Below are 119,225 nucleotides of genomic sequence, written 5' to 3'. Positions count from 1 at the left end.
TTTGAAAAGTAATGTGTAAAATGTTTAAGATTTAAATGAATATTAATATTAATGACATAATTGAACTGGTATGGATTGTTCTAATTATATATTTATATATTTTTTCTCTTTTTAAAATATAGTGTGTAGCTTTAGAATGTACTAAGCAGAATCCGAATGGAAGTTATGTATTATATTAAGTGTTATAAATTTAGGGGAACGATATAAAGGTGTCATACTCCAATCAGTGATTACAGGAGAAATTTTGTTTAATGAGAAAAGATAATAGACAGCTGAAACAGGACAGACAAAGAATATAAGTATAATGATCTGAATTGAGATGAAATAAATAAAATAAAATTAAGAAAGTTAAAAGAGGGGAGAAGCTATATAGAAAATGTAGAATGGTAATAAGATATGGAATGATATATAAAAATGAGCATGAACTTGAATTTGTGTCTGTACGAAGAGATGTAACCCGGGATCAAGCTGCTTTCAAAAAAGATGTTTTATGTTTTGTTTGTTTGTTTTTAAAAATCAATAAAATGTTATTAAAAAATAATTTTTGAATGAACCATTTGTGGGACTGGTGTGGAACCATTTTTATAGGAGCTTTAGAATTGGAGTTAAATGAGTAATGGCTAAATTCTTGGTTGATTTAGCTTTGATAGTCAAACTTTGATCTGTGAAGCCAGTCACTGCAGCATGTAAGTTCTGGTTTATTATTTAGTGTTATGTAATCTTAGCAGTTTGGGGCTTTGCCAACAGATTCATGATTCATTAAATGGTAATTAATTGAAAGGATTGGCATATTTGGGAATCAACTGTAAGCTTTTCCTTCAGGTGCTTATTATTCACTTTAATAATGAATTGGGGTAGGTTAGGCTGCTTGCTTTGGGAGGACAGTGGAGCAATGTAGAAAGATAACCATTTTTTTCCAAGTAGTTTTTTTTTCAAGCAGGAATTTGAAAATACCTTGGGGTTTTTCCATCCCAAATTATTTATCTGCTAAATGGGAAAGATATTGTATTATCGGTGCTGAAAACATAGCTGCCTCTGCAGCGCTCTACGGTGACAACCCGGCAGGTGCATTATTCATTTATCCAAGGCATCTATTGTCATTCTCCCAGGTTCTTTAAGGGGCGGGAGGTTGGGGGGGAGGTAAAAGCGACTATTTATTCAGATCCGCAGCGTTTTGAAAAGACGTCTCAGATACCGGGTCAAAAAAAAACAAACCAAGAAAAACCGGTCAATTCAACTCCACGATTGCATTTTTGACCCTCCAGCGTGAGATAGTGCCGCTTGTCCAGGTAGAAGATAGAGGGCACCGGTGTCCCAGACTCGGGGTTGTGGGCAGCCTTTTCTTAGGCGCTCGATTGGTGCTCTTTCCGAAACGTAGAGAAATGCCCTTCTGGCAAGCCCTTGGAATTCTGCGCTATGGTCCATTAAAAATTATGCTATTAGATTTAGATTCTCTTCTCCCATTTCCGTGTCCCCACTCCCTTATCTAAAGCAAGTTAAAGTTATAGCAAGTCTCAACCGCCTCAGTGGTCCCTTAATCCCTCTGACTCATTCAACTGCAGCCTTGCAGGTATCGAAGTCGCACTTTATCCGAATTGAAAAAAAAAAAAAAAAAAACCTACGACGCCTGAGAATAGCATCCTAAGATTGCTTCCTGGGCATGTGCTGTGACGCTGCCATAAAATCCTCGATTCCTTCGCCAATTTCTGGCGTCAGGTCATCTTCCGCTTTGCGGTAGGAAAAGCCAAAAGCGGAAGTCCGGATTGTCCTCCTTCCCGATCTCACCTCCTTCCTTCACTTCCGCTGGCCATTTTATTTATTTATTTCTTCGTTTGATGTGCATCCGGGTCCCGCCGGCGTGCTTAGCGGCAGTTGCGGAGAGCGGGTAGGCGAGGCGCCGGGTGCAGCGAGCGCGTGGCTGGAGGGTGAGTAAATAGAACTGGCCGTCCAGGCGCGCGCACGCCCGAACGAGCGGCTTCGAGTTTGTGTCTTTGCCGAGCTAGAGGGAAGGTGACTTGCTTGTTGCATTTCGAAACCCTGGCAAGTGTTGGTAGTCGTGGAGTGTATTTTAGAGTGTCAGGCAGTAGCCAGTTTTACTGGATGATTGGGGACGGTGGGGATTATGCTGTGAAAAGCGAGTGCTGAATCAACCATTGGCTTTTCTCACCCAGGTGATGACAAAAAAGTGGGAAAGTAGCATTTATTCCTGTGTTGACGCAAAAGCATTTTCCAGCCAGCTTTGGACCTTTCCGGGAGAGGGGAGGGGGTCGGAACTTTCTGTTAACTGCTCTTTTGTTCGGCTTGCTATTAAATATGCAAACCTAGTGCTTTGCTATCTTTGTTCACTTGATGCGCAGTTCATACATCTCCCATCTTATGGGTTTAGTGTAATCCGGGCCCTAAGCAACTAGCCCGCATGATGTGAGGAATCACATGATCAGTCTGCACTCCTGTTTTAAGTGAATCGCTGAGAAGAAGAAAAGAGCATTCGTTAAAAGACAAAAGATGTGTGTGCCCTGACAGCTGAAAATTAAAATTACTGTTGTAAGGTAGATGTAAATTAGGGTTTCAAACCGACATTTCTCACATTATAAATTTAGTATTTATACAACTTATACAAGAGTTTCCTCTCCAAGAATGGCACCCTTATTTTTAAATTAGACTTGCTTTGGAATAAGCACACTTTAAATGGTTTTACTGGATTTAAATTTCTGACTGTGAGCAAAACTGCTTTTTATTTTTCATTTCTCCATAAAGCAGGACTGCTTGCCTGTTATAAATGGACATAAAATTATTCCATTTTACATGACGTTTTACATTTAACATGCCTCAACTATTATCAATTAAAGGAGAAATTTTGTATTACAGACCTTATAGTCACAGAATGCTGCTTCTGTTGGTTGGACATGGGCACCTTGTTAATCTCATGCAGAGGGTTTATCACATGACTTTAACAAAGCAAAATAGCATTGGGGACTGAATGAAATGGAGACTTTGATATGAAGAGAGATATGTTTTGTCTTGTTATATATAGCCTGTTCAGAAAAGTTAAGACCAATTGTTTGGGTTGGGATGATACTTTAAATCAAGCCTAAAGGAAAATTAAATTAATCTAAAGTAAAATAGTTGAGTTGCGCAAATATATTACTAAAAAGGTATTTAACATAAATTTTATAAAATATAAGAAAATAAGCCTTGAAAGCATCCAAAGGACTATTTAATTTTCAGGAGCATGAACAAATTACCTCTCTTCAAATTGTTAGAGCATGCACATCTTTTGCAAGGTTTTTTGAAGGTGGCTTCTTCAAAACTACTGTGGGCCACCTCTTCATCCATGGTTGGTTTTAGAACATCCTTTTCTCCCAGATGAGATCTTCTCCACCCTCTTATAGAGCCTGAAGACTTGGCTTGGCCAGTTAGTCTGGGGACCCAGTGGGGGAGTACTACACTAGATTTGATAACAAACCTCACTCATTTCTTGCTTCTCCACCCATCCATTTTTTATTTTCATATACTATATTCATATTATTTTCATTTTCATTGTTTATTGTTTTATTGCTTTGCTACTGTTATATTTACACTTCTTTTCATTTCTTTATCTTATTGCTATATGCTGCCTAGAAGAGCCCCATGGAAAAATAAGTGACAAATAATACATAAATAAATATCTGCCACTTTACTGTTTGTCTCTATGGGTTGGAATTACTGTTTGGAGCTCTTTCAGTATATTTTAGCTCGAATAATCTGGAATTATTTGATTTTTGTCATCTTGCTTACCTCTAATTTTATATGTTTCTATAAACCAAACAACAACTGTAACAATATTTTTTGATCATTCTTTATTGTTTTATATTGTGAACACTGTCCATTTAATCATATTTTCTGCTTTCTGATAGTAATGTTTGTCGTTCCCTTTGATTTTCATCCAATTGTACAGAAAGATACATTTTGCTCTATTCTCTGGAAGACTGATGTTCCATAGAATGGGCCTCAGAAAAGACTTCTTGGATGCAGCTAAATGACTCCTATTTAAGAAGCTCTTTTTAAATATATATTTTTCATCTTTTTATTTTGTTTTCATATTCTTTGTTTCTATGCAGTAATGTAAAATAAATTAATTTCTAATCTTAAGATAATTTTCATTTTTGATGGATAAAAGGTTTTCAATGGACAAAGCAAAATAATTTTGTAAAATTTTGAATCGGATTTTGTAGATATATTTCTTTTGAAGCGTATGTGAGTGATTATTTTCCTAGAATGATGTCTTATACTGTTAAAAAGATACTATGACATCTGAATGTGAGCAAAGGCTATATAATTATCTAAAATCTGCAAAGAACAACTTATTTGGATCAAGGTTATGCCAGTCTGTGACTGTTTCACAATTCCAATTTCTTTTAAAAGACAGTAAAAAATCAGTAATTAAATTCAGAGAGCAAACAAAACAATGTTAAAAAATAGAGTAATTAATTAAAGGTGTAGTTTTTATTTCACCTATATTTTACCTTAATATATAAGGATAATACAAATTACGTTAAAATATAATACAGTATAACTAAAAAACAACCTGGAACTAAAAAATAAATAAAACTATATGTAAAAAACAGTAAATTAAGTTACATATTTAGTAGCAGTTTTCTGAAATTTTTTATGGCTGTGTTGGTGGACCCTTTCGTTAACAAGGTGCATTTTTCATTCATTTCTGCAATCTGTAAATAAATTAAAAAAGGAATTATTATATTGGGCATGTCTTTTTGGCAGCTTACTGGGTAAATATATCTTAAACCAGACCACTTTGAACTGTGGAATTGTTGCACATTTTATATGCCTGGATTAAATATGTTTGATTTTTAAATAATGTTTTTCATTAAATTTATTGGTATTATATGTATTTGTGGTGATCCCAGTAAAAATGAAAGCATTATTCACTGCATGTTATTTACTTGCTTTGTTTTACTAAATAGCTTATCATATACTATCCCTTAACGACTTTTTGCTTGTTCTCAGTTGTACAGGTCGGAAAATCCAAAGCGTGGGTAGTCTCTGCTTCCTTGCTTGAAGACAGTCAATCAAAGCTTAGTCCTGCCTCCTTCCACTGTGCATGCCCAGTTTTTGACTCAGTCTTAATGCAAAGAGGACATGAGAAGAGAATGCTCAAGGAAAAGAATATTAATTATACTTTGGATTCTTTGATTTCGAAAAGAAAGGGAAGTAAAATCAATGAACTAAGTAAAGCGCAAAGGGGGCGGAAGCTCACGAAGGACAGAGTCCGGGATTTCGGGCAAGCCAGCAGAGCGCTAAACAGCTCAGAAAAAAAGCCTCAGTGGCCATAGATCAAGCAGGAAGTCCCGCAATCAGCCAGCCGAGAGGGAGGACCAGAATAGCAAGCAGTTGGCCATCCCGAAGCCACTGGGCGAAGGGGAAACAACACTGCCAATCTGCTGACAGGCTGTTTAGGAGAAACCGCGACAGCCCCGAAGAAGTGCAAGAGCTGAGAAGAAGGCAGAGAGGAATGGAAATTTCCGCGCTCCAACAGGCAGAACAATGGGAACAAAGCATGAGGAAAAGAGTGTGACAACTAGAGGGCGCCAATGAGCAGTTTTTTCAAGCAGTTCTTTGTATGGAAGAAAATGTGTGTGTAACAGAGAGGCAGGGAAGCCCCAGGAATGCGATGAAGACCACGAGCCTTCCCCCAAGAGAAAAGCAGAGGCCAGCTTTACCCCTACAGCAGCAGGGCTCAGAAAACAGTCCCTTAGAGGGGAAATGAGGGCCATTATGTTGGAAATGCTGTCAGAGATTAGGGTTGGACAATGTAATAGACCTAACCTGGTACATAATTAGAAAAGGCAGGAGGCACAACATCCCTCACTGGCAGGAGAAGCAAGGGAGGAGTTGGGCTTCTGGAGATCCAGTTCAAGTAGGTCATACACCCAAAGTGAGGCTTCAGTTTCAGGAGAGGATGATCGGAAAGAGTCAGCCTTTTTAGATGAAGAGGTAAATGAAGCAAACCCTGTCTTTTCCATCAGCATGCTGCTAGGGAAGGCCAAGGTAGCAAAAGGCCTGGGAAATGTTACAGCGACAGAGGAGTCTGATCTAGAACTATCAGATCCAAGACAAGTTCTTTGCAAGAACCAAGGTAGAAGGAATGGTACCTTCACCTGAATTATTCAGGGAAGTAATGGAAGGACAGTTGGACCGACCAGTTATTTTCCCCACACGTGGAACTGATGGATTTAATTCCAGTTCCCACAATAGACAGTCCAGTGGCAGGTTCCACGTCTGTACCATTTTGGCCAATGAGATGGAAGATGGTCTTAAAGGGGAAGACAAGAAGGCGGAACAGACCCTCCGAAAGGTTCACTAGGCAGCTGCATGGTCAGTAAAGGCAACCTCTACAGCCTCATTCTTTAGCAGGGGAGTCTGATATAGTTTGCGCAAATGCAGGAAAAGGCACTACTTGATTATCTTCAATTGCAACAAGACTTAAATAATAGCTGCAGTGGAGCTGATAACTGACGCCACTCTCAGTGGGATCAAGTATGCCACAGAGGCTATAGCAGCTTCCGTGGTGGTAAGGCGTCTGGTTTGGCTCCGCCACTGGCAGGCGGATTTGAAGTATAAATGGAAACTAGCTTCTGCCTCAGTAAAAAGGGACAAACTATTTGGGGAAGCCATCAAACCACTACTGATTGAGATTAAGGACAAGAGAAAGATTTTGCCTAGGAGGTTTGGTCAAGGAGATAGGCGGTCATCACGGTACATGTGGTGGCAGTCCTTTCCAGCCACTGGGAGCGCACCCATCGGCAGAATACTGGTCCTATGCGCCGACCAATGGGAGACAATAACATCGGACAAGTGGGTCCCGGGCACAATAAAAAGGGGCATAGTTCTGGAATTCCTCTCCACGCCTCCAAACTTATTTGGAAGGTGCCCAATGCCAAGAGACAGAGCCAAAAAGGTCATTATGGAGACAGTCATTATGCCTGGACATTCAGGCAGTACAAGTAGTACCAAAGAATGAATAGGGACAAGGGTTCTACTCAATCCTGTTTGTTGTGCAAAAGGTGTGTGTGTGTGTGTGTGTATGGGGATCAATTCTAGATCTCAAGTTACTGAACGAACATAGTTTACAAAAGATTCAAATTGCAATCCCTACAGTCAATCCTAGGGAGCATCCGAGAGGGAGATGTCCTAACATCAGTAGACCTCATGGACGCATACTTACACATCCCAATTACCAAGAGGTTCCGCTCTTGTGTTACACAGGAAGACACTACTAATACAGAACTCTACCATTTGGCCTGTCATCAGCACCCAGGATGTTCACCGAGTACTAGCGGCAGTAGCAGCGCATCTCTGAACAAGTCCCAAACGCGTCCAATGCTACCTGCATGACATATTAATACAGTCAGCCTCAACTCTAAGGGCGAAGGAAGACTTAGAAACCACAGAACAGACACTGCAGGAACACAGGTTCTCTGTGAACTTCAAAAAGAGTAATCTAGAACCGACAAGGCGACTGCAACACTTCGGGGCAGTCATAAACACACACTACTGCGAGGTTTATCTGTCACAGGAACAACAAGACAGCATAAGGACAATGATCCGGTGGTGGCCCTGGACTTGTAGCTACTATGGAAAATGATATTGTGCATCCCAATAGTACCTTGGGCCAGGCTGCAAGCAAGAACTTTGCAGTGGTTTCTTTTGCCTTACCAGAGAGCAGGCAAAGGCAATAAGAGGACTAAGACACGAGTCCCACCCAAGTGAAGCATTCCCTCCAGTTGTGGAGGTCAGAGGCCATAACCAAGGGATATTGGTTCAAGGAACCCAACCGACTAACCATTACAACAGTTGCCAGCCTAGTAGGTTGGGGGGCCCACTGCCAGACCCAGATTACACAGGGTCAGTGGTCCAAGACAGATCTCAAAAACAACACCAACTGGCTAGAACTCAGGGTGATGCACCTGGTTCTAAGGACTTTCAAGAGAAGTAGTAGGTCAGCAAGTGTTGATCCTGATGGGCAATGTGACCACCAAGGTACATATCAACAGGCAGGTAGGGACTCACTCCCTGACACTCATGCAGAGTGATTAGGCAGAGGCAGAGTGATTAGGCCACTGGGCAGAGAGACATATCTTATCAATTAGAGCAGAACATAGCTTGGGGTCAGAGAACATTCAGGCAGACTGGCTCAGCAGAACAACAGTTTAGCACTTAGAGTGGTGTCTGCACCCGGACCTGTTCAGGGAACTGTCATACAGGTTCGGGAATGCGGTCCTGGACCTGTTTGCACCCCCAGCAAATGCACAACTACTGATTTTTTTCTCAAGATTCCCAAAACTGGGGACGGAGAGGGCCAATGCTCTCCGAGGGGTGCGGCCCAGGGGTCTACTTTACGCATTTTCCCCACTCCCGTTAATACCGAGTGTAATCAAGAGAGTGATAGAGGAAAGGGTGGGCGTCTTGTAGCACCGCACTGGTCCAGGTGGTTGTGGTATGCGGATCTGGTAGATCTGTCAGTAGCCAACCATGGAGAATCCCTCCAGACAGAGTAGAGTTGAACCAGGGGGCAGTACAACACCCAGAGTCACAATGGCTTCATTTGACTGACTGATGCTTGAGAGGGCCACACTAAGTCAATTAGAATGTTCAGCTAACATAATGCAAACACTCCAGGCCTCCAGGAGGCCATCGACTAATAGGATTTATGATGCTACCTGGAAAGCATTTGGAAGCTAGTGCTCCAAGAAACATCAACTCAACCACAGTGTTAGTGACACAGGTGCTGAACTTCCTCCAGGAGGGTCTGGAAAAGGGCCTGCCTCCCAACACCTTACGTAGGCAGGTAGCAGCGATAACATCAGTATTGGATTATGGGATCTCATCAGAGGAGCTACCAACCTAAGACCACCAGTGATACACAGCCCACTTGAGACCTGACTAAAGTGCTGAGGGTACTCATGAGAGAGCCATTTGAATCACTGAGGTCAGTTGGGTTGCTCTCATTCACCCTTCAGGTGGCCTTCCTAGTGGCCATTATATCAGGGATATTGGAATTAGCAGCCTTATCCGTGAGGGAGGATCTTTGTATATTCCATTCAAACAGGGTAGTATTAAGGTTGGATCCGACCTTTATTCCGAAGATCAATTCTACATTCCATAGAGCTCAGGAAATAGTATTACCAGACTTACGTCTGGAACTGGTCCATAGTTTAGAAAAAAAGTGGCATTCCTTAGATGTAAGGAGAGCAGTACGCATTTATATTAAGAGAACAAGGACCATTAGAAAGATGGAAGCATTGTTTATATCAATCAGACCTGGTTCTTTAGGCCAAAAGGTTTCACCATCAACCATAGGCAGGTGGATCAGAGCATGTATTTAAAAAGCTTACGAAAGCCAGTCATTACAGCTGCCGGGTAGAATAACAGCATGCTCGACCAGGAGTGCAGCCCGAACGGCGGCTTGGAATACACAAGAGATCTGTAGGGCAGCAACGTGGGCATCACCATCTCCATTCATCAGGAACTATAAGTTGGATACCTTTGCATTAGTGGAAGCAGCCTTTGGAAGGAGAGTACTACAAAGAGTTCACACGGAGGTGGGAGCTCAAGGCCCACCCTTAGGACAACTAGCTTGGGTATGTCCCACGCTTTGGATTCTCCTCCTGTACATCCAGAAGATGTGTTTTAGGTAAGAACCAATACTCTTTTCATGATATAATCTCTAGGTTCCTTAGAATATAATGCATATAATTCCACAATCATTCTTCTGTAACATATCAGAATTATCTAGTCCATCTGTTATCTTTTTAAAGAATGCAGGTTTCTCTTTGGCAAGATACTAGGGCAGGTAACTCATTAAGAACAAAGCATCCAACACCAAGTCTGTGGGGAAATAATCTATCAGCCAACATGAAATGAATAACATATTACTAAAATCCATAAATAAAATCTTAATTTCTTCTGTTCAATCATGTCCAATTCTTGGAGATTGCCTGGACAAGATTCTGCAGTTTTGGCAAGATTATTTAGAAATGGTTTGCCCTTGCTTCCTTTCTAGGCTTCAGATAAAGTGGCCCATGGTCACTCAACTTTATACCCAAGACAGAACTAGAACTCACGAGTTTTCCAGTTTCTAGCCTGTTTCATTAACTTCTATACTAAGCTGTCTGTCTAAAATAAACTCTATAATGTTAATATTGTATGTAAAGGGAGTATAATAGTATAAGATAGGTTTGATCATGATTTAGAGACTGATGTACTGAAAATATCAATTGCAGTACAGGTCCCCACTTTATAATTTGTAATTGCATATTTTCATTATTAGTTTTATTATGAGATCTGTCTGTTTTGTTAATTCATCCTTTCAATTATTGCTGCTAATATTTGCTGATGTCAAAATTCTAAAATATATAATAGCTCTTCCTTTTCATAGATATATTTGCAGTTGTACTATTATTTTGGTGCTGAGGTAGAAGCTTCTGTTTGTAGACACAAAGCTGATTTTCAGTTGTTAAACAACTCACATTATTAGTTATCAGAACATATAGGTCTGATTTCTTTGCAATATTTCAATATGAAGAACATTTTCTAAGATAAGAATATTTCGTTTGAAAGATACTTTTACATTTTACTTCTTTTAGAACTATTCTGGTTTCTGCTGTTTCTTATTTTTACTAGGCTTAGTTTTTCCAGCGCAGTTTTTTTTTAAATTAATTCATGCAAGATATCTACTCATATTTTCTCTTTGCTGTATAATGGTAGAAACTCTCACCAAGTTCCTACTTCTGATACTTAAATAAACCTTTAAAATTATTTTAATTTTTCTAGCAATATACTCCTCAGTTATTTTCCTGTGTTATTATCAACTTTAATTTGTTTTTCCAGTTTGTACTCCTTGCTTGACTTATTTGAGCAACAGTTCCATAATTTGAGAAAAGCTTTCTTATCTTTTATGGCTTCCTTAATCTACTTATTAAACTGGCGTCTTCTTAGACTTCTTGGGACTTTTCCCAATCTCTGGTACACACTTTTGCTGAGCTTTTGTTCTTGAGATTTTAAATAGCTTCGATGAATATTGAAGAATTTTGATCTTTCTGCTTTTCTAGTTATATAGTTATATTTTGTTATTTTTGAAAGATTTGTTCTGAAGTCTGATGTCACTGTTCTCTGTATTTTGCTATCTTTGCTTGTGTCATGCTTCTTTATGTGTCTGCAAATTTTCAGCATTGAAAGAATCAACTGTACATAAATGTGAGGAATCCTTCTATTGTAAGGATAGATAGTCTGGTATTCTATGTGTATGTTAAACTATAGCCTTCTTGAAGTTGGAACCATTATATGCGCTGGCAGTGCCTTATGGAATTTTAGTTCAAGGATCTGCAAAGCATTAGTCTGTTTATATTACATCCCCACTCTTGAGAATCTTTCCCAGTTTAATTTCTTATCAAGAATTCTGACTTAGACAAGATTTAAAAACAGCGTATGATAACATTATATTTCTTTGGAAGCCATAATGCATACTGAATATTTCTTTGTCTCTATCGCATCAGATTTTATGTATGCAGAATTTATTGCTATAGCAGTAACAGTATCTAATTTTCAAATACCCTCTTTTCTAACAGGGTTAAAGTTATAAAAATGTGGCATTTGAAAAAAAAAAAAAAGACTTTTTTCCCCAGAAACTTCCACACATGACAACCTGAGTGATGCTGTCTCACAATGCTTAGAGGCTGTGGGAATCTGGATGAGAGACTGCAGACTGACTAAATGCTGGCAAAATTTCGACTAAGTGGCTTTGGGTGTATGGAGCCTCAGGATCCGAATGTTTGTCATCCTTAGTTCTGGATGGGATTGCCCTATCCTTTTCAGTCCCAGTTCACAACTTAGGGGTTCTCCTGGACTCATGTCTCCTGCTTGAAGAGCAAATTGCAGGCATAAGCAGGAGAGCTTTTGCACAGCTGCTAGTTTGTGTACCGGATCTTGACACCCTGCACTCAGTTATTCACACTCCGGTCATCTCTCGCCTGACTTACTGCAATGCTCTCTACATGGGGCTACACTTGAAGTCCATTCAGAAACTTCAACTGGTGCAAAGTGCAGTGAGAGAAGTCTTTGGGGCCCCTGGGATGACCCATATTCACATTTTTACTTAATGAACTTTGCTGGCTGCCAGTCTGCTTCTCAAAGCAGTTCAAGGTGTTGGCTATGACCTATAAAGCCCTTAATGGCAGAAGTCCAGGCTACCTGATGAACTGCATCATCCTGCTAGGACAAGCCTGCTGCACTCATGCCAGCAGAGAAAACCTATTTCAGATACCATTGGTCAAAGATAACCCTATTTTGTGGTTCCCACCAGCATTGGTTGTCATCACCATCATCATATTTTCCTACCCTTTTATGTAACAAGGAAAAAGCATATTTTTATAAGATGATAAATCGCTATATGGTCTGGTTTTAACTGTTCAAGTGTAGTGATTACAAAAATGTTAATCTGGTACTTAACTGTATCTTGTTACTTTTTTATAGTGAGGGTGATTATAATTTATTAGATTTATTGTACATTTCTCCTTAAGATTTTCTATCTTATCAATGATAATTTTATCTATTAATACTTAATTTAATAATATTTAATTTAATAATTAATAAATAGTTATGTAATTTAACAGTAATATGTCCTGTTAAATTATTCAAATCTTAAATATATTTTTCAAATATTGAAAATAGAGCAAAGGCTTATCTGCATAGTAGCTAGTGATGTGTTTTCTATGTAGATCTAAAAGTATATAAGTGTTCAGCCACTATTAAAATATATTCAAATGGGGCTTATATTACTGTGCAGTGATTTGAATTTGGAAGGGAAACAAGAGAGATTTGTTGGCAGTTTTTTAAAGAACTCAACTTGGCAGATCACATAATGGATTTAAGGAGATGCCAACAGAAGTGATGTTTTTGCCTCTGTGTTCTCTCAATATCTTTTTGTCTTCTTTCTTCTTCAGATCTGGATAATAAATTACAGATCTTAACATTTAGATGTAAAGTATTTTAGTATACATGACTTAATAATTTAAAATAGTTAAAAAAGTAGAATAAAAGTTTTATTGAGCCAAACTCCTATATGCTTTATGCTTTATGCAATTTATTATATTTGAAAAATTCTATATCTTTTTCCTCAGTCTGGTTCCTTAAATTGCAAAGAAAGTAACGCAGTGCCTCACAAACTTTTTGGTACTTATAAGAGGAAGTTTAATTTACTTTCAATTAGTTTAATTCTTATTTACTATCTTTTAACTCACGAAGCATTCTTCTAGGTAAAACCTAAATTTCAATAACATTCTTTCCAGTGCAACCTTCACTTCTGCCTCTGAGGGCGATCAATGCCTTCCAGAGCTCATGTAGGTGTTTAATGGGTAATTAAGAATCCTTTATTTTCATGGAATGGCATTTGCCAGCACAATAACACCATTGTTTTGCGCTGTGCATATGAATTTGAACAGAAGGGAACAACATAAAATGTTATGTTTGTGCTTTTTTCTATTCTATACGATTGGACATAAAGCGAATCCACATTTATTTTGTCTGGCTTGCTCTAGTTTGAATAATTTTCAAAATACATAATAAAATACATAATAAAAATGTTAAAGTTTAACAGTGTGAGAAAGGGAAGAAGCCAATAATGCCCCCAATACCTTTTTATTTATTTATTTTGTTACACTACTGTTAGTTTAGGGTTACCTTTTGAAGATGATTAAAACTATATTTAATATTAATTGCCTCCATAATCGACCTCTTTTTTAACTATATAGTTCTGAGTGATTGATACACCTCTGAGTTTCTATGAAAATGAGTTATAAATTGTAAACTCCTCTGAAAGTTGGTATGAAAAAATAGCATACAAGTGGAGCACTTAAAAGTATGAGTTGAGATGTTAATTGAAAATTCTATGAACATAGATTTTTCTAGGGCACTTATATGGATCCTTTTCTACAAATAATAATGGACGGGTCCTAATGCATTTAAAAGGAGAATATCTCCTTCATAATCTGATTTATGCTGACATCATGTCAGACCCATTGAGCTTTCTTGACAGCTGGAAAGTTGAACTTGGTGGCCAATGCTGTCTTCTGTGATTTTTTTCCAATTTCCTGCACCTGAATTAATAATAATATGGATAATAGGAAGTGACTTACAACTACCAATTGAACCCAAAATTTTGCTAAGCAAGATAATTGCGAAGTTAGATTTTCCTCATTTTATGACAGTTCTTGCTATAGTGGTTAAGTGAATCTCTGCAGTTAAGTTAGGAACAAGGTTATTAAGTGAATTTGGCTTTCCCATTGACTTTGCTTCTCAGAAGGTCACAAAAGGTGATCATGATCGTGGGACACTGCAATTGTCATAACTATATGCCGGTTGCCAATTGTCCAAATTTTGATCATGTGATCATGGGGATGCTACAGTGGTCATAAATCACTATTTTCATTGCTTTTGTAACTTTGATCACTAAACAAATGGTTGTGCATTAAGGACTACCTGTATAATTCTATAAACGATTATATTTTCTGTTTATGCAATTCATTTCTAAATAGTTCATAGAAACCTGAACTGTGATCTAGATTATGTCTCTCTAATATCAAGATTTCATTAAACTATTCTTCTATATTCCTGAAAAATTATCTGAGGTAATTCAACAAAGGATATAAATTACCTAGTATCATCTACTGGGATAATCAATTGTTATTTAGAATGACTACTTTAGATTTTCAGACAGAATGATATTCTATGGGGATAAATTGTTGACTAAAATGTTACTAATGTTTCCCCCAAAATAGCAGTTGCCATGGACTTTTGGCCAAGAGTGTAGGGTGTCAGTTTTGAGATCCTGTGTAAGAAGGATGCATGTTGCTAAGAGTTCCATGTGATAGTATTTATAGACCTGGTCTCACATGTCTTTCCATGAATAAACAGCTGTGAAGAGCTTCAGATAGCTTTCAGTAACAACAGATAAATCATGCAACAATACAAGAATGCTGCAGTGTTCATACTGTTAATTGTATGAATATAATTCAGATTTTTGCTATATTTTTAATTCTGGCCAACACTATACAAGCACATTTGCATGTAACCCAAAACCAAGATTTTGGAGAAACCTGGTTTACTATAAATGAGAAGACTCTGAACACAGCCTGTTTGTGTTGACTTGGTTATTCTTGCTTCTATGGTTGACTAAGAGAAAAAAAAATTCTCTATATGAACCCGGACTCCTGCATTGTTGTATTTTTGCTATTGATATACAAATTTTGTCTTGTTTGAGAATGGCAAGCACAAAACTTTGGTTTGGATAATACAATCAAGTTTCAGTACTGGCTAATTTAATTTATCATGCTAATAAGATTAAACAGATCCAGATGGGCAATCAACATGCCCGTTGCTTCTGGTAATCCAAGATAAACTTCTAATTTATTTCATGAAAATTTGGCCATTATGTTGAACACCATAATCAACTCTAATAATTCAAGACTTCATTTGGGGCATGAAATGTAGTTAACATAGTATGAAAATCATGCACATTTATTTATTTGTCAAACATGTACAAGATAGCAGGTAAAGTATGAAGATAAACATGAACAAAAAAAGTAACTACAGATAAATGGAGACAATAAAGACATACAGGCATGCTGGTGCGCTTATGCATGTCCCCTTTACAGACCTCTTAGGAATGAGATGAGGTCCACAGTAGACAGTTTGAGGTTGACGTTGAGGGGTTTGAGGCTGTAACAACTTCTGATTACCAGTAGCCATTCCGAGTATAATTTATATGACAGTACAGTGGAGTCTCAGGTCGTGATCATAACCCATTTCCAGACTCGGTCGCCATCCGATTTGGTCATGTCCAGAATTATGACCAACTGTGCAGTAAAAAAAAATGGCATCGAATGGGAAATCATTCCCACACCGATTTTGTTCACCACCCGATTTTTGAATTGTGACCCAATTCAAAGATTGGGTGGATTTTCTCCATTGAGTCAATGGGAGTCGATGCCAGACATGAAAATTCATTTGTCGTAATAATTGAGACATAAGCCCGTATACTATTATAGTAGTGGATAAGCCTGTTTCCTATATATTTTGCAGTGTCTGGAAGAAATTAATGATATTTTTGTTAATTTAAATTGTAGGTTTGTGCAGGAATTTAGTTAATGAATAGTTAGCTCATTGAATTCTCCTTGTTCTCCAGCATGCCTTTGGGATAATCCACACATATGGGTTGAATCTGCTTTTCTGCCCAGAGACTGAATCTTCAATCTTTGCCATGCCTCTTCCTGTCAGGGCAGGAAGCCCCCAAGTCCCAGTCATGACTCAGTCTTGGCCCCATAGAGACGTGGCAAAGGTTGGCTCTAACAATTTCAGCAGAAAGCAGCAGTTTAAAGTGTGGATTCTCCCAAAGGTTTGCAAAAAGCTCCTAAAGCATTCAAAACATTGTAAACAGGCAGCATTTGGAAATCCTGCCTGCTCCATTTTTCACAGCCCCCTGAACTACCAATTGGTCTAACAGCCCAGGCAGTCAAGGGGAAGCCCCTCCCTAACGACCCCTCAATCCTGGGGGAAGAGCACTGAATATGCGATCGCCCCCAGCATGTTGTTTCTATCCCAGGCTTAACAGGGTAGCTCCGGAGCAGCCTCTTTCGCTTTTGCGACCTCTACCTGATTTTCAGGGCCGGCGGTGGCCATTTTGGCCATGTGACGAGTTGTGCAGGCTATCCAGGAGACTGATAGGGCTGCCAATGTCACAGCCTAGGGAAGACTTCCAGGCCTTGAATTCCCTTTGGAGCAGCAGGAGTGGAGGATCGAGAGAACTCTCCTTCCAACAATTGGGGCAAAAGCAGCATCGCTGACCAAGGCAGCATGGAGTTCACAAGTGCTAAAAGATCCAAGCAGAGTCCCAGGAAGGCCAGATCTGCAAGCAAAGAGGCTGCTAACAAGATCAAAGCAAAGGCGCTTTACTCCAGAAAGACCACAAGCAATTGGAAAAGCAGTTCTCCAGAGCTCAGAAGCAAGCTGATAGGAGAAGTATTCCCCCTTCCCCCAGCCAAGGCCTGTTAGTCCCTCTCCTCAGCAGCCATTAGCACAGGGCTTGCCTGCAATTTCCAGGGCTTGGTCACCAGAGGGGGATGGGGATAGGGAAAAGGAATTTATCCCTCCTGCTGAGGAAATCCAAACAGAGATTTCCTTTTGATTGCATGCTTCCTCATCCTGCAGAATTGCAGGCTAGAGACAGGACTGGATTACCTGATGCCACCTTTACTCCACTGCAGCAGGGATGCACTTAGCAGAAAGAGTGGCTCCAGAATTATCAGAGGATCTTAAGGCCCTTATTACTCAGGCCATTTCTCATGGGGTTGCCTCCTCCCTGACGGGAAGGAGCCATTCTTCTTCCCCCAGATCGAATCCTCAGCCATTACAGTCAGTGCAATATCAGGCCTCCATGGGTTCCTCCAGGCACCAGAGAGAGGCCTCTCCAGCCCACTCCATCAGAAGCAGGGCATCTGGGATGGAGGAGGAAGTTCAATGAGAACAGGGGTTCTCAGAAGATTAGGACCTCCCACCTGATCCACCCCACTTCACAGGTCTATTTAGCCCAGGGCTGTTTAAATCCCTCCTCCACAAGGCTAGGACCACTGCCCAAATTGATCCTCCGCCCATTATACTACTTTAGCAGACACTCAGTGGCCTAACAGCAGAGTTTTTTCTGAACCTACAATTCTCCAACAGGAGATTCCTTGTCTCAAATTATTTTTGGATGTAGTCTAGAGGCAATTATTACTCTGGGGGGTAATAATATTTTTTTTTCAATATGGCTCCTCTTCTGTCTGAGACATTTCAACTTCCGCCTCTGGCATCCTTGGTTTCTCCCTCTGCAATATCAGGTGACATAGCAGAGGCCTTAAGACAGAGGACAAAAAGGTGGAACAAAATTTCTGCAAGACACACCAGGCCAACGCCTGGGCGGTTAAAGCAGCTGCGGCCGCCTCCTTCACTAGGACATCCCTCCTCTGGCTCTGCCAATTACAAGTTAGGATTCCCCTTGAGGAAATCAGAATGCATCAAGATGTCAATAAACTAGTGGTGGCCACCGAATTTGCAGCTGACTCCTGCCTGCATGCAGCCTGATTCTCCTCCAGGGCCCTGGCCTCCAACATCACTTCTTGTCGTCCGTTGTGGCTACAACAGTGGCAAGCAGATGCTAGAACCAAATGGAAAGTGGCCTCTGCTCCCTATATGGGTTCTTCCCTATTTGGAGAGGCCTTAAATCCCTTTGTAGTCAAGAATAAGGACAAGAGAAAGGTGTTCTCACTTACCAGGAGGGCTGACAGGAGGGCTTCTCCTTACACCCGTAGACAGCCATTTCATTCCTCAGACTCAGGCCAGGAATTTCCTCAATTCCAAAAATCTTACCAGCCCAGATCTGATAGACCCACAGATAGATCAGGATTTAGAGACAGAAATAAACAACAGTTTCAATCTAAACAGCCCTTTTGTGACACAGGAGGTCATCCCTACTGTTGATCCAAATGACTGCCAGACCTTCCTCCCATCGGCAGCCGACTGGCCCTATTTGCAGACCGATGGGAGACCATCACTTTTGATTCCTGGGTCCTGAAAACAGTGCGATTCGGTCTCACCCTGGATTTTCTGTCCACTCCTCTGAGGATCTTTACCCGTTGCCCAACCTCCAAAAACCATGTAAAGAAAAGTCTCATGGACATGGCGGTCCAGCATTTGCTGGCCATCCAGGCCATCGAGCTGCTACCGAAAGACCAGAGGGGGCAAGGGTTTTACTCCATTCTATTTGTATTTCCCAAGTCCTCGGAGGGGTAGAGAGCAATTCTGATCTCAAAAAGCTCAGTGCTTATTTAGAATACAAGAGATTCAAAATGCAGCCTTTACAGACAATCTTGGAAGGCATCGGGGGGATGATCTCATAACTTCCATCGATTTTAACGGAGTCTTACCTCCACATTTCCATCTATCCTTCCCAACGGAGGTTTAACAGATTTAACAGACAATCAGAGTTGGAAGGGACCTTATAGGTATCTAGTCTAACCCCCCACCCAAGCAGGAGACCCTACACCATTTCTGACAAATGGCAGTCCAATCTCTTCTTGGAAGTTTCAAATGATGGCGCTTCTCAGGTTCTATTATGCAGGGGGCCATTATCAATACAAGGCCCTCCCATTCGGACTGTCATCAGACCCCAGGACCTTCACAAAAGTGCTGGCAGCACTGGTTGCACACCTCAGAACAATCCCGGTGCGAATCCAGTGCAATCTGGATGACATCTTTATCCAGTCCAGTTCCAGCCAACAAGCCAAAACAGACCTGACTTACACAATCCAGGTTGTACAGGACCACGGATTTCAATCAATTTCCAAAAAAGCCAGCTAGCACCCTCTACCCGCCTCCTTCATCTGGGTGCAGTGATAGACATAAATCTATGCGAGGGTATATTTTTCCCAGGAATGTCAGGACACATCAGGTCCTTGATCACCTAGATCACAGCGGAGTGAGCGGCTCCCCTGGTGGTGCTTTCCCAGCTTCTGGGAAAGTTAATCTCGTGCATAGCTATAATTCCATGGGCCAAATTGCATGCCAGGCCTCTCCAATGGTTCCTCCTGCCATTTCAGAGAGCAGCTCCAAGGTCAGGGTCCAACTCCTCAGTTTCCTCAGGTGGTGGGTATCCCCAGCGATCACCAAGGGGTCCCTATTCAAAGAACCCAATTGTATCACAGTCACTTCAGATGCAAGTCTATTGGAATGGGGGCCCCATCTACAGTCCCAGCTCGTGCAGGGTCAATGATCCACAGTGAACCTTTCAACATAACATAAACTAGTTAGAACTGAGAGCCATTCACTTAGTTCTCAAACACTTCCAAAGCACAGTGACTGGCCAACACGTGCTGATCCTAATGGACAGTGTGGCAGCCAAAGCACACGTCAATTGCCAGGGAGGGACCACTCCAGATCCTTCATGTCCGAAACACAGCAACTGGGAATCTGAGCAGAGGCTCACCTACTGTCACTCAAGGCAGAGCACATATCGGGGATAGCAAATGTCCAGGCAGATTACCTAAGCAGGACCAGGGTGGACAACTCCAAGTGGCATCTCCATCCAGATCTGTTCCAGGACATATCTCAGAGATTCGGTAGGCCAGTCCTCGACTTCTTTGCCACTCCAATGAACACCCAACTTCCCTGATTCTACTCCAGATTCCTGCCGCCGGGCACAGAAGGGGTAAATGCCCTTCGCAGCCACTGGCCCAAGGGTCTCCTTTATGCCTTTCCTCCTCTGGCCCTCATACCGGGAGTGATAAGGAAAGTGCTTCTAGAACAGGCAGAAATCATCCTCGTTGCTCCCCACTGGCCCAGACAGTCGTGGCATGCGGATCTAGTGAGCTTGTCAGTGTCCTGCCCTTGGAGGATCCCTCAGGACAGGATGCCTCTCAGCCAGGGGATCTTGGAACACCCGGAACCTCAGTGGCTCCACTTGACTGCCTGGCCCTTGAGAGGCAGATCCTGAGGAGGGATAACTTTTCAAGAAAGGTCATCAAAACAGTACAAGCCTTCAGAAGGCCTTCCACGAACAGAATATACAATGCTACCTGAAAAGCATTCCATCAATGGTGCGCCAAAAAGGGCACGGACCCAACTGTGGCCTCATTGCCTCAGATCCTGGACTTTCGACAAACAGGACTCGACAAAGGGTTCTCTCCTAGTATGCTATACAGGCAGGTAGCAGCCACTGTGTTGCACTACGGGAAGAGGAATTCTTTAGCTCATCATCCAGTCATCTGCTCCTTCCTCCAAGAAGCTGTCAATCTTAGACCGCCAACAGTCCACAGATACCCTTCTTGGAACCTGTCTACAATGTTACAAGCCCTCACTCAGGAAGCATTTGAATCTCTTCAATCTGTAAGCCTACGCTTTCTAACACTCAAAGTCGCCTTCTTAGTGGCCATTACATCGGCCAGGCGCATATCAGAATTGGCAGCTCTTTCCACAAGGGAAGACCTCTGCACCTCCATGACAACAGGGTTATCCTGCACCTCGACCTCTCCTTCATCCCAAAAGTAAACTCTCATTTCCACAGGGCTCAGGAAGTTGTTCTTCCCGACTTTTGCCCTACCCCTTCACATGACAGAGGGCACAGATGGCACAAATTGGATGTTCGGAGCGCTCTTCGTAGGTATATCAAACATACATCAATGTTTCATAAAACTGAAGCCCTGTTCGTCTCATTTCAGCTGTCTTCAATGGGCACTAAAGTCTCTTCTTCAACTATAGGCCACTGGATCAGGGCTTGTATAGCCAAGATCAACGAGACCCAGGCCCTTCCAACACCTAGACGGGTAACAGCTCACTAGACCAGAAGTGCAGCTACCACAGCTGCCTGGGCGATGCAAGCCTCCCTTGAGGACAAATGCAGGGCGGCTACATGGTCCTCCCCGTCTCTATTCGTTAAGCACTACAGACTGGACACATACACCTCAGTAGAGGTGGCCTTCGGCAGAAGAATGCTACAGGAATGCATACAGATGGGAGTACACAGGACCAGACTCCTTCCCACGCATAGGGACTGCTAGCTTTGGTATGTCCCATATGTGTGGATTATCCAAAGGCATGCTGGAGAATAGCGTTGGCTTACCTGAACGCAGTTTCTCAGCATGCCTTAGAATAATCCACTCCCACCCTGGCAACCGTCTGGTCCAGTGTCCAGGTGGGAGGCAGAGCCAACACTACAAGAAGATCATCAAATGACTGTGCCTTTGTCATGACAGGAGCTAGGGGGCTACCTGCCCCGACAGGAAGAGGCTTGGCAAAGATTGATGACTCAGTCTCTGGGCAGAAAGGCAGATTCAACCCATATGTGTGGATTATCCCAAGGCATGCTGAGAAACTGTGTTCAGGTAAGCCGACAACTATTTTGTTCCTACAACTATGAAAAGTCAGACTGTGAGTATTTAATCTGTGGCTGAGAGCAGATTTCAATCTGGATTTCCCTAGATTTTAGTTTAACGACTACACCACACTATCCAACCAAAAATGGAACATGTGGAGGTGTTCAAATCTAGAAAATTATACTTCTGATTCTTCTCCCTCACCATACATGATATTCTTCCGATTAAAATCGGAATTCCGATTTTTCATCGCGCCCCCCTCCCCCGCTTCTTCTCCTCCTTCCTCTCCCCTCGGAGGTCCCCTGAGTCAGGAGCAGGGAAGCAGCTGCCCAGCTCCGGAGCTGATCCACACCACTGGCTGGAAAGGAAGGGTGTTGGTGTGTGTGTGTGCGATTTCTTGGCGTGCGGCGCTGGGTCTCTTTTGGCCGGCCTCGAAAGAGCGCCTTGGCGGCGGGCGGTGGAGATGCGGGAGCGAATGCGAGAAGAAAGCGAACTCTCGTTGCAAAGTGGGTTTGAAACTTGCACTCCAGAGGCTTGGAATTAGTCCGGGTTTGGGGAGGGGGAGAACGGAGAAAGCGAGGCTGGGCTGCTCCAGGAGGAGAAGGTGGAAGGTGTACTGGGGTCTGAGCCGCTCGCAGCGGAAACCACCCTTAGCCCGGCGCAGGGAGAACGAGCGAGGTTAGTGCCTGCCAGCCCGTCCTTCCCGCCTCCGCGGCTTGGTTTTCCCTACGGCGGGTCCTCCTTTCGTGCGGAGGGCTGTGGGGAAGGCGCTTGCCCGAGAGGATCTCTCCTCTCTCTCCCTGCAAGGTCAACGTCTGCGCTGCGGAGGAGGGCAGGAGGTTCCTTCTGCTTGCTGAGAGGTGAGGAAGCCGCGGGCTCGCCCGGCGAGAATTGGGAACGAGGGGCAGGAGGAGGCACGCGCACCCGCAGCTCACTTTCCCAGCTTTGCCCAGCCTCGCGGCGGTGCGGCGGCGGGCGGGCGGGACGAGCGGCGGGCGGGGCGGGTGGGACGAGTGGTGGGCGGGCGGGCGGGCGAGCAGCGGGCGGGATGAGCGGCGGGCGGGTGGGCGGGACGAGCGCGGGCGGGCCGCGATTTCTTGGCGCGCGTGGGGGTCTCTTTTGGCCGGCCCCGATTTTTTTTCAGAGGGGAATATCATGCCTGCCTCACAGTGTTAGTAGTTCAGTGGCTTGGAAACAGGCTTTTTTGTTGCCGTTCTTATTCTAGAACAGAGCTCCCCAACCCCTGGAGCTACTGGGCCTTGAGTCTATCAGAACTGGGCTGCGGAAGTGGCAGGCAAGCATGTGCACACGCACATCCTCATTTTTTTGAGCAGCGGGCAAGCGTATCTGTGCCCGCTCCATTTGCATGAGTGGCAGGTGCATGTGTCCGCTGCTTGTGCAAGTGGAGCTGCACATGCAAACTTGCCATCAATCATGCAGAACCATCACCCCCTGGGCTGCAATGCTGGAAAGATTGGGGAACTCTGTTCTAGAATACTCTACCTTCTGAAATCCAGACATTTTGTCAGACTTTTAAGGGTTTGGGAACAATGCCTTGTTCCTTTGCTTATCTTTGTTCTTCCAAATGGATTTTGCCAATTATATCTATTATACTGCATTTGGGGGAGCCACCCAAATGATCACCCTGTTATCTTGTTCTATATTTCTTTGTTATACAGGTAATCCTCGACTTATAACCTTTCAAATAGTTCAGTATCTATTCAAAGCTACAACAGTGCAGGATGAGATTTAACCATCTGTGAAAAGTTGCAGCCCTGGCAGTGCCTCTGCAGTCATATGATCACAATTCCATTGCTGGGTGATCCACTTGTCCTTACAACTGACTACCAGGATGCTCAACAACTCCCACCTGCCTATGTTTCTCCTTATGCAGCCTACTGGATCACTTGGGTCAACTTCCTCCATGGCTAGGTCCACAAAGGCCTTGGGCCCTCTTCCTGCCCTAATGGATCTCACATATTTCAACCTCCTGCTTTGCTCCACTTATGTCTTCCAAAAATCATATATAGTGGCTTGATTTGTTCCCTCATTTTCAAGCAAGTCACAGAATCCTAAGATGGAAAAGGACCATGGTTGTTCTATAGTTTACTTTTTTTTTTTTAGTATCTTTGAATTAGTCTTGACTCCTAGCAACTGTTTAGACAAGTCCCTGTAATTTTTTTGGCAATGTTTTTCAGAAGTAGTTTTCCCTTATAGCCATGATACCGAACCTGTGGCATGCGTGTCACAGGTGGCACGCAGAGCCCTTTGTGCGGGCACACGAGCCCCAGGTAAACTTACCTCACTGCTCATGCACGCACTCCCAGCTGATTTTCAGGCCATTTTCAGCTTGCCAGAGGCTTGAGGGATGCCTCTTCAGGCTTTGCAGACTGAAAAATAGGCCAGTTTGCCACTTCCTGTATTTCCAGAAATACTGAAAATGATAAAATGGGCACATTTTTTAGCCGGCAGAGGCAACCCTCGAGCCTTTGGCAGGCCGAAAAAGGCCTCAATCCGGCTGAAAATCAACTGGGAGGTGCAATGCAGGTAGGGCGGTTGGAGGGGAATTGCATGTGCATGCGCAGGGGGCATGGGGGGCTGTGCGTATTACCTTCTGGGTGCGAGCAGGCTGAAAATCAGCTGGGAGGTGCAGTGTAGGTAAGGGGGCGGCGGGAAGGGAACCGTGAGCATGTGCAGGGGGCGTGAGGGGACTGCACGTATTGCCTTCTGGGTGCTGGCACACGAGCGCACGTGCATGCAATTTTTGGCACAGGAGCCCAAAAAGGTTAGCTACCACTGCCTTATGGAATCCTAAGCCTGGAAAGGAACTTGGAGGTCTTCGTATTTAACTCCCTACTATTTTCAGCAATAGTCTGATCACTTTTGTCTGCAACTCCATGTTGCACTGCCTTTCACTCCCCTTTCTCCTTTAGCTGGTAATACCACCATATAAACTAATACATTTATTCTAGCATTGGTAGTTAGGGATTGACAGATTCTCTAGTCTAGACAACATCCTTTGTTCATTACATATATTTTAATGATGAACATTAAATGATGATCATTTTGGAAAGTTCAAACTTGAACCTCTTCCTATAAAAGGTAAATTACCTTTGTATGTTTAATTTTATGTAGTATTATGAATAAATTTCAACAAGAATAAATATTTCAACAAGGTTGTCTTATACATTGTACTAAATCCTACATTACCAAATGAATATTTGCTAATTTTTTTCCTGTGATTTTCTTCATATTTATGACTATTTTGTAATCTCCAAAATTTTGCCTGTAATATTGTGCCAAGCTGATACTTTGAAGGGTGGTCCCATGTCAAGAACTCAAATTTTGTAAGACATAAATGGGTTTGGGATAATTCATAAAGAGATAGACCTTGCTTAACAAATGTCCTATTTAGAAACAGTTCAAAATTACGATGCTCTAGAAAGGTAACTTTGTGACCAGTCCTTGCATTTATAACCATTGCAGCATCCCCACAGTCATGTGGTTATTATTCGGGTGCTTCACAACTGCCTGGCATTTGCAGCTGTCAAATATCCTGTGGTCATTTGATTGTCAATTGTGCATTTTATAGCTGACTTCTAATAAGCAGAACCAATGCTTTTGAAAACTTAAGCTTTATTCTGGAATTCTGATTTCTCTGGTTTGCAAATTGTATTCAACTGCTTAAAATGCATATTTTAGCAAATGCTTTGCCTCAAATTTCTGATTTATCTTATTCATGCACATAAATACATAAGCCACTCATGCATCATCACAAAATCTTCAGAACTGTAAATCCTATAAACTTGAAATTTGACACAGATAACAGATAATCAGAGTTGGTAGGGACCTTGTAGGTCATCTAGTACAACCCCCCACCCAAGCGGGAGACCCTACACCATTTCTGACAAATGACAGTCCAATCTCTTCTTGAAGGTCTCAAGTGATGGCGCTCCCACAACTTCTGAGGGCAAGCTGTTCCATTGGTTAATTGTTCTCACTGTCAGAAAGTTTCTCTTTATATCCAGGTTAAATCTCTCCTTGTTCAGTTTCCATCCATTATTCCTTGTCTGGCCTACAGGCACTTTAGAAAATAGCTTAACCCCTTCCTCTCTGTGGAAGCTCCACAAATATTGGAAGACTGCTATCATGTCTCCCCCAGTCGTTCTCTTTACTAGACTAGCCAAGCCCAGTTCCTGTAACTGTTCTTCATATGTTTTAGTCTCTAGTCCCCTAATCATCCTAGTTGCTCTTCTCTGTACTTTTTCTAGAGTCTCAACATCTTTTTTATAATGTGGTGACCAAAACTGGATGCAGTACTCTAGGTGTGGTCTTATTAAGGCTTTATAGAATGGTATTAGTACCTCCCTTGATGTTGATTGTATCCCTCTGTTAATACAATTTAGGATTGCATTAGCTTTTTTGGCGGCGGCTGCACACTGCTGGCTCATATTTAGCTGGTTGTCCACTAAGACTCCAAGACCCCTCTCACAGTTACTGCTATTGAGCCTGGTTTCACCCAGTCTATATGTGTACCTTTGGTTTTTCTTGTATAAAGTGTAGGACTTTACTTTTCTCTACAATGAATTTCATTTTGTTAGATATGGCCCAGTGTTCTAGTCTGTCAAGATCCATCTGGATCTTAAGCTAACACCCACTTCTTGGGTGTTAGCTATTCCTGCCAGCTTAGTATCATCTGAAAATTTGGTAAGTTCCCCTTCTATTCCCTCATCTAAGTCATTAATGAAGATATTGAAGAGTACTGGGCCTAAGACGGAACCTTGTGGCACCCCACTGCTTACTTCCCTCCATATAGACTTAGACCCATTAAGGACTACTCGTTGAGTACGGGTTGTCAGCCAGTCGCGAGTCCATCTAGTGGTGGTGCTTTCTTTTCCACCTTTTTCTAGCTTACTAAGAAGTAGGTTGTGGTCTACTTTGTAGAATGCCTTGCTGAAATCTAAATATATTATGTCCACAGTATTTTGCTGGTCTACTAATTTAGTCACTTTGGTGAAGAATGAAATAAGATTGGTTTGGCATGATCTGTTCTTAACCAAACCCATGCTGACTGCTAGTTATTACCTTCTAGATGTTGGCAGATCTGTTTTTTTATTATCTTTTCCAGTATCTACCCGGGTATTGATGTTAGGCTGAGTGGTCTATAGTTTCCTGGATCTGTTTTTTCCCCCCTTTTTTGAAGATGGGAACCACATCAGCTTTTTTCCAGTCCTCTGGTAGTTCCCCGGTGCTCCAGGATTTTTGAAAGATATGGTGCAGTGGTTCTGAGATGACCTATGCCAGCTCCTTTATAAAACTCTAGGATGTAATCCATCAGGCCCCGGTGATTTGTGTTCATCAAGATCAGACAGGTGTTCTCTTACTTTTTTTTCTTCTTATTTTAACTTTATTTCTGGTCTGTCTTTTACGGTTATGTTTTTGGTGGGTTGAGCTATAGTTTCTTTTTGCATGAAGACAGATGCAAAGAATGAGTTAAGCAGTTCTGCTTTCTCTCTGTTGCCTGTTACTTCCTTGCCATATTCTCTCCTTAGTGGACAGACTATTTTCTTGATTTTTTTTCTTGTTATTTATATGTTGGAAGAAACTTTTTTTTAATTATCTTTGACTTTTCTTGCAAGTCTTTGTTCGTTCTGAGCCTTTGCTATCCTGACTTCGTCTTTACAGATTCTGGATATCTGCTGATATTCTGTCTTAGTTGTATGTCCTTTCCATTTTTTGTACTTGTCCTTTTTTTCTTTCAATTTTCAGCCATGTTGGTTTCTTCTTGGATTTCTTGTTTTTCTTTCTCAGTAGTGTGTGCTGGTTTGGGCTTCTATGATCATACTTTTCAGAGTTTCCCAAGATTCTTGAGTTGTTTTCCCCTCTAGGATTTTCATCCATGGAATCTTTCCCAAGTTCTCTGTGAGTTTATTAAAATCAGCTCTTTTAAAATCCAGTACTCTGGTGTTATTATGTTCTATTGCTTGTGTTTGTGTTATGTTGAATTCTAGTATGATGTGGTCACTCTCAGCCAAGGTTCCTGCAGTTTCAACTATCACTTCTTCTCTGTTTGTAAGAATTAAGTCCAGTATGGCTGTCCCTCTAATTTCACCCTCTACCTTTTGGACAACACAGTTATCAGCTAGGTTGGTTAGGAATTTATTTGATTTCACACTTGGTGGAGAATTAGTTTTCCAATTGATATCAAGATAATTGAAGTCTCCCATTACTATTGTTGTGTGTTTCTGCATATGTTTGTTAGTTGGCTGGCAAAAAGGACATCTATATTTTCTGCTTGATTGGGTGGTCTATAATATACACCTATGGCCATGTCATTCTTTTTTTCTTTTATATTGACCCCTATGCATTCTAGGAGGTTTTTATCTTTGGTTTCATGCATTTCTGTAGCAATATAGTGGTCTTTTACATATAGTGCAACTCCACCTCATCTTTTATGGTGTCTGTTTTGTTTTGAATAGTTTGTATCCTTCTACCAGTATGTTCCAATCATGGGTTTCATCCCACCAAGTTTCTGTTATTCCAACTATATCATATCTACCTTAATGTATTCGTAGTTCGAGTTTACCCTGTTTGTTCCCCAGACTTTGTGCATTTGTATATAGGCACTTGAGATCTTTATGTCTGACACTGTGTTTACTGTCTACATAATCCGTGTTGTGCCTGTCTGCCCCTACTTTCTTGCCACCTATTTGATTAATGCACATGGTATGGCACTCACTATTAAATGCTTGGTTTTGGTTGACAATAATGTTGATAATCTTACCTGCATAAACATCTATTTTGCATGCACACATATGTTCCTCTTGGCTTCTAGGTGCTCACTAAGAAAGGATTTTTCGAAATGACCATCAGAGCATTAGTATTTTGTATATTATTATTAACATGCTCTGATACTGAGTTCTACTCCCCCTCCCCACCTGAAAAGAAATTGTTCCAAATGCAAAACACAAGCAGAGGAGAGAAGTTTTCATTTCCGTTTTAGTTTCACAGCAGCTAGCAGCTTTAGTACAGAACATTTGAGCTAAGCCATGCCCAGGCTCCTTGCTGTCTCCTTCTCGCTCACATAGCAAATACTGTTTCAGTTTCCAAATAGCCCTCAACTCTCTCACACTGACAGGATGCTAGCCAGATGAATACCGATGGATGCTGGTAGGCAGAGGTAGATTTCCCCCCACCTTATTTTCCTCTCCAAAAACTAAGCCCAACCACATAGTTTTGTAACAAAGCACAGGTATTGAGCTAGTATCTTATGTTGCTGACATGTTTTCTTCAAAGGAGTTTGGAATAATATATATGATTATTCATCTCCCATTTTATCCTGTTACATTGGTTAGGTTGATTGAGTGCAACTACTATACTCATCCAACTGCAAGTCCCATGATCAAAGGAACATTCATGTCTTACAAAAGACTTAAAAATGCCAAAAAAGTCTGGATCAAATGAATCTCAGGTAATAAGATTCTAACTCTTAACTGTAACATAACCTCCTATAGGAAGAAATGTGTAATATCCCTGGTCTACTATGTTGGTGTAGAGATAAAGTAAATGGTCATTATCCATTACCTAGGCAAAGTGGGATGAAACATTATTTTAGTTCTAGTTAGTAAAATAATATTTGGAAGCAGCAAGCAAATCCCATCCAGTGAGATAAAAGAAAGGCGGGCACAGCATAATCAGAGATTTACAACACTTTGTTATTATAGCTTGTTTAAATAAAGTATAGTTCTAGTCTTCCTATCAAGTTGATGTTCTGATCTTTTTTATAGGTATTCCTCAAGTTATGACAGTTGAATCAGCAACCATTCAAAATTACGATTCCTCTAAAAACAGTACTTATGACCCAGTCCTGAAGTAATGTATATTGCAGCACCACAGCGGTCATTTGCCCTTACAACCAACCGCAGAGATGCAGCAACATACCCCCTGCCTATTTTACTCCCATCCTGTCCCGCCAGGTCTCCACAGCCAATGCAGAGCTTGTTTTCTTTGTCTCATCAGGTTGAACTGCAAGTTCCAAATTGATTGGCTGCCACCACTGCCTCTATGCCCCATTCAAACCAGCCAGACAGTTAGACAGCAGCAAGTAGGAGACTGCGGCAGTGCCCAATGGAGCCTGCAGGACACTGGCCTCGTGGCAGAAAAGCTGAAGTCTTTTGTTCAGATGCTAGCAAAATTATTTTCCTTCATGTTCTTACAGCTTCACCAGTATCTTCCACATAGGTCAACATCTTCTGAAACTCTGGAGATCTTTGAAAAGTAAGCAAGCTGTCAGGGTTCCACGTAACACCCCCAACCAAGTAAGAATCTGAGACATGCAATTCCTCAAAGCTGCACTTTATTAGAGATGTCATATTGGCACTTCTGGGAAAACCCGAATCTGAAAGATGGCCTTTAGGGCTGACATAAGCCATGGGAAATGGGATGGGGAGGAAGAAGTGGAATCTGGGAGACTAGCAAAACAGGCTCAGTGGCTATGGAGACCTGGCTGGGCAGAATAGGGAGAGAAGGAATTATGGGGATCCCATGGAATTGTAAGCAATCATGAGATATATCAGTGGGTGCAGTGAGGCCTTGGGTGGTCAGAAGCATGTGGCCTTTGATGGTCTTTCCCATCCTGAAGTACCTCATGTGCACTTAACGACTTGCGCATTTGATGAGCAAATGCATTGGGTAAAGCAGGGAAGCCTCACTTTTCCCTTGTAAAGCCAGGTTAGGATGGGTGATACTCTTCGTTAGCTGCTTAGGACTGAGTCTGTGCAAAAAGCTTATTAGCCTAGCTCCACCCACTCTGGGTGACTTCTCCCGAGTTTCTACTCAGCCCTTAGCAGAGTAGGACGTGTGGTATTGTTTCTCCTGCCTTTGGAAATTTTAGTTCCAAAGGCAGCCTTACAAGGAAATTCTTTGAACAGAAAAAAAGCCTCCTTTTGCCTTTCCTCTTTGAATTTGGCATTCTGCTGCACATCTGACGATTCGGAGCCATCAAACAGCTGAGGACTGCTCCGGTGATCCGGAGCAGCCTGCAGGGAGCCGTTTTCAGCCCTCCAGGGCAAAGATCAGGATTGATCAGCTGGACGGCCATTTGGCGAGGGCAGTGGCTTCCGCCCACTCTACAGAGCCATGGGGCCGTTTTTTTGGAATTCCACAGCAAAGAGGAGCCTGTTTCTTGGCCATTTTCGAAGAGCGTGGGCATTGGTCACATTCTTCACAGAGCCACGGGGTGGATTTCCCCCAGTGAAGCAGGCAGCCGTGTGGTCCGGTGGCTACCTTTTGCAAGATTCTCTGCCTTTGCAGAGCAACAAGTATCCAGGGAGAGCTCAGGATCCTCCCTGGGGAAGAAACAGAAGCCTTGTGTGGATCAGATGGCCATTTTGAAGACTCCTCGTGGCCAGCAGCCATTTTGACAATACAGTTGGCCATTTTGAAGACTCAGATGGCCATTTTGAACAGGCTTCTTCTTCCCACCACTCCTGCGCCTTTTGTCACCACCAGTTGCTGTTCATGCTGTGGAAAACATTGAAGGGTAGGTGCTCGGGTTCCCAACCGGGCCTGGTCTATATTGGTTGCCCTATTAGGCCCAGGGGGGTTAGAGTCCCAGTAGGAAGTGTTAAAAACTTTCTACTGAAGTGGTATAGGGCAGAAGAGAGTGGTGGTCAGTGTGGGGATGGAGAAGATTTCCCTTGAAGTTATTTAATAAATCCCTTCATGTGCTCTCCTCCTAGCACAGGACATTCAGTTCAGCATAAGCTTTGCTGCTTCAAGATGGCTGAATCCCAAGGGAAACTAGAGCTTCTAAAGCTGCCAAGCCTCAAAAGGTTGCTCCTGCTTCTTCTACCAAAGGGAAGCAGCCTGTGAAAAAGGCTTCCAAGGGGGAGGAGAAAGACACTTCCAGGCGCCATCAGGCCATCGAGAAGCAGATAGCCAAGGTGCATCAGGCCTCTTCTCACTCAATGTCTGCACGCCCCACTTCTCCAGCATCACTCATTAGTGAAGTGGATTTGGAGGAGCCTGGACCTTCTTCCAGACCTGGTCCCCTTTTGGGTCCAGGAGAGGTGCTTCTCCCATTTCTTCGGAAGGAGGTAGTCAAGCTGATAATCTTCATGGAGAAGCGGCACTTTGGCAGGAGCATGGGCCCAGTAGACGGGGTGGAACCCTCCTTTCCTTCTATTGCCACTGCAGCCAGACCAACTGAACCTTCTGATTCGGATCTCCCAATTAATTTGCAAATCCTGATAGACGGCAATCAGGAAGGGCATCTCAGAAGGATTGCAGAGAGCGACCCAACATTTGTCTGCTGCTTCTGATTTATCAGAGAGAAGATCCCGGGTTCATGAAATTCTTTTATCAGAAAGAGGCTTCTTTCTCCAGGATCCAGTTTCTGTGTTGGCTGAAGACATTGCTCCTGTTGCCTCAGTGGCTCCATCATAGGTGGGAGAACTGATCGGCCAGAATCTGATATGTCAGCAGATGAAGGCCCTTCACATGAGGTTATGGTGTTGACAGGGTGTTTTAAACACTCCTTGTTTAGTCCCTTGTTGTTCCAGGCTAGGAACAACGCAAATCTGAAACACGCAGATGATGAGGTAGTGGCCACACTTCCTCCTGAGGAGTCAGATGTTCTGTTCAACGAGCCGGAGGTCAGGAAGGAAGGGGTTCCTTTTCCAAAACTGTTCCTAAAGGTAATCAGGAAGCAGCTTGAAGCTCCTGCCACAGGGCCCAGTCCTCTGGCCTCTGACCGCAGGTTCTTTAACGTGGGACCTGAACTTACCAAGATGCTTCAGGTCCCCACGGTGGATGCTGCTGTTGCTGCTTTGGTCTCCTTGTCTGCTCCTTCGGACCCGGAGGAAGTCCTCAAGGCTGAGGAAAAGTGAGTGGAACAGTCACTACAGAGATCTCATCTGGCCACTGCCTGGGCTGTCACGGCTTCTACAATGGCGTCATTCTTTATGAGGACTTCGCTCAAGTGGCTGAAGCAGCTGCGGGATAGAATCCCCTCATCAGATGTACGTGCCCATCAGGACATCAACAAGATCATGGCGACTACAGAATTCACGTCTGATGCCACCCTACATAATGCCATATTTGCCACGAAAGCCATTGCTTCCTCTGTGGCGGCCAGGCACATATGCTGGCTGCACAACTGGCAAGCTGATAGTAGACGTAAATGGAAGTTGGTGTCTGCTCTGGTCCAAATGGAGAAACTCTTCGGTGAGGTCCTCGAGCTTCTTTTAATTGAGACCAAGGATAAAAGAAAAATTCTTCCTTCGCTCCTAAAGAGGGTGGAACATCGGGCTGCTCCTTATTTCAAATGACCTCAGTTCAGAGGAGAGCCAAGTTCCAGTTTCCATCGGCCGTCCAACCCTGTGTATCAATGTCAAGAACCTCCTCCTGATTGCTCAGGCAAGGGCAGCCAGCAGTTTTCTACCAAACAGCCCTTTTGAGGAGGAGGAAGTCGCCTGTACTGTTGCCAGCACTAGTGCACAGTCCATTCCCATTGATGGCCATTTAGCATGGTTTGCGGCCCAATGGGAGGGTATTACTTCAGACGCCTGGGTTCTGTCTACTATTAGATCGGGTCTTTCACTGGAATTCTCCACTCCTCCAAGGTTCTTCATCTCCTGCCCAGTATCTAGAGATGCTGGGAGGCGGAATCTGATGGAGTTGGCTATCCAGCATTTGCTGGAACTCAAGGCCATTCAGGAGGTTCCCCTAAACCAACGGGATGGGATTCTACTCTAGAATTTTCATTATTCCCAAGGCCTCGGGGGGGTGTACAGGTGTTTTAAGATGCACACTCTTTCTTCCATCTTGGAGAGCGTTCGGCAGAGGGACTTCCTCACATCAATAGACTTGATGGAAGCTTATTTGCATATTCCTACTTGTTACTCACATAGGAGGTTTCTTAGTTTTTGTTACCAGGGGTGCCATTTCCAATACAGGGCCCTTCCTTTTGGTTTGTTTTCTGCCCCAGGGTTTTTATCAAAGTCCTGGCGCCTTTAGCTGTGCACCTTCGTACCCTCCCAGTCCATTTACAATGTTATCTGGATGACATTTTAATCATGTCTTCTTTCAGAAGGGTCAGCAGGATCTGCAGGATCCATTAATTTCAGTTCTGCAGCACTTGAGGTTTTCCATTAATGAGAAAAAGAGCCATTTCTTTCCTACTACTCATCTCCTTCATTTGGGGGCCATTACTGACACTAGAGTGTGTCAAGTTTTTCTATTACAGGAAAGACTGGAGGGTCTACAGGGGATGATTAAGGGCATCCAGTGTAAGATGTTCTGTCCCTTTGGCCCTTATTTCTCAACTTTTGGGAAAAATGATTTCCTGTATTGACATTGTTCCCTGGGCCAGGCTCCATGCCATATCCCTGCAGTGGTTCTTGCTACCTTTCCAGAAGTCTGGGTCCAGCCATTCCCCCGGGGAGGTTAGGTTGTCTAAGCATGTTTTACTTTCCTTCCACTGGCTTTCCAGGGCCATGTCCAAAGGTCAATCTTTCAAGCTTGAATCCTGCCTTGTCCTTACTACTGATGCCTCCTTGGCAGGTTGGCGTGTCCATTTAGGTTCCCTCTGGGCTCAAGGTTTATGGTCTGAACAGGAACAGGCTCACAGCATCAATTGGTTAGAGCTTAGAGCTGTTTGTTTGGCCCTGAGGAAGTTTCTCTCCCAGGTGTCTGGCTCTAATGTCCTGGTGATGACTGGCAATGTGGCCACAAAAGCCCATATCAATAGACAAGGAGGTACCAGGTCCCTTTCACTTATGACAAAGGCGGAGTCCGGGGTCAGGTGGGCAGAACGGCACCTTCTGTCAATCAGAGCTGAGCATATCTCTGGATCAGATAATGTACAGGCGGAATTGCTCAGCAGGATGACCATGCTGAATGGCAATTACATCCTTCTCTATTTCATCAAATCTCTTTGTGTTTTGGATTGCCAGTAGTGGATTTGTTTGCCATGTCCCTTAATGCCCACTTGCCCAGATTTTATACTAGATATTTCTCCCAGGGGGCAGAAGGCACAAATGTCTTATGCTCCAGCTGGCCTTCTGGATTACTGTATGCTTTTCCACCTTTGCCACTGATCCCAGCAGTGATTCGAAAGCTCTTGGAGTGTGCCGAAATTATATTGGTGGCTCCTTTCTGCCCTCGCCGGCATTGGTTTGCTGATTTGATGGGCTGGTCAGTGATCCCCCCTTGGCGGATTCCTAAGGAGGATGTCTTTCTTCTCCAGATATCCCTGTCTCATCCGGAGCCCCAGTAGCTGCAACTGGCAGTTTGGCGATTGAGTGGGGCATTTTTAAAAAAACGCCAAACTCTCCAACAAGATTATCCAAACCATTCAGACCTCCAGGCGACCTTCTACAATTCGTATTTATGAAGCTACTTGGCAATCCTTCTCAGCTTGGTGTGTCACATCCAACATCTCACCTTTACAAGCCTCAGTGGCTGCGGTCTGGGAATTTCTACAGGCAGGCCTGGACAAGGGTCTTTCCCTCAACACTCTCCTCAGGCAGGTGTCCACCATCTCATCAGTACTGACTTGTGGAAAGTTAGAATCTTTGACTCAGCACCCTACGGTCTGTAGGTTTCTCAGAGGAGCGATCAACCTTTGTCCTCCTATGATACATAGGTACCCCACTTGTGATCTGACCAAAGTCTTGCAGTCCCTCATGAAACCTACGTTTGAACTGCTTCGACAGTCCAGTCTTCATCTCCTCATCCTAAAAGTGGCATTCCTGGTGGCAGTCACATCTGCGAGGAGAGTTTCAGAGTTGGTCACACACTCAGTTCGTCCTAATCTCTGTCTTTTCCATCCTCATCGGGTGGTTTTAAGGTTGGATGCTGCCTTCATCCCGAAGGTCAACACCTCTTTCCACAGAGCTCAGGAATTGGTCCTTCCGGACTTTTGTCCTCATCTGATCCATGAGTTGGAGAAGACTTGGCACACTTTGGATGTGCGCAGGGCTTTAAAAATATATATTAAACATACTGCTGCATTCCGCAGGATGGGGTCTTTGTTTTGTTCTTTCCAACCTTTCTCTTTGAGGGGTAAGGTGACTTCATCTACACTGAGTAGATGGATCAAGGCTTGCATAGCTCGAGCCTATTCCAGCAGGTCCCTGCCAGTTCCCAGGGGCATCACAGCCCATTCCACTCGTAGTGCGGCTACAACGGTGGCTTGGGCTACGCAGACGTTGGTGGAGGATATCTGCGGGGCAGCCACCTGGACTTCATCTTTGCCTTTCATCCATCACTACTGCCTGGACTCCTTCGATTCAGCAGATGCGGTGTTTGGTAGACAGGTCCTGATATGTACAGAATAACCCTTGAGTAACAAGGATATGCACATGGAAACGTTTATGAGAATAGTTATGAATAATTATCCAGCCACACACAGAAACACTAAATTGAGTTAAAGTTTACTTTAAGAAATAGAACAGTCCAATGAACGGTCTAGGTCATATACGTTTTAACAGTCCAAAGAATATCCAATTACAAAGTCTTACCGGTTGCCTTTGTCATTTACAGTAAACAAAAATATCAAAGTATAAGCACAGCATAAATACAGCAGAGAATCTTAGATAGCAACAGAATGTCAGAGAGACAGAATGTCAGAGAGAGCAAGCTATGATCTCTAGCTCCCTCTTATGGTAATTGCAATATAATCAACCAATCGGAATATAGTATAAATCAATACATTGATTTTGACTTAAAGCTACAAACATACATTGTTGGTTTATATATTGCCAGCCCAACTAATTGGTGTACAGATTCCTAACATTCTCTCCTTTGGGTAGGTCAATATATAATACATCTTTAAACCATAACCATAATTCACAACACTCTTTATGCTTAATTGCACCTTGAGCTTTTGTGAAATGATCTGTAATATTATGTTCAGTCATGCAGGATTCTAACTGAATTAATTTATTTTGAACACACTGTCTAACGTTCAAATATCTTAAATCAGTATGTTTAGACCTTGTTTTAACAGCTAAATTAGTAACCATATTGCAGATTGATTGTCTTCATAAATAATAAACGGATCACGTACAGTAATTCCAGTATCCTTCAACAATTGTTTATAATATATCAATTCTGTACACATTAATGATAAACATGAGAATTCCATCCTATTAAAGCATTACCCAACGTTACCACAATACCTGATGTTGACTTACGAGTCATATCAGTAGCAAAACTTGCATCAGCATATGCAGTTAACACTAATTCATTACTTGGTTCTAAATATAATGAATAATGGATTGTGTGTTTTAACCTAATTATTCGCTTAGCTGCTTGCCAATGCCTTTCATTTGGTTCTGTGTTATACCTAGCCAATTGGTTTACACTGTAAGATATATCTGGTCTAGACCAATTACTCAGATATAATAGACTACCGATTAAGGATTAATACATTTCCTTATCAAACATAGGACATTTAATATCACTATGTGTAAATTCCTTACTCATTGGTGTCTTAGCAGATTTACACAGCTCCATGGTATAGCATTTTAATAATTGGCTAATCTTCTTGGCTTGCAAAATTTTAAAATTTTATTCGTTTTCACTATATCAAGACCCAAATAATGCTTAATTTCCCCTAAATTTCTAATCCTGAACTTTTCTGTAATCTATAAACAATATTATTTGTTTCTTGTTCATTTTTAGTTATAATTGCTATGTCATCCATAAATAACAGTAATAGAGAAATTAAACCATCTTTTTCTCTTTGGAGCAAACAAGGATCAGCTATACCAGCTTCAAAACCTATTGAAACTAATTCCTTTACAATACATTTATTCCATTCATAACCGGATTACTTTAGACCATAAAGACTTTTATTTAATTTCCAATAATGAGTTTTTCCATCATCCTTTAAACCTAATGGCTTTTTCATATAAATGGTATGTTGTAAAGGTACATGTAGATATGCAATTTCAACATCTACATGGTTTATTTTACATTTATTCTTAGCTGCCCAAACTAATGCTGCTCTCAATGTATTTGCTCTCAGACTAGGTGCAAACACTTCATCATAGTCCTTATCTGACTGAGCAAATCCTTGAGCAACTAATCTTGCTTTATGGGTAATAGTCCCATCCACACCAGTCTTTATCTTATACACCCATTTGCAACCTATTGCACGCTCACCTGGTGGTAACTTTACATCCTCATACACCTCTAAATCCTTTAACGATTTGAACTCCCTATTAATAGCTTCCTGCCAAGCTACCTGATCCTTTGTAGGATACAGTTTTATTTCATTGAAGTTGGAAGGTTCTGTATTAACCTGACATACAATGCTTGCTTGAAATCTGTCAGGTAGACGTCTCACCCCAGTTGACCTCCTAGGCAACTCAGTACATGTTGTTGGCATGTCCTCTTCCTTTACCTCCCCTATCAAATCCTCGTCTTCTACAGTCTTAGAGGGTTCATCTATTGATGATTCCTCTATTGAGGATTCCTTCACTATCTTATCATCAATATTATTATCATCAGGATTATCGGTAAACAATGGAGTCTCAACAACACCACTGTCCTGTTCCTTATTATATTCCTGTTCAAGCTTTCTCCAGCCAACATGCTCCAGAAATTTAGCATTTGCACTGCAATATACATTAGTAGTACCTGGCTCCCAAAATCTAAACAATCTATGATTAGCTTCATAACCTACAAAATATAATTGTCTTGCTCTATGTTGTCCCTTTTGCCTTACATGCGTGAGAATATGAACCCATGCTGGGGTTCCAAATGTATGTAAATAATTGAGATCTGGCTTTTTTCCATTCCAGTGAGTGAATGGTAATTCACCAGTCGTTGAATTCACTACATGATTCAAAACATGGTTAGCACACATTATTGCTTCACCCCAAAGTTCCTCTGACAAACCAGAATCTGAAATCATTGTCCTAACCATAGCCTGTAATGTTTGTCCTCTACGTTCAATATATGAGTTATGTTGTAGTCTATAAGGAGCAGAACGCTTATGTTCAATGCCAGCTTTCTGTAACATGGCTTCAAGTTTTCTATTGGTAAATTCAGTACCATTATCTGTTACTAAGCTAATAACTTCCTGTTTCTTTTTCCTTTCAGCAAATTTTAGCCAGTTTACAAAATGCTGGTATATTTCTGTCTTCGTTTTCATTAAATAATAGAAACCATATCTGGAAAAATGATCAATTATACTTAATATGTAACAGGCTTCACCTAAACTAGGTTTCTTAGGTCCAATAATATCAGCAAAAACAACCTCTAATGGTTCACTTGTTTTGAATCCATTTACCCTATTTGCAGGAGTTACCTTGCTTTTTTCTTGATTGCAAGCATTGCAATTTAAATACTTTGTACAAGGTTTTAATTTTATACCATTAGATAACTCAACAGTTTTCTTTAGCATTTTGAAATTTATATGTCCCATACGTCTATGGAGCAGATGAATACCTTCATCATGAGGCTTTTTATTCTCATAAACTAAGTTAGTATTAATTAATGGATTATCATGTATAATAAACAAACCATTATCCAATCTTGCAGTAACGCTTTTACCCTGTTTTTCAATTAAACATTTATCTCCCTGAAAGGTTACAACAAATCCTGCTTTTACCATTGCTCTTACAGATAGCAAGTTAAATATCAGTCTAGGTACATATAACATCGGTAAACGTTCATTAATACATGAACAATATGCAGTACCTTCTCCATATGCTCTCAGTTTCCATCCATTAGCTAATGATACATGCTGTTTTCTCTTTGTCATGTTAACAAACCTCTCTTTACTTTTAATTATACACTGCAATACTCCACCGTCAACTATCCATATATCATGGTTTACAGTTGTAGTTGTACTTGATATGGCTAAACTAACATCTTTATAAGCTCTCTGTATATTAATAGCATTCTGTTTCTTACCCGTTTTACAGTATCTGGCTATATGACCTTTAGCCCCACAAGAAAAACATTTCCTAACAATATAGGCAGTTGAAGAGTTTTTTCCCCCCTGTGGTTGTCTTTCTCTCAGTTGATTTCTATCTTGCCTTCTTCTTGCTCTTCTAACAGTCTTCCAGTTATGCCAGTCAATGTAAGTTCATCTCTGTTTAAAACTTCCAGTGAAGACACATAATCATCATAAGTTTTATCCAAAGAAGAAAGAATGATGTAAACTTGATGCAACTCCGAGAAAATCAGCTCCTTTACTTGTAGCTCTTGTAAAGTCCTTTTCATAAACTCCAAATGAGCTAACATATTGCTACCTTTTATAAGACAGGCTCTAAACATATTCAGCATGAATATGGACTAGCTGCTGATCACTCAGTGTCAGTCCAATTATACTAAGAGCCTTTTCATTATCCCGGTTAAAGTCAGCTATTTTCTTTTTATCTTCATCATTCAATGGGTCCCAAGCTGTTACATCCGGTGGACTATTAACTACAGTCCATAATCCATCTTTACGCAGAAGTAGGCTGCACTTCATAGACCAGGAAACATAGTTTGTTCCATCCAACCGGGTTATCTGGGATATACTGGAAGAAGATAAACAATTTTATAAAATTTGGGACCTTTTCTATCAATGGTTAGATAATAAAATATAATAATAGAATACTTAGAATTTTAGAAAATAATGAATATATAAAGATGTATTTCTTTTTTTGTTATTATATCTATAAAATGTTTCTAGGATAGATTTGGGGATGATTATATGAATTGTTATAAAATAAACTAAGTAAATTATAGTTATCTCGCAAAGTATCAATGAACAAAATTATAGTCAAATGACTGATTAATAGTAATACTAGGGTATTCAATTTCTGATTGATAATATGAGTTATTATGCAATGTAACTGCAATTGAGACTATGAAATCGATGCACAAAAAATTTGTAAACCAACTGGTTGACTGTTCTTGTGCCATTGGTAGTTTAACAATAAACCGCAATCAGCTGTCTGAATATGAAACTGTATATATTCACACTGATTCTCAATATCTCTCTGGGCCCATAACCAATGTTATGATATGTACAGAATAATCCTTGAGTAACAAGGATATGCACATGAAAATGTTTATGAGAATAGTTATGAATAATTATCCAGCCACACACAGATACACTAAATTTCCTTGTTAGGCAAGACAGGTCAGCCCCACCCTAGGGGTAGATTCCTTTCATGGGACCCGGAGTGGTAGTGGTCCTGCAAATATTCTTGTTTTCCTTTTTCTTTTCTTAGAGGCAATCCGATCTGTCGCACTGACTTCACAGAAACTGGGGAGGAGTCACCCAGAGTGGGCAGAGTTAGGCTTATAAACCTTTTGCACAGACTCAATCCTAAGCAGCTAACGAAGAGTATCACCCATCCTGACCTGTCTTGCCTAACAAGGAAAAGTGGTGTTCAGGTAAACAGTGCCCAGTTCATTTAACATGATTCAATCAATGAATCCTCAGGTTATGAATGTAATTGGCAGGCTCTATTACATTCATAACTCAAGGATTACTTGTACAAAGTGGATCTCACAGTTGGTGCTAAAATATCTAGTAATCTTTCATCACACTTAGTTGCTTTGTTATTTTTAGGACTTATTTGCTGTGTTATTTTTAGGAAAAGTCCCACTCTTTGAATTTCTCTTCTCCCCCTCCCCTTCCTCTGTATTAGACAGCAGGAAGAGAGATAGTAAGATGGCCCTAGTGGCTGACAGGTTGAGTCTGATTCACTGCTTGAGTATTAAGATAATCATGCTAATTAGTTAGTAAGTAATGAAATCATATGCTGATACTGTAACTGAACTTTCTGAGTATCAACTTGTTCACTATGAACCTGTTTCCTGTTACCTTACTACATTGTTGGATACATTCTAAAATGTATTTTTTCTAAACTGCTTTTCTCATCTCAGCTATTCTGGTATGAAATTTAAGTATAGTAGCTTCATTCATGATTATTGTCTTAATCTATTTTCCACAGTCTTTTGTGCTTGTTCTCAAACATGATGGGTTATTTAAAATAAAATTGTGTTTTATGACACTTGTTGTTAAATTGTTTCTAGAGCATAGTGATAAATCTGTTGAAGATATCAATTTTGAACTGCTACTTATGTGGATTTTAAAATCCTACTTTAGCTTGTATCTCAGTTATAAAACATTTTATGCAGTATTATTGGTAGATATACTATATGTCAGTCATATATTTTCCCATGTCACAGTCTGTGTTAATGATAAACTTTTGAAATATATCCGTTCTTTGTTTGCATTTTAATATAAGGGTTTGTTTTTGTTTACCCTTTACATGCAGTAATTTAAAAGATTAAGCCAACTCTTCATCTGTTCTCTGTGGGAACATTTTGTGTCTTTCTATAATACAGCTATTAGAGGACTAAATGGATTCATGTGACTAGAAGTTGTCTTGATTGGGTTAGAATTAAATACATCCTTTCAAGCCAAACAATCTCTCCACCCCCCCACTCCTTACATAGTCTTTTGTGCTTGTTGGCTCAATCATTGGATTTAATGATTGGATGGATGAATTGAGACTTGTGGGAATTTAAAATAGAACTAGGCTTTCCCACTCTTAAAGTGGGAAAGAGGATGTCTTGATTACAGGGTTTAATGGTGGTAAAGGAAAGCTTATAGAATTGTTTCTGATTACTGACAGGCTCATATCCAAAATCTTTAAGTGTGTAATCCAATCAAAAATCTGTAGTGGTATACTCATAGGTTAACAACGTTTTTGACAATTAAATGTTGATCTTCACATAATATTTATAACACTAATGCAGGGCTACTAGCAGCATTGCGGTATAAAAAGAGAATATTGATGTATATCCTGCTAGATGGCAGCATCTAATTTACCTTGAATGATCTTTAAAGCTAAGCAGAATCAGTTTTTGTGCTGGGATAAGAAATTTCAAAAAAAAATAACAGGTTAGATTGGAATTTTTTTAAAAAGCAGTGGCAGAAATTTTCAAAACAAAAATTATTGCTCAGGCATGGGATGTGCAAGAGTTTGGGGGCCATATTTACCTCTTGAACTGCAGGTTCTACATCACTATTATGTACCTAAACTCCATGATTAACAAAATAAAAATTTAGGGTTATCTTAAGAGAATTGTAACAATTAAAATATTCATTTATTTAAAAAGAGAACTATTTAAAGGGGAGGGGAGTGATATCTAGGGTGAACAGAATAGTTTAAACCAGGGATATCAAAATCAAGGCCTGGGGGCTGGATGTGCTTAGATCTGGCCCACGAGCCTACCCTGGAAACAGTGAAAAGGCACCTGACTCCTACCACCTGTTTACCACACCTGGGGGCGATCATAGATACCTTATTATGTGAAGTTTATTATGCGAACACCTTGTCCACACTCGCTCAGACCCCCAAGGTCAAACACAACCCTGATAGAATCAACTTTGACACCTCTGGTTTAAACAGAGGTCTAAAACATACTACAATTTGTGCTTCCTAGTGGTCCCCAGAAAAGTTCCATACTTTGAATAATTGTCACTTACAAACTGTAATATATTTTCAACAGTTGTCCAGATCTGCATTTGGAAAATGTTAATTATTTGTTGAATATTTTTTGTGCTAACAAGATGATCCTGAACTTGGTTATGTAGCTAATGTGTTGAACTTGGCTACATAGCTAATATACTGTTAGTATATTTAATATATTAGATATGTATCAATTGTTGTGGCACCAATTGTGGTGTATTTTGAATGAGTTATATGTATTGCTGACTACCCAGTCAGCATGATTAATAGATGCAGTTTCTGGATAATGCACAAAGGTAACTGCATAAAATGTTATTTTGCAATCTGTAAACACAGTATCACAATGATATGCTACCACTATTTAGGAAATACCATATTTGGTATAATAAAACAAAGGTACTATAAAATGTCCTGCAAAAGTCACTTGTAACTCTAATGATAGTAATGAACTTTGGCTCACCCCAAATAATTTACCTATTTTTTTCTAAGGGAATCAATCCAAGGTAGAACAGAAATAAATCAATTGCCTTCTTTGCTTTAGATGTCACAAGGAAAGAGCTGGGTGTTTTCTGTGTACATCCTTGTCCTTAAAATCCTAAATATAATCTCTAGAAACTTCATCTATATGTTAAATATATTGCACAACATATAGTAATAGCTTGTGGTACTATCTACAAGAGATTAATCAGGATTGATCTTAATAGGACCTGGTTTCTGCAAGGAAAGTTTGATGCCATGAAACCAAATTTTACCACATAGTGATGTGACCATGAAAAAGGTCATTTTTCACAACCCCTGTATATAGATTTGATTGAAAATATACTCTGATCTATTCACTGTCTGATGATAGCATGGGCGTTGATGGAATGAAATAAAAGCAAAAAATCTTAATAAATAATCATATAATTCAAGTACAGGTTTCATATTATCAGTAGGATTAAATGGGGTCCTAGTTTTGGAGAGCTTGAAGGACATTGGTACTCTTTTGTGGATTTCAATATTTCTATACTTAAAGTAAAAAATGTAAAACATCATAAAAGGGAAAACAAAATTTCCATGTCAAATGAATACATCCAGGCTAAAACCAAAATGAACAAAAGACTATTTTTTTGTTGTTTCTGCCTGTACCATAAAATGTGTGCTTACTTGCAGTTGTGTGCATTGGGTGTCATTTTAATTTTTAATAAAGAAATGCTTTGGTTAAAATCATGTTATAACATGTAGTATGCAGTAATATGGATGTGATTATAATCAAACTACTGTGTCCTCACAATATCCAATCTCTTAAATTTGCTCATGAAAGTTCTTAGGCAAATGATAAACAGAAGCTTAATTTAACAACATAGAAGATTTGTGTCATGCATCTAAAATCATAAAGTAATTACCTAATCATTTAATAGAGTTTGAAATGTATACATTTATAAAATTTCATCTTCATTTTAAAACTACTTAAGCTAAAATCCTCAGTTTGAAAAATTATTTTTTGGCTAAGTAAAAATTGCTTTGCATTGCTAGATTTACAGCTTGATTAGAAACTGAAGCAGTATTTAAGTACAATGTATTTTTTTTTTTTTTCTAATTCAACTATTCAACTACAAAAAAGTTTGTGAAATATTTCCTGGCATACCCCCCCTCTCTCCCTCCCCCCCCCCACCGTGTTACAACTAATATAAAATTGGGGTAAGTAATTCCAACTATTATAAAAATAATGTGTGTGAAAAGAAGATTTTAAAATGTTACCCAGAATTAAAATAAACTTCCCCTTGTATTTATTCAGAGGAGGGAGACAGATTAACAGGAACTCTTTTAAATGGAATTAAATTAAATTAAATTAAATTGGTATAACTACTGTAATCATGACGTTATGCTGTGTTTTAAGTATCCGCCCTATTTAAAATATCCTGCTAAGAGGAGGCATATTTTTACCTTGAATATAAACCCTGGTTGATACTTAGGAGCCTTGTCCTGCTTTGCAGTTCTGTCAATGAGTTTTACCAGGAGTTGCTCTGTAAGTTACAGGACATTTCACTTTGCTTGGGATCTTAGTTCCTGAGGTGTGACTGCTGAATATGATAGGGTATCTATTTTAGACATTAGGAATGTATTTGTGACTAGCAAGGCATAGTTTCTGAAAGAATTAACTTGGCATCTTTTTCAAACAGCTTAGAAGTACCAAGTGAGTTTATATGTATTTTTAATTTTTAACAAAATGAATTCAAATTTTATAAAATGCATATATTTATTTTTTACTGAATTAGAATAAAAAATGAATCTTTTGCATGATTTCAGTTTTATATTGGGGATAAAATGTTTTTTCTGATAAATATTTTAAGGTTCTTTTTAATAAGGAAAAGAAATTAAAATAGTTAAATTCTGACAAATGTTAAGTTCCTTTCCCTGGTAAAGAAAGAATTATTTTCCCCGGGAAATGCTGATGTGTTTATCTCATAAATTGTATCTTTTGTGTGTGTATCTGTCATATTCAACTATTCTCTCTATCTCTCTCTGAGTGTGTGTATTATCCCGAAGGCTTGCAATTAATATGTTGATATATGCGATCATTATGAATAGTATTTATTATTATTATTATAAACTTAGTTCCAAAAGATTGACAAAATTTATTCAGTAATATAGTACTAAAAAGACTTAGAAATTTCTAAAAACATTTCTATAAGTCCAGACAAAAGCTGAGTACATTGAGGATTTAATTATTAAAGGTATAGTTAGGGCTAATAGTCAAAAGTTATTATGCATGATAGATTGGATGTTATTTCTGATAATTTATGTTTCTACCTGCTGCTTCTGAGTAACAGAAATACTTTTTAGTTGATACCTAAGGGCAATTATACAGAGAGATCTATGGTTATTATAAGGTAAAAAGTAAGACAACATAGATTTATCAATTGGCAGGAGTTGTCCCTAGATAATTAGACTATCAATAATATTCAAATGTTCAGTAGCTTAATTTTTCTTATGGGAGAAGGCCCTGTTCTTTCAGGATAAAATGCTTTTAAGTTAATATTGAAAGGACTGGAGTTCTCCATCATGGAATTTCTTTGTGGGCATGATGGAACATGTATCTTTTAAAATCTTGCAAAGCACTTATAAAGTTATTCATCTGCTTCCTGTAAACAAACTGCATAACTCAGCAGGATTTAGCCTGAAATTTTCTCAAATAAAATTTGAAGGATAACAATTGCAATTTGTTTATAGTTGTTGATTTTCTTTTGAATACAATATTTACTGACAACTGCCTTTCCATGAATTCTGATCTTGCCTCTATAAACATCTTGCATGACTGAGCACCTTTACCTCCGATACTATCTTTGTCTTGACGATGCCTTTTCAAGGTTGAAAAGATAAAATCAACTCTAGGTTTGCCTGGGTTAAAATTTTACATTTCCTGAATTTTTAAAATTTCTGGTTTTTAAAAAACATCCATTTAATAAAAAGGAAATTTTAATTTGTCTGCTGTATTTTTTTCTAAAACTACTGAGACCTGGTGCATACTTAATGTTTTCCAATCTTAAAGATTATTTGCCTGAATAGTGCTTAAAATATAGTGCTTTGTTAAAAAGTCAAGTCTGTATCAGACACTTTATAATCTGAATAGAGCTAGCCCTCAACTTATGACTACAATTGAGTCCAAAATTTATGTTAAGTGAGATATTTGTAAAATGAGTTTTGCCCTATTTTATGACATTTCTAGCCAAAGTTAAGTGAATCATTGCAGTTCTTAAGTTAGTAACATGGTTGTTAATTGAATTGAATTGATTTTGCTTGTCAGAAAGACACAAAAGAGGATCACATGACCCCAGCACACTGCAACTGGCATAAATATGAACCAATTGCATCCAAATTTTGATTACATGACCATAGGGATGCTGCAACGGTCATAAGTACAAAAAAATGGTCATAAATCACTTTTTTTAGTGCTGTTGTAACTTTGAACAGTCGCTTGTAAGTTGAGGACTACCTGTAGTGGGGGAATTGACTGTGAAGTTATATCATACTGTTAAATGTAGCATTGATACAAATATGGAGCCAGTATTCCTGGTAATACTTCCTCCATCTTTCTTTTGTTTAAATCTGTAAAGGACTTTGGAAGGCTATTTGTAATAGAAATAAATATAGTAATAGCTCTTTTTTAATTTGCGTGTTCTAAATGTGCTTAATTAAAATGTGTTTTTCATAAAGTCAAATTAAGTTGTTTGCTGCACTAACTTAACCAGAGGAACTTGGTGGACAAAATGTACATTTTACATTCATACATAATTTTACAATAGTTCCAATAACATGAAAACAAACTTGAGAAAAAAATGTTTTTTTCCCCCAAAATTTTTATTAATTTTTAAAAAACAAACATACAGACCAAACACAAAACATAAAACATCTTTTTTGAAAGCAGCTTGATCCCGGGTTACATCTCTTCGTACAGACATAAATTCAAATTCATGCTCACTTTTATATACCATTCCATATCTTATTACCATTCTAGATTTTCTTTATAGCTTCTCCCCTCTTTTCACTCTCTTAATTCTATTTTATTTATTTCATCTCAATTTAAATCATTACACTTATATCCTTTGTCTGTTCTGTTTCAACTGTCTATTATCTTTTCTCATTAACACAAAATTTCTCCTGTAATCACTGATTGGAGTATGACGCCTTTATATCTTTCCCCTAAATTTAACACTTAATATAATACATAACTTTCATTCGGATTCTGCTTAGTACATTCTAAAGCTACACACTATATTTTTAAAAAAGAAAAAAATTATAAACATATAATATAATTAAAACAACAATCCATACCAGTTAAACTCTATCGTTAAAATTAATATTCATTTAAATCTTAAACATTTTACACATTTCTTTTCAAATAAGTATCATGCTTCTATGGAACCCTTATAAATTTTGCGTAGTTACTTCCCCCATTTCACTTATATTTTAAAACATTATGTAATTAAAATGTTCCCATTCCTTTTTAATTCAGTTCTCTCATATTTCATTTCATTTATTTTGTTCAAAAAAGAAAAAGTTTCATTAATTACATTGAATATTTTATCCCATTTTATAATCATTATTTCTAATACAAATACAACAATACAGTCTGTATGTACCTTTGCAGAATCTCTTTTTCAGTTATATTTTTACCCATTATCTCTAAATAAATCCTGTTTCTTTACGTCTTATTTCAAACCCTTGTAGCTTCTCTTCCCTTCCCTCTTCCCTTCCTTGTAGCTTCTCTTCCCTTCCTTCCTCCCTTGCTTCTTCACGCCCTTTTTACCCCCTTGTCTCTCCATCTCCATTTCCCTCTTCTGTATTCCTCTTTTCTGTTGCTTTCTGACATTATATCCACTTTTCACCTTATTTCTCCCTTTTTTGGTTGTTTTTTTAGGTCTTAAATTCTCCATTCTCTTCCCCTCTTTCCCCTTTCTTCCCCAGATAAAGTTACTTGTTCATTAAAGATGGCTTCTTCTTTGTCCCAATCTTCTTGTTGTAGTTTTTCATAGGTAGAAATCGCCAAAAAAAGTTGAAAACGGAGCCAAAAGAGTCCTTCCCTTGTTCCTCTTCTTTATATTTTTTTAAATTCAATTTTCAGTTCATCCACAAGTGATGCTATTATAAAAAAGATTTTTAAACAACCACCCAAGTATTTTTAATCATTAAAATATAATTTCCAAAAGTCCCAAAGTCACCAAGTAGTCCAAATACACACAAGCTGTTTCATTTAACACTTTTCTCTTTTTTCACTTTCTCTTCCTGGGATTACAATTCAGTTACAAAGTTCCAATTAAAATGTATCTTTTAGAAGTCTTGTTACAATTTAACTTTCGATTCTTTTAAATTCCAAGCAATCTCCTCCAGCCAAATCTTACTCTTTATTCTTTTCCTCTCCCTTCCCACTTGCAGCGAAAAAAAAGTTTTTTCAATGTTCAGAAATCTTTATTATCCCCTTGGCTTTGATTTTCAGTTTAATTACCTGCTGATGCCAAAGCGGGTTTTTCCGATTTCTCATTCATCTACTGTCACCGTAAAGAAGGAGAGTGACAAAAAACAAACTTTCCCTTTTCACTTTCATTCGCTGCTTCCACATCTTCCTTGGGAACGATGAATCTTTTTTGAGGTTTAAATTCCAGGATATCTTGAATGTTGCTTCTTATCCCAGTCAGCCAAAACTTTCACTTCTTAGCTTCCTCCTGCACATTCTTTTCCAGATGAGTGCTTCTTTGAGGCGGCCATTTCTGACTGCCGCTCTCCCGCCTTCAGAAAAGGGAGTTAAGCCAGCTGAGGAGGGGAGGTGCGGACTCCCCTCAAAACCCTGCCGGGTCTCCCCTATCTTCAGCCACCTCTACAGGGTGACTTTATCCCCGAAGCCGGCTGGCTCAGGCACTCCAGCGGCGAGCGCAAGCAGAAACCGTGCATGATCGCGGATTCCTGCTGCCGCCGAAGCCCAGCAAACTGGAAGTCCAGAAAAAAAATGAAAAAAATTATTTTTAATGCTTAATGAAACCATTTTTGTGAACTCACTATAAAGTTTCCAAAAATATAGAAATACATAATGGAGTAATATTTCATAGTATAAATTGCTTTGTTTAGACATAAGTTAAGTTTTGGATTGAAAAGAAGAATTAAAAGAAAAATTGGTGAGTAACTGGGGAGGCAAAATGCTTTTATTTTGAAAATGTTGAAAATGGTGCTATCTTAGAAGGATTGTGGTAATGGGAATTGGTAAATATTTTAAAAAATGAAGTAACATTACCAAAGATTACATTTGAGGACTACTTAGCTTATGAGATGAGATTTGAAGGAGTGCTAGAGGAAGAGAAAAGGGGGATAGATGTACACTTCAAGTTGTAAGGAAGGTAGGGTAGAAATTCTCAGCAGCATTGATGATGTTATTTAATTAGGCAGTGAAATGCCTGCTAGCAAATAACCAAGCTTGGAAAACACCAAGGACTCCAATGGGGGAGAGGGAATTCATTTTGTGTCATTTATATTCTGCTATACGCTGCTTTGAGGGTCTCCCTATTACATCATAAAGCTGAGTCTGCCGTATAAAAGGCCAGCCTCTAGCCAGGTCCCCCAGCTTTGACTCAGCTTCTAGTCAAAACAAGCTTCGTGTCTTGGAAGCAGAGTTAAGGATCATAGCTAGCACTTAGCTGGAAAAGGTTGCAGATTTGATCTCAAGCCTCTGATACACAGCTGCTCCGAGGCTAAAAGTTTCACTTCTGGGTTTATCTCTTCACTCGGGGCTCTTAGACCCTATAGAGTGACAAAGGCCCTCCAACAATTTCATCAAGGTTGCAGGTTTGATCTCAAGCCTCTGACACATAGCTGCTCTGAGGCTAAAAGTTTCACTCCTGGATTTCTCTCTTCGCTCGGGGCTCTTAGAGCCTATAGAGCGACAAAGGCCCTCCAACAATTTCTCCTCTTGCAGGCAGCCATTTTATTACCTCAGCACAAAGCATGAGGCTGGTGGCCATTTTAATTGGCCAGAAGCGTCGGTTTGTCTTATCCTGCGGCAATATTCTGAGAGAACTATCCCAGTGAGATCAGGGGACACATATTGAGGGTTGCTTCCAGCACCCCTTGTGTACCCCTGGTTTGATCATGGAGGCCTCCAAGCAGACAGAAGCCTCTGGATTAGAGGCACACGCATCCCTGGCCCAGAAGGGGGAAAAAAAAGGAAGAGACAGCGTGGCCAGTAAGCTCAAAGGGAAGCAGTGGCAAAAATCAGGGCCAAAGCCTTCGCTCCAAAGAAAGTTTCCCAACTGAATTAAAGGTTGAAAAAAGGAGGCATGCTGCGCTCAAGAGGCAGTTTGCTAAAACTCTGGACCAAATGAGGGGATGTTTGCAGCAGGCTTTCCTTCCAATGGAAGCACAGGTTGGCCAGGGAAGAGGGAGTCCACTCTTCTTCCTTCTCCTATACCCAAACTTGGTCTCCTATGGTAACAGAGGAGGAAGGGGGTCCCCAAGACCTTGGCAAATCAGAACCCCATTTTCTTCAGGCCCCTACAATTCCACCTCCCAACCAGACTACTCAGGGTAGCATTAGACATAGGCCCGAAGCTACCTTCACCCCCATTGCTGCTGGCCTACATCCCAGAGAAGCCCACTCAGGCAGTGGTTCCTCTGACATTTCCCTAGTAGTCTCTTCTGCCATTCAATGAGGATTAGCACAGGGCTTCCAACATCTCTTTCACCCTTTGGGGAGTGAACAAGATTGGTTTCCCAATCCCTCTTTGGGGCCCCTCCTAAACACAGGGAATACCCTAGACCTCAAGAGGTTGATAGGCCCTTTACTCAATCTGATTGGGGGGATTATGGGGAAAGGGATTACTCCCCTCAGAGCATAGCCACTCTCTGGGTCAGAGGAAGAAGAGGGTGAGATCAGAGATCCATATATGTTTGAGGCAGAAAGTTTCCTCCAGGACCAGCCACCCCATGGAGGTCTTTAAACCAGCCTTATTTAAACCCCTATTACAGAAGGCCTTAGTCACTGCCCAATTGACCCCGGAGGAGGTGCCACCCAGAGGGATCCTTCCACCTAAAGGGATACTCCTTTCTCTAAACTTGTGGTCTACACAGAGATTCTTCCTTCTCCTCTGTTATTTTTGGACCTTGTTAAAGAACAGTGTGCCACCCCTGCTGCTGGGCCTAGACCTTCATCACACGATTGGTATTTCTACAATGTAAGACCAGCCTTGGCCTCTACCCTTTGGTAGATGCTCCAGTAGTGGCCTCCTTCTCCTCCTCTGGCACCCCCACTGAACCAGAGGATGTGCTCAAGTATGAGGACAAAAGATCAGAGCAAATGCTCATATGTAACCATCAGGCCTCAGCTTGGGTTGTCCGAGCATGAACAGCAATGTCATTTTTTTACCAGAGCCTCACTCTGCTGGCTGCATCAGTTACAGGAGTGCCTTTCTCCATCTGATTTTAGATCTCACCAAGATCTAAACAAAATTATTGCAGCGGCTGAATTTACAGCAGATGCCACTCTGAATTCAGCAAAATTCACCTCCAGAGCCATGGCCTCTCGATCACAGCTAGACGACTACTTTGGCTCCAGAACTGGCAATCCGAATCATGCCGTAAGTGAAGCTGGCATTGGCTCCTTATGCAGGTGAGAAATTTTTCGATGAGGCCCTGGATCCATATTTGATTGAGACCAGGGATAAGAGGAAGGTCCTCCCCTCGACAGGTAAGAGGGCAAATTACTGCCCAACCCCTTACTTCCGTCCCTCATCTTTCCGGGCCAAACCTTCCCCTTGCCTCTCCCGTCATCAGAGGGCCTTTACTCAACACCAGGAGCAGCGCCCTGAGGCTAATAACCGACAATAGCACCAATATAAGGGTAGACGGCCCTATCGAGGAGGAGGGGGCCGTGCCTTCCGAAGCTCCAAGTAAACACTTGTTCCTCCCTCCCATCGGAGGTCATCTGGCCTTTATCACCAGATGGGAGGAGTCTACATCGGATGCCTGGGTCCTCAATACAATCAGATCGAGTCTGCAACTAGAATTCCTTTCACCTCCTCCACATTTTGTGACTTGCCCCGTATCATGGGATGGTACAAAAAGGGCCCTAATGGAATCGGCCATCCAGCATCTTGTCAATATTAGGGCCATTCAACCAGTTCCTGTGCATCAGCAAGGGCGAGGGTTTTATTCCAGGCTTTTTGTGGTTCCAAAGGCATCTGGGGGGGAGGGTGCCATCCTAGATCTGAAGTTTTTAAACAGGTTCATCCCATACAGGCATTTCAAAATGCAGACCTTGCATTCCATCCTAGAGAGCGTTCGGGAGGGCAACCTCCTCTCTTCCATAGACTTTATGGAGGCCTACCTCCAGATTCCTATCTGGCATTATCACCGCCAGTTTCTTCATTTTCCTATCAGTACAGGCATTTCCAATACCAGGCCCTTCCTTTCGGGCTGTCATTGGTGGCTACCCTTTAGGCGGTTTCTGTCAGACTTCAGTGTTACCTGGATGACATCTTAATACAGTCCACATCAATACAATCTGCCCTATAATCTCCCCTTGGCTCATAGACTGCTGGGAAAGATGATCTCTTGCATTGGTATTGTCCTGTGGGCAAGACTGCACTCACTGACTCTTCAATGGTTCCTGCTCCCCTTTCAATGAGCAGGCACCAGCAACTCTTACTCCGGGGGCAGATCCTTCCACAGGTTCTGCGCTCGTTCTGCTGGTGGCAGTCTCTGGTGCTTTGGAGGGAGCATCCATTCAAAGAGCCGGACAGATTGCTGATCACAACAGATGCCAGCCTCCAGGGCTGGGGGGGCCGTGCTGGATGGCATGATGGCCCAGGGACGTTGATCATTGGCAGAGGGGTGTTGTCCGATAAACTGGTTGGAACTTAGAGCTATCTTTCTGGCCCTCTAACACTTCCGTTCAAGGGTGATGGGGCCATGTACTGATGATGATGGACAATGTGGCCGCAAAGGCACATGTCAACAGATGGGGGGGACAAGTCCAGGACCTAGGGTGTTGGGCGGAGAGGAACCTTCTGTCCATCAGGGCGGATCACATATCCGGGGTTGACAACTCTCAGGCTGACTGGCTGAGTCAGAGTGTGGTCGACCATGTGGAATGGAGCCTCCACCCCCTCTGTTCAGGGAACTATCCATCAAGTTCAGCACTCCCTCTGTAGACCTGTTTACATCTCCCCTGAATGCTCAGGTAAGCAGATACTTCATCAGATTCTACACTCAGGGAGTTGAGACGGCCAATGCGCTTTGGAGCAGATGGCCCCCAGGTCTCCTCTACGCCTTCCCCCCTCTTCCGATCATTCCAGCGGTCATTTGGAAGATGTTGGAGGAGCTGATTCTCCTGGCACCTCATTGGCCCAGGAGACCCTGGTATGCGGATCTGGTGAACCTATCGGTTGCCCACATTGGATAATCCCAGACCACAGGGTCTCACTTCTCCAGGGACCTTTGGTTCATCCAGAGCCACAATGGTTTCACCTAACCATGTGGCGCTTGAGTGGCAACACCTGAGAGATTTGAACATTCCGGATCGAGTCATCCTCTATTCATGCCTCACATAAACCTTCCACTACACGCATTTACAATGCCACATGGTTTTCTGCCAGTGGTGCCAGAAGGTGGACCGGGTTCCCACCACAGCATCTTTAGCTGATGTTCTAATGTTCTTTCAGGATGGGTTGGATAAGGGGTTTTCACACAATACTCTCCGCTGCCAGGTGGCAGCCCTATCGACCATTATCCACTGGGACCATTTTTTATCCCTGTCACATCACCCTTCTGTGCATACGTTCCTGATAGGACCCACTAATATCTGCCCACCGGCGATCCACAGATATCCCTCATGGGAGTTGCCCAAGCTGCTGCAGGCATTAACAGAATCGCCTTTTGAACCCTTCAGATCAGTTTCACTTCAGTTCCTAACTTATAAGGTAGTTTTTCTGGTCGCCATTACTTCAGCTAGGAGGGTGTCTGAGCTTGCAGCTCTATCAGGGAGGATCTCTGTTCCTTCCATGACAACAGGGTCGTCCTGCGTTTGGACCCCACCTTTGTCCCTAAAGTTAATACCTGGTTTCATAGGGCCCAAGAAATCATGCTACCAGATTTCTGCCCTAATCCTACCCATCATCTAGAACACAAATGGCATAAGCTAGATGTTAAGAGGGCTTTACGTATTTACATCAAACGTACATCAACATTCTGGAAAACTGAGGCCTTGTTTGTCTTTTTCTCTCATAATTCATTGGGTTGCAAGACCTCCCCTCCCACTTTAAGCAGGTGGATTAGATCCTGTATTGCCAAAGCCTACATCACTTTGTCCATTCCGGTGCCAGCTAGACTCATGGCGCATTCCACCAGGAGAGCTGCTACTTCGGCCGCTTGGGCTACTCAACCTTCGCTGGAGGAAATATGTAGAGCAGCTACCTGGGCATCTCCGTCTCCCTTCATTAGACATTACCAAATTGATTCCTTTGCTTCGGCAGATGCGGCCTTTGGAAGAAGGGTTCTTCAAAGAGTTGTCCCTCAGATGAAATAAACACCTGGACATGGGCCCTCCCATGGACATGTTGGCTTTGGTATGTTTCATCCTGGACTCTCAAAGCAGGGTATAGGAGAATGGGTGTTGGTATAATTACCTGAAAACGCCCTTTCTATCTATGCTGCAAGAGAGTCCAGCCAAGAGAGTCAAGTATTATGTCCACTACTGTTGGGCATGGTTTTTTTTTCTAACAATGCTGTTCCTTGCTTCCTTAGACACTCAGAGTCTGTCAAGTATCTTTGCCAAAGCTGGGGGACCTGGCTTGAGGCTGGCCTTTTATATGGCAGACTCAGCTTTATGACATAATAGGGAGGAGTCTAACCCATCTTGGACTCTCTTGCAGTGTAGATAGAAAGGGCATTCTCAGGTAATTATACCAATGCCCAATATGGTATCTCTTTTCCTTCCTCATGGGTAGTACATATTTGTTATGCTTATCATATTTTCTTATCTCACATTTCATAGCATATTCTATGTTATAAAATATGAAACGTCGATATTTATGGAACTTGTATTCAAAAGTGATGCTTCACGGGAAGGCTAAAGGTCACTATGTATGCCTGCTACCGTCTAATAAGTTGTAAACGAATGTGTTCTAAAGTTGAAATTAAAACACTTATTTAAATCCTTGCTGCCAGCAGAATGGTACAAAAAGATCTAAACTGTTCAATAGCAAAATACTGTGATAGCAAACTGGTGGGAATATAATTTCAGATTAATGTTAGATTGAGGGGCTTAAAGAAGATTAATTGTATCTTTCTGTGGTTTTTTTTTTTTTTTTTTGAAGTTATCATTCTACATGTATCTATAAGTTAAAATCATCCAGAACAGATTTTTTTTCTGGCTTTATGGTGCACTTTGAACAATTCTCATATATTTTGTCTCTCATACATATCCATATATTTATGCAAATATATGGCAAGAGTGTCTGTGTGTGTGTGTGTGCGCGCGCGTCTGTGTGTATGTGTCTCAGATAGTACATATCAGTCATTTTTTATCTGTGATTGTAACACAAGTAATAATATGCTGATAATCACTTATGCATTGTCAATAACAGCAGCATCAGTGCTCAGTTGAAATGCACTTCGTACAAATAAAATACATTGTCAGAAAATGTTCATAGGAGAAGTCCGGAATGAAATATTTTTGTGATAGCTGTTAAATCTAGAAATGCATTATCTAGATCCACCAAAAAATTGTAGTTTACTTAGAAATATATTTTATAATACAACTTTACATAGAAACAACCATGCAGTAGTGATTAGAGAGACCAAGGTTTAATTTACTATTTAACTATGAAATTGATGAAATTTGAACCAATCACTATCTCTCATTCTATCCATGGAATTATTAAAAACATGCATGAGAAATAAGTGAAATAAACAAAATATGTGTTGCAATACGGCAGATAAATGGACTTATAGCGGTTCAAATGTTAATGTCAAGTCCACCCAGCCATTCAAGGACAGGGTGCTCTATGTTGAAAAAAATACGACATTGGGCTGGTGTAAGCTCTTAATCGACACAACGTGATGGATATTTTATTTGTATTACAAGTAAATCCATAGTAGAGCATTCAAACCTTTTGCTAACTGCTTTTTTCCTTTTTCTTTTCATTAATACCGTATATACTCGAGTATAAGTCGACCCGAATATAAGCCGAGGCACCTAATTTTACACAAAAAAACTGGGAAAACTTATTGACTCGAGTATAAGCCGAGGGTGGGAAATGCAGCAGCTACTGGTAAATTTCAAAAATAAAAATAATTAATTTGGGAAACGATCTCACTATAATGAAAGGTTTAATTGATTCACTAACCCAAAAGAAGATGATGATGACAGCGGGAGGCAGGAGTCACTCTCTTCCCCTCCCTCAGAGGCCCCCTGAGTCAGGAGTCGCTACCGCCGGAGCGGCCCCAGTCCCGCGTCGCCTCGGGAAGGGAAAGGCAAAAAGGAAGAGCCGCGGCAGCACTTTGCAACAGCAGCAGCGGCACCAGAGGCTCAGGCTCAGCGGCTCCTGGTTTTGCCCCACCCTTCCCAAGGCAAGCGGGACCGAGCCGCACTGGCGGCAGCAACTCCCGACAGCCCCAGCCGGACACCTGAGCGGAGATGTAGGGAGAAGGCAAAGCGACGGAAGATCCTTCAGGGGAAACTGAGGGGAGACTCACCCTTGGTCCAGATGAGCCCCTTCCCGCCCCTAAGGAAGCAGAGGCAGCCAGCAAGGGCAGGCAAGCCCCGCTTCACAGACTCCGTCCGTCCTCACTCCCACCCACCCAAAGCCACGAAGTCCCCAATCGCGCAGCCCAGAATCGCCCTCCCCTCAGGGGGCAGCAACGACGCCCGGTTTTTCCTGAGACAAGAAGCTCCGCCGTGCAATGAAAGCGCCCTGGCTCTAGGCTCAGAAAACAACGCGAGCCGAGGTCGCTTCGGCTCCGCTCGGCTTCTCCAACATCCGGCACCGCCCTGTTCTATGTGCCGGGCCCGGCAAGTCCGAGCAGCCAGCGCGTGGAGCAGGACGGTGCCGGACATAGTTGGCTGCCTCTTTCGCAGCAGGGAGGTCTCCCGGCTGGCCAGCTGCTCTCCTCCTTCTCTGTCTGTTTGTTCTGTGTGACCGAGGAGGAGGAGACCGGCCGGCTGGTTGGGGGAGGCTTTCTGCGCCGAGGGAGGCGGCTGCTGGTGTCCGGCTTTGCTCCGCTTCTCCGATGGTCTGGCGCGGCCCTGTTCTTTACTTGGGCAGCCAGGCGCCCGCAGCGGCGCCCACGGCGCCATCAGGTAGTTCCGCCCGGGCTCCGCTCAGGTGTCCGGCTGGGCCTGTTGGGAGTTGCTGCCGCCGGCGCGGCCCCAGTCCCGCGTCGCCTCGGGAAGGGAAGGCAAAGCGCTTTTGCCTTTCCCTTCCCAGCTGGGGCTGTTGGGAGTCGCTGCCGCGGTGCGGCCCAGTCCCGCGTCGCCTCGGGAAGGGTGGGGCAAAACCAGGAGCCGCTGAGCCTGAGCCTCCGGTGCCGCTGCTGCTGTTGCAAGCGCTGCCGCGGCTCTTCCTTTGCCTTTCCCTTCCCGAGGCGACGGGACTGGGGCGCGCCCGGCGGTAGCGACTCCCAACAGCCCCAGCCGGAAGGGAAGGCAAAAGCGCTTTGCCTTCCCTTCCCGAGCGACACGGGACTGGGGCGCGCCGGCGGCAGCAACTCCCAACAGCCCCAGCCGAGAAGGAAAGGCAAAAGCGCTTTGCCTTTCCCTTCCCGGCGACGCGGGACTGGGGCGCGCCGGCGCGCAGCAGCTCCCAACAGCCCCAGCCCGGGAAGGGAAAGGCAAAAGCGCTTTGCCTTTCCCTTCCCAGCGACGGGGATTGGGGCCGCACGGCGGCAGCAACTCCCAACAGCCCCAGCCGGACACCTGAGCGGAGCCGGGCGGAACTGCCTGTTGCCGCCGTGGGCGCCATTGCGGCCGCCTGGCTGCCCAAGTAAAGAACAGGGCCGCCAGACCATCGGAGAAGCGGAGCAAAGCCGGACACCAGCAGCCGCCTCCTCGGCGCAAAAAGCCTCCCCAACCAGCCGGCGGTCTCCTCCTCCTCGGTCACACAGAACAAACAGGCAGAGAAGGAGAGAGCAGCTGGCCAGCCGAGGAGGCCTCCCGTGCTGCGAAAGAGGCAGCCAATGATGTCCGGCATCGTCCTGCTCCACGCTGGCTGCTCGGACTTGCCGGGCCCGGCACATAGAACAGGGCGGTGCCGGATGTTGGAGAAGCCAAGCGGGCCGGCGACCTCGGCTCGCGTTGTTTCTGAGCCTAGAGCCAGGCGCTTTCATTGCACGGCGGAGCTTCTTGTCTCGGGAAAAACCGGGCGTCGTTGCTGCCCCTGAGGGGAGGGCGATTCTGGGCTGCGCGATTGGGGGACTTCGTGGCTTTGGGTGGGAGTGAGGACGGACGGAGTCTGTGGTGGGAGCTTGCCTGCCCTTGCTGGCTGCCTCTGCTTCCTTAGGGCGGGAAGGGGCTCATCTGGACCAAGGGTGAGTCTCCCCCTCAGTTTCCCCTGAAGGATCTTCCGTCGCTTTTGCCTTCTCCCTACATCTTCCCTCTGTTAAAATTCCCCCCACACACAGACACACACACTTATTTTCGGGCGAATAGATTTCGTGTCTGAGCATTCTCACATGACGGTGGGTCTTTCCCCCCCAAAAAAAAACAGTTAAAAAAGAAAAAATATATCCTCATGCAAGAACTTTTCTGCTTCCGATTACCCCCATGCTTAAAAGTTGCAAAGGAAACACGGAAGCAGGAAGCGCCTGCCCAGCTCCGGAGCTCCACACCATTTTTTTTTTTCAGAGGGAATCTGGCTCGAGTATAAGCCGAGGGGGATTTTTCAGCACAAAAAATGGGCTGAAAAACTCGGCTTATACTCGAGTATATCTGGTACTTCAGTAGGATGAATTGCTGCCTGCTACACAGATTTTACTGAGTAAAAATGATCAGTTAATAAAATTTATCTACTATCTGGATACTTGTGTGTCCATTCTTATAAAACAATTATGATCCCAATGAGACAACTGTAAACAAAAAATCAAAAACTATCTGGAAGCTGTTTTCAAAACTTCGATGGATGAACCTCCATCATGTTGCAGTTCAGTGACTAAATACATCAACATCAACAGTGATGTCCAAATATATTCCAATTGCATCTTTTATGGACATGCATCTTTTATTCACATCTATGAATAAGCAGCAACATCACGAGGAAATGGATGCCAGGGCTTAACACACTATTTCATTAGCACTCCATGTATCAGTGTGAAATTACTTTTGCTATTGCCCTTGATATAAACATAAGCTGCAGTTGGAACTTCAAAAAAGCAATGCAGTGTAAAACAACATTTATCACTAATGAAGGTTGCTGGAAACTGTTTACCAAGAAGATCTGGGAAGCTATAGGTTCCTCATCTGTTGTCTAGTTTGACCAATAATTATTGACCAATTATACTTAAAGATCTTATATAGAGATGTGACTCACATTGTTATCTGAGATATTAGAAATTTTAATTAGGGTGGATATACTGCACATAGGATAGGTTTTTCACTAAGTGATATTTTCTCCTTACTCCTTATTTTAGAATGCTGGGCTGATAGAAAGAAAGAGTTGGGGATAGTAAGTTGTTCTTGTTTGTGCTTTTTCTTTAGAACTTTCTCAACAATTAAATTTACTAATTCAGGGTTTTTTCTCATTTTCCAAAAAATAATTAAAACTTCAATTTCATCCATCGATTTGAAGAGAATTTACAGCAAAAACTTTGGGAACGTGTTTATCTACTCTTGTTTTGAGGGCTTATATTGGACTTATTCATACTGAAATGCTATTATATATTGGTTGGTATTTCACGTTTGGGATCCAAGATAGTAATAATTATACGATTAGGTGAGTATTTGATCATTTTTAAAGCTATCCTGCACTACTAGTCCAAATGCTAATTCCAGTTTTGGATGCAAATTCACTTTTTTTTTTTCTTCCACAGTTGTCTATAAAAAGTATGACCAGGCTAGAGTCAGTTTGGTATATTGGCTAAAAGTTCTGGATTAGAAGCTGGGAAATTGAATTTTAGTGCATTTTGGGCAGTGGTGGGGTTCAAAAATTTTTACTACCGGTTCTATTGGCTAAAAGTTCTGGATTAGAAGCTGGGAAATTGAATTTTAGTGCATTTTGGGCAGTGATGGGGTACTACCGGTTCTGTAGCATGGCTTGGTGGGCGTGGTGTGGCTTGGTGGGCATGATAGGGGAAGGATATGGTAAAATCTCCATTCCCACCCCACTCCAAGGGAAGGATACTACAAAATCTCCATTCCCACCCCACTTGAGGAGAAGGATACTGTAAAATCTCCATTCCCTCCCAACTTCTGGGAGAAGGTTTCTACAAAAGCCCATTCCCTCCCTCCCCACTAACTGCTTTCCAGCTTCATTCTCCTGTGCAGAGTAACAAAAGAAGACCCAACCGATCAGCTGGGACTCAGGAGGCAGAGAATAGATGGGGGTGGGGCCAGTCAGAGGTGGTATTTGCCAGTTCTTCGAACTGCTCAAAATATCCACTACCAGTTCTCCAGAACTGGCCAGAACCTGCTAAATACCACTTCTGATCTTGGGAACAGAAACCAGCAGGTGACATTAGACAGTCACTTAACATGGAGGACTGTTAAGTCAGTTTGGTATATTGGCACTTGTCCATGGAGGACTGATTTGGACATACAAACACACACAAAAAACTTCTATTAGACATCATTAGTGAGGGATGTGGTTCTATCATTAGTGAGGGATGTGGAAAACCAATATGAACTGACAATAACCCAATATTTTCCCATTTATATATAAGATAGTTTCTGCTTCATATTTAACACTGTACCTGAATATAGCAAGATCCATGACTTTGACTCATTTCAGCACTCTGTCCTGTGCGAGAAAGAAAATACATATGGATCTCACTTTTGCCCTATTTCTCTTCACATGATAATAGCTAAGTCGAAACTATAGAACATGTTGTCCAGAGGTGTTAATATTTCAACTCATTCATCCAATATTCATAAGGATTCCAGGCTGCATAAACCACTTTTATATCCTGTAGTGCAGTGGTCCCCAACCTTTTTTGTACCAGGGACCGGTTTCAAGCAGAAATTTTTGCAAGGACCGGGGAGAGAAGAAGGAGGCTTCGCTCTCTCGCTGCTCCACCAGCCCAGGAAGAAACTGCTTCAAAGAAGCGGGGGGGCTTTTCTTGTCGCCGCAGCTATTCCGAAGCGCCCGTTTCACCCCCACCCCGCCCGCCCGCCCGCGCTTCAATCCACAGTGTCCCATTCTGCCTGCCTGCCTGCCTGCCTTAGTTTCTGGTTGTTTGGGAGCAGCTTCTGCTGAGAATAATAACTATTCGCCTCTTTTACTCAGCCGAAGCTGTTCGATTCAACCATTAACGAAGGCAGGCAGGCAGGCAAACGAGCACTGGGTTGAACCCCCAGCAGCAGCGAGGCAGGCGGAGGTGGGGTTGGGGAGAAAGCGGGCGCTTCGCTGCGGCGACAGGGCCCCGCTCTTTGAGCAGTTTCTTCCTGGGCTGGTGGAGGAAGCGAGAGCGACTGAAGACTGACCCAGAGAGAAGGACAGGCTTCGGTTGCTTCCTCCCTCCCCTTCTTTCATTTGTGTCCTTGATCCCGATCCCAGCAGCATTCACCGAAGGTGAAAGCCGCCATTTTTTTTAAAAAAAATTCTTCTGGCCCGGTAGAGAGTGCTCCACGGCCCGGTGCCGGTCCATGGCCCGGTGGTTGGGGACCCCTGCTGTAGTGCATTATGTTCGGACAATGATTTTTCTACTATTTATATTGCAACCAAATTCTGTGTACTCGTGTAAGAAATACAGTGGATTATGAAGAAAGTGTTTATTAAGCCAGAAACATATTTACTGCTGTTCTGTTATTCTCCCATGACTGCAAAGCTTACAAAACTCAAAATACTTTATAATTTGACATTTTGATCATAGTTAGCTGATGTTATTATTGCAAACATTTTAAAAGAAACAATTATTTTAACTGCATTACATACTACCCTAGAATAGCACTAGAACTACAGCCAGGTTATTTTAAATTATTTAATCTATATTCAGTAAACTTTAAAACATTACCCATTTATTTTGTTTGAGTTCTCAATTCTATTGATATTAATCTTTTATAATATGTAGCTTATACAGCTTTTAATATACTTACTTGAAATCATTAGTTTTTTCAGATTAAGTTATAGATTTGGTTTACAGTATTAATTATTTTCTGGTAAATATTTTAAGGCTATTAAAATCTATTATTATTCTATTATAAATATGAAGTCACTAGATCAGTTTTTTTCAGTCTTTTTGTTGTTGCAGGCACCAAGCTTTTGAGCATGTACACGGTCCCATTCTCCAGTATGCTGAGGAGAATCCAAGGGATGATGCCTTTCTGCTCATTACACTGAGTCTGTCAATCCTTTGTAGCCACGCCTCTCGCATCTGCTTTCTGTAATTTCCCAGATCACCTCTTTCCTAAGAGGTCTGTAGGGGGCATGCATAAGCGCACCAATGTGCCTGCTGTCCCTCTCCTATTGTTTTTTTATTTTTTTTAATTTTTCTTATATGTATCCATGTATTCATAACTATGTTTTTACTTATACCTGTTATCTTGTAAGCAATTGACAAAAATAAATAATAAAAAATAAATAAAAAATAAAAATAGATTTTTTTTAAATACATTTTTTAATTTTTTATTTCTACAAACATCACTGTGTGAACAATGTGGTTCCAGGGTATTTTACATTTTAGAACAAACATGACAATAATTTCATATTGATACTGTTAACATTCTTATATAGTTTGATATTAATACAAATTATCTATCTTAATTATTCAGTATTCCCATGTGCTATTTTTGTGTCAATCTCTGTATTCTTAACATCACTTCCTTTGTTATAAATACTATATTAATAGTCATATTTACAGTATTTAACAAATTATATAATTTAATAACCATTCATAAATTCATATTAATTTGTGTTTTCCATTATTTATCCCCTTTTTGATTCTTGGTTGTGCCACTATTATATTTCAAGCAAAGTCTCTTTCTAGTCCTATTAGGATACAAACAGAGTAATATTCATAAATAGGATATTTAGCAAATTATGCAATTCTAATAATAATATAATAACTTTTATCTGATGCCATATTTCACTGTATTATTTTTATATCTATTAGATTCCACATATCATTTCTTTTCCTACCATACAATATTAATTTTCATGTTTATTACAGTTAGCAATTATATCTTTTGTAATAATTCTATAATAAAATATTAATTTCATGTTTATTACAATTAACAATTATATATCTTATATACATTCATGTGAAATCATGTGGGGTGCTTAGATCTGGCCCATGGGCCACCTTGAAAACAGCAAAGGACTGGTCCATGGGCTCCGTTTTCAGCTACAATGGCCTCCTGCAGCTCTCTGCCAGCGAAAATGGAGCTTGGGGATCCATGTACATTTTCGCCGGCAGAGGGCTGCAGGAAGCTGTTGTGGCCAAAAATGGAGCCCGGGGGGCTGCACGTGCCCCCCAAGCTCCTTTTTCATTGACAGAGGGCTAGCAAAACAAACAAAACAAAGCAAAAGTCATGTTTCCCCTTTTGTGTTTGAGCATACAAGAAGGGACAGGAAAGGAGAAAGGGAAAGATAAAAAGAAGGAAAGATGGCAAGAGATCAAGGAAGAAAAATAAGGAAAGGGGGAAGAAGAAGAATGAGAGGGAAGGGAAAGGGAAGGAAGGATGGATGTATGGAGATTATAATGAGAGTGAGTGAGGATCTGAGGGAAGTCCTGCCTTAGCACTTATGAGTGATGTTGAGCTGGCCATGCCACTCCAACCCCCCAAGATTAAACACAACCCTGATGCAGCCCTCAATGAAATCGAGTTTGACACCCCTGTTCCAGAAGGATTTTTATGACATTTAACCCAGTTACCCCTTACAGTAGTAGCCATGGTTGCAAAGAGCTTACAAAGCATCAACGGGATCTCATTGAATGATATCAGTCAGAAGGGCACAAAATTTTTCCAAGATATTGGCTACACCATGGAGCCAATGAAGACAATCATCAACAAATGAATAAAATATAATATAACATTGATGTTACCAAGAACTTATGGTAATGTCCCTCCAAAATTGTTGACAAAATAAGAAAACTGATTCAAGGGGCTGCTAAAAGGACTACAGTAACATTAGAGTTTGCAGGAAATTCTGACATGTACTGATTGTGTACTACATGTGAAAATAATCTCCGGTATGCTTCCTATGTCTGGGCTGTGGGTTAGCGTGGCAAGACACACACTTACAAAGAAATTTCTAAGCCAAGTTATGTTTTGCAAAACCCTACATCAAATTTGACAAATCTGATGAGACAAAGATTGAATTTTTTTGGCTATAATTCCAAACGATAAGGTACATAAACTGTCCATCATCAAAAGTACACCATACCCACAGTGATATATGATGGTGGCAACATTACACTTTGAAGCTGCTTTTCTTCAGCTGGAACTGGAACTTTAATCAAGGTGAAAGAAATTATGAACAATTCCAAATATCAGTGAATTTTGGCACAAAACCTTCAGGCCTCTACTAAAAAGCTGAAAATGAAGAGGAATTTCACCTTTCAACTCAGCGCTGACTCAGCATACCATCATGTCAATAAAAGAATGACTTCATAAGAAGATTAAAGTTTTGGAATAGCCCAGCCAGAACGCAGACCTAAATCCAATTGAAAATCAGTGGAGTGATCAGGAGATCTGATAGATTTGGAGTCCCTTTTCAAGGAAGAGTGAGTAAAATTCCAGGGCAAAATGCCCCATGCTGATACGCTTCTACTGCAAAAAACTGAATGTTGTCATAAAATCAAAACGTGCTTCAACAAAGTATGAATTTAAATGTGCAATTTTATGCAACATGATTAGAAGTTTTTTTATTGTTTTTTTACACAAAATATTTAAATTAGCTTATCAATTGAATTGTAGAAGCTTGTGTAATATTAAAGATAGACAATATTTTGAAGTGTTTATCTTGGTTTGATTTTTTTTACATCTCAAAAACCTGGCATTTTAAAAATAGTGTGTAGACTTTTTATATCCACTATATATGTCCCTGCACACTGGCAGGCTTAGCATAATCAGCTGGTTTTTCCTGTTCCTAATGGTCCTTTTTGTGAGTCATATGAAATAGATCAGATGAGACTACTTTCTGTGACTCCACAAAAAGACTATTCTTGCTTATTAATGATAATTGACCTCACCCCTTTCCTAAGAGGTCTGTAGGGGGCGTGCATAAGCGCACCAACGTGCCTACCGTCCCTGTCCTATTGTTTCTCTTATTCTTTTATTTTTCTTATATGTACCCATTTCATGTATTCACAACTATGTATACACTTATACTTATTATCTTGTAAACAATTGGCAAATCAAATAAATAAATAAATAAATAAATAATAGCTCAGGAACTTTGTTACTAAGCAATATGGTTGTAAGACGCAACATCGTGTAACTGCACTAACTTATGACAGCAGTTCCAGGAGTCCCAGTTGCAATTGTTAGGCAAATCCAATGTAGTCGCTGTTTTTATTTGCAACCTGCTGCTGGCTTCTCCACTGATCCTACAACGATTGCAAATACATAGTGAGTTCCTCTCATTCAGCACCATCATCATAATGGTCACTGAATAAAAGCAGGTTAAATAAGGATTTTCTATACTTGAGGTAGGTTGCAGTAAAAGAGAGAATCTTGCCAGTCTATCTCAGTTTTAATTTTCCTTCCTCTTATAATCTAAGGAGTCGAGGGTTCCTGTGAGTTTTTCTGATAAATGTTTCTAAATATCTTTTCCAAGGTCTCTGGCCTTTTGAGTAACCATTACATTACTAACCACAGTGGCCAGTCGTAATTATTCAGATTGTAACAAATATGGATCTCTTAAGGCAGATTTATGGAATTTCTTTAACCGATTATAAAAAAACTAAGGAGGATCAGACCTAGGTAGTACTTATATGGGAGGTCAGTAGGAAATTAAAAACTCTCAGCTATATGGAGATGTTAAAATAAAAACAAAGAAAACCCCCAAATAGTAATAAATCAGATTGTGACCATGAAATTGCCAAGTGTTGAATGTGACTTAGAGATTTTACTTTTTACAATTAAGAATTGCATTCCTATATTGAGCGTATTCTTGTTCATTTTTGGCTCATCACAGTTGGTGCATTTATTTTACCATGGTGATAGAGCTAACATCCTGTCCTTTCTCTTAGGCTTTGTAGAACAAGGTCAGTGTTCCAGGACTTTTCAGGGCAGGAGAATTTGTCAGTTTTCTTTGCCTTTCTATGGCTTGCTGCTGAGATGCTATTTCATTTGTATTTAAGGTGTTCCAGATAACGTTAAAAAAATTAAATGTGGATAGAACTTAGATATAAATGGTAAGAAAAATGTTTTACTATAAAAATAGTAATAGGAACAGTGGTTTGACGAGCTTGAAAGATTTGCTGTCGGAAACAAGTCATTGGTGTAGTCAGGTTTATGAGATCATAATTTCATTTTATTATTAATCTCAGCCGGGGAGAATGGATCTGTGATAGAAGCATGTATTTTGTGTAAACACAAAATAAGAAGTGCTAATTTAATATCCTTAAATGTAATTATTTAAAATTGGACTAACTTGAAATTTATTGAAAATCACATTGAATATAAACTGGGTCACATTTATTTATTTTTTAAAAGATATGCAAATGTTGTAAACTGCTGAGGCCATGATCAACCATTTAGCAAGTAGGATTTACCATATTTTTCACACTATAAGACGCACCTGATCATAAGACGCACCTAGGTTTAGAGGAGGAAAACAAAAAAAAATATTCAGAGTACTGTGAATATGGAGCACTGTCTCACTGTGAATATGGAGTGTTGAATATGGAGCAGCAGTTTAATGAGGGAAGGAGGCGGAGCCTGGGAGGGGACCACAGATAGGTTTCCTCTCATGTGCCAGCTCTGCCTGTTGACTCCTGCACTGCAGAAAAGAGACAGAAGAGGCAGGCAGAAGAGGCAGGCAGAAAAGAGACAGAAGAGGCAGGCAAAAGACAGAAGAGGCGGGTTCAGCACTGTAAAGACCCCACCGCCAAAACCCGGCTGCTATTTACCAAAGACTTCATGGTCTGTGATACAATATTCGCTCCATAAGATGCACAGACATTTCCACCCACTTTTGGGGGGAGAGGGAAGTGCATCTTATGGAGCGAAAAATATGATATATAAGTGGATTTTTCAAGGTTTCATTGCTGCAGGAGGATATTGTAGATACCATATAGATGCTAAAAAAAGCACCAGGACATTTTTTTTGTGGACATCCAGTACTTCCAGGAATTATTCTTTTAAACATACATTGTTGATAGTATAAGTACTCCTTGTTTAGCAACTGCCTCATATAGTGACTGTTCACAGTTGTGTTTATTATGGAAAAGTAACTTCAATCAGTGCTCGTATTTATAACCTTCACAGGTGTGTAGCTGTAGTAAGATGTCACAGTCACATGAGTTTTCATTTAGCAATCTTAACAACTGAATTGCTGGTTCCAATTATGGTTTTTAAATAAGAACTATCTGAATGGGCAGACTGGTAAAATAAAGAAGCTAATTCTGGTAGTTGAGTGCGAGGCTTCAGTGTCCTAGGTTCTTTGCTAGTACTTTCTTATGATATGTAGACATAATGACACAAATGAATTATGTCATTTGTCAAGTATTCAAAACTCATTCAATACCAGAATTTAACTTTTTTCAGAATAGAATTTGAGTTACCTGACTAAATATTACCAGTAAAATTTTACGTATGTTAAAGCAAAAGTAGGTTTCAAGTTTCTAGTGAAGCTGACTTTTAGTTCATTTTTTCAAAGATTACAATGAAAATCTCAGTTAATGAACAAATATGTGTGATTACAATTCAAGTGGTGTATTTCAGTGTATCCCAAACTATGTTCAGCAGATAATATATTATTGATAGATCTGGATAAAGTAGACTTTACATTATAGACTTAATTAGTTAAGGAACAAGGATTTTTTCAGTTTTCTGAATAGTACAAGAAACTAACATCGGCCTCTGCTATTTTACAAGAGACAAAGTATGATATGTATGATAAAGTATGATAGGAAAAAGCACATTCAAGTTATTTTGAACTACAGATTAATTAAGCTTTAATTATGCTTAGCAGGCATCCTTGCTAAAGGACATTCTTGCTTAAAGATTAATATATTATTTCTTACAGATACTTGGTGAAGATCAAAAGATTATGCTTACATCTCTATTTAATTTTTTTAAAGTTTTCTAGGAAGTAGAACAGTCTCAATTGTAGAACAACCTCAATTCTAATGTATTTTTAACTCCTAAATACTGTCACTTGTAATCTGATTTCAGCCATTTTATCTATAGTTACTAGGGTATCATGACATTTTAGATTTTCTTTTTTATAATTATATAGTTTTTAATTCTAGGTTTTTGTCATTTTTTTCTTTTGTAGGAGAGGTCACCACAACTGTAAACCTACTGAAGCAAAATATGGAATGGATCTTGCTGGTGATTGAATTGAGCCAAACAAACAGTATTAACAGTAGCTTGAAAATCTCCAGTTAGCAGTTTCTTCACGCTCCAGTACCACACAGCACTTTCCAGAGAGAACTCATTGTGTGCACAAAATCAGCTTTAAAATCTGCTCACTACTTTTCAGCTTTGTCTAATTAAAATAGTTTTAAACAGGAACCCTAACTACAAGAGCACTTGAAGAAAAATGGCATTGGAAGAATATTTGTGGATGGTCATTGTGGGTTTTATCGTTGCTTTTATCTTGGCATTTTCAGTTGGAGCAAATGATGTTGCCAATTCTTTTGGTACTGCTGTGGGTTCTGGTGTAGTTACTTTGCGCCAAGCCTGCATCCTTGCTTCAATTTTTGAAACTACTGGTTCAGTATTGCTAGGAGCAAAAGTAGGTGAAACTATTCGCAAAGGTATAATTGAAGTGAACTTGTATGACAACTCAACAGGTCTACTTATGGCTGGAGAAGTCAGTGCAATGGTTGGTAAGTAACCTTATTTTTCTAAGCTTTTAATTATTTTCTTCAAACAATTAAAAAATCTTAGATCCTCTTGGCAAAACTAAAATAATAATTTGCAAATTTCTCAATCTACAAAATCCCTGTAGAGATTGGGGAAGTTAATATTGAGAAGTCAAAAGCAGGCCCTGGAATCAATTCTGCACACTTTTCCCTGGCCAGATGCCTTTAATAGTTTACTGGAACCCATTTTAATAGAATATTGGACTTGTCTTGCTATCCTGTATTTTTGTTAATACATGATGTATATGTTTGATTAGGACCAAAATCTTGGGTCACTCCTAATGTATTTGTATAAGAATAGGTTACAGTTAAAATTTTGTCTTATCAGCTGTATTTAATTTAAGTTCTGTAGTTGGCAAATGAACTTTAAAACCATTTCATCCAAACATTTTCACTACCAGAAGGCATTCCTTTGATGCATACCCATCGCCATTCTTTAATCAGATTTTGCCACTCCACTCCATTTAATTTTATTGAGAATGACAGTTAATTCGTTCAAAACATTCCAGAAGTAGAATTTAAAGATGAGTATTTTCTGAAGTGTGCTATGCCATACAAGTACTTTTTTATTGGCACATGGGATGCCTTCCTTTCTCACTTATTTATTACAATGCCTATCCTTCTTATTCATTCCTGTACACTTTAAACTCTTGAATTATTTCCTGCAACTCATTGGTGTGACTTTCTTTAAAACGATGCTAGTAGCCCTATTTATTTCTTCAATGCTAATCAGCAAATCAATTTTTATTATGTAAATTTCCAGATAATGAAACAAATGAACTAAAATATAAAATTAAATTGATAGAGACTAACACTTTTGTGAATTGGATGGATTATTACTGCTAGTAAATATTTGGCATTGTTATATTTCCTAATTATTTCAAGAAGAAAAAAAGCTTGTTAATACAAGAGCACATTTACTACAAGGATTACTTTATCCATCAAAATTATTTTCATTTTAGATTATTGAATGTTTCTTTATTTCTACCTTCATCCAACAATTTATTACCTTGTAATATCTGCTTTGTTGGCTGGACTGTATCCTTAGTGAAGTGGCTGAAGCATGAAAAATAAATACAGTAGTTTTCAACTTACAACCATTCAAAGTTACAATGGCATTGAAAAAGTGATTTATGACTGGTCCTTGCACTTATAACCATTGCAGCATCCCAATGACACATCATCAAAATTTGGGCACTTGGTAACTGATAGATATTTAAGACAATTGCATTGGCCCAGGCTCACATGATCCCAATTTGTGATCTTGCCAGCTGGCTTTTGTCAAGCAAAGTCAATGCAGGAAGCCAGATTTGCTTAATTACTGTATGATGGACTTAACACCTGCAGTGATTCATTTAACACCCATGGCAAAAAAAAGTAAAATTGGGCCTGACCAATGTAATAACAGTTTATTTTGCTTAGCACAGAACTTCTGATTCCAATTATAGTCACAAATTGAGAATTACTAGCAGTAGTAATCCAATAAATTCACAAAAGTATTAGACTCTAATAATTATATAAAATTGATTGTTGCATAAACTCTATGTCTTTCTACATAGTGAATGAGATACTGGGTCATACTAGGTGGAACTCTTGTCAGATACCCTGAAATGGTAGATAGTGATGGGATTGCTGAAAATGGTTGGATAGTTATCAGAATCCCATATTTGATAATGAAATTACCCAAATAAAAGAGATATATTTGTGCACTTTTAGTTGTTTGTCCTTACTAAGAGCATATATTCATAAAAGTGAGACAATAAAATATATATGATGATATAAGAATATTTGCTAACCTGAAGATTTTTTATTATATTACAGGAACTGAAATCAGTAGAGAGCAAATCATTTTTAATTCGATAATATCCAGTAAAACTCTGTAAGGAGTTTCTTCCTGCCTTTGCAAGACTATGAATGCCTTAAAATTCTGATACTCCAGAATGTTAAAATATCCTATCTTGATTGTTCTCCTTATACTTTACATTTTAGGATCTGCTGTTTGGCAGCTGATAGCATCATTTTTAAAGCTTCCAATATCTGGAACTCATTGTATAGTGGGTTCTACTATTGGTTTCTCATTAGTTGCAATTGGCACACAAGGAGTCCAGTGGATGGAACTTGTCAAGATTGGTAAATGATATTCTCTTTATGTATAACATGCAATGAATTTTAGAAAGTGTTTTGAAGAATTTCACTATGCTTTCATGTGATACGCAAACTATGAGTTGTCAAGTTTTGTCCGGAATGCTACTGTTTATGAGTTCTGACATCACTGTAAACTATAGTTTCATTAAGGTAATATACAAAAATTAGACTCTACAAGCAGCATAACCAGAAAAGCACAGGAATTATTATTGTTGTTGTTGTTGTTCTTATTCCTAGTGTATTCCCACAAGTGCACGGTCCACTTTTCAGATCATTGAGCGCCACTTTGCATGATCAGCTGCGTCTCCAGGGCACAGGCCTGCAGCTTGCACATCTTTGATAATAGTGTTTTGCCCTCTCTGTTTTGGAAGCCCGCAAGGGTGCCAGAAATGCACAGGAATTCTGATAATTAAATGTTATAGATAATGTATTGGGTTAGAGGTTAGCCTTTTAGAATTATATTACTATGTCTCTGAAGGGAAAGGGGAGAAAAATGTGCTTGAGCCATATGATATATTTTTGTTCTAATGAATCTCAGGATTAATTAAGACAAAAGAAATTTACAAATTGAGATGCAATTTCAAATGTCGCAGGTCCTGAATCCCATACTACAGTTTTCATTTATAATATAAATGCTTCTATTTGTAGTGTAATTTTTTTTTTTCTTCCACTGAGTCATGTCCGATTCTCAGAGACCACGTTGATAAGTCCCTGAGGATTGCTTGGCAAGGTTTTTCAAAAGTGGTTTGCCATTGCCTTCTTTCTAGGGTTGAGAGAAAGTGATTAGCCCAAGGCTATCTGGCTTTGTGCCTAAGGCAGGCCTAGAACTCACAGTTTCTTAATTTCTAGCCTAATATATTGACTTAGCATTTCTCAATCTTAGTAAATTTAAGATAACATGGATTTCAACGCCCAGAATTCCCCATACAGTAAGTTAAAAGTTGCTATGGTTGAAAAACACTGCCTTATCTACTTCACTAAACTAGCTCTCTAATGTAACATATGTGCATTAAAAAAATAAAGCATTCTTGAACTAAGCTATGGAAACTTTTAATATTACTGAAATATTATATGTTGATGTACTTCTGCAACCAATTAAATTTGGTAAAATTAATTGAGTAGACCAAAATTTAGAGATATGCATATAGGTTTCACACAATGTTCAATGGAATCTTATTATATTTATATTCCTACAAACAATGTGTTACTGTTATTTTTTAAAGGTGTTAAAGAATTTAAACTACAGGTGGTTCTCAATTTACAACACTTCATTTAGTGAGCATTCAAAGTTACAAAGGCACTAAAAAAGGGACGTTGACCATTTTTCACACTTATGAACTTTGCAGCATTTCCATGGTACTTGATCAAAATTTGGACACTTGGCAACTGGCTCATATTTACGACAGTTGCAGTGTCCCCGGGTCAGATGATTGCCTTTTGCAACCTTCTGACAAGCAAAGTCAATGGGGAATCCAGATTCCATTAACAACACTTAAGTTGTGTGACTAACTTAACAACTGCACTGATTCACTTAACAACTGTGACAAGAAAAGTCATAAAATGGGGCAAAATTCAACATTTAACAAATGTTTCACTTAGTAACAGAAATTTTGGGCTCAATTGTGGTCATAAGTCAAGGACTACCTGTATAAATTCAGTATTTATAAACTTCAGTAGTACTTTTATTTAGTTGATTTATATGACATTTTTATAATAGCAGATAAAACCACTTTTACATACATATCTTTTTTTTTCATTTTAAAGGATTTTTTTTAACTTCAAGAAATTGAACTCCAGTGTTGATTTTAAACAGTAAAAGCTATATGGAAAAAACTAAAAAAGTAAGATGAACATTTTAATGCAAAGAAAAACTAAGGAAACTTGACTTATGAGCGCAGAGTAAAAAAAAATTCTGATATAATCTTGGAATTGCAGAAAAACATATTTAAGAGTACTTTTAAATATAAATTTACCTAGTATCAGTAGACATAACATCTCTATTGAAATCGTTGGATTCAAACATCTTTACTTTGGCTGAATTTGAGAGTTTTTAAAAATAACTTTGAGTCTATTTAAATAATTATTGGAAAGTAACATAAAGAACAAGTTGTGTTTTGGCGGAATTTTACATTGAATGGAACCTTGCCAATTATTGAATGTAATATTTTTTTAAAATTTATATTCAGTTGCTTCCTGGTTTATCTCCCCACTACTATCTGGTATGATGTCTGGTGCGCTGTTTCTCTTGATCAGATTTTTCATCTTAAATAAGGTTGGTACTGTTGATACCATAACAATGTATTGATGCTATTTTTTATACCTCATTCCCATCAGGCACACATTGAAAGACATTATTTGTTATAAAGATAAGGCATTTAATGATGTTTATATTTATTTTGCAGTATGTCTACACACTCTGGTTCACAAGAACAAAATAATAATATTGCATTAAAACCATAATGCCAATAATAAAATGAAAATGATATACAAATTAGAATGAAACACAAACAGTATCTGTTAATTTCTAAAGATGTTTCTGACATTTAAGCATTTATTACATAATACCGTGTTTCTCACATAATAAGGCCGGGCCTTATTTTTTTGAGCCCGAAAAACGGCTAGGCCGTCTTTTCGGGGTAACTTAATTTCTCCCTTTCATCCTCATCTAGAGTGCCCAGCTGGCAGCCTCGCCACCAGCCGCTCCTAACGGGCGATCATGGCGAAGCGCAGAGAGCTCCCTACTCCCACCAAACACCTTTGCTGCAGACCCAAGACCTTTGGCACCTGCCGCTGTTGCTTTCCCTTCTGCCCATTCCGCTGCCGTTTGGAGTGCCGATGGAGCTGCTGCCGCCATTTGGAGCTGCCTCTGCCGTTTGGAGCTGCCTCTGCCGTTTGGAGCCGCCGCTGCCGTTTGAAGCTGCCGCTTCCGCGTTGGAGCACTGCCGCTGTTTGGAGCACCACCGCCACTCCAAACACGGCGGCAGCTCCAAACGTGACGGCGGCACTCAACGGTGGCGGCAGCTCCAAGCGGCAGCGGCTCCGCTTCTGTGTTTGGAGCTGCCTCTGCCGTTTGGAGCCGCCACCGCCGTTTGGAGTGCCGCCGTCACGTTTGGAGCTGCCGCTTCGCGTTTGGAGCACTGCCACTGTTTGGAGCACCACTGCCACTCCAAACAAATGGGCGATCATGGCGAAGCACAGAGAGCTCCCTACTCCCACCAAACACCTTTGCTGCAGACCCAAGACCTTTGGCACCTGCCACTGTTGCTTTCCCTTCTGCCCATTCCGCTGCCGTTTGGAGTGCCGTTGGAGCTGCCGCCGCCATTTGGAGCTGCCTCTGCCGTTTGGAGCCGCCTCTGCCGTTTGGAGCTGCCTCTGCCGTTTGGAGCCGCCACCGCCGTTTGAAGCTGCCGCTTCCGCGTTTGGAGCACTGCTGCTGTTTGGAGCACCACCGCCACTCCAAACACGGCGGCAGCTCCAAACATGGAAGCAGCAGCTCCAAACGTGACGGCAGCACTCCAAACGGCGGCAGCAGCTCCAAACGGCGGCGGCGGCTCCGCTTCCGTGTTTGGAGCTGCCTCTGCCGTTTGGAGCCGCCGCCGCCGTTTGGAGTGCCGCCGTCACGTTTGGAGCTGCCGCTTCCGCGTTTGGAGCACTGCCGCTGTTTGGAGCACCACTGCCACTCCAAACACGGCGGCAGCTCCAAACACGGAAGCGGCAGCTCCAGACGTGACGGCGGCACTCCAAACGGCGGCGGCAGCTCCAACGGCGGCGCGCGGCGGCTCCGCTTCCGTGTTTGGAGCTGCCTCTGCCATTTGGAGCCGCCGCCGCCGTTTGGAGTGCTGCCGTCACGTTTGGAGCTGCCGCTTCCGCGTTGGAGCTGCCGCCGTGTTTGGAGTGGCGCCGGTGCTCCAAACAGCGGCAGTGCTCCAAACGCGGAAGCGGCAGCTTCAAACGGCGGCGGCGGCTCCAAACGGCAGAGGCAGCTCCAAACGGCAGAGGCAGCTCCAAACGGCGGCGGCAGCAGCTTCAATGGCACTCCAAACGGCGGCGGCGGCTCCAAACGGCAGAGGCAGCTCCAAACAGTGGCGGCGGCTGCAACGGCACTCCAAACGGCAAGTCCCCCCACCCTTCCCCCTTATTTTGCATGTTTTAAACTGGGCCTAAATTTGGGGGGAGGGGCTTAATTTGATTTTATGCCTAGAAAACATGCTGGGTCTTCCTATTGGTGGAGGCCGTATTGTTGGAGAAACACGGTAGTATTTGTATAATAAGGTCTGCACACCTAGTTGGTTTAAAAAGGTAGATCCTCAGTTTCTAAACTGTTTTGGTTAAAATAATAAAGTATCTATTTCATAAACACATTTTAATGTTACTCTAAAAATTACATTGTCTGTGATTTTCTGTCTGTCAATAACTTTCTTGGTACAACCATTTTTATTGAATATAGAAGGACATATTAAGTATAAGTAGTCACTGATGTGATTGATCACCTAGCAACCTTTTCATCTCCCCAAAAGTTACTTTTGACTCTGCCCTGAATTTATGATTACTGCAGTGACCTCACTGCTCTTATGACTGACCCAAAGGGATACTGCAATGCCTGCCCGCCTATCTCCTCCCACTTACCCCTGGCCATGTCCTCACAGCTCTTTGGCCTGCTTTCCATCCCAGGAACTCTTGAAAGGTACCCTTCGCTTACCTTACAGAACTCCAGAGCTTGGAATAGGGAAGCATACCAAGTTGGTTTTCTGCTAGGCTACTTAGCACCATCCCAATGGCTTCTAAGTTGAATGCATTGAATTGTGGCAGCACTGAAAAGGCAGTTCGTTCCAGGATGCAGCCACATAGCCCAAGGAAGGAGTGTTTTGTTCTGCTGTCCTAACATGGTCTGTACATTACTGCAGAAAACTCTGGACACATTGTGTTAGGGAAGCAGAATAGACTGTTTCATTGCTGGGTAATGTGGGGTGATCCAGAAAATGCCCACCATTTTTGGAGCAATCACTATTCAATGTGGCCATTTGGAAAATGACCAGATTTTGATCACTGTCATTTGGACAAGCAGTGAAGTTCCCTAACTCAAATTCCAAAGCTCTCGAAACTTTGAAAGCTAGGCAAAGTAGGAGTGGGGTATATTGGGTGGTAAGCAGGAACAAGGTTTGTGGGAAGGGGTGGGGAGTGCTGTAGAGACCAAAGTATACCCAATCAAGAAGAGAAGCAACCTGAAATTAAGAAGAAACTTCCTAACAGTGAGGACAATGAATCAGTTGAATAGCTTACTTCAGACGTTATAGGTGCTTTATCACTTCTTAAAAAGATTCAACCAACAAATGCTCTGTCCTACATATTGGTAAAAAAAATCAGTACACCAAATACAAACTAGGCGGATATGACCTCGTTAATGATCCTCACTCTGTCAAGGACCTTGGAATTCTCATATCAAATGACCTAAGCACCAGAGCTCACTGTAACAGCATTGCCAAAAAGGCATTAAGAGTTGTAAATCTAATCTTACGAAGCTTCTCCAGAAATATCGAATTGCTAACTCGAGCATAAAAATTTTCCAGACCAATACTCGAATACAGCTCATCAGTCTGGAATCTGCACTGCATATCAGACATTAATACAATTGAGCAAGTCCAGAAGTATTTCACAAGAAGAGTACTACACTCCTCTGCTTGCAACAGAATACCCTATATCACCAGGCTTGAGATTTTGGGCTTGAACAACCTTGAACTATGTCGTCTACAGTTAGACTTAAGCATAGCACACAAAATTATCTGTTACAATGTCCTACCAGTCAATGATTACTTAAGCTTCAACCACAACAATACAAGAGCACACAACAGATACAAACTCAATGTAAACTGCTTGAACTTGATTGCAGAAAGCACGACTTCAGCAACAGAGTGGTCAGTGCTTGGAATGCACTACCATACCTGACTCTGTTGTTACATCCTCGAACCCCCACTCCTTTAACTTCAAACTAACCACTATTGACCTCACCCCATTCCTAAGAGGTCTGTAAGGGGTGTGCATAAGTGCACCATCGTGCCTACCGTCCCTGTCCTATTGTCCCCATTTATTCGTACCTATTTCCTGTATTCTTACTCATGTTTATACTTATATCAAATAAATAAATAAAATAAAAATAAAATAGTATAGGGTCTCCTGTTTGGTCCCTTCCAGCTCTATTCTGATGGATTGATTGATGACTTCATCAGAGAGATTAGGAGGGGAGTTGTCAAATGAGATAGTCTTGTCTAATGATTATCATGACTTGCAATCCTAATGGAAGGCTCTATTATGGTTGTAGGTTGAGAACTGCTTTTGGATTTAAGATAAAAAGAAGAAAAATCTTCACAGTCCTATCTCTCCCAATATTTCAACTATAATTATACACTTTAGAGATATATATTTTTCTATTAAAGTTCATCTAACCTCTCTAATAGAGGTTAGACTAATCCTCCTCTCAGAAAAATTCCTCCTTTTGTTGCAATATATTCTTATTTGGCAGAGAAACATCTGCCTCTGGATGTAAATATGTACATACTTGATATGAGTTTTTACTTTAGATTAATCCTCAATAACAGCCTGGAATAAAACCCACAACTACGTTAATTTTATTTATAAAATAGATTTGAAACACTATACTTTATTCTTTTTGAAAAGTACAGCTTTTAAAAAAGAACTCGATGACATATTTTCAAATGGAAATTAAATAATGAAAGTAGATTGTATTATGTTTAATAAATAGATAACATATGAAATTTAAAAAGAAAAAGAAAACATTTTGTATCCTGATTCCTTTGCCCCCACTTTTCATAAAGTTTTATTTCTTCCTCCCTTGTTTCTGGCATACTAAACTATAAATACTTTGGTATGTGCAATTGAAAAATGTTGGTGATAAAATCTCCCTAGCAAGACTTCGTATTCTCCCTTATATAAATAGCAAGTGAAGAGTATACTGTAGAATTTAAATATTCCCTTGAAATTGGAGAACATTCTATTGCAGCTAAAACATTACAAAGAAAGATCTTAGCAGCTGATCCTTGGCTAAAACAATAGATACCCTGGTATATGTTGGTAGGGCGAAAAAGCAATACTTTGAATTACCATTCCTCTCAGCAATTATATAATAAATAATAACAAACATAAAAATCTGGCTTTTGAAGTCCTTGGTAATTTATGAAAAGGTCAAACATCTCTTGATAGTTCTACCTCCTCCATTTTTCTTTGAGAGGTGAGTTCTTGTAGAACTTTGTGTAATGCTTTGTAATGTCTATTCAAGATAACTTTCTGTATACCTAATCCTGAATGGGTTACCAAACTAGCGAGACAGGTGAGAGTATGATAAGTTATTGAATAGATTAGGGAATGTATTTTATTCAGTGGAAATAATTCAGATCTTCGAATCTTACCACCATTCTTTAAAATGAAGTATGTGCTCTACTTTTCTAGGCTGATGGGAACATCATTTTTTTCTTCTATATGAGAATAATATTATATGGCTCCCTAATAACAATGTATATTCGACATCAATGTCGGTTTTTGCCTTTTCTAGGGGAGAATACTGAACTAGCCAAAATTTACCTTCTATAATTTTAAAATTAAAAAATATAGTAGATCAACATTGTATATTCTCATTTTATTCTTATGATGATGGGGCTGATGTCAGAAATCAGAAGCCCCAGATTACCTTTTGATCACTGCATGTTTTTCTAAGCAGAGTGAAATAATTTTAGTATTAAAAAGGTTGAGAGGATAATGTATTGATTTGTTAAAAAACAATCTGATTTTATCAATTACATCTCAAAAATTCTTATTTTTTTTAATGTAGGAAGATCCAGTACCAAATGGTCTTCGTGCTCTTCCAGTATTCTATGCTGCTACAATAACTATTAATGTGTTCTCCATAATGTATACAGGTGCTCCGGGTGAGTATATGGAGTTTGCTGTTAAAAGATTGTTTTGTCCTTTGGAACATAGAATATAATTTTGTACTCTTCCCACCTTAATTTAGGCTGGCTTTTATTTCCAACAAAAGAGTAATGTCTGCAAGCCAAGGTTTTTCTAAAAGTTAGACGCAATACTTGCAATATTTGGCTTGAAAAACAGCAATTTCTGTACATATGTCCTTTTTTTATTTAAGTGAATTAGGGTAAGACTATTCTCCTTATTAGAGGTTAAACATTAAATCCAACACTTCATAATATTTCTCGTGTTTTATGATTTTAATATAAATTTTAATAAGTTCAGTTGTCATAATATATTTTTCTGTTCAATCCAGAAAAAGGAGATGGGATGCAATGTTCTGCTTTATAATAATACCAACATTTTTGTAAAATGAAATTTATATCGTTGTTTTATAAAGAAATTTTCTGATTTAATGGCTTATATTTCTGAAATAATATTCCAGATCCTCTCTATAAAACATAAGAGTTACGTAAGAAATTCACACTTTTATTTTCTTCTTTTTTCAGTCCTAGGAATTACACTTCCTATATGGGCAATAGCACTGATATCAATTGGTGTATCAATTGTATTTGCTGCCTTAGTGTGGATATTTGTATGTCCATGGATGAAAAGAAAAATAGCAAGTATGTTTTTTTCATAAAATGATGGTTGAAGTAATCTTATTTTGAAATTTTCACATGAAGACTTCTAGAACACTGCTATAATATTTTAATAACACTCTATAAGTATTTGTATATTGAATGCTGTAAGACTGATATTTTATTGCTTGCAGTTTAAAAATTACCATGAACCCAAATGCAATTTTATTATATACAAGAAAGCAAATTGTGTATAAAAGAAATTAAATTGTACAAGATTGCTTTTAACTAAGTGCAGAATGTTTTGATCCTGGCAAAAATATTTCTTCTTTGCAACATATTTTGAAGAAAGAATTAAGAAGACAGATTAAAGTTTGGTAATCCAAACTAAATAGATGATGATTATGCTAAAACATTTTTATTTTATTTGTGTGAAGTTATATATGAACTGTGTCTCTAGCTAACAAAATAGTAAATTATTGTATCACTGTAGTCAGTTTGCTTAAAAGGACATCAGTCATGTTGACCTTGAAAGGTACCATATTTTTCGATATTTAAGATGCACTCCTTCCCCCCAAGGGTGGGTGGAAATGTCTGTGCATCTTATACAGCAAATGTTGCCAAAGCCCCACCCACTCACCGGCCCCACCTTCAGTCTCTGCCTCCATGCAGCAAACAGCCTGGTAAGCTTCAGCACAGCCTGATTTAGCATGAGCAACTGATTGTCAGTTGGATCTGCCTCCCAGAATACCGATGATCAGCTGTTCCAGACTGCAGGGATCGCCATAACCTATTGCCACCTCCGCACATCCCATTTTCAGCCTCCACACACCCTGTTTTCGGCCTCCAGATACCCTATGGGATGTGCGGAGGCCAAAAACAGGACACACGGAGGCCGAAAACTGGGCACTCAGAGGCCAAAAACAGGGCATGTGGAGGCTGAAAATGGGGGGCACAGAAGCAATGGTAGGTGGTGGCGATTCCTGCAGAGTGGAACAGATGATCGTCGGTATTCCAGGAGGCAGAGCCAACCAGCAATCAGCTCCTCGTGTTAAATCAGGCTGTGCTGAAGCTGACCTTGCTGTTTGCTGCAAGGAGGCAAATTGCTGGGAGGCAGAGACAGATATTTTTGTTCTTGTTTTCCTCCCCGAAAGCTAGGTGCATCTTATAGTTTGGAGTGTCTTATAGTTCAAAAAAATATGGTAGTTGTGTAAATGAATTGTTGTTTATAAATTCCTGTATTTTATCTAGGTCGTTTAAAGAAGGAAACTGCACTATCAAAAATATCTGATGAAAGCATTGACAAAATTCAAGAAGAGGATATGCCTGTCTTTAAAGAACTTCCTGGTGTAAAAGAAAGTGATGAAAGTACTATTCCCCTGACTAGCTGTGGAACAGAAGATGCTGGTGTATCAGATAATGTTGCAAATGGTAGTCATCCACGTGTACCTTATGGTAGGAAATTAAGAGCTCATGTATTGTTTCTCTACATTTTATGTGTAGTGTCAGACTGCTGTGTATTAATGCTCTAGACCTCTAACAAATTTATAATTATCACAATTAATACAATCAAAATATTTTTTTTTCTCTGAATAATGTGTATGCAGACTTATGTATAGCTCTCGCCTCCACCAGACCTCGTCAATTATGCATCATCCTTGAAAAAAGATCTAGCATGCATACATCCTTTGTCTTCATCTTTTCTGTCATTTCATTTCAGAATTATTTGTGGTATCTATTTATGTACTCACATTTGCATGCTTTCAAACTGCCAGGTTGGTAGGAGCTGGAGCAAAGATGGGAGCTCATCCCATTTCATAGTACTCAGGATTTGAACCTGAGCTTTCCAGCCAATAAATCAGCAGAGCCATTGTGCCACCTCTGTAGCGAATATGGCACTAGTTAAATCCTTGCCCCTTTCGTATCTTATTGAATTAATTTTAGTCTTGTTCCTTTTTAACTTTGACAGAGCCCACCCAGTTCTGGATGCTTTCTTATATTTTAGCCTGTAGCTGGACAGAAGGGCTTGGCACTTTTAATGCATTTTAATTTGAACTACAGGTAATCCTCCACTCATAAACACAATTGGATCTGGAATTTTCATTGTTATGACTGGATTTTACAATTGCTTTCACAAATTGCAATCATGTCTGCAGGATGTTGCAACCAGTTGCAAATACAGGCCAGTTTCTAACTGCCTGAATAGCAATTATATGTCCACAAGAATGGTGCAATGGTTTAAATGTGAATACTGATCATAAGTAACTTTCTGAGGCAGTTGTACCCTCATTAAACAAATTGTTGTGAGTCGAGGACTATCTGTGGATATATTTTCTTAAATAAATAAAATCTATTATTTCTATTGCTTTTATTGTCCTATTTGCATTTGCTAATGAAGACTTGTGAAAAAAAATAGAAAATAAAGAAGCAATATTTTCTGAAATGTGTTGCAAACCTTTTGAATTTTCTTTGGTGAATAAGATTTTTCTGTAATATTTCAGGAAGGGCATTTTCAATGACTCACAGTATGGTGAAATCACCTGTCTCCAATGGTACATTTAATTTTGATGGCCACATGAAGAGTGACATCCATGTGTACCACACTGTGCACAAAGACTCGGGATTGTATAAAGACTTACTGCACAAAATACATCTAGATAGAGGAAATGAAGATAGGCCTTCGCAAGAAAATAACTACAAGTTACTGCGGCGCAACAATAGCTACACTTGTTACACAGCTGCCATATGTGGGATGCCTGTGCATTCTTCCTTCAAGGCTGCTGACATGTCAACCCCAGAAGACAGTGAAAAGCTAGTCACAGACACAGTATCTTATTCCAAAAAGAGGGTTCGCTATGACAGCTACTCCAGCTATTGCAATGCTGTAGCTGAAGCAGAAATTGAAGCAGAGGAAGGTGGTGTAGAGATGAAATTGGCATCAGAGTTAGTAGATCCTAATAATCCCAATGAAGATACTGCAGAAGAAGAGAGAGATGAACGGGATTCCTCAGAGATCCATCTGCTTTTTCACTTCCTCCAAATCTTGACAGCTTGCTTTGGATCTTTTGCTCATGGAGGTAATGATGTCAGGTAAGTAATAATGCCTGCATGTTAGTTCCTTTATAGCAATTTGTGAGTGTTGTGACTAGGTTCCAGTTGTTGAGAGTTCTTATAATATTATGGTCTTCACTGATTCTCAACTATTTTAAACATTTAAGATGCTTATTAAAATGGTTTTATCTGTAACTTTATATCAACTTTGACCTATTTCTTGCCATAGTTTGTACTCATTTGCATGAAAAATAACACAGTTAAACCAGCATGAGCATATAAACTTACTAAGCTAAACTCTCATAACAAAAAAAGACTGTAATGTCTTACTTTTGTGTATTCTTCAAGATAGAAGCCAACTATTGCTAATAATTCAAAAATATCCTGTGCTTTCCTTCTTTTCCAAGTATTTTTAGAAGGGAAATTAGAATTAGCAATTGTAAAATCCAGCTATGTTATAAACAGGAAATGATACCATTTAATTCCTTATAACTGTCCACAAGATTTTGTATGATTGGTTAGAATAGCAGTTCATTCCAGGAAGAATGGAAAGCAGATGGTTATTATCAGATACCCTGGCTTGAAGACATTGGTGAGCTATAGTATTCAAGTGTTGCTGTTTTAACCTTGTGGGTATTTTATAGTTTTTGCTTCTTTATTATTTCCTCTCCTTTTTTAGAAATATAATAGCATCTCCCAAATTATATTCTGTGAGTACTTACTGGAGTTTCTGCAATACCAAATTGTCAATGGCAGATAAACAGCTTGAGAGACACTTCATTGGTATTATGGAAACATCCATACCTTTTCAAGACAGGACCATGCTGTTTTTTGCAGGAGAAAGGGGGGTGGAGAGGACAACCAGACTCAACAGTTCTCCCTTAACATTAAACATTGCAATATTGCCATAATAGTTTATTTAAAGAATTACAGGCATGAAACACTATTCATACATAGAAAATGGAATATATGGAAATCCTGTTGACAGGTAATTACCAATTTTACATTGGCTATTAAATATATTATAAGCACAATATAATATTTTTGTGACCTGTTTGCTGTTGCCTGTAGTTTAACTTTTTGAGAGTCACTATTATCAAACAGAATGGTTTTTCCATTTAGCAACTTTCAATCTTTTGCTTCTGTTTTTTTTTCCTGGGGTGAGGGAAGGATAATCCTTTGTTTATACCATTACAATATGGAGGTCTTTTAAGGAATCCTTATGGCATTTGGAAGGGATTTTTTCCCCCAAAATATTTTTTTATATCAATGTTTTCATTCAACCTGAGTTGACAAATACTACACATTAATATGTTGTGAAGAAGCTCTGATTCAGTGGAATATGAATAGAACTATAATTAAATTTTATATCCATGGTTATTCAGAATCTGGATCCATGGAGTGCATTTACATTCACATTAGACTCTATCAGATGCTGGGACTTGTCATGTTGTGCTGAAAATTCTTCAAAGCTGGTGAAACTAATAAATGGTTACTGTCCCATTTTTAAAATATAAAATCTATTAACACTAATGTGTCTTTTCCTTTAGATAAATCATGATTAGAAGAGATAGAAAGAAATTACAGTAGATTTATGTTTATATCAGTATAATCAACCTAATTTTATATCTGTGGTGGGTTTTTTTAAAGAAAAAAAACTATAAAAACTAACATTCTACAAAGTAGCTGGGACAAATATTACTTTAGTATGCATTCACTGGGACCCCTGCTTGTTTAACTACTAGTAGAATAGGAGGCATCTTTACAGAATTGTTCCCATTTCCAGTGGGGTAAAATCCTCTTCACTTACTGCAGGCTCTTGCTGTTGAATATCTAAATTTCCACAATATGTCAAAAACAAAGGGAGATTTGCTAGTCAAAAAACTCCAGCATCCTAATTTGAGTACTTTTATTTGGACTGCATCTTCAATTATTGTTTTTTTTTCTGTCTGATCAGTAACCAGATTAAAACATATCTCCCCCCACAAAAAAAAATATTACTAGGGAACAGATAAGAATTATTATACTACCTGCTCTTAATTTATATTGTATCTCTTTGTGAAGTTTAAGTATAAGGAAGATAATGGTAATGAATTTATACATGCTGAAAACAGGATAGAAAGATGATGAAGAAAATAAATGGCTTGGAGCCCATCATGACATGATGTTTATCAGGTTCCCCAACTTGCCTGCTTTATTATTCTGTAGATTCCTATAATAAAAATTAAGCAAAAATCTAGAAATGTTATTTCCAAAATGTCTCTTGCCCTAATGTCATGGGTGGGATTCAAATTTTTTAACAACCAGTTCTATGGGCATGGCTTAGTTGGTGGGCTTGGTGGTCATTTGACTGGGTGGATGTGGCTTGGTGGCCATGTTATTGGCTGGGCATAGTCAACTCAATATCACTCACATCAAGGCACGCATCTCCTCGCCTGGCCTCTCATGACTGTGGGGATGCTGCAACAGTTGTAAGTGTGAAAAATGGTCATAAGTCTTTTTTTCAGTGCCATTGTAACTTTGAATAGTCACTCCACACAAACAAAGTACCAGCAAAGGAGGGGGGAAAACTCCAGAGAAGTTCTTGAGACAAAAAGTCTAGTCCTGCCAAGAATGTAAAAAGGGTTAACGGAGAGGCAGTTTCTGTAAGCAACACCAGAATGTTTCCTTCCTGCCTTCCTTACAGGATTAGGCCAGTAATTTCTTCTAACAACCGGTTCTCCAAACTGCTTAGAATGTTAACAACCGGTTCTAATGAATAAGTGCAAACTGGTAGAATCCCACCCCTGCCTAATGTAGATACAATTGGTACCATTAGAAAATAAAGCAGTTTATGACTACAAGCCAGTGCTTAATTTAGAAATATCAACAAGAAGATAAAAGTAAACTTGGATGATATAGTGTATCGTGAGAGGTTAGTTGTAACTGGAAAGTTAGTTCACAGTTTCTTTCTAGGAAGAAATGTTTTGGATTGACTGTCTTTCCATGGCATTCATTTTGTATTTGAGGGGCTGCCACAAAGAAGAGGGGGTTAGCCTATTTTCCAAAGCAATGGATAGAAACTAATCAATGAGAGAAACAACCTAGAACTAAGGAGAAATTTCCTGACAATAAGAAAAATGAAGCAGTGGAACACCTTGCCTTCAGAAGTTGCAGATGCTCCATCACAGGAAGTGTTTAAGAAGAGTTTGGACAACCACTGATCCATTAATTTCTTTTTCGTCAGTGGTTAATAGTTTCTATACATGCATTTTTGTTATTTAATGGAATAAATTAGTATAGCTGCTCATTTGAACAACTGCAATTCTGGGCAGTGTACAGTTAACAAAACAAAAACAAAAATCAATAAGTGATCAGGAACCCAAATTTATAATACTCCTTCCAGGAGGAAACTCTGAACAACTTGGCCTGATGCCTGAGGAAATTGGTGGGCCTAGGTACAAATGTTTAGTCATTAATGTCATTTGAAATTAAGGGCTTTTAAAGATTTTGTTAAACCATTTCATATTTGCTTTGCACTCTGTCAAATAGAACTTTTGCCCTTGATTCCAGCTGGATATTTTGGCAAGGCACTTAGACTAACTATAATCAGTGCTAGTTTGGGACTGTTATCTTCAGTCCCTGAATTATACATTCTCTGGAGTCTCCATTGACACTCATCTGAGAAAGGACTGGTGCTGATATATTAAACTTGGGCTATTGTATTTAGCATTTTTGTTATCCCTCTGATAATCAAGTTGATGCTTTCTTAGTTTGGAAGATTACTGTGTGACAACAATGCACCCTTCTATTTTGACCACAAGTTTCAAATTTGTTTATTAAAGAGGTATAGCCATCTTATTAACATTATAAAAATTCAATTAAAAAGGTATTGTTTCCCTAGTTTTCGGCACCAGATACTGTTTAAATTCTGTATCAATATTTTTATCAAAGGAATAACACAATGCAAATAGTGCCAGGCAGGAACTAGAAATTATCCAACTGATGTTATAAGATAGAAAAATGGCCACCAAAATGCTTATGAATATTTTTTACATTTACAGTCTGTCAAACCCCTCTTTTGGTGGTATGCAAATATACGTTAGAAACAATATGCAGTAAACAAAAACCAAACAATAAATTACCAATAACTAATGAAAAGCTCAGAATAAAGTTGAGTCAACCAAACCAAAATGGTATCAAGACCCAAATGCTCTATGGAAGAGTTCTGATTTGAGCAGCTTCTGGAAGCCAATTAGGGTAAGAACCAACTGAATGTCCTGGAAGGACCTTCCAAAGAAACACTAAAAAAGCACTGATGACTTTTAGCTCTTCTCACATTCTTAAAGTGAAGCACTGCTAATAAGTTTTTCTGGTAAAGTGAACTAGTTGGGCAAATTCCAACTGCAGTTTTAGATTTTTAAGTTTACATATTACATTTCCTGCATAAGCATGAGAATAAAAAGTTGCTGAAACTGAATAAAACATTGCTGTGATTGTGTGAGTGAGTAAATAATGATTAAGGTGTTGGATTAAGAGCCGGGCGATATGATCCACCCTCAGCCATAGACATTCCCAGATGACTTTGGACTAGTCATTTTCTTTCAGCGCAAATTACTTCACATGTTTGTTGTTAAGATAAATAGGAAAGGAAATACTATGCTGTCTTGAGCTCCTGAATGAAATCCAGGATATAAATGTAATAAATAGATGTTTTATCTTTTTCCATTTGTAAGTATATGAAAAACAATCAATCTGAATAAGTCTCTATTCTCCTGCTCTTGTCCCACACTTTCATTTCTCTGCTCTTGTTGGGAAATTTATTTTCTGTAATGAACATATATATTTATTAGCATTATGTAAAATGGTTTAAAATTGAAAAATTTAAAGCTTGAAATACTGTATTTAGAATTTTAAATACTGTAAGCTCATTTCAGATTTGTTTCAAATTTATTTATTGTAAATTGAATTGTTTTCAAATTTATTCAATTTATTTGTCCAGTGACAAATTACTCAACATTGTTCAGAAATGCTGTATATTAATAATGGTAGTAAAATAACAGAGGGTTATTCTCCTTCAAATCTTCCTTTAATATCTCTCATCTCATCTTAATTATGGGTCATAAAACCCAATGAAATAATAATTCTGCTTTTGAATTACTACAATTGCAGTCTTTTAAGTAGGTATTGCACAACCAGTCTCAGAAAAAATGAGCCATGTATGTTTTGTCACATCAAGATGGTAGATGGTTGTTTTATCAATTTGATTTCCTTAAAACAACCACAATTTTTTCCAGGCTTGCACAAAAGTCTGACTGCTCAACAAATAGCAGAAAAATGTATGTATGAAGTCCAATGTCTTCAAAGTCATTTGTCAGAATGAAAGAGTTTTAATGTCTGGCACTACTTTTCATGAAATTCCTAGGACTTTTCTAATGTCTATTGTGTATTCCAAGCTGATATGTGTTGAGTCCTATATTTTATTTTCAAATTCCAGTCCACTTTTAATTGCATGATTTTTTAAATGGTTCATGCAAATGGACCTGAACATTGAGGAAGCAAAGGAGGGAACCTCTGCTTTTTATCTCTTCACCAATCTACTTTTGTGTTCGAAATGAATTTAAAACAAAGTCTTTTTTAGACTCCTCTTGGTAAATGCATAGATTTGCAATAGGGAAAACTTCACCTGAGGAAACCAGACTTGATAACATTTAGAGCTTCAAACCAACTGTTAGATTTGATCTCAGAAATGAACTTGGGGTTAATGTTGCCGTACTAACAATTACATGGTCAATAGTTCTGAAGTCATCTGGGCATAAATATCATAAACCAATGATAAACTATCAGCAAAGTACTTTAATGGCTGGTCTGTGTTAAGTAATATTCACGAGTCATTTGCAAGAGTCTTTTTGGTATTCTCTAATAGCATAACAGCATGGCCACTATCCTCAGAGAAGCAAGAAATTAAGAACAATCTCAACAGAGATTGAGAAGACAGTATAAAGCTAATGCTTATAGAAAACGGCTCTTTGTAAGAAGCTAGTCTAAATTACATTAAAATGGTCTGCAGGCTATTTCAGCAAAGCATTTAGGATTTGATGTTATATTTTCTTCTTTAGCAATGCTATAGGCCCTTTGGTTGCCCTCTGGCTTATATATGATCAGGGTGGTGTAAAGCAAGATGCTCCTACTCCTGTTTGGCTCCTACTGTATGGAGGCATTGGCATCTGTGTAGGCCTCTGGGTTTGGGGAAGAAGAGTGATCCAAACAATGGGAAAAGACCTCACACCTATCACACCATCAAGGTAAGTGCACGTTGAGTAGATAATGCTTACTTTGATAAATTTTGCCATGGCATCTTTGCCCCTAATTATTTTTGCTTTTGAACTGAGTTGAATATCTTGTCTTTAAACTAACATAATATGCCTAAATTGTTGAGGGCTAGTTGAGCTTTAGAAAAGTCTGAAGATGTCTTGAATAGCATAGAGAAAAGGCATAAATCAAAGTAGTTTAGTTTTGCTTTCCAAAACTAAAAACTGGATCCATGATTTTATTTGTTTTTAATGCATACTAGAATTCTGCTGCTAACCTAATTGCTAATTAAGCCTTAATGTCTTGGAATATAGATTAGATATCAGGTATCAGAAAGCTGCTTCACTAATTTAATGTGGATGTATGTGTGTGCATATAGTTTTCATTATCCAGCAGCTTCTTACTCTTTTAATATAACTCAATGATCAAACATTGGAGGAAAGCATTTGAAGAAGAATGGGTAAGCTTTTGGCATGTTGCAAGGTATAAACCCAGACTGATAGATCAAGATTTTTTTTAAAAAAAAGGAGTGACTGTGAAGTGTTTTCTTATGCTTCCTGCAGTGGTTTCACTATTGAGTTGGCTTCGGCGTTCACAGTTGTGATAGCTTCCAATGTTGGACTTCCTGTCAGTACCACACACTGCAAGGTATGCCTTTGCCCTGTGACTACAGCCAAGCTGGTCTGGATTATTCATTTTTATTTTTTTAACCTTGCTGCTCAGATCAGTTTATAATGGCATGATACTACAGTAGGAAACTTAAATTGGGTGTAGAAGACATCCCTCCTCATATTTTTATAAAATACATGATATAGGTGGTTTTACTTCCCTTCTCAAACATTTCATTATCTTTCAAGTTTTATACAGCTGAACACTTTTAAACTTGTCAGCGCTAATTTATAACTAAATCCACAGCCACATTCAATTTTATATAGCTATATTTTCCTTTCAAAGACAGCCATTTGATTTTTGCATACCATTTTATGGATCTTGTGAAAAAACTAATATGCTTTTTATTTGATGCCAAAATATTCATATGGCTATGCAATTGCACAAGAGTATCAAATATAAATTCTATCTGCATTTTAAAAGTAAAAGGGCGAAAAAATCTAACAATGAGAATAGAACTAAGGCATTTTATCACCTGATACAGATAGTCTAAATGACTTTAATTCATTACTATGAATACAGTAAGCTAAAAAAATCTGTATTAGGCTTTCCCTGGGTGCTGTCTCAAGCTTTGTTGATAGATTTGGCTCTGAATAGCCATATTTTTTTGTGTGAGTCATGCCACAATGAACTTTGATCTGTTGCATTCTTCTTTGCCAAGAGACTCTGACATTTTACATCCTTCATCCTGTCACTTTCCTGATGAATGCATGGCATGGGATTTCCTGTGTGTCACTTTAATGCTACAAAATCTCCATCTGTCTCTTTTTATTTCTTCACAGTGGATTTTGCATTGAAGTTATGTGTGCGCTAACCGTACTTGTAGCCTCAAATGTGGGTATTCCAATAAGCTCCACTCATTGCAAGGTATTGGAGTTTGCAGTGGTCATACCAATTAAACACATTCAAAATCATTTAAGAACTTAATTAAATAGTACATTCTGATTTTTCCCCATTTTGCCTTCACTATGTAATATCTCGTGACGTACAATATATTACATTGCTTACAACATCAATAATCAAAACTCAAAATGTGGATTTTTTATTTACCTTCAAAAATGCTTTAAAAATTTGAGTAATAAGTTCTTCCAAATAATAGGAAAATGATTTTTAAAACAAATTATTAGATTATTCAGACCCTAGTTTATTATTTTTATTGCTTATTATTTTTGCAACTTGTGAATTACATTGTAGAATTTATTTTAATAGTCAATTAACGAGCAATAAACTTAACATTTTAGTATTCTTGCTTCCGCATATTAAATTTAATGTTTGGTTTGCATTAATATTCTTTTTGTCACAAATTTTTTTTTCATTATGGACACTTGTGGATTATAGAATGTAAAAGTTAGGGGGAGTACCACAAGTGCAGTGCAGTCTAAGTCACAACTTTTCTATTTGAAGGCAAATGGTGTTTAATTTCAAACCAATATAAGCCTAGCTGTTTGAAATTCTAGAAATTGTAACTTTTTAGTGATGAACTTAACTGCTTTTCTAATATGTATTATTATTAAAATAAATACATTAAATTCATATAATGTATAAAATTGCTTCTAAAAACCAGTATAACTGATGCCCTTTTAAAATTTGGAGAGAAAAAATGAATTCAAACACATAAATGGCATTTTTTTTTAAGTTCACTGTTTAAATAAAATGTGGTGCTGTTTACATTCTGTTTTTTACTAGAATTCCATGTTCTTTCTTTATAAATTCTTTTTAAAGGCAATGTCAACTATCCCACTGCATTAAACAGCAAAAGAAACTCCTGGGACATTTTTTCTCCCAAAGTATAAATTTACTGAAAAGCCATATGGGTACAGAAATAGAAAAACCAGTTCTGACGTTTTCGTGTACAAACAACAACGGAATTTTTTTTCTTTGCCCCCTGAACCTCCCAATCAGTTGCACTTTTTTATTTTACAATGGCCTCTCTGCCAGATGACGATCTTGAGGTCTCATGCTTCCAGAGAACTTGCATTTCGGAGTTCCCTCCCAAACCTTCCTTATATCCCAATGCCTTCCCTACCTCCTTCCATAACTGTTGTCTGGTTGTAAGCAGGGTCATAACAACCAGGCTAGAACTTCAGACTCATCTGTTACTTTTGCATGTTCCACTCCCCCTAGTTTTTTTCTTAATTTTGTTGAAAAGAAGAAAAAAGCTAGCAAAAAAGTGATGGAGATATTGATCAGCTGGAAATCGTAAAAAAACCCTAAAAGAATGAGCAAGGGATTAAGACAATAGAAAGTATCTGGTTAATAGTACTGATTATTTGATATAGTAGGATGAAGTGTAGATGTTTATATTCCAGTATGAAATGCATTGGAACAATTGACTTAAATACTGCAATTAGCAGTCACATGCTTGCAGATTTCAGGTCCAGATAAAAAACAACAACTGAACACTATTCATGTACTAGTAACAGAGCAAAAGAGCTTGGGAGCAAGATTTGGGACAATAGGAGATTTAATAACTATCCTCTCATTTAATAGTTGATCAGTTAGCAATTGAATTTTAGTTATGGGCACTATCATCTGTCATTCTTGAATGCTGAAGATTGTGTATAGGTTTCTACTGTGCCTGGCACCTACTCAGTGCTGCTAAAAATGTGCTACAACTACACTGCCAATGTATATTACATGAGGGAAATTCATTCTTGTGTACATGAGAAGAGTGTAACCATATTTTTTCTTTGAAATATGTGTTGATGCTTCATGGAATGCCATTCTAGATGGTGTCCTAATCCTTGCTGTTAATCATTCACCTAGCAATTAAGAGGGATTGAAAAGTCATAGAATCCAGATAAAAATGAGTAGAAGCAATTTATTAGCTTCTATACATATTTATTCTAAGGGTTTGCAGTGTTTTGAAGTTGATTCCCAAAATTACTTTAGAGCATTTAATCTACCATGTTTACACCTTTTTAAAGCAATCACATTTTTCTGGGGTCACAGAACAAATTCTTGGAATTTATTTGTTTGTTTGTTTGTTTGCAATCCATTTCCAAAATAATGGGGTTAGAATTGGTTGATCAGAAAGAGTCCTTTGACTAACTTTTAAGATACATTAAATGGATTATGTTGTTGTCAATAATTGGATAGAATTGAAAACTTTTAGAATATGACTTGATTTGCCAAGAAATGATAAGTGAAGTGGAATACATGTCTATAGAAATATGCCTTTGTATAAATTCATGTACCCATGAAACAGGTACTTATATGCAACAACAACCTAAATTCCTTTTCAGACATTTTTAGTAAAAATTACTCTATGTTGCAGAGCTTGAAAAGATCTTTGATTGGCAGCATTTATTAAAGTTGCTCCATATACAAATGAATAAGAAATTTAAATGTCAACAATTTTTACAGTTTTTAACTTTGGGCATCAGCTGACTGGCATTTATTTATAAACTGGGGTCCATAAATATGGTTGTTTAATGGTCACAGCACATTAACCTTTCTGATAATGTTGAGAAAGTGCAGGGTTGGGATGTCAATTATACCTAGGATTAAAATGTAACTTATTAAAGCGAACAGTTTTTCATCGCATCAGACATTAGACATACTTGTTGGTGATTACTCTGATAACTAACCCATCCCTTTCCCCAAATCACTGCTGTGTGCCATGTAACTCACAATGTAGTGTGATGATGGTGATCAATAAAGAATTCCTGGCTATTTAAACAAGCAAAATTTATTGACCCTTAGTCACATATGCATAATATATATATCTAAACATATTAAGATATATTTAATTCTAACTTTCTTCTCAAACTTCCAAGGTTGGTTCTGTGGTGGCTGTTGGTTGGATACGATCCAAGAAGGCTGTTGACTGGCACCTCTTCCGCAATATCTTTCTAGCTTGGTTTGTGACTGTTCCTGTAGCTGGCTTATTCAGTGCTGGCATTATGGCAATCTTAATGTATGGAATATTACCATATGTCTGATACTTCACTGTTCTTTCCAGAAAAAAGGGAGTATCTCTTTTAAGTAAAAGAAGTCTCACCCTCAATACAGAACTCCCTGATCAACCATACACTAAGAGATAGTCTGCAAGTCATCTAACATCTACTGTACATACTATGAGTATCTTTGGTGCCATTTCTTCTGTACAATATGTGTGTGTCTGTGTGTGTGTGTGTGTGTCTGTGTGTGTATATAGACACACACCCATATACATACACGCTTGTAGTTGATAATACTACCTTAAGTTATAAGTGAGATGAAAATAATTGCCTAGAACTTTATCTCTAGTAAGACTTGTATATAATGCATCATTTAGTGGTGATTTTTAAAACCCATTAGGGAAGCTGGGACATTTGTCAATATAATAATATATGATAAAGCAAAATATAAACTGAGTCAGATTCTTTTTTGAAAAAAAGTTTAATGATACTGAAACAAAATAGTACGAAAGTACATTGGTAAAATGTGGTTCATATCATATTGTTGTGTATAATACTGTATGCACATTGATTTTATAAATACTTTTAAAATGTAGCTTTTTAATGTTGCATTTCCCTTATATATTTTGGATAAGGAAGTTTAGACAGTACCAAAGAAGGGGAATAGCTTGACAGTATTCTACTGTTTGTCAGTATGTATATTTGTATTGCTCTCCTTCCCTAAATATTTTAATTAGCATTCTTTTCTACTCATCAAACACCAGCAATGCCAAGATAATATTAATATTTTCCTGTAAGTAGGAAAGCATTATATTGTTGCAGTCTGTATATTATCTATTACCCACTGCATTTATTTTTTTAGAAATCCAGTTCTCTGCTTTTGTATGAGTTCAAATTTCTTTTAAAAGATGTTTGCCATCACTTGTATGTGATTCTTATTCTGGTTCATTAAGAATGAACAAGTTCAGGAAAAGAAAGATGAAACTGAAGTTCTGCCTTGTTTCTATGATTACATCCAGTAAATCTCATCTATGCAGTGGAATTGAGCAATACTGGCAGTGTGCACATTAGTTGTGACATTTCAGTATCTAAAGAAAAAGGAATTACTCAAGTAAGAGATGTTTGGTTGTTAAAACTGGCACTGTGGAAAACTTTTAAAATCAAGAATCATTTGGAAGGATTAGTTCTGATATTAACAGTTGGTGAAGTGTAATCTGCTGCAGCATGGTTTTCGTCCTTTGATAACATCTCAATGTAGCAGTCATATCAGGCCAAACTAGGAAAGTCCACCCTATAGTTGCATGTACCCAGGTTAGTGCTGACATGGAAACATCCACAGCATGTTCACCAGAACACAAGATGACAACAAAGAGTGGAGAGATTGATAATGCTGCAGTTCCCGCATTGCTAAGATAATATAACAGGTTGTATAAGAAATCAGTTTTTACTTTTTGAAGAATTATCTTAGTTTGCCATCTTGTGTGTTTTATAAAATGAAGATATTAGTAGATAGATCTATCAACTAAGCTGCAAATTGATGTAATTCATTGTCTATGCATCTACTAAGGCATTTCCTGAGTAGCAGTTAAGAGACAATATTTAGTGTCCTTTTATTGCTATGGAACTCTGAAGCATTAGCATTTGAGAAGTTCTCTGACATTAATCACAATGTTTGTAACAACTCTTGTGTTTTTTTTCCCAGAAGACTGTCGTTTAAAACTTATTACTGTAATTGTATTTACTGGAAAGGATTTGAGGAAGCATTGTTTGAAGAATGTTGGGAGCCCAGAACTGTTGAAATGCTGCTAAAATTTTGATATATGAGCTTTCTTGGTACTCCATTGTCATTCTTTTTCCTTGGTCATTCACTCTAAATTTATAATAAAAGAATAAATTGCCTTCAGACTATTTATTAAGCCTTTTTTACTGTCACTGTTCTATGAGATTTTACTATTGACACCAATTCATTTAACACAAAATTCATTATCACAATTCGTTTAGCACAAAATTTTCCTTCTTATTTTGCATTTGTTATAATCCTTTTACTTATGCTCCCTCTATGTAAGATTGTTCAGTGTTTTGTAACAATGGAGGTGTGTGCACACACATTCACTTACATACCAAGTGACAAAATCTAAATAAAGCCCAGCTCTGTACAGCGCAAACAGAAGCTTCTATTTATTGCTCTCAGGACTGTTTGTTCCAGGATCCAGTTCCATTGGAATTATTAAAGCCTTCTTCCAATAGCAGTCTGGTTAAAAACTTTAAGAGTGAGTTTCTAAGACTGAAGAAAAAGTAAGATGTTTGCATATTGCTATCACAACAATATTTGGAAAAAGAAAAACTTGGTAGAGAAAAAAAAATCCACATTTTCAGAAAACGTGGGAGAAAAAAAATCCACATTTTCTTTTCAAGGCAGTGCCATTATAATGCTTAGACTTTTACATGTTCAATAATATTGACACCGCAAACCTCTGAACTTGAATGTACAATTTGTGACTCAAGTTATTAATGGCATAATCTGCATATTAACAAATATTTTTGTTAAACTTAATTAAGATTTGCTGTTGCAGTTGCAAACTAGTATCCGCTTAAAGAAAATAATTTATTTTGAATCTCAAAGAATAAAAATCAAAATGATAGGGTTTCCTTTTAAAATTCTAGTCCAAGTGTCTTTGGTCAGAAGCTGCCATCTAAGCAAAGGAGGAGTCCTGGTACATTTTAAGTTTAATAAAGATTCTTAGCTGAATTGATTACAAAAATTTATAAAAACACTACTCTACCTTCAGAGTTCGTTTTTAAATTAATTCTTGGATTAAATAAATTTTGACTGATTTTCAGCCTTATAAATTATAATAGTTTGTATAATTGACCTGCATAAATTAAACAGTTATCTATGTATAAGTGATCTGCCCTATAATATCATTGAAGGAAAACAGTGTTCCCTTTCCACCTTTCTAAAGTATTCTGTTAATAAAGGAGAAAGGGAAGTTTTTATTTATATAAGCCCCTCAATGTTGTTTTTTCTCCATAATTATATACTTGTAACTAGCAAGTATGCTAAGACTTTATTTTCTTGCACCCCACCCCCACCCCCCAATTTCTTTATTTTAATTTCTGGAATATTCTGTACATCCTCTAGGGTTGCAGCTTGTCAAGTCATTAAAAAATATGCACACACATCTGTTCATTAAGCATGAGGAAACTACTCTATTTTTAATTTCCAAAGTGATTGGCATTCTTCTACATAATATGACAGAATAATTTATATTTCTATGCCATCAAATCTGTACAGATTCTTAGCAACCATATGTAGGTAGTCCCTGATTTGCAACTGTAATTGAGTGCTCAATTACAATTGTAAATTGTGATAGTTGTTAAATGGGTCATCATTAAGTCAACACATTGTTTACTATGTGGCCAGTTTTCACCAAAAATCTTACAAATTGTCATGTCACTGCAGAATGCTGCAACTTGCACTAAATGCAAGCTGGTTGTCCAGCATCCAAAATGCAGTAATATAACTGAGGAGGGGCAGACACTGGAACTTAAAATTTGAGTGGTAAGTACCTTTTATGGAGTCTGCCATAATTTCAGATGATCACTAAGCAATAGTTCTAAGTCGACAACTATCTGTAGATAGATTTTTATCTCTGTTCTCAGTCAGGTCCTTCAATCTTCCAATAATGCACTCATTGTTCCTGTAATCAAGTTCACCCAGTTTATCTCTTTCCAACAAGGCAGATGGCTGTTTAAAAAATAAGAAGTATAAATAAAATAAAAGCATTATAAAAATAAAGCAAGCTTTATAATGCAGAGAGAACTAGTCTACACATAATGTGTCCAAAATACATACTTTGAGCTTGGTTATTTGTACCTAGAATGACAACTTTTGTGTTGATTTATTTTTCTAGTGTCTTTTCCAACCCTAAATTTAAAAAGCATCAATACTCTTTCTATATTGCCTTTCCGAAGCCCTAATATTTTTTGCATATGGTGTTACACAGAATACTGTTGCTTGCAATTTCCTGATTTTTAGAAAGAAATCATGCATCTAAATTTTTTTTCCAGGGCCTTCATGGCTGGTCTGCTAAGGACTAGTCTACAACAGTGGTCGCCAACCGGTGGGCCGTGGCCCACTGGTGGCCTATGAGAAAATGTTGGTAGTCTGCAGAGAAATGTCCCCCCAGAAGCAATTCAAGCTACGCGGGAACACAAGGCTGCTGGGGCAAAAGAGCGGAGATCAGGAAAAGCACAGGCAACAGAACGGCGTTTTTCAAAGATGGCAGCTTGCATCTTCTGTTGCCTATGCCTTCCCTGATCTCCGCTCTTTTGCTCCAGCAAGAGCTGTTTCTGCTCGCTTTCTTTTCCTGTGCCTTCCCCTATCTCCGCTCTTTCGTCCCAGTGAGAGTTATGTTTCTGCTCGCTTTTCCTGTGCCTTCCCCAGGCAGCAATGGCTGGGGCTGTGGAGGGGAAGCAGAGCAGAGCACCGGGAGGGACGAGAAAACTGATAATGATGCCCGATTCTGGACCTCTGAACTGGATGGTGAGCACAGACTTGCCCACTCCACCCCCTCCCACTAGTAGCAGCCAGTACTTTTCTTGCCCCGGACCATTCCTATAGCCCACAGCCATCGAGGAAGAACCCAAGCCAGGATAGGAGAGCTGGAAGATGCAGGACTGCCAGGCAAATGCAAGTAGCTCGGTGTTCCTTCACCTTCCAGACATCTCTATCGCTGTTTCAGCCTGCCTGTGCCGCCAGCCCCCTCTTGCTACAACGGCACCATTACCTCATCCTGGCCTGTGAGGGCTGCGCTGCTTTTGGTATGTTGCACCACCTGCAAATTTGCACATTACAGGTGCCAGCCCCTATGGCGGAAATTTCCAACCCCACCACAGCCAGTCCCATATTCCAGAACTGCATAGTCACAAGACTGGCCCTTTGGTCATCCTGGAGCAGTTCATCCATGGCAGACCGGTGCACAGGCCAGTCCTGTGATTACTGCAGCTCTAGAATTTGTCAGCAAGCCACCATCAATCAAAATTCATATTAGTGGTCCCCGGAGTTTGGTGGTCCCTGAGATCCAAAAGGTTGGCGACCCTGGCCTACAACGTAATTCTTATTGATTGCTGGTCCTAAAATGCAGAAGCTATCTAGGATTTCAGAATCTTCATTCACAGTTGCAAGATTGATAGCTGTGTTTATTATCATTAGTTTGATTATATTAAATCTTAGACTGTTTTTTTCCACTATACTTCTTAACATTCCCTATTAGAACTTGCAGATGATTTGCATTTTTACCTTAGTGTCTGATAAGATAGGACAGGTTATTAATGTGTTTTTTTTTAGATTACAAAAGAGTGTTTCTTCAATTTTAAAATTATACTCATCGTCCTATCCAGGTTCCCTCAGTATAATTCAACATATAGGTCAAATAAGGAAAGAGTGTATAATCTTATCTCCTTTGCCAACTCAGGCCAATTGTATGTCTCATTCAAATTATTTCCAGGCCTCTGTATAAGTGAGATGCTCCAGAATTTACATTCTAGAGCATTCTACAGTCTGTTATGATCAACATAATCGAAGGACTTTAATAAAATGTATTTCTTTATAGTATTCTAATATGACATTGGAAATATTAATTAGGCTAAATATACAGTTTTGTGATTTGATAAGTAAATTAAAACAGGTTATGTCTCGAGTAAATTATGGAGAGCCATGGAGATATTCACACAGACTGAGACACAGGCAGAGTTGTTTTTAATGTGTATGTACGACAACATATACACACATTTGGGATAGAGAAAAATAGATCACTCATTGAAATTGTTTTGAGTTGAACTGTGTAGAAACTGCCCAACAGATTTCTGATGCTCTAGAAACAATCTTAAGTCAGTCTATGTCTTCCTGGAAGTAATTTGACTCAATCAATTCCCTAATTTTGCTGAGAAAATTTTCCCCAATTGGGAAGGGAGATAGAAAAAAAAAAAGATGGAAATGCATTGCAAGAGAACAGTCAGTTTCCATTACATAACTCTGCATGTCCAAATCTCTTGGAGGTACAAAACAAAGTAGTAGTTAAAGGATTCACTTTATCCCCAAAACCCATTCAGACACAACCTATGTTTCCCAACCCACATCAAAATGAGCCAAGCAGACTTTGACTATAGCAGCTGCTTGCTCACATAGTTTCTTCATCCTTTTCAAAGCTTCCAATCACATTTTACTTCTGCTCTTCCTTCTTTTCTATAAGCTCTCTGGCTGGTGATAGACAATTGTCTAACCTAATTTTAGCAAATCTAAAACTTGTAATTAATCAGAAGTTACCTTGATTTAAGAATGGTTGAGCATCGATTCTGGCCTACTTCTCCCCATTTCATAAAAAAGGGTTTTAAAATAAAGTGGGGCTAATTTAGGCAGTTGTCCTTTCAACATGAATTAAAATTTGTTACGAATTTTCCTAGTATAAATGTAAATCAAAGTACAATGTTCAACTCTTGAACCTCTTGTTGATGAATGTAGACAATTATCATTTTCTAAATTTGATTTCAGGTCATGAACCAGGTACTATTAGCAATGTATCCAATCATACTACGGTAGTATTTCTCTTTAGCCTCCATGGCATTATGAAATAGTTTTATTCTTGTATTTAATGGGTTTTGTCACTATCCTAGCAATATATGTCAGGTGTCTCAATAGCTAGTAGTATATTTACTGAGCAAATAAAAAGAAGCCTTTCACCTTCAGGTCTGTTTATTAACCTGGACCCAGATTTAATCCTGTGCCAGGCTTCCAGTTTTATAGATTTTTCAAATGATCAAGTCTGTGGAAATACTTTCCCAACTTACGAAAGTAAGTTGAAAGGCACGTGATTTATCCAACATTAGTTTATTTCAACTTTGTGTATTGTCTGTTTTTCTCCATGTGTACAAAATAGTTCAGGCAATGTACATTTTTAAAAAATCACTCTCAAAATTGAAAAATTACAAATTAACCCCCATCAGTTTTTAAAAATAGTCTAGGTTAAATAGTAATTTAAAAAAAAAAACTGTAACAATTAAGGTCAGAGACACAGCAGGCTTTTCCAAGCAGAGCACTCTCAAATTAGTACAGTTGTTGCCACTTATTTCTTGTGGGCAAGGACATATGAATTTAGGTCTACATAGCTTGAATAATGACCAAATGCTTCTTTCCAACTGTTGCAATTATGCACTTGGAAATTTATAAAACACAAGCTGAGGGCAAAGTGAAAATCAAACAGGCTGGTCATATTCCATTTTTCTATGATGTTGAAATACATAGAGGGAGTTCCAAGAACGATAAAGGTTCAACAGAACATAAGGTAAACAACCAACTGCAAATGTCCTAATCTGTAAAGAGAATTTCATCCTTGCAATTTAATGTTAATAGGTGTGAGAACAAAAAACAGATAATCACCCAAATATCCAGATGTATGTATTGGTTTCCAGTTGAAAAGTCACTTACTGAAGTCTTTATATGCTGACCCCTTTCATCTCAATAAATTTTGCTAGAGACAACTAAAAATTGTATTGGGAAAAGAGTAATTTTCAATTCAGGCAACTGTAACACAATGTGAAAACTCTGACACAATGTGAGAACTCTGTAATAGCAGTTAATACTTTATATACACATTTCTCACTTGATTGGTGTACATAGATTGAAACTAATGTGTGAACTGACTACATCAGATGTCAAACTCATGGTGTCATGGTAGCATAACGTGACATATTGGGACTTTCCCCCCCTTGGCTAAACTGGTTGTGGCTGTGGCCAGCACATGATGCATCCAGCCCATGGACCTGGACTACATTGAAAAGTCTAACACACCAAGGTTCATTTAGTAACAGCCTTTTCAGCTTGTAGATGTTGTAGGTACTTAAAAGTTAGTGTGCTCTTGAATTTTCAATATTTCTGCATAAATATGATCTAAAACATAAAGACAACCCAATTAAACAATTAAAAAACATCAGACTTTTTTTTACTGAGGAAAATAATCCAAAGCTACATATTTGCGTATTGCAATGACCAGGTTTGTGTTGTGAACAAAATTTAGTAATGTTAGTTGTTTGTCACAATGCATTGTAGATTGACTAACTGCTTTACATTAGTTAAAGAAGCAGTCTCTACCCACAAACGTCTAGGTCTCAAGCAGCTTTCTTTCTTCCTGAGATTCAAACTATATCAGTCCCAAAATAGATTTACTATCAAGATAACTGCTGTCAGTGATGTCATGTACATTCTGCATCCTATGCTGTTCTTTTAATGCTTCAATACTTCAAACCTGTGTCCTTGTCAGATTCCTTCCCCTTCATTCTCTACTTCTACATTACTAAGTTTCCCTTTCCCAGATTAAGAGGAAAAGAAATACTTACAAACAGGGAGCTTATTGAGCAAACACTAGGGTGTTTGAAGGTATAAAATGGCAAAGAAACACAAACTACTTTGATTAAAAGTGATCATGAAGTTCAACAACAAATATAAACTCAAGCTTTTATTATGGAAAGAAACATGAATTTAAACTTCTAGCAGGTAGGATAAAATAGTTAATATTGAGCTTGAAATTTAATGAAAAATCATACTTCTTTGCTTCCTGGGAAGATTCTTTCTACCCTAAAGTCAACAGAATTAAGCCTTTATCTTTCTATTTCAAATGTGAGGGTGTAAAGTATAAGTAAACAAAACATCCCATTTTTCTTAATCATTATATGAAAAATGTACTGCAAAACAAATAAAAATGCTCTGACAATTTAATTTGAACTTTTTATATACAGCATTGCAAAAGGAAATATGTTTGTAACATTCTCCTCGAAGTTTAACAAAAAGAGCAATTCATATTTAAAGAAATAAACACATATTATTTTACATTGAGGTGAGCTATATTTATCTCATATAGGTGAATATGAGGTTCATAGTAAGCTTATAAATAAGCAGTGTGCTTCAGTTCTCAAAGCTAACACCACCTCTCATGGGCATAATCTGATTATCATCTGTGATCGACAATGTTATACTGATTACTGTAAATCCCTGTTTTTTAGACTTGGCAATTTTAAGATGTGTGAGGAATTCTGGGAGTTGAATACCACATACCTTAAAAGCTGCCAAGTTTGAAAAACATTGCTTTAGACAGATTTGTACCTGTTTTCTTGTCTATGATTCAGTCTACAAGCTCATGTTGTCCAGCTGCAGAAACAGATAGATAATTATAGCCTGATTGGACTTTTAACCTCTTGCCCATGTTGGGGATTTGATTAATGTGATCTGTCTTTGCACCTGGCAAAACCTTAGCTGTCTCACTGAGAGCATATAAATCACAGTTAATCTCAGAGTCATAGCTGGGTTTTGCTTAGATTTCAGGCTGGTTTGTTGCTTTAATGTACATAATGCCACACTTTTGCAGAGTGAATCAGAAATCTGGTTTTAAAGGCATAAACTCTTAAGTCACACAAACAGTTGACTTGTATAAAGCAACCCAGTGCCATGTAAAAGTAGCTGTAGAAAGAAAGGATTCTGCTCAAATAGACAGATCAATGTTTCTAAATAATGCCATAGTCATCAAACTGACAGTCCTGCAATGATGTTTAGTCCTGTAATGGGGCATGTACAAGAACCATTTTGGTATATATGAAATTAATAACAAAGATCCAGCTAACTCAAAGCTTAACATTAGCAAATGCCTGTTCTAAAAATAAAGCAACTGTCCAGGAACTTAAATATCACAGACATACTCTCTGCTTATATCAACTTTATGGAATTGTGAAATCACTGTGTTTATTTATTTAAATGCCCTAAATTTAAACAAATTTACATAATTTCTAATGTCATATTTGTTTAGATTGTGTGAAATGAAATACACAGAGAGATTTGTAATGGATATAACGGATATTAGTCCCACAGAGAGACATAAATGATTTATGAATGTACTATACCAGTGATGGCTAACCTATGACACGCGTGTCACTCGTGACATGCCGAGGCACTTTGACTGACACGCCTGTTGGTGTGGGGAAAACCTGCACATTTAGTGGCTGCCTGTGCTCTGCTCCAATCCCTGCTCCCTGCTTGTTGCGTGGAGGCGTGGTGTCACCGCTGCCGCAAGATCTTTGCAGCAGAGAATCAGTTTTAACCGCCATAAACTGAGGTTTGTCAGTTTCATTACCTCAGGAACGCTACAGGAGGAAAGGAGATCCATGAGGTTCACAGCCCTTTAAGGTGGCCTTCTGATCCCCACATCCTGCACCTGCAGCCCTGAGACCAGGGAGACGAGTTTCACAGCCCTGTGTGATCACCCCAGCCCAGTCCGTCATAAACCAAATTATTGATATTTCTTGAAGTGACACACGACCCAAGGAAGGCTACACTTTTCCCCGATTTTCGACACACCAAGCTGAAAAGGTTAGCCATCACTGTACTATACGGTATAATATGTTTACACGGAAACATGTTGGAAGTAAAGGACTAATTTTCTCTGAAGAGAAAACAAAGCAAAATTGAATATCCAGATACAAACTGAGCACTTTCAAAATAGCAAGGAATTTGGATTAATTGACAGTTCTTAACCCTAACTACAAGTAGTCCTCAAGTTACAACCATTTGTCTATTGTTTAGGTATAGTGGCATTGAACAAGGGGGACTGCATGGTCCATGCAGTCACATAATTGCAATCTGGGTGCTTAATGCCCAATATCAACAAACTGCAGCCCTGTCATTGTGATTTGTGATATTCCCTTTCAGCTTCTTGCAAGTAGAAGCAATGAGGCAAGTAGAGCAAGTAGAGCAAAGACATTCAGAATTCACACAACCTTGCTTAATGTCCCATGTGACCATGTTTCCTTATGATAACTGGAATTGCTGGAACTGTTATCACCAAGTAGCAGGATCACATGATGAGGTGCTTAATGACTATATCATTGTCAGGCACAACCAGATCCACATGTGTAGAGTTTAAGTGAACTATTTTATTGTGTTTTGCCTATAATTCAGAAATCTCCCAATTGCTTACCTTCCCTTGGGAACAGATAGATAAGATTCCATGAAGTTTTGGGATGGGGAGGAATCAGTTCTGGATCTTTTATGAGTGCGCAACGATTCAAGACTAATTGTTCACTTGATTCCTCTTCCCTGCCAAGCAGAGGAATTCCAACAATCACTTAGTCCCGATTGCTATTACAACCTGAGGACAATCTGTGAACTTTATTATGATCTATATACCACTAAAACTGCCAGGTCATATTTTTAACTGAGCAAAACGCTACATCATAGAGCAAACATTTTTAAACGAAGTACTTCAAATAGATTGACTTAGATTCTGTCCAAAATCCAGGATTCATGAGCCCTGAGAGAATACAATTTTGGCAAGAATTTCTCATTGCTAGTGGTAGCCTTTCCTGCCTCAGTGTTAGCTAGGATATGCTGCTAATGCCGGGGTATGGAAGGTTAGCAACTAGAAAACCAAGAATCAGCATCTCAGAAAAAAAATGGCAACTTGTCAAACTCTGCCACCTGGCCCAGCAATGGAGCAGCCTATCCTCCAGTACTCCAACCTTCAGGGCTCTGGCTTCAAAAGGTATATGTGGGATCAGTGAATGGGGATGGGAGATGGAGAAGGAGGCCCGAGAGGCTGTAGGGACCCCCAAGGGACCGGAAGCAGAGTATGGGATATTTTTGGGAGTGGGGGAGAGGCAGGAGGCAGATGGCCTGCACTAGGGTCTGCCTCACCCTGAGACACCCCATATTATACTTACCGGTAACTTCATTTAACAAGTGCATTGGGGAGAGCAGGAATCGGAGTTCATTAAATGAGGTAGTTCACTGAATGCTCTCCTGACTTTCAGCTGGGCGGGCTCCATTATGGACATAACTCGAGAATTACCTACATTCCAATGAATCAGGCAGCCACCTTGAAACGTTCCCTTGTTTGACAAGACTTTCAAAAACATGGAGCCTCTTTTGTACATAACAATTCTTCCACATCTGTGTCAAGGTCACTTTTGTAGTCTCTTCACTGCCAGTAGGACATGTGTAAGTGTCCATGTTATAATTAAAAAAAAAAAAAAAAAAGTTACACCCAGTCCTGTTTCCCGAATGTAGCAAATTACACACCAGAAGGAGAATCACAATCAGTTCCTCCGTTAATTAAAACAATCATAAACTGCTCCCCCTGCTGGCTCACTAGGGTCAGCATTCAAAACTAAGAGTCCTAGCCTTGCCTCATTATTAAGAATTCTGTTTCTATGTGGGAACATGTAGGATGGTGAACTTTCACTCTCCCTTTTTAGGAAGGAACTCCTCCTGCCCTTGTGAATAAAGTCATTCAGGGAGACATTTGTTTTGATGGGTCAACATCTAACCAGGGTAACTCCAGAATTCTGCGGAACATAGAGAAGCAGCACAACACTACCCCTTCTTTGTTCTCCCACACACTCTGCTAAAAGTAACCCACAGCTAAGGACTCTGCATTCTTTCCGGCTTCTTAGGCAGCAGTCCATTAATGCCCAGTTTTAGCTTAGGTTTTTTCCCCTAAGTCTTTACTTAAATGCTTTTTTTCTTAGAGGTAACCATCCCTCATCTGTCACCCCACTCCTTATATGGTCACAGTTCATTTCCCACTGTTGGCTTCTGAGAATTTAAAAATACGCCTTTGCAGATTTTTATTGCACATGGTGTGCACTGTTGCTGAGTATGATAATACCCGAAGAAGGGACTATATTGCCTCTAAGCAAAGGAAGCATTGGCCTCATGCCCTGTATTTGTTGTGATATCAACATCTCTAGAGGAAGAAACAAGGGTGTCCATTGGATGACTCAACTGAAGCAATTTCCCTTAGCAAGCAATGGAGGTAATCCTTGCATGCTTTGTGCCTGGTGAGGGCTTACACCAAGGGTGGTCTTTTGTGTTGTTAAATATCAATGTAAACCAATACAGGGCTGAGTTCTTTGCATGAGGTAACTTGGTGAGACAATCTTCATCATCTGAAATCTGGACATGATAAAAATACAATCAAATAATACAGCTAAAAGGCAAGTGTTCCTGACTTTAATTAAGCAAAGATGTAAAACTTCATGGTGAACAGTTTCCCTCAAGTGTTAGTCTGCAATATTATGTTGATCCCATTTTTATCTGAGATCTCCTGCACATAAACATGCACTCCTTCTCTGTAGTTATTATTTCATCTGAACTCATGCACGTGTGTCTGCATGATTTGGTTTCACACAAAGAAAAAGTGAGGGAGGTAAGGGGGAAGTGATGCAGACTTGCTAGATGTTATTGCTATGCTGTATTACAGTAAAAGTAGCACTGACTTGTTTGGCACTGGTTTCCTAGATTCATCAATCTTGGCCTGACACATGGCCGCTTCAAAGTCTGTCCCTGGCTACTAGTGTTTGGGTATGATCTCTGTCTCCCCTATGACTATGAAGATACATAAAAGTATAACTAGGTGAGGAATATCCTTGAAGCTCTCCAAAACATGCCTTGCCCTTTTAAAATGTTTTGCATTTAATATTTCAATATGCTGTTTGTACCACTTTAGATCTAGACTTTTATCCACACCAGTCATAATTTGTATTCTGTCATCATATGGTAAACAGTTGTATATGATCCAGCTCACTATTGTGATCATCAAAACAACTAATGTTCAATTTATTAGGAAGCCCTAGACCAGTGATGGCTAACCTATGACACGTGTGTCACTCGTGACACGCCGAGGCACTTTGACTGACACCCTGTTGGTGTGGGGAAAACCTGCACATTTAGAGGCTGCCTGTGCTCTGCTCCAATCCCTGCTCCCTGCTTGTTGCGTGGAGGTGTGGTGTCACCACTGCCACAAGATCTTTGCAGCAGAGAACCAGTTTTAACCGCCATAAACTGAGGTTTGTCAGTTTCATTACCTCAGGAACGCTACAGGAGGAAAGGAGATCCATGAGGTTCATAGCCCTGTAAGGTGGCCTTCCGATCCCCACATCCTGCACCTGCAGCCCTGAGACCAGGGAGACGAGTTTCACAGCCCTGTGTGATCACCCCAGCCCAGTCCGTCATAAACCAAATTATTGATATTTCTTGAAGTGACACACGACCCGAGGAAGGCTACACTTTTTCCCGATTTTTGACACACCAAGCTGAAAAGGTTAGCCATCACTGCCCTAGACCAACACTGGAAATATATATCAGAGGCATCCAAGAGAAGATTAAAATAATAAAGATGGCATGTGCTACTATGTGATCACCGTCCCCCCCTTTTTACAGCACTTTTTAAAATACACTTTGGTCACGCTTTTTTCAATCATATTTCCTTTAGAATAAGAGGGCAATTGGTATTTACTATTTATGCTTAATTTCTAGAAAAAATACAGTGTGGGAGAAAGATCCCATGTCTTTATATGCAGAAGGTCTAGCAGGTGAATGGAGAAGCTTCTGAATCTCTAACTGCAACTTACTATATATGGGTTAATGCTGCACCTAGTCATCTAATGGCATCAGCTGAAATACTTCATGATATATTGCAGCTTTGAATCTAGTGGAGGTGGTATGATGATTATTACTACACATAACAATGTGAAATCACATCTGCCCGTTCTTAAGCTGGTGTTGTCCTTCATACATATTGAATTTTTCCTAGGAGTTTGGAAATTGTAGGAAGGAGCCTGGTAGCATAGTAGTTAGAATGCACTATTGCAAGCAAACTCTACCCACAGCCTGCAGTTCGATCCTGACTGGCTCAAGGTTGACTCAGCCTCCCCTCCTTCTAAGATTGGTAAAATGAGTATTCAGATTGATGGGGGGGGGGCAATATGCTGACATTGTAAACTGCTCAAGTGTTGAAAGCCCCGTGGACCGATATATAAGTGTTATTGCTATTGCTGTGTTATAATAGTCCAGTATATATGCAGATCAAAGTAGTGTGTTCTTTGTAATTGACAAGTGGAAATTTTGTCAATGTGCATACTTTTTGAAACTGCACCCAGTGTGCCAGTTTGATGTTATCTAACTAGAACCATCATAGCCAGTTATGCCATAATCTTTTAATTTTGATTTTCAGATTATGATATTTTGTGATTTTTTTCCAATTCTTTGTCTTCTGTTTTACTATCTCCTAGTATTGCCATGTCAATTATCTACACTTTTATCTTTTCAACCACAGTTAAATCTGGTGAGATTAGCCAAGACTTTATCAGTTTGTATTTGGAATATATTTTAATATTTTAATAATAATAATAATAATAATAATAATAATAATAATAATAATAATAATAATAATAATAATAATAATAATAATAATAATAATAATAATAATAATATTTTAATTTCTTTCTTTTTTACTGTTTTCACAGTATCCCATAAATTTTTCATTACTGACATGTGGCTATTTTTACAAATGTTCTGGTAAATTATTTTGGCAAGCTGTGTTATGTCATTATTTATAATTAGTTGTTGATCTTCTTGCATGAACTAAATGTGTAATCTACTGCTTCTTCGGTCTCTTTGCATAATACACATTTTTTGAGATTTTTAATTCTGGCCTTGATTGCATTAGTTTGAATAGCTTGCTCTTAAGTAGTCAAAATCAAGCCTTCCATTTAATGTTCCAGTCATAAGCCTTTGCAGGTTTTATCTTTAACTTATTTCCTATCAATCTTTTGTAGAAATTGACCATGTAATGTTCTTTTTTGTTTGCATTCTGTTCATGTTTTTATTATTTCAATATTCATCTTTTGTTTCCTGTACAATTAGTAAATTTTTCATTTAATTTTTTAACTTGCATCAATGTCTATTCTTGGGTGTCTTTTACATAATCAACAAACATATGGTTTTCTTCAACAGTTTATTTGATTTAAATTGAATCTCTGTCTCTATTTCTGTGGAACAAGTGTAATCTATCAATATAAGTACAGGGATGTAATGCTGAGTGGGTAGTCATTAGCTTTCTTTCTTTCTTTTTTTCTTTTTGGTCAAAACTGTCCAATTCAGCTTGTGTCCAGTTAATAACTCCAGTAGTAAATCATATCACAGGTATGACAAAGGTATTGATGGCTTTGATAACTATTCAATCTTGTCTTTGTCTTCTTATTCCTTGGACATATTCTTCACTAATTAACTTTTGCATGCTTGATGTTATTTAACTGTAAAATGCCCAGATACTGTACCTGTAGGCTCGTAGGCTTCATCTTGGTGGCTCCCAATGATTTGTCCATTCACTATTTTTGAATACTGTTTGAATTTTGTGACTGTTTGTGATTTTACCCTGATTTACTGCTACTGTAGCACATTTCCCTAGATCAGTGGTGGCTAACCTTTTTGGGCTCCTGTGCTGAAAATTGTGCAGGCTCTCAATGCTTGTGCGCTCACATGCCACCACCAGAAGGCAATGCGTGTGGCCCCCCCACACCTCCTGCATCTCTGTGCATGCATGCACATCTTCTGCACACTCCCACACCCCGCACATGCACACCAGATACCTGACAATCAGCTGGCAGGTGGGCAGTGGGGCTCTTCCAGGCGATCTCTCGAATGCTGGTAAAAGTGGCTCTGCATGCCACTTTCTGCACGTGTGCCATAGGCTCGCCATCACGGCCCTAGTTCAAATCCCATTTGCTACAGTATATCTATGCTAAAATTCTTATCATATTTCTCAATGTCTGGATTTGGATTTCTGATTTTCCATTAAGCTTCAGGTTATCCATATAATGTGAGATTTTATTAGCATTTTTTTTTTTTTTGCTATTTGGCAATCAAGATTTTATTCAAAATCACTATGAAGTAGAATTATAGCAATGACAAATAATAAGGGTGATAATGAATTATCCAGAAAAAAATATTTATCCTAATGTTGACAAGCCATTTTTTTTTCATTTGCAGCCACCCATTCTTCCACTGCTTATTTCAAGTTATAGAAAAGAAATGAGAGATTCCTTTGGTCTGGTTTAGAGGCATATTTGTTTGAAGAAATCCGCTACTATACCTACTAAATGGAGAGCCTTTTTTACTCAAAAACATATTTTCTCAGAAGTAATCTGTTATAATATCAAGTCTATTTTAAATGTATACAAAGTTTGTTTGTTAACTTCATATGCAAAAGTTTGTTTGTTAACCATCATAGAGCTTTGTGAAACTCAGAATTATTCAACAATATTGTGGATCACATTGGAACATTATGGAAATACTAGTTCTACCATTTCATATGTTACTACTGTACTGGGAAAGCTAATTATAGAAAAATGACTTTGTCATTAGTAAAGTGTGAATCATGTATTTAAAGTGCAAATGGAATACTTTTACAAGTTAGTTTTATAAAGTTCATTTAGTAATGTACTGTTAATGAGTGACTATATGTTTGTGAATGCAGTACTGTCCTATTTTTGCTCCCAGGTACTTTTTCTTGAATGGAATTTTAAACTGAAATCATCATCATCCCCCCTCCTCTTCCACATCCTCCTTCCCCTTAGCTTTTCCCCATAGATGCAGCATCTGCTTTTTGGATTAATGATTGTTTCATACAATCAAACATAGCAACTGGATTCAACTGGGTGGTTTTCATGTATCCTTCAATTGTGTCCTGTCACCTTTGCTTTAGTGTTACCTGCAGATATTTGCCATTGATGTTAAACTGGTAGGTGATACTGGCAATGATGGAAGTGTTGCTCATAGAAAGTATCCATATCACCATTTCCCCCATATTTGCTCTGTTATTGGTACACTGCCCATCTGTTGCCAGACTGCTCATTACTCACATGGGCATGAACAGAAACATTTAATGACTGATGGACATGAATATCTCCATGGCATATAAAGGCACACAGTAGCCTTTTGGTGGTGTGAGAAAATCATGTGAACTAAATTAAGTTTATAGAGAGAGATATAAAGATTTTGACGTTAACTATGTTTATTAAAAACAATTTAAACAAATATATTATGGGCATTTTCAGTGCAAAAGTAGACTAAGGAGAGTTTGCCAGAATAGTAGTCATGTTTGGGATAGATGAACAGAATGAAGCTTGTGATCGCCTAGTGCAATTTTGCCAGGAAAATCATCTCAGCATAATGAATGTGGTTTATTCAATGAAAGTGGCATTTATACATATGGACAGCACCAAATGGACAACATCGAAATCAGATAGACTTCATATTGCCAATAACTGTGGAAAGGTTCAGTTGCATCTGTTCAGTAACGTCCTCGCACTGATTGTAGCACAAAATGATTGTAGAACAAAACATCTCGAAAAAAGAAATAGAATAGGCCATAAAGAAATTGCCGAACTGGAAAGGTCCAGGAACTGATGGAATATCTCAGGAATTACTAAGACTTGCCTCTTCTGAGCTGCTGTCCTTCATTTTCTATGTACATTTCTTGAATGATAGCCATGTCTATGTTACTATTCAATAAAGCTTGGAAACATATTGGCTCTTGGATCTGCTAAATCCTGATTTGGCAAATTCAAATGATATTCCCAATCTCTCTTGTCATTTGGGTCTGAAAAGGTCCATTTTTGTTTTCATTTTTGTTGCGATGTATTTTGAAAGCCAGGAAAGTCTACAGAGTAGTCTGGTTGCCAGCAGTTGCTAGTTCGTTTAGTTCATGCTATCGCACTGTCCAGGGTGCGCCACAAGCAACCTAGAAACTAAGGAGAAATTTCCAACAGTGAGAAAAATTAACCAGTGGAATGGCTTGCCTTCAGAAGTTATGGATTCTCCATCATTGGAGGCTTTTAAGAAGAGGCTGGACAACCACTTGTCTAGAATAGGATAAGATTTCCTGCTTGAGCAGGGGCTGGACTCGAAAACCTCCAAGGACCCTTTCAATATTATTCTGCTATTGTAAAATATCTTAAAGTAATTTGCTTCAGTGTGCTCCTATGCAATTCTTTTGCTGAATACTAGGGGCCAGACCTGTGCAACATGATCCCTTTTTATCTTAAATTCTCATTGCTAACCTTTCTTTTTCTTTTTATCTTTTCCAGTACTGCAAAAACCTTGGAATATTAGCACACAGATTATAGCTGGAAAAAGCAAAGCCAGCACAAAGGCTTTTTACATCTCCAATACATAATTCAAACAACATGCATTGTATCTTTCTTCTGGATTGGTGTAGGTCACAAATAAGGTTAGCTTTTAGTTTTCACAGAAATCTTCAGCCACAATGTTCAATAAAAATCACAAAAGTGGAGTGAACACAGGGAAAAAACCAATACACTGTTTTGGTAGCACACAGAAAATCTTTTTGCAAAATGTTAGAGTTGTAAAAGGGAAATCACAAGTCTTTAATACAGCTGAAATTTCTTTAGCACTTACCAAGTGAAATGATGAAGTGTCATGCAGATTTAATTGGATTAGATCTTGGGTTTTTTATGTTTCTAAATAAAGAAATAAAAACATCAACTTTGATTAACACCTGTTGTTTAAGTGTTAGAAGCATCCTGTCATAAGCCTATTTTTTCTACTATTGTTGCCCTCTTTTTCCTCTCTTAAGAACAAGTCTGTTTTGCACACAACTGTTTTGTGATATTTTTATTGGCCTCTGCTGCTATGGCCGCTTTTAGATGTAGCATTATTATTATTATTATTATTATTATTATTATTATTATTATTATTATTATTATTATTATTATATTTATTAAAATATACATCCATATTGTGTGTGGACAATGTTGATTCTGGGTATTATTCATACTAATCCAAATTACAATAACAATATTGATAACCAGGGGTGGGATTCTACCAGTTCACACCTATTCGCTAGAACCGGTTGTTAACATTCTAAGCAGTTCGCAGAACTGATTGTTAGAAGAAATTACTGGCCTAATCCTGTAAGGAAGGCAGGAAGGAAACATTCTGGTGTTGCTTACAGAAACTGCCTCTCTGTTAACCCTTATTACATTCTTGGCAGGGCTAGACTTCCTGTCTCAGGAACTTCTCTGGAGTTATTTTTCCCCTCCTTTGCTGGTACTTTGCTTGTGTGGAGTGATCCTTTACAGTTACAATGGCACTGAAAAAAGTGACTTATAATTATTTTTCACACTTACGACTGATGCAGCATCCCCACAGTCATGAGAGGCCAGGCAAGGAGGTGTGTGCCTCGATGTGAGTGATATTGAGTTGGCCACAGCCAGCCAATAACATGACCACCAAGCCATGCCCACCCAGTCACATGATCACCAAGCCACGCCCACCACCTATGCCATGCCCACAGAACTGGTTGCTAAAATTTTTGAATCCCACCCCTGTTGATAACCTTTATCACATTTAGCAAACTTAGGTGATCCTCATATTATTTAAACAATAAAAAAACCCTAACATCTGTAAACCTCTAATCTTTCTATTATGTTCTAATATTTCCCCCATCTAATTTTTTTCTGCCTCTATCTGCTTATAACAAGCTATCTTAATGTTTAAAAGGATTTTTTTTCTATCCATCATCTCTTGTCTTAATCAGTGCTTCAATTTTTATCCATTTTTTTATTCACCTCCCACACTCCTCATCTTTGTCTTTGTCTCTTTTTTTCTTATTTAATCTAAGCATTTCTCCCAGTACAAACTTATGCTGGCAATTCTCCCAGATGTCTGTCCATGTCTCAATCTCCTTATCAAAGATATCTTCCTGTCTATACAATTGTTGATTTACCTGCTTTATTCTCTTTGATCTTTCTTCTTTTATCAGCTGGTTTGTCAGTCCTATTTTTTTTTTTTTGCTCCAGTGCTTGATTTATTTGTTGATGTCACCTCATTGACTTTTCTTTCCACTCCTTTTGCTTGCCATTTGTCTGGTCTTCCTCTTCATTGAGCTTTTGCTTCATTTGCTGGTTTTTCTGATCTATGTTTTTTCCCTGTTTGTAGTCAGTTTGCTGGCTTAAGTAGTCCGTTTCATCCAATCTTTCTGTTGTTTCCACCAGTTCATGGGCAGTTTGGTCTTTATTCATTGTTCTTTGCAGGATGTTTCCCCTTTTCTTGTCTATACCATCCATTAATATTTTAATACTTTGGAACAACAAAGTCATCTCATTAAAAAGTCCTCTCATTTCCACAACTGTTTCTTCAACTCCAATCATGATAGTGATATAAATATATTAAACAGTAAAAGTCTCAATATATTTCAAGAAGAGTTCAAAATTATAGGTTTCCAGTCATTAATAGATGGGACTTTCCTCTCAAATTTCCATGCTGTCTTTTTTCCAGCAGATATTAATTTCAGTCAAAAGCCAATTATTTCAAAGCAAAATCATTTATTTAGACAGGCTAATTCTAACATTTACTCCATATTCTAGTAGTCTAAACTATTTTCCAAATTCTTTGAATCTGCTCTGTAGTTTTGGTCTTTTATTCTGGTTTTCCAAAGCTTCTTTTATAAAATGTCCTTCTCCTCTCCACCTCTGGTAAGTGTAAGACAATAAACAGTTAAAGGTCACACCCTCCACTGGATATCAGATATTCCTTTCCTCCTCTGTAAAATTCCAGGAATCTAGGAGTCACTTTTCCTTTCATCAATAGATGACACTCTCGACTTACTTTTCAACATAGATCTCAGAAGTGCTTATTTTTGCAGCTTAAACAATTGTCTTTTTAGACTCTCTTCTCACAGATTTTTTATTTTCCTTGGGGTTAATTTTTTAAGTAGAAAAAGAATCATCTCACCCAGAAACAATCATTGTTCATTCTCTTTGCTCCTGCACTTTCTTAGGTGCTTTGGCTGTCCCCAGCTTCATGGCAGCCATCTTGACTGCCTCCACTCCTTGTCTTCAGATGAGGGGGATTTTCCAAGTCAAGGAGGAGAGATGCAAATCTCCTCAACCTGCAATGTTTCCCGCTTTACTTCACCACCCCTACAGGGTGGCTATGGCTCCTTTTGGAACCCTCCGAGGGGGGAGCTTGGAATGGGGCTGCAGAATTCATGGTTTTTGCCTCCGACACCACCGGAAGCACAACCAGTTGTTTCCTTTTAGATGTAGCTTTAAGTACATTCAGAATAATAGATAATTGTTATATATGACTGGGCTATCAATATACATAATAATACAATAATAATAAGCTGAATGACTTTGGGCAAGTCACTGTCTCTCAGACCAACTGACTTCACAAGGATGTTGTTGTGGTGAAATAGGAGGAAGAAGTACTAGGTGTGTTCACCATTTTATTACTTATAAAGTAATAAAGGGAAGAGATAAAACAAACACAGTAGTAGTGAAAACTTTATTCCAATAAATTTTTAGATTCCTTCAAGTGTGCTCCTGTTCTTAAAGTACTGAGCTCAGTAAACTTGCTTGGGCCTCCAGGTGTTTTGGTGGTTTCTAAATTCTTATGGTCAGTCCACACTTCAAAAGGGGTCTTGCTCCCTTCCAGGAAGTGCCTCCATGTTAAGAGTGCCCAATGCAGCACATAAGCTTCCTTCTCCCAAACTGCTCACTGCCACTCAGTATCACTTAGTTTCCTGGAGGTGTATGCCCACAGTTGTAGGGCACCCTGGCTGTTCCTTTGTAAGAGAACCACACCCATTGCTACATCGCTGACATCCACTGGAATAATAGTGGGGCATTAGGGTCTGGGTGTTTTAGCACTGGTTCAGCAGTAAAAAGACTGAATACTACTGGGGCAGCTACCTAGAGTCAAGCAGGCTAGATAAATCCCCACTTTAGGTTTTTGTCTATAAAAAGACATAGTTCTTCTAATTCCCTAGGGTTATCAAGTATAATTTGAGTTTGGGTAGTTTAGTTCCAGCAGGATCTTTATAGAGCACTCTGTGGCTGTTGGGGCAGGAGTTCATCTGAGCTGTTTCACCAAACACATCACAAGTCCCAATATTCTGGTGAAATTCAGGGATCAGCCTTCTTCTGCTCTTGCATTGCATCTCCCACCTCCTGTCTGAGCTTCAGGATTGCTAAGTTTTTTCATTTTAGCCTCAGCCTGCTGGAGTTTTAACAGCCCACTTCTCCTGTTCACATAGAGATTCCACCAGTGGTGGGATTCAGCCAGTTTGCACTGGTTTAGTAGAACTGATAGCTAATTTTTTTATGGAGTTCGGTGAACTGGCTGAATATTGTGCCTTCCCCTCCCCTCCCAGCCACACCTCGCCTCACCCAGCCTCTCCTCACCAGGTGGCTTGCCTGGCCTCCGAAATAAGCACAACACAGAAATATTAACATTTTAATATTTCTAGGAGCTCAAGGTTATGCCCAAACTTCCTACAGTACTGTGATTCCAACAACTGTATAAAATAGGCTAGTTTGTGACATTATTGGCCAAATAAATTTATGTCCTAATTTAAATCCAGAGTCCTTATCCTGATTCCATTCTTCAAATAGCAAGATCTTTGGTGAAAGAAAGGGGACCTCTCACAGTATCATAATACACAAAAAAAGCAAGGCAGTTAATTGTGATTGAATAACTCTCACACAGCTAACTGTTCACCTTGCTCAATGAGCAACAGGGGTGTATAAAAGTGTTTAGGTAATAGGATTACACTATGGTGATAATCCCCAAGGTTTTGATTTTCCCAAGAGCACAAGAAAAATATGTGAGAGAAGCTTTACAGCTGCTCATTTCCTACCCAAGTGAAAGTGCGTCCAAACAATTCAGTCTTAAGATTTTACCCTCCAAGCACTTGCCTAGCATGGTAATGGTTAAAACTGAGAGGCCCATTTATCCTGATTCTTCATATATATATTCGTATGTTAGGAAGGAATTGTCCGCAGTTGCTGCAAATGAAGATTTAGAGCAGAGGCAAACACAGTTGTAATGAAACAATACATTGGTAGATTCTACATAATTAGCAATATTCTCCATATTTCACTTTTGCAGTTGTGGGTTTTTTCATAGCCAAAAGATTAATGATTGTTCAGTTGGGTCTCCAAGATCCTCTGCTATTACTAAGTAAACAATGATGTCATGGAAATTAGAATTCCCTGCCATTATCAAAGCCTTTAAGCCACCACAAAGTATTAATCTGGTTGATTAACTCTGCAGCTGGGAGAGATTTAGCTTCATAAACTTCTTTTACATCATTATATTTTTCTTTATTCCCAAGGCATCTATTTATTGCAGAAAATCCTTCTGTGTATTAATGACAACAGATTTCATAACTAGAATGTATGTGTGATTTTAGTAAATAGGATATCCAACTGTGTTTCACTTTTCAAGACCCATCTTATTTCAAAACACATTTGAAGCTGGGAGAATGGCTGCTAATATATGTTTAATTAGTTTTCTTCCACTAATGACAAAAATAGGGTCATAAGCTAGAGGTTGCAAAAACATAGATGGCCATTCAAGTGATATAGAAAACAAAAACTTTTGCAGCCTCTAGTAGCTCCCCAAGATTTTTGCTACTTAATACTTTGATATGCTAGAATTCACAGGCACAGTTACTCAGGCTCTACATTCAGTAACCAGTTAAAGAGGAAACTGCAAGGACATGATAGGGGTAGAGAAATATCATATTTTCC

General features: G+C 39.3%; 1 protein-coding gene across 18 annotated transcripts; it reads left to right on the top strand.

The window, feature by feature from the left end:
- The first annotated feature begins 1,815 nt into the window (after positions 1 to 1,815).
- Positions 1,816 to 96,689, top strand: SLC20A2 (solute carrier family 20 member 2). Of its 18 annotated transcripts, none has more exons than XR_015745704.1 (13): positions 1,816 to 1,925; positions 5,008 to 9,694; positions 69,577 to 70,132; positions 72,158 to 72,298; positions 74,500 to 74,585; positions 80,154 to 80,250; positions 80,797 to 80,913; positions 82,120 to 82,323; positions 83,370 to 83,958; positions 90,018 to 90,203; positions 90,774 to 90,858; positions 91,662 to 91,746; positions 94,659 to 96,689. XR_015745704.1 is itself a non-coding variant. In XM_087945807.1 (13 exons), the coding sequence occupies exons 3-12, from the start codon at positions 69,844 to 69,846 to the stop codon at positions 91,674 to 91,676; spliced, it is 1,809 nt and encodes a 602-aa protein (XP_087801933.1). In that variant the 5' UTR covers positions 1,816 to 1,925; positions 5,008 to 9,694; positions 69,577 to 69,843; the 3' UTR covers positions 91,677 to 91,713; positions 94,659 to 96,689. The 18 variants fall into 18 exon arrangements, 17 of the variants coding, with proteins under 17 accessions (XP_087801933.1, XP_087801932.1, XP_087801930.1 ...); XM_087945807.1 differs by having other exon boundaries at positions 91,662 to 91,713; XM_087945806.1 differs by lacking the exon at positions 90,774 to 90,858 and having other exon boundaries at positions 91,662 to 91,713.
- The last annotated feature ends 22,536 nt before the right edge of the window (positions 96,690 to 119,225 follow it).

This window comes from Notechis scutatus, chromosome Z (genome assembly GCF_049901735.1).
Source record: "Notechis scutatus isolate UNSWTSFEM ecotype Mainland chromosome Z, rNotScu1.2, whole genome shotgun sequence".
Classification (NCBI taxonomy): domain Eukaryota; kingdom Metazoa; phylum Chordata; class Lepidosauria; order Squamata; family Elapidae; genus Notechis; species Notechis scutatus.
The sequence above is the reverse complement of the archived record's forward strand: the minus strand, read 5'-3'. Positions and strand labels throughout refer to the sequence as shown.

Excerpts from the sequence above, each read along its gene's own strand:
- SLC20A2 (XM_087945795.1), top strand. The coding sequence starts at position 69,844 with ATGGCATTGGAAGAATATTTGTGGATGGTCATTGTGGGTTTTATCGTT. Across the intron at positions 72,299-74,499 it reads GATGGAACTTGTCAAGATTG|TTGCTTCCTGGTTTATCTCC; the intron begins GTAAATGATATT and ends ATTTATATTCAG. Across the intron at positions 83,959-90,017 it reads CATGGAGGTAATGATGTCAG|CAATGCTATAGGCCCTTTGG; the intron begins GTAAGTAATAAT and ends TTTCTTCTTTAG.